This window comes from Dendrobates tinctorius, unplaced genomic scaffold, assembly GCF_039654945.1.
Source record: "Dendrobates tinctorius isolate UK_male_01 unplaced genomic scaffold, ASM3965494v1 ptg000056l, whole genome shotgun sequence".
Taxonomy (NCBI): Eukaryota; Metazoa; Chordata; class Amphibia; order Anura; family Dendrobatidae; genus Dendrobates; species Dendrobates tinctorius.
Window position 1 is genome coordinate 20,014,497 of NW_027361724.1, and position 144,179 is coordinate 20,158,675.

General features: G+C 45.4%; 2 long non-coding RNA genes across 2 annotated transcripts; one reads left to right on the top strand and one right to left on the bottom strand.

Moving 5' to 3' along the window:
* Positions 1 to 12,701: 12,701 nt before the first annotated feature.
* On the bottom strand, positions 12,702 to 19,631 carry LOC141091880 (uncharacterized). The gene is made up of 3 exons (XR_012232606.1): positions 19,527 to 19,631; positions 13,317 to 13,411; positions 12,702 to 12,757 (listed from the first exon to the last, which is right to left on the bottom strand). It is a non-coding gene; the product is annotated as an uncharacterized lncRNA (long non-coding RNA).
* Positions 19,632 to 30,484: 10,853 nt separating this feature from the next.
* On the top strand, positions 30,485 to 113,693 carry LOC141091830 (uncharacterized). The gene is made up of 3 exons (XR_012232597.1): positions 30,485 to 31,235; positions 38,616 to 38,742; positions 111,360 to 113,693. It is a non-coding gene; the product is annotated as an uncharacterized lncRNA (long non-coding RNA).
* Positions 113,694 to 144,179: the final 30,486 nt, after the last annotated feature.

A 144,179-nucleotide genomic window follows, 5' to 3' on the forward strand; every position in this document is an offset into this window, starting at 1 on the left:
TACTACAGGTAATGAGTGGAGGAAAGAGGAGACTCTTAAAGAAGAAGTTACAGGTCTGTGAGAGCCAGAAATCTTGATTGCTTGTTTCTGACCAAATACTTATTTTCCACCATAATATGCAAATAAAATGAAAAAAAAAACAGACAATGTGATTAAATGGATTTTTTTTTCTCAGTTTGTCTCCCATAGTTGAGGTCTACCTATGATGTAAATTACAGATGCCTCTCATCTTTTTAAGTGGTGGAACTTGCACTATTGCTGACTGACTAAATACTTTTTTTCCCCACTGTATATGTAGTATGTATGTAGCATGTATATATGTAGTATGTATGTAGTATATACCGTATATTCTCGAGTATAAGCCGACCCGAGTATAAGCCGACCCCCCTAATTTTGCCACAAAAAAACAGGAAAACTTATTGGCTCGTGTATAAGCCGAGGGTGCACAGTGAGTGGCGTCAGTTATGATGCACAATATGTGGCCTCAGTTATCTGCAGTGTGTGGCCCCAGTTATGATGCACAGTGAGTGGCCCCAGTTATCTGCACAGTGTGTGGCCCCATCATGTTGCTGCTGCCGCTGCCTCCCTTACAAAAAAAACAAAAAACTGTATACTCACCTCAGTCGCTGCCCCCTGCTCATCAGCGTTGCGGGCTCTGCAGTGACTGTGCAGGCAGAGAGCGAGATAGCGCTCTCTGACCTGAATGTCACTGCAGAGGATGCAAGACAGCAGAGCGCAGGGACAGGTGACTATGCCTCCCCACCCCCCGTTCATACTCACCCGGTCCTGGCGCTTGTCTCTGCAGCTCCCCTGCTTGTTCCATGTTGTCGGCGCTGCTCTCTTCCTTGTTCAGCGGTCACGTGGTACCCGCTCATTAAATATGCGCATATTTAATGAGCGGGTACCATTTGACAGCTGAAGCAGGAAGAGAGCAGTGCTGACAACATGGAACAAGCAGGGGAGCTGCAGAGAAGGGTATGATCTCTGACACCCCCGCCGATCCCCCCCCCCGGTATATGACTCGTGTATAAGCCGAGAGGGGGACTTTCAGCCCAAAAAAATGGGCTGAAAATCTCGGCTTATGCACGAGTATATACGGTATGTATGTTGTATGAATGTAGTATGTATGTAGTATATATGTAGTATGTATGTATGTAGTATGTTTTTTTTTTACATTCAACACATTAGCCGGATGATGGGACTACTACTGTCCCATCATTGGCTAATGTGTCAATCACTGTCAGTGTAGCAGGCATCGCCCGATGGGACTTGTAGGACGATGCCTGCACACACACAAAAGACCCCCGGCAGGCCCGTACAGACCACCGACAGCCGGCACAGGCCCCCGGCAGGCCGGCACAGGCCCCCCGAGAGGCCCAAACAGACCACCGGCAGTCGACACAGGCCCCCCGAGAGGCCCATACAGACCACCGGCAGCCGGCACAGGCCCCCCCCCCCCCCCCCCCGAGAGGCCCGTACAGACCCTGCCCGCACACACAGACACGCACACTGTCCGCCCACGCGCCACCCACACTCTTCCCCCCTCCCGAACAGGCTGTACAAGGCAAGAGAGGGGTTTTTTCAATTCCGATATTTCTGTCCCATTGACTTGAATGGGACTTCCGGGATCGGAATCGGCGATACCCGATACTTTTTTTAGATCGGCCGATCCTTTCCGATACGATATTTTTCAGTATCGGGTGGTATCGCTCAACACTAGTCGTGACCCCTTGTTAGCAGTGTCGCTCTGTAACACATTGTCCACTCCTCTGCTCTCTCTCTCATTTTCTTTAAATATTTCAGTAAATTCTGATATTTTTGCAATATAGGACTAGATATAACCTCTGTGAAAATAATGTCAAACTGTTGTTGACTGTTCATTAACCAGTTTCTTGAACAAGGTATATATTTCTTGCCTATCTACTTTCTGATCATGATTGGTAGAATCCCATATGTATCTCCAAAACGCCTGGAGTACATGGAATTTGCATAGCAGTAACCGTGAGTCTGAAAATCTGTCCTTCAAGCTATTTCTTTCACTGTGGCTATCATCTGCGATAATTATCCCCGGACCGTGCTCAATACCGCGACCATAAAATGCATCCTCAGGTAAAATAGACTGCAGTAGCTTTAGCGCACGGGTAATAATAACTTGTGCTTCAGAAAACATGACCAGGATTGCCAGCAGCAATGCCCCTGCGACACTAGGAGCAAGTAGAATAAATATTCGACTGTTATGTCTGTCCATTGATCCTGATAAATCCATAAATGCAATTTCACCTGATGCTGGCAAGTACTTACGTACACGTTGCATTAATGGTGAACATATGGCTATTATCAGGTCCTTGTCTTCCTCCAATTCCACCTTGGCACAGACAGACCCACGAGTTATTATAGGTGTCAATAAACATCTTCAGCCTGGAGATCATTTCAAGTCCATCTGGTGGTCCATACTGTCTTTGAAAAGTACTGTAATATCGTTGGTAACACCAAGATATATCAGGGCATTTGGACCTATCTGAAAGTACAAGAAAAGCTTGGTCTCCAAACTGCTCTTGCAAATCAAATTTATAACTTTGTAGAGCTGTAGATGGTGAATGTCCCTTAGCAAAAAGGATTCGAAACACCTCTTCAACTTCTGGACTTGGTCGCCTGAAGCGTAGAGCATCAGCTGCATAGATAGCATGGTTATGTTCATGATTGATGCAGATGACACATGGATGTGTGGAGAGCAGCTTATCCTTACTCCTGGAATGCAAGACAAATGTTACTGAAATGTACAGAGAATAGGTTTAGGTTTTCAGGAGAAAATGTCTTTTACTTACCGTTTCATAGCCATATTTCTCACTGTGATTGACAACGTTGCTCCACAATTTGTGTGCTTTTTATGACATTGTTTTGTTGAGGATCTTTGGAAGTCTGCGCTTGTATTGTTGTGGCAACGGAATACCTTCTGTAAAGGACAAAGACATTTGCATTATTTCAGTAATTCTTAAGAATTATTACATGTTCAGTTTAAGGAATGAAACTAACCCTAAAAACAGCTTTAACTGTGTTGTCCTTGAAAGTCTGTGAAACTCGTAAATCAGTATGTGATGACTGATGAAATCTCTGAAGCCATTCTTCAGCTTCTTCTTTTGCAAAAATGTTTGCTCTAACCTTTGCATGGAACCAGCCTTCATTCTCACCTTCCTTGAAGGACTCTACGTGATAATCATAGCCGCTTGGTAGGATATCCTGCAAGATGGTATTGCAGAAGGGAGAGAAAAGGTTAAGTAATGAAATGGGTATCACATCACCAAGTTACGGCGGCCTGACAGTTACTTGCTGCGGTGTTCTTCTCCCTCCTAATCTATACAAACTATATACAGTATTTCACAAAACTGAGTACACCCCTCACATCTTTATAAATGTTATATGTTTTCATGGGACAATATAGAAGATAACACTTTCATACAATGTAAAGTAGTTTGTGTTCAGCATGTATAATGGGGACTTTAGACATGCAATAATCGCTCCGATGATCGCTGCTCAGAGCGATGATTAAATGTGTCAATGGTCAGACGACTCAGCAGCATGAGCGAAGATTTGATTTCAATATGCTGAATAATTGACGCTAGTTGCACCGATTTTCCAACATGTAAAGGCCCCGCAGATGCTCGTGAGCAGCAAGTGTGGTGGCGTCATCCTCCAGGAGCAGCAGCCCTCCCTGTCCCATACCAAAACATTGCCGGCCTACAGCCGTGGTGTTTGCGGTGATTAGGCCAGAATTGCAGCACAAGATAATCGTGGTACCAGCACAACCGCCGCTTTGAGCACCTGTGATCTATTTAGCGTAGGATTTTGGCTGGTGATTTTGCCTGCACTGAGCATGGCCATAATTGGTGGGTAAAGCACTAGTCTGATTAAGGCCTTGGAGGGAAAAAAAATTTCAAAAATATAAATATGTTTGTTAATAGGGGAAGTTGGGGAAATTCTTTAAAAAAAAAAAAAAAAGAAAAAAAAAACATTTTGGCAAATATGCATCCTAATTAACCCCTTCACCCCCAAGGGTGGTTTGCACGTTCATGACCGGGCCAATTTTTACAATTCTGACCACTGTACCTTTATGAGGTCATAACTCTGGAACGCTTCCATGGATCCAGGTGATTCTGACACTGTTTTCTCGTGACATATTGTACTTCATGTTAGTGGTAAAATTTCATTCAAATAACTAGCGTTTATTTGTGAGAAAAACGGAAATTTGGCGAAAATTTTGAAAATTTCGCAATTTTCCAACTTTTAATTTTTTTGCCCTTAAATCACAGAGATACGGCACACAAAAAACTTGATAACTAACATTTCCCACATGTTTACTTTACATCAGCACAATTTTGGAACCAAAATTTTTTTTTGTTAGGAAGTTATAAGGGTTAAAAGTTGACCAGCGATTTCTCATTTTTACAACACCATTTTATTTTTAGGACCACATCACATTTGAAGCCACTTTGAGGGGACTATAGGATAGAAAATACCCAAAAGTGACACCATTCTAAAAACTGCACCCCTTAAGGTGCTCAAAACCACATTCAAGAAGTTTATTAACCCTTTAGGTGCGTCACAGGAATTTTTTTGAATATTTAAAAAAAAATGAACATCTAACTCTTTTTCATAAAAAAAATACTTCAGGTTCAATTTTTTTTATTTTACCAAGGGTAACAGGAGAAATTGAACTGCAAAAGTTATTGTGCAATTTGTCCTGAGTACGCAGATACCTGATATGTCGGGGGGAACGACTGTTTCGGCGCAGGGCAGAGCTCAGAATGGAAGGAGCGCCGTTTCACTTTTTCAATGCAAAATTGGCTGGAATTCAGATCGGACGCCATGTCACGTTTGGAGAGTCCCTGATGTACCTAAACAGTGGAAACCCCCTACAAGTGACCCCATTTTGGAAACTAGACCCCCCAAGGAACTTATCTAGATATGTGGTGAGAACTTTGAACCCCCATGGGCTTCACAGAAGTTTATAACATAAAGCCATACAATTAAAAAATCATATTTTTTCCACAAAAATGATCTTTTCACCCTCAATTCTTATTTTTCCAAGGGTAACAGGACCCTAAAAGTTATTGTGCAATTTGTCTTGAGTACGCTGATACCCCACATGCGGGGGTAAACCACTATTTGGGCGCATGGCAGAGCTCGGAAGGGAAGCAGCGCCATTTGACGTTTTTGGCTGGAATTGAGATCGGACACCATGTCGCGTTTGGAAAACTCCTGATGTACCAAAACAGTGGAAACCCCCCACAAATGACACCATTTTGGAAACTAGACCCCCTAAGGAACTTATCTAGATGTGTGGTGAGAACTTTGAACCCCCATGGGCTTCACAGAAGTTTATAACATAAAGCCATACAATTAAAAAATCATATTTTTTCCACAAAAATGATCTTTTCACCCTCAATTCTTATTTTTCCAAGGGTAACAGGACCCTAAAAGTTATTGTACAATTTGTCCTGAGTACGCTGATACCCCACATGTGGGGGTAAACCACTATTTGGGCGCATGGCAGAGCTCGGAAGGGAAGCAGCGCCATTTGACGTTTTTGGCTGGAATTGAGATCGGACACCATGTCGCGTTTGGAAAACTCCTGATGTACCAAAACAGTGGAACCCCCCCACAAATGACACCATTTTGGAAACTAGACCCCCTAAGGAACTTATCTAGATGTGTGGTGAGCACTTTGACCCCCCAGTGCTTCACAGAAGTTTACAACGCCCGGGCGTGAAAATAAAAAATTTGTATTTTTTCCACAAACATGATCTTTTAGTCACCATTTTTTTATTTTCCCAAGGGTACCAGGAGAAATTGGACCCTAAAAGTTGTTGTCCAATTTGTCCTGAGTATGCTGATACCCCATACGTGGGAGAAAACTACTGTATGGGCACACGTCGGGGCTCGGAAGGAAAGTAGTGACGTTTTGGAATGCAGACTTTGATGGAATGGTCTGCGGGTGTTATGTTGCCTTTGGAGAGCCCCTAATGTACCTAAACAGTGGAAACCCCCACAAGTGACCCCATTTTGGAAACGAGACCCCCTAAGGAACTTATCTAGATGTGTGGTGAGCGCTTTGAACCCCCAAGGGCTTCACAGAAGTTTATAATGCCCGGGCATGAAAATAAAAAAATCGTATTTTTTTCCACAAACATGATCAATTAGTCCCCAATTTTTTCATTTTCCCAAGGGTAACAGGAGAAATTGGACCCCCAAAAGTTGTTGTCCAATTTGTCCTGAGTACGCTGACACCCCATATGTGGGAGAAAACTACTGTATGGACACACGTCGGGGCTCGGAAGGGAAGCAGTGACGTTTTGGAATGCAGACTTTGATGGAATGGTCTGCGGGTGTCATGTGCGTTTGGAGAGCCCCTGATGTACCTAAACTATTGAAACTCCCCACAAGTGACCCCATTTTGGACACTAGACCCCCCACGGAACTTATCTAGATGTATGGTGAGCACTTTGAACCCCCAAGTGCTTCACAGAAGTTTATAACACTCGGACGTGAAAATAAAAAAATCATTTTTTCCCACAAAAATGATATTTTTGCCCCCAATTTTTTATTTTCCTAAGGGTAACAGGAGAAATTGGACCCCAAAAATTGTTTTGCAATTTGTCCCGAGTAGGCTGATACCCTACATGTGGGGGTAAAACACTGTTTGGGCGCATAGCAGAGCTTGGAAGGGAAGGAGCACCATTTGACTTTTTCAACTCAGAATTGGCTGGAATTGAGATCAGACGCCATGTTGCATTTGGAGAGCCCCTGATGTGCCCAAACAGTGGAAACCCCCAATTCTAACTCCAACCCGAACCCCAACACGCCCCTAGCCCTAGCCCTAACCCTAGCCCTAACCCTAGCCCAACACACCCCTAGCCCTAACCCTAACCCTAATGGAAAAATGGAAATAAATACATTTTTTTTATTTTATTATTTTTCCCTAACTAAGGGGGTGATAACGGGGGGTTTGATTTACTATTTATGGCGGTTTTTATGTTTGGCGGCTGTCGCACGCTAAAAGACGCTTTTTATTGTAAAAATAGTTTTTGCATCACCACATATTGAGAGCTATAATTTTTCCGTATTTTGACCCACCGAGTCATGTGAGGGCTAATTTTTTGCGGGACGAGTTGACGGTTTTATTGGTACCATTTTCGGGCACGTGGAATTTTTTGATCGCTTTTTATTCCGATTTTTGGGACGCAGAGTGAACAAAAACCAGCGTTTCATGAATTTCTTTTGGGGGGGGTGCGTTTACACCGTTCCGCGTGCGGTAAAATTGATAAAGAGGTTTTATTCTTCACGTCAGTATGGTTACAGCGATACCTCATTTAGGTCTTTTTTCATGTTTTTGTCGATTTTATGCAATGCAAACTATTTTATATAAAAAATAATTATTTTTGCATCGCTTTATTCAGCGAGCTATAACTTTTTTATTTTTTCGCTGATGATGCTGTGTGGTGGCTCGTTTTTTGCGGGACAAGATGACGTTTTCAGCGGTACCATGGATATTTATATGCGTCTTTTTGATCGCGCGTTATTACACTTTTTGTTTGGCGGTATGATAATAAATCATTATTTTTTGCTTCGTTTTTTATTTTTATTTTTTAAGGGGTTTGCTAAAGGGGTTAACTAATGGGACAGATTTATAGGGCGGGTCGTTACGGACGCGGCGATACCTAATATGTGTACTTTTATTGTTTTTTTTTATTATTTCCAAAAAATGGATTTATTGGGGGAATATTTTTTTTTTTTTCCTAATATATTTGGCGATTTTTTTTTTTATTATTTTTACACTTTTTTTTTATTTTTTTTTACTTTATTAAATAGTCCCAGGTGGGACATCACTGTCCTGTGACAGATCGCTGATCTGTCACATCACAGATCACTGTGACAGATCAGCGATCTGACACAGGCACTGCAGAAGGCTTCCTCATGCCTGCGCTTTGCAGGCACTGAGGAAGCCAGCTTCCTCAGGCCCCCGAAGGCCCCCGTCGCCATCTTGGATTCGGGGGCCTGGAGGAAAGGAGTCCCCCGCAGCAGCGCTGCACATTGCGCTGCCGTGGGGGGCTCAGGGAAGCACGGAGGGAGCCCCCTCCCTGCCGATGCTTCCCTTTAACCCCCGGTACACCGCGATCGTGTTTGATCGCGGTGTGCAAGGGGTTAACGTGTCGGGGGCGGTCCGTGACCGCCCCTGACACATTGTGCCGGGTGTCAGCTGTGATAATCAGCTGACACCCGGCCGCGATCAGCGGCGCTCACCACGTGGGCGCCGCTGATCGCGGTAGACGTACTATCCCGTCCACGGTCATACGGGCCCGGGTACCGTGGACGGGATAGTACGTCGGATGTCAGGAAGGGGTTAAAGTCAACCCATGGAAACATATCTATGATAAATGATGTGTACTGTATGTATGCACATATGTGACTTACTGCAATTCAAATTTGTAACAAAATTAAATGAGATAAATGTTATACAATTTTGCCCTTGTTAACCCCTTTACCCCCCAGGGTGGTTTGCACAGTAATAATCGGTCCAATTTTTATAATTAGGAACACTGTCCCTTCATCAAGTTATAACTCTGTAACGATTCAACGGATCTTGTCGATTATGAGATTGTTTTCTCTTGACAGATTGTACTTCACTTTAGCGTTTATATTTCTTAGATCTAACTTGTGTGTTTTTTTTTTTAAAAATGGAAAGTTTTGGAAAAATTTAAATATTTAGCAATTTCCAATTTTTGAATTTTTAGTCCTTTAAAAAAAATATGTTAATAACTAACCTTTCCCACAGGTCTACTTTACATCAGCACAAGTTGAACAGCGATTTCTCCATTTTGCCACAAAATTTACAAAAACCATTTTTGTTATGGATCACCTCACATTTGAAGCCACTTTGAGGGGTCTATATGACAGAAAATACCCAAAAGTGACACCATTCTAAAAACTGCACCCCTCAAGGGTGCTCAAAACCACATTCAAGAAGCTTATTAACCCTTCAGTTGCTTCACAGGATTTTTTTAATGTTTAAAAAAAAGGAAAATTTAACTTTTTTTCACTCAAAAAAATCACTTCAGGTTCAATTTTTTTATTTTACCAAGGGTAACAGGAGAAATTAGACTTGAAAATCTATTGTGCAATTTGTCCTGAGTACGCCGATACCTGATATGTGGGGGGAACCACTGTTTGGGCGCATGGCAGAGCTCAGAAGGGAAGCAGCGCCATTTGACTTTTTTGGCTGGAATTGAGATCGGACGCCATGTCGCGTTTGAAGAGCACCTGATGTGCCCAAACAGAGGAAACCCCCAATTCTAACTACAACCCTAACCCCAACACACCCCTAACCCTAATCTCAGACCTAACCCTAATGGGAAAATGGAAATAAATAAAAAAAAATTTAATTTTATTATTTATCCCTAAGTAAGGGGGTGATAACGGGGGGTTTGATTTACTATTTATGGCGGGTTTTTATGTTTGGCAGCTGTCATACGCTAAAAGACGCTTTTTATTGTAAAAAATATTTTTTGCATCAACACATTTTGAGCTATAATTTGACCATATTTTGACTCACCGAGTCATGTGAGGTCTCATTTTTGCCGGGACAAGTTGACATTTTATTGGTACTATTTTCGGGCATGTGACAGTTTTTTAATCACTTTTTATTCCGATTTTTGGGACGCAGAATGAACAAAAACCATCGTTTCATGAATTTCTTTTGGGGGGTGCGTTTACACCGTTTCGCGTGTGCTAAAATTGATAAGGCGGTTTTATTATTCTGGTCAGTACGGTTACAGCGATACCTCATTTATATCTTTTTTATGTTTTGGCGCTTTTATGCAATGAAAACAATTTTATATAAAAATAATTAGTTTTCCATCGCTTTATTCTGCGAGCTATAACTTTATTTTTTCGCAGATGACACTGTGTGGTGGCTCGTTTTTTCCGGGACAACATGACGTTTTCAGCGTTACCATGGTTATTTATATCCGTCTTTTTGATCGCGCGTTATTGCATTTTTTGTTCGGCGGTATGATGATAAAGCATTATTTTTTGCTTCGTTTTTGATTTTTAAGGGGTTCGGTAAAGGGGTTAAGTAATGGGACAGTTTTATAGGGCGGGTCATTACGGACTCGGCGATACCAAATATGTGTACTTTTATTGTATTTTTTTCTTTTATTGTAAAAAAATTAATTAGGGAATATTTTTTTTCTGTATTTATTTAGCGATTTTTGTATAAATTATTTTGACACTTTTTTTTTATTTTGAACTTTATTACACTGTCCCAGGGGGACATAACTGTCATGTGACAGATCGCTGATCTGACACATCACAGATCGCTGTGACAGATCCGCGATCTGCCACAGGCACTGCTGCAGGCTTCCTCATGGCTGCGCTCTGCAGGCAGTGAGGAAGCCAGCTCCCTACAGGCCCCACGAAGGTCCCCGCCGCCATATTGGATACGGGGACCTGCAGGAAGCAGGCCCCCGCAGCAGCACTACACATCACGCTGCTGCAGGGGTCTCAGGGAAGCACGGAGGGAGCCCCTCCCTGCCGATGCTTCCCTAAACCCCCGGTACACTATGATCGTGTTTGATCGCAGTGTGCCAGGGGTTAACGTGCTGGGGGCGGTCCGTGACCGCCCCTGACATATAGTGCCGGGTGTCAGCTGTGATAATAAGCTGACATCCGGCCGCAATAAGCGGCGCTTCCCACGGGGGGCGCCTCTGATCGCTATTTCGTACTATTACGTCCTTGGGAGTTAGGTCCTAAGTCACATGGACGGAATAGTACGTCTAATGTAGGAAAGGGGTTAAATATGCGCAAATCGTATTAATGTAATTCTAACACCTAAATAAAGTACAATATGTGACAAAAACATTGAATTACTTTAATATGAAAATTCTTTATGACATTACTGTCTGTTAAAGTGACACACACCAGATTTTCCAATTTTGGCCTGGTCATTAAAGGAGTACTTTGGAGGATAGGGGTTAACTAACAGATTGATATGTGTCTGCCCGTTCACACCGACAACGATCGTCAGCACGGTGGCTCTGACCCAAGTACTGGCAGCGCGAGCGTCAAGCACTGTGAATGTGCGGCAAGCGATCCATTCATTCCTATGAAAGCGACAAAAGCAAGATGGCCACGTCTCCCATAGGAATCAATGGTGCACTAGCCGCACACACGCACAGTGCAAGCCATTCAGGCTGCTAGTACTTGGGCTCGTTCAGAGCCCACGTGCTGGTGAGGGTGTGATTCAGAGCCCACGTGCTGGTGATTGGTGAGGGTGTGATTCAGAGCCCACGTGCTGGTGATTTGTGAGGGTGTGATTCAGAGCCCACGTGCTGGTGATTGGTGAGGGTGTGATTCAGAGCCCACGTGCTGGTGATTGGTGAGGGTGATTCAGAGGCCACGTGCTGGTGATTGGTGAGGGTGTGATTCAGAGGCCACGTGCTGGTGATTGGTGAGGGTGTGATTCAGAGGCCACGTGCTGGTGATTGGTGAGGGTGTGATTCAGAGGCCACGTGCTGGTGATTGGTGAGGGTGTGATTGAGAGCCCACGTGCTGGTGATTGGTGAGGGTGTGATTCAGAGCCCACGTGCTGGTGATTGGTGAGGGTGTGATTCAGAGCCCACGTGCTGGTGATTGGTGAGGGTGTGATTCAGAGCCCACGTGCTGGTGATTGGTGAGGGTGTGATTCAGAGCCCACGTGTTGGTGATTGGTGAGGGTGTGATTCAGAGCCCACGTGCTGGTGATTGGTGAGGGTGTGATTCAGAGCCCACGTGCTGGTGATTGGTGAGGGTGATTCAGAGCCCACGTGCTGGTGATTGGTGAGGGTGTGATTCAGAGCCCACGTGCTGGTGATTGGTGAGGGTGTGATTCAGAGCCCACGTGCTGGTGATTGGTGAGGGTGTGATTCAGAGCCCACGTGCTGGTGATTGGTGAGGGTGTGATTCAGAGCCCACGTGCTGGTGATTGGTGAGGGTGTGATTCAGAGCCCACGTGCTGGTGACTGGTGAGGGTGTGATTCAGAGCCCACGTGCTGGTGATTGGTGAGGGTGTGATTCAGAGCCCACGTGCTGGTGATTGGTGAGGGTGATTCAGAGCCCACGTGCTGGTGATTGGTGAGGGTGTGATTCAGAGCCCACGTGCTGGTGACTGGTGAGGGTGTGATTCAGAGCCCACGTGCTGGTGATTGGTGAGGGTGATTCAGAGCCCACGTGCTGGTGATTGGTGAGGGTGATTCAGAGCCCACGTGCTGGTGATTGGTGAGGGTGATTCAGAGCCCACGTGCTGGTGATTGGTGAGGGTGTGATTCAGAGCCCACGTGCTGGTGATTGGTGAGGGTGTGAGCAGGCACACCCACACAGATATGCTATGTAACCCCTATTCGAATGTTTGCCTCTAACTTCTATTCTCTGGAGTTCTCTTTCAAAGGCAAAATCAGGCCTACTCACTAAGGGGTTAAATGCAAATGGGATACATGGGACAATCATGATACTCTGAAAGCGCACTTCATGGGGGTCTGTACTCCAATATTCTACCCATATAATGTACTAATATACTACATACCGTATCTACAGTAATGCTACAGACCTACCAATATATAGTAACTTCCGTACCTATATATAGTAATACTATTGCTGCCTTACACTGCTACTATATTAACCTGTATCTACTGCTGCTGGACGCCATTACTGGCTGCGGGATCCATCTCTATAATAATAAAAATAAATAAATCTTTCAGTCACATGGCTTCTTGTTTTTCTTTTGTTTAATACGAGTGTGGCAGAGCATGGAGCTACAGCCACTACAGTGTATAGCGCAGGTACAACAGACCCAGTGATACAGATGAACCCCAGTAGATATCACAGGTGCACGAGTCCGTAATGACGGAGTGTGCTCCTGAATGCGACCTTCACTGCCCTGATAAACCAAACAGCGTCAGGACAATTGCAGCCTGGCAGCCAATCAAAGCACGGAGCTGCAGAGCCAATACATTCCCAACCAATGAGGTGCATGTACGCTACAGGAGAGGAGCGGGTGTACGGAGCTGCTCATGATCAGGGACAGACGCGAAAGAGATGCTTCCATCCTCCATCTGGCCATTTATGGAGCATACGCTGGGGTCTAAGGCTCAGGCACAACGTACTCATCTCCGCCCCACACCACGAGCTGTCAGCCCTGCACCCCACACCACGCTCAGTCCTGCACCCCACACCCTGAGCCATCAGACCCCCGCCCCACACCACGAGCCAGCGGACCTCAGTCTCACCTGCTATGTTCGGGAATATGTGCGAGAGCGTCGTACGACTGGCTGTTCTGTCCCAAATCCAGGTGATACTTGAAGGTAGGAGTCCTCAAAGTCGCCTACAATCAGGAGACATCTGGTCACTCACCAAAAAATATCATAGATACATAGAGACGAGAGCTTGTACATGGAATTAGCTGACTTTTCAGGTCGTCCGCAGTCTCCAAAATAGCCAATGTGGCTAATTGAATCAGCAGCTCTTTCCAACCCACACCTTCCAGGAGACGCAGCACCTGGGAATAAAGGCAACAGCTTGCTAGAGGCAGAATACGGATCATACGGCAGAGTGGCAAATGGTGGAGACACAGAAATGCGCGCTCATGAATGTCCGCCTTCTGCTCCTTAGGGTTCACGTTGCAGATTGTGGTGCAGATTTTTGCACGCAGATTTGGCTAAATCTGCAGGTAAAATGACCTGCGTTTTACCTGCGGATTTAGTGCGTATTAGCCTGCGGTTTGACACCTGTAATGGATCAGGTGTGAAACCGCTGTGGATTCCGCACAAAGAAGTGACATGCTGCAAATTTTAAACCACAGCAAATCGACGCGGAAAAATACGTAACGTATGCAGTGCGTTTTTCATTTTCCAAAGACTTAAATGGTACTGTACAGTGCAGCAGAAACTGCTGCGGATCCGCAGGGCTAAATCCGCAGCGCAATCCGCAACGTGTGCACACACCCTAAATGTGCAGTGAGAGGCAGAAATGCGTGCTCCAGAATGCGTGGACACGCAGCACCTGGGAATAATGGCAACAGCTTACTATAGGTAGAATATGGATCATATGGCAGAGTGGCAAACAGTGGAGAGGCAGAAATGTGCGGAGACGCTGCACCTGTGAAATGCGTGCCCAGCAACTGTCAAACGCGCCCAGTACATGTGAAATATGCGCCCAGCACCAGTCAAATGCGCAGACTCTGCATCTGTGAAAAGCGCGCCCAGCACCTGTGAAATGCGTAGATGCTGCACCTGTGAAAAGCGCGCCTAGCACCTGTGAAATGCGCAGACGCTGCACCTTTGAAAACCGTGCCCAGAACCTGTGAAATGCGCAGACGCTGCACCTGTGAAAAGCGCGCCCAGCACCTGTGAAAAGCGCGCCCAGCACCTGTGAAATATGCGCCCAGCACCTGTGAAATATCCGCCTAGCACCTGTGAAATGCGCGCCCAGCACCTGTGAAATGCGCAGACGCTGCACCTGTGAAATATGCGCCCAGCACCTGTGAAATGCGCACACGCTGCACCTGTGAAATATGCACCCAGCACTAGTGAAATGCGCAGACGCTGCACCTGTGAAAAGCGCGCCCAGCACCTGCGAAATGCGCAGACGCTGCACCTGTGAAAAGTGCGCCCAGCACCTGTGAAATGCGCACACGCTGCACCTGTGAAATATGCGCCTAGCACCTGTGAAATGTGCAGACGCTGCACCTGTGAAATATGCGCCCAGCACATGTGAAATGCGCAGACGCTGCGCCGGTGAAAAGCACGCTCAGCACCTGTGAAATGCGCAGCCACTGCACCTGTGAAATATGCGCCCAGCACCTGTGAAATGCGCAGACACTGCACCTGTGAAAAGCGCGCCCAGCACCTGTGAAATGCGCAGACGCTGCACCGGTGAAAAGCGCGCCCAGCACCTGTGAAATGCGCAGACGCTGCACCTGTGAAAAGCGCGCCCAGCACCTGTGAAATATACGCCCAGCACCTGTGAAATGCGCACCTGTTAAATGCACAGACACTGCACCTGTGAAATATGCGCCCAGCACCTGTCAAATGCGCAGACGCTGCACCTGTGAAATGTGCAGACGCAGCACCTGTGAAAATCGCGCCCAGCACCTGTGAAATGTGCAGACGCTGCACCTGTGAAAATCGCGCCCAGCACCTGTGAAATGCGCAGACGCTGCACCGGTGAAAAGCGCGCCCACACCTGTGAAATGCGCAGACACTGCACCTGTGAAATATGCGCCCAGCACCTGTTAAATGCGCAGACGCTGCACCTGTGAAATATGCGCCCAGCACCTGTGAAAAGCACAGACGCTGCACCTGTGAAAAGCGTGCCCAGCACCTGTGAAATGCGCAGACGCTGCACCTGTGAAAAGCGTGCCCAGCACCTGTTAAATGCGCAGACACTGCACCTGTAAAAAGCGCGCCCAGCACCTGTGAAATGTGCAGACGCTGCACCTGTGAAATATGCGCCCAGCACCTGTGAAATGCGCAGACGCTGCACCTGTAAAATGCGCAGACGCTGCACCTGTAAAATGCGCAGACGCTGCACCTGTAAAATATGCGCCCAGCACCTGTGAAATGTGCAGACGCAGCAACTGTGAAATATGCGCCCAGCACCTGTGAAATGTGCAGACGCTGCACCTGTGAAAATTGCGCCCAGCACCTGTGAAATGCGCAGACGCTGCACCTGTGAAATATGCGCCCAGCACCTGTTAAATGCGCAGACACTGCACCTGTGAAATATGCGCCCAGCACCTGTGAAATGCGCAGACGCTGCACCTGTGAAATATGCGCCCAGCACCTGTGAAACGCGCAGATGCTGCACCTGTGAAATATGCGCCCAGCACCTGTGAAACATGTGCCCAGCACCTGTGAAATATGGGCAGACGCTGCACCTGTGAAATGCAGACGCTGCACCTGTGAAATGCAGACGCTGCACCTGTGATATATGCGCCCAGAACCTGTGAAATGCGCAGATGCTGCACCTGTGAAATATGTGCCCAGCACCTGTAAAATATGCAGACGCAGCACCTGTGAAATATGCACCCAGCACCTGTAAAATATGCGCCTATTACCTGTGAAATGCGCAGACGCTGCACCTGTGAAATATGCCCCCAGCACCTGTGAAATGCAGACGCTGCACCGGTGAAATATGCGCCCAGCACCTGTGAAATGCGCAGACGCTGCACCGGTGTAATATGCGCCCAGCACCTGAAAAGCGCACCCAGCACCTGTTAAATGCGCAGACGCTGCACCTGTAAAATATGCGCCCAGCACATGTGAAATGCGCAGACACTGCACCTGTGAAATATGCGCCTAGCACCTGTGAATTGCGCAGATGCTGCACCAGTGAAATGCGCAGACGCTGCACCAGTGAAAATCGCGCCCAGCACATCTGAAATGCGCAGACGCTGCACCTGTGAAATATGCGCTCAGCACTTGTGAAATGCACAGACGCTGCACCTGTGAAATATGCGCCCAGCACCTGTGAAATGTGCAGACGCTGCACCTGTAAAATATGCGCCTAGAACCTGTGAAATGCGCAGACGCTGCACCTGTGAAATATGCGCCCAGCACCTGTGAAATGCGCAGACGCTGCACCTGTAAAATATGCGCCCAGCACCTGTGAAATGCGCAGACGCTGCACCTTTAAAATATGCGCCCAGCAGCTGTGAAATGTGCAAACGCAGCACCTGTGAAATATGCGCCCAGCACCTGTGAAATGCGCAGATGCTGCACCTGTGAAATATGCGCCCAGCACTTGTGAAATGCACAGACGCTGCACCTTTGAAATATGCGCCCAGCACCTGTGAAATGCGCAGATGCTGCACCTGTGAAATATGCGCCCAGCACCTGTGAAATGTGCAGACGCAGCACCTGTGAACTATGCGTCCAGCACCTGTAAAATATGCGCCCAGCACCTGTGAAATGTGCAGACGCAGCATCTGTGAAATATGCGCCCAGCACCTGTGAAATGCGCAGACGCTGTACCTGTAAAATATGCGCCTATCACCGGTGAAATGCGCAGACGCTGAACCGGTGAAATGCGCAGACGCTGCACCTGTGAAATGCGCAGACGCTGCACCTGTGAAATATGCGCCCAGCACCTGTGAAATGCGCAGATGCTGCACCTGTGAAATATGCGCCCAGCACTTGTGAAATGCACAGACGCTGCACCTTTGAAATATGCGCCCAGCACCTGTGAAATGCGCAGATGCTGCACCTGTGAAATATGCGCCCAGCACCTGTGAAATGTGCAGACGCAGCACCTGTGAACTATGCGTCCAGCACCTGTAAAATATGCGCCCAGCACCTGTGAAATGTGCAGACGCAGCATCTGTGAAATATGCGCCCAGCACCTGTGAAATGCGCAGACGCTGTACCTGTAAAATATGCGCCTATCACCGGTGAAATGCGCAGATGCTGCACCGGTGAAATGCGCAGACGCTGCACCTGTGAAATGCGCAGACGCTGCACCTGTGAAATGCGCAGACGCTGCACCTGTAAAATGCGCAGACGCTGCACCTGTAAAATGCGCAGACGCTGCACCTGTAAAATGCGCAGACGCTGCACCTGTAAAATGCGCAGACGCTGCACCTGTAAAATATGCGCCCAGCACCTGTGAAATGTGCAGACGCAGCAACTGTGAAATATGCGCCCAGCACCTGTGAAATGCGCAGACGCTGCACCTGTGAAATATGCGCCCAGCACCTGTGAAATGCGCAGACGCTGCACCTGTGAAATATGCGCCAAGCACCTGTTAAATGCGCAGACACTGCACCTGTTAAATGCGCAGACACTGCACCTGTGAAATATGCGCCCAGCACCTGTGAAACATGTGCCCAGCACCTGTGAAATATGGGCAGACGCTGCACCTGTGAAATGCAGACGCTGCACCTGTGATATATGCGCCCAGCAGCTGTGAATTGCGCAGACGCTGCACCTGTGAAATATGCGCCCAGAACCTGTGAAATGCGCAGATGCTGCACCTGTGAAATATGTGCCCAGCACCTGTAAAATATGCGCCTATTACCTGTGAAATGCGCAGACGCTGCACCTGTGAAATATGCGCCCAGCACCTGTGAAATGCACAGACGCTGCACCTGTGAAATATGCTCCCAGCACTTGTGAAATGCACAGACGCTGCACCTGTGAAATATGCCCCCAGCACCTGTGAAACGCAGACGCTGCACCTGTGAAATATGCGCCCAGCACCTGTGAAATGCGCAGATGCTGCACCTGTGAAATATGTGCCCAGCACCTGTAAAATATGCGCCTATTACCTGTGAAATGCGCAGACGCTGCACCTGTGAAATATGCGCCCAGCACCTGTGAAATGCACAGACGCTGCACCTGTGAAATATGCTCCCAGCACTTGTGAAATGCACAGACGCTGCACCTGTGAAATATGCCCCCAGCACCTGTGAAACGCAGACGCTGCACCTGTGAAATATGCGCCCAGCACCTGTGAAATGCGCAGATGCTGCACCTGTGAAATATGTGCCCAGCACCTGTAAAATATGCTCCCAGCACTTGTGAAATGCACAGACGCTGCACCTGTGAAATATGCTCCCAGCACTTGTGAAATGCACAGACGCTGCACCTGTGAAATATGCGCCCAGCACCTGTGAAATGCGCAGACGCTGCACCTGTGAAATATGCGCCCAGCACTTGTGAAATGCACAGACGCTGCACCTGTGAAATATGCCCCCAGCACCTGTGAAACGCAGACGCTGCACCTGTGAAATATGCGCCCAGCACCTGTGAAATGCGCAGACGCTGCACCTGTGAAATATGCGCCTAGCACCTGTGAAATGCGCAGACGCTGCACCTTTAAAATATGCGCCCAGCACCTGTAAAATGTGCAGACGCAGCACCTGTGAAATATGCGCCCAGCACCTGTGAAATGCGCAGACGCTGCACCTTTAAAATATGCGCCCAGCACCTGTAAAATGTGCAGACGCTGCACCTGTGAAATATGCGCCCAGCACCTGTAAAATGTGCAGACGCTGCACCTGTGAAATATGCGCCCAGCACCTGTGAAATGCGCAGACGCTGCACCTGTGAAATATGCGCCCAGCACCTGTAAAATGTGCAGACGCTGCACCTGTGAAATATGCGCCCAGCACCTGTGAAATGCGCAGACGCTGGGCGCATATTTCACAGGTGCAGCGTCTGCGCATTTCACAGGTGCTAGGCGCATATTTTACAGGTTAAACAGAGAAAAAAAGGGGAGTACAAGTCCAATAACATAAAAATAATAAGCAAAGTTTATTAAACATGTAGTACTGACAATTACATAAATGACAGAAGATATATAAAGGATCAGATAAGTATCTGCTGCTTGTTAGTCCTAAGAATTGACAAAATAAAGTGCTTAGTGCCTATAACAAATATGGGCCATACTTGAGGGATAAAATGCGCAGACGCTGCACCTGTGAAATATGCGCCCAGTACCTGTGAAATGCGCAACGCCGCGTCCGGTAACAATGCGCGCCCATGAATGCGCGCCGCCGCCTTCCACCTTCTGCGGGCTCTTGATTGCGCGACTTACACCTTCCCAGCCTGTCCCTGGATCTGGATGTGAGCGCGCTCATAAATGCACCGCCCTCACTGCCGTGGTGAACCAATCAGCGCTGCAGCTCACAAACACTGCCACCTCCCCCTGACACGCCCACTACAGAACTAAACTGCGAAACAAATACTTGCCTCCCGGTCGGCACTGTACTGTACCATAGAGTTGTACAAGTGCCGCCATCCCAGTATTGCAGACACACCGCATGATGTGAGAGTGGACGTCACTTGCAAGCCGGCCGGCCTGAGAGGAGCTCCTGTGATGAGGTCAGCAGAGCAGGGGGCCGGGGCAGGTGGTCTCTGGCAGGGTCAGATATTGCCTTGTCTGGTTGTCTGCAGTCGAGCTGACTCGCTGAGGCAGGTGAGATGATTTATTGCCCAGCTTGAACCTTGACACAGATCGGGTCGCGCTGTCAGTGGGGTCATCAGCTCCAGCGTCCCCCTATCTGTGTGTAAGATCAAGCTGCAGCAATGACTCCCAGTCTCACAGCAGCCAGCTGTATACAGGATCATAGGCTGACTGCTCCTCAGCCCGGCTCCAGGACATCATACACTGCATATAATATATACAGCCACCATATATCATCTCATGTATGGCCTGTAGCCCGCTCCAGGAGTGATAATAATCTTTATTTATATAGCGCCAACATATTCCGCAGCGCTTTACAGTTTAACAGTTTCAAAACACAAGTCATAAGTAACAACGTTAACAATACAATAATTAAAGCAAAATAAGACGAAATAAGACGACCCTGCTCGTGAGAGCTTACAATCTACAGTGAGGTGGGGGAGATACAAAGTACAGGGGTGTATTTACAATGAAGGTCCAGCCATCTTGAGGGAGTGAAGGATGGAGATAGTGAATGAGCTACACACGCACACTTACACATAGAATGACTTTGATTAGTGAACGTGATAGGCCGCTCTGAACAAATGTGTTTTGAGGGAGCGCCTAAAACTATGAAAATTGTGGATAGTCCTGATTTCTTGGGTAGAGCATTCCAGAGGATAGGAGCAGCACGGGAGAAGTCTTGGAGTCGGGAGTGGGAGGTACGGATTAGTGCAGAGGTTAGTCGAAAGTCGTTTGCAGAACGCAGCGATCGGCTAGGCCGATAGACAGAAATGAGGGAAGAGATGTAAGGGGGTGCCGCACTGTGGAGAGCTTTGTGGGTGAGAACAAGTACTTTGAATTGGATCCTATAATGAATGGGCAGCCAATGTAAGGGCTGGCGAAGAGCGGACGCGTCCGAGTATCGATTAGCCAGATGGACGATCCTGGCCGCTGCATTAAGTATGGACTGGAGAGGGGATAGTCGAGTGACGGGGAGGCCAATTAATAGAGCGTTGTAGTAATCCAGGCGGGAGTGGATCAATGCAACAGTGAGGGTTTTTTTTGTTTCCATAGTGAGAAAAGGGAGGATTCTAGAGATGTTATTTAGGTGTAAGCGGCAAGAGCGAGCTAGAGATTGTATATGGGATGTGAAGGAGAGATTGGTGTCAAACATAACACCCAGACAGCACGCCTGCTGCCGGGGTGTTATTGTGGTACCACCCACGGAGAGGGAAATGTCAGATTTAGGGAGGTTAGTAGATGGCGGGAGCAGAAGTAGTTCAGTTTTAGCGAGGTTGCATTTCAGATAGAGGGAGGACATGATGTTGGAGACTGCGGACAGACTGTCACTGGCGTTCTGTAGTACAGCGGGGGTAAGGTCGGGGGAAGACGTATATAGTTGTGTGTCATCAGCATAAAGATGGTACTGAAAGCCAAATCTGCTGATGGTCTGTCCAATTGGGGCGAGTGATCAGTCAGTCATATACAGTGGGGAAAAAAAGTATTTAGTCAGTCAGCAATAGTGTAAGTTCCACCACTTAAAAAGATGAGAGGCGTCTGTAATTTACATCATAGGTAGACCTCAACTATGGTAGACAAACTGAGAAAAAAAAATCCAGAAAATCACATTGTCTGGTTTTTTTTTCATTTTATTTGCATATTATGGTGGAAAATAAGTATTTGGTCAGAAACAAGCAATCAAGATTTCTGGCTCTCACAGACCTGTAACTTCTTCTTTAAGAGTCTCCTCTTTCCTCCACTCATTACCTGTAGTAATGGCACCTGTTTAAACTTGTTATCAGTATAAAAAGACACTTGTGCACACCCTCAAACAATCTGACTCCAAACTCCACTATGGTGAAGACCAAAGAGCTGTCAAAGGACACCAGAAACAAAATTGTAGCCCTGCACCAGGCTGGGAAGACTGAATCTGCAATAGCCAACCAGCTTGGAGTGAAGAAATCAACTGTGGGAGCAATAATTAGAAAATGGAAGACATACAAGACCACTGATAATCTCCCTCGATCTGGTGCTCCACGCAAAATCCCACCCCGTGGGGTCAGAATGATCACAAGAACAGTGAGCAAAAATCCCAGAACCACGCGGGGGGGACCTAGTGAATGAACTGCAGAGAGCTGGGACCAATGTAACAAGGCCTACCATAAGTAACACACTACGCCACCATGGACTCAGATCCTGCAGTGCCAGACGTGTCCCACTGCTTAAGCCTGTACATGTCCGGGCCCGTCTGAAGTTTGCTAGAGAGCATTTGGATGATCCAGAGGAGTTTTGGGAGAATGTCCTATGGTCTGATGAAACCAAACTGGAACTGTTTGGTAGAAACACAACTTGTCGTGTTTGGAGGAAAAAGAATACTGAGTTGCATCCATCAAACACCATACCTACTGTAAAGCATGGTGGTGGAAACATCATGCTTTGGGGCTGTTTCTCTGCAAAGGGGCCAGGACGACTGATCCGGGTACATGAAAGAATGAATGGGGCCATGTATCGTGAGATTTTAAGTGCAAACCTCCTTCCATCAGCAAGGGCATTGAAGATGAAACGTGGCTGGGTCTTTCAACATGACAATGATCCAAAGCACACCGCCAGGGCAACGAAGGAGTGGCTTCGTAAGAAGCATTTCAAGGTCCTGGAGTGGCCTAGCCAGTCTCCAGATCTCAACCCTATAGAAAACCTTTGGAGGGAGTTGAAAGTCCGTGTTGCCAAGCGAAAAGCCAAAAACATCACTGCTCTAGAGGAGATCTGCATGGAGGAATGGGCCAACATACCAACAACAGTGTGTGGCAACCTTGTGAAGACTTACAGAAAACGTTTGACCTCTGTCATTGCCAACAAAGGATATATCACAAAGTATTGAGAAGAAATTTTGTTTCTGACCAAATACTTATTTTCCACCATAATATGCAAATAAAATGAAAAAAAAACAGACAATGTGATTTTCTGGATTTTTTTTTCTCAGTTTGTCTCCCATAGTTGAGGTCTACCTATGATGTAAATTACAGACGCCTCTCATCTTTTTAAGTGGTGGAACTTGCACTATTGCTGACTGACTAAATACTTTTTTTCCCCACTGTATATACACAGTGCACTTAGTACATACAGTGTATAGGAGAATATGTCACTGACATATCCAATACTATGTGCACACACATCTGATTTTATTTACAGGGTAATATGTGATAGTGTAAAATCTGATGTCTGCAGTAGTAGTGTAATATCTAGCATGCCATATTACACTGTATATAACAGCCGATGTCTGTACACATTGTATAGGATATATTAGGGATATAATATACTGTGTGCGCAGACATCGGATGTTATATACAGGGTAATATGTGACTGGTGTAATATCAGATGTCTGTAGTCACAGTATACAGTAGCGTAGATACCAGGGTGCAGCTTGTACGGTTGTCCCGGCCCCCGCGCTCAGGGCGCCCATCCAGGGCTACACTGCCCTTACTGTAATTAATCAGCATGTATGATGCGCATACACCGGTAAGCCCTGCGGTAGAGCAGGGAGACATGATCTTCCGGCACCACCGCTTTCTGTTCTGTAGACGTCAGATCACTTTATGCCTCAGGTCTACAGAACGAAGCACAACGAGGATGTCAGAGTTCTGGCACCGGGACTCTGACATTTGGTGCGGGAGTCGGTGCTGTTACAGCACATTGCCTTGCCACTGGATTCTGGGTTAGAAAAGTATATGATTTTTTTTAATTAAAACTTGTGGTGTCATGTGGGGGCATAATAAAGAATGGGGGAACCTTACTGTATACATAGTGTGAGGGACCCCAAAACTGTGTGGGGGCCCTCATACATTTTCAGGACTATTTCAGCAGCCATTATATAACTTGTGGACTAATGCAGGGGCCATTATACAGTTTGGGAGCTAATGTGGGGGAGCATTATACTGTACAGTTTGGGAGTTAATGCGGGGGCCATTATTTAGTTTGGGAACTAATTCGGGGACCATTATACAGTTTGGGGACTAATGCGGGGGCCATTATATAGTCTGAGGGCCACTATGGGATTCATAATTCAGTATTTTAGGGGAAGAGTGGGGACATCATGCTATGTATAGGGAAGCTGTGGGCCATTCATACTCTGTATAGTGGAGCTGTGGGCCCATCATTCTGTGTATAGTGGAGCTGTGGGCCATTCATACTCTGTATAGCGGAGCTGTGGAACCACCATACTGTGTAGAGTGGAGCTGTGGAACCACTGTACTGTAATTGAGGAGCTGTCAGACCACCATACTGTGTATAGTGGAGCTCTGGGACCCCGTACTGTGTATAGTAGAGCTGTGGGCCCATCATACTGTGTATAGTGGAGCTGTGGGCCCATCATACTGTGTATAGTGGAGCTGTGGGCCCATCATACTGTGTATAGTGGAGCTCTGGGACCACCGTACTGTATATAGTGGAGCTGTGGGCCCATCATACTGTGTATAGTGGAGCTGTGGGCCCATCATACTGTGTATAGTGGAGCTCTGGGACCACCATACTGTGTATAGTGGAGCTGTGGGCCCATCATTCTGTGTATAGTGGAGCTCTGGGACCACCATACTGTGTATAGTGGAGCTGTGGGCCCATCATTCTGTGTATAGTGGAGCTGTGGGTCCATCATTCTGTGTATAGTGGAGCTGTGGGCCCATCATACCAGGGCTGTGGAGTCGGAGTCGTGGAGTCGGAGTCGGAGCTCATTTTGGTGGAGACGGAGTTGGAGTCGGTATAAAATGGACCGACTCCGACTCCTAAAATATATAATAAATTGGGCACAGTAGTTCAATGCAGGATGTGCTGAATATTTTTTCATAGGAGTTTGGGAAAGTTAGGAAATGTCCTATAAATGGCTGTTCTATTCCTGATCTAAGGCTACATTCACACACAGCGTTTTTCCTGTGTTTTTTGAGGATACGTTTTTCAGCTGCAAAAGTTGATCATCTTTTTAAAAAACTGCATCACCTGGAAGGTTTTTGAGCTCATAGATAATGTTTTCAATAGCAAAAACAGATTAGAAATCTGCTCTATCTATCCATTTATCCATATCTGTCTATCCATATCGTATCTGTACCAAAAAGAATGAAAACCGGGTAGTACACCAATATATATTCTGTTCTATCTAAATATCTTGATTATTGGATCATAAAAATGATTAAATGTCTGAGGTTCACATTGTACTACAATAAATTTTTCACTTAAATATAAGCAATATGTGTGGGAGTCGGAGTCGGAGTTGGAGTCGGTGTAAGGGAAATTGAGGAGTCGGAGTCGCAGGTTTGGCTTACTGACTCCACAGCCCTGCATCATACTATGTATAGTGGAGCTGTGGGCCCATCATTCTGTGTATAGTGGAGCTGTGGGCCATTCATACTCTGTATAGCGGAGCTGTGGAACCACCATACTGTGTAGAGTGGAGCTGTGGAACCACTGTACTGTGATTGAGGAGCTGTCAGACCACCATACTGTGTATAGTGGAGCTCTGGGACCCCGTACTGTGTATAGTAGAGCTGTGGGCCCATCATACTGTGTATAGTGGAGCTGTGGGCCCATCATACTGTGTATAGTGGAGCTGTGGGCCCATCATACTGTGTATAGTGGAGCTGTGGGCCCATCATACTGTGTATAGTGGAGCTCTGGGACCACCGTACTGTATATAGTGGAGCTGTGGGCCCATCATACTGTGTATAGTGGAGCTGTGGGCCCATCATACTGTGTATAGTGGAGCTCTGGGACCACCATACTGTGTATAGTGGAGCTGTGGGCCCATCATTCTGTGTATAGTGGAGCTCTGGGACCACCATACTGTGTATAGTGGAGCTGTGGGCCCATCATTCTGTGTATAGTGAAGCTCTGGGACCACCATACTGTGTATAGTGGAGCTGTGGGCCCATCATTCTGTGTATAGTGGAGCTCTGGGACCCCATACTGTGTATAGTGGAGCTGTGGAACCACCGTACTGTGTAGAGTGGAGCTGTGGAACCACCGTACTGTGATTGAGGAGCTGTCAGACCACCATACTGTGTATAGTGGAGCTGTGGAATCACCGTAATGTGTACAGAGGAGCTGTGGGCCCATCATACTGTGTAGAGCGCAGTTGTGGGAACATCATATTGTGTATAGAGGAACTGTTGGTGTATTATACTGTATATAGGGGAACAGTTTCCCCATCATAATGTATATAGAGGAGTTGTACATTGGGGACTCAGGGGACATTAGTAGATGTTAAGCAGGCACTTAAGAAGCATATTTGTTGTAGGGGCACTCAGAATACAATGGCCATCATATGTGTACATAGGGCATTATTACTTTCTAGGGGGGGAAAATGCAGATACTGTTTTCTAGTGCATTTGCACAGTGCATTAATATTTTTGGGGGGCAATTTTACCATCTATAGGGCACAAAAGAGGCATTATTATGTGGGGCAGTAAGAGGGTTATTGTACCACACAGCAGGTGCAGTAATAGAGACAGGGCAGCGGCCCAGTGTTGGGGTATCAGCAGGATGCAGCTCTTGGGTCCTGGGTTCAAATCAAGAGCAATAAATAGGACTGAGCTGTAATACTGGACACAGCTGTGACTATATGTTATAGAGTCACCATGTGACAAGTGGGCCTGTGCACCTTCACATGCCAGGGCTGAATTTTAGTCCCAGTCTGGCCCTGCCCCCAACACACACAGTCAGCCCTATCTTACAGGGCATAAAAATTAAATTTTGAAAATTGCAAAATTTTTTTGCCATATTTCCATTTGTTGCATAAATAAACGCAAGTCATGTCCAAGAAATTTCACCACTACCATGAGGTACAATATGTCACGAAAAACATTCTCAGAATCAGCGGAATCCGTTAAAGCAGAGGTCTCATGCGGCCCCTGAGGCAGTCATCTGCGGCCCGCGGTGCACCACATGTCTCACGCCCTGAGGCAGGTAGAAGGGGGAAGGCACGCAGCCATCCAGGAGTGCGCGATGGCTGTGTGTTCTGTGTGCACAGGAAGCGGGGGTGAGATCAGAGGAGAAGGAGGAGTCAGGGGGTCACATGATCAAGGGCCTCAGTGTATGCAGACCTCTGCTGTCTTTGTCTGTGCTGATTGTCATGGTGCTGGGTAAGTTTCTGTGTGGATCAGGAGGGGTTTACAAGGTGGATGTAGCAGAGCCGTGTGTGTACGAGGTGTGCGGAGCCGCGTGTGTACGAGGTGTACGGAGCGGAGCCGCGTGTGTACGAGGTGTACGGAGCGGAGCCGCGTGTGTACGAGGTGTACGGAGCGGAGCCGCTTGTGTGCGAGGTGTACGGAGCGGAGCCGCGTGTGTACGAGGTGTACGGAGCGGAGCCGCGTGTGTACGAGGTGTACGGAGCGGAGCCGCGTGTGTACGAGGTGTACGGAGCGGAGCCGCGTGTGTACGAGGTGTACGGAGCGGAGCCGCGTGTGTACGAGGTGTGCGGAGCCGCGTGTTTACGAGGTGTACGGAGCGGAGCCGCGTGTGTACGAGGTGTGCGGAGCGGAGCCGCGTGTGTACGAGGTGTACGGAGCGGAGCCGCGTGTGTACGAGGTTTGCGGAGCGGAGCCGCGTGTGTACGAGGTGTACGGAGCGGAGCCGCGTGTGTACGAGGTGTACGGAGCGGAGTCGCGTGTGTACGAGGTGTGCGGAGCGGAGCCGCGTGTGTACGAGGTGTGCGGAGCGGAGCCGCGTGTGTACGAGCTGTACGGAGCGGAGCCGCGTGTGTACGAGGTGTACGGAGCGGAGTCACGTGTGTACGTGGTGTACGGAGCGGAGTCGCGTGTGTACGCTCACATTAGAAGAGAGGAGTGCGCCGCTCCGTAGTGGCTGTGGTCCTGCCTGACGACATCCCTCTGGCGCTGTGTAATGACATCATGCCAGCGCGCAAAGAGTGGAGGCATGACTTTCCCCCCATTGCTGGATTGTGCAGGTGACAGTGGCTGTGCGTGTACAGCGAGATGATAGCACCGGCTGACATGCAGAGCCGACACTATCATCTGCTGAGGTAAGCTGTACATCGCAGCTGACATCCTATTTGAACGGCCACGATCGGTATTAGCACCGATCGCGGCCATTTAACCCCTTAGATACCGCTATCAATTGTGACTGTATTAAGTTTGAAAGGAATGCGGCCCGCCAGCTTTCTTTTTTTTATGTGCGGCCCATTTACTCTGCCGAGTTTGAGACCCCTGCGTTAAAGCGTTCCAGAGTTATTACCTCATAAAGTGACAGTGGTCAGAATGGTAAAAATTGGCCTGATCATTAAGTTGCAAATTGGCTCTGTCACTAAGTTAAAGGGACCAGACCATACAACCAAGTCATTACCATATACATTAAATTAACTCTAATTATCCACCTTGACCTCTTAAAACTTATATAAAATGCCACAATGTCATTATTGCCATACAGTGTGATTGCGGAGTAGTTTCTACTGATTTGAACAGGGATAAATCGATAACAATTACCCATATATTTCAGTATTACAGAAGATTAGATTATATGGATGGTTGGATGGGGAGGTAGATACACTACTGTAGAATAAATGGCCAGTATATAGGAGAGGACACTATAGACAATGTTACTATATATTCCAGTGCTGGGCTATTAATTTTCCCAAGGGGCTACATGAGAGACCGTGACTGTTGTGGAGGGCAGAACCAATAGGCTTAAATTCATTCTGCTCAATATTAATATTACAGTTGGCTACTGGCATTACTGTGATTGGACGGCCACATTGCGCCACTGGGTCTTAGGGCCCCATCACACATAGCGACGCACCAGCGATCCCGACAACGATATTACCTTGTCAGGATCACTGGTGCATCGCTACACGATCACTGGTGAGCTGTCAAACAGGCAGCTTCACCAGCGACACAGAGTAACAAGCGACGCACGTCGCTTAGTTACCCACTGTGTACCTTAGTTACCAACGCGCGCCGCTTAGAAACCCGACGTTTACCTTAGTTACCAGCACGCAGCGATGCGTGCTGGCCAGCGGGAGACCATCGATCAAAAAAATGTCCAGGCTATTCCAGGACGATCAGCGATAACCGGCAGGGGGGCCGGTCGCTGGTTAGTGTCACACACAGCGATCTCGCTGGTGAGATTGCTGTTGCGTAGCAAAACTTGTGACTCGGCAGCGATCTCGCTAGCGAGATCGCTATATGTGATGGGGGCTTAATATAAGACACGATGATGTGATGCTCGGCATAATCTCCTCTGGAAGAATTTAAGGGAGAGTTGATCTAGGAGGGAGAGCTTAGATTAGAGCAAGCATATAGGCAGTGTTTAATTACTATTTCTGCACTTGTATACCGCTGCTACACCCTGAAAACAAAAGTCGTTTTCAGGGCTCCATACTGTGATTTCTCTAGTAAAACTGCTGTTATCTGCATTAAGTGTAGGGAGAGCTGGTGGAGGAGGGATAGTTTTGGATTAGCAGCATAAGGCAGGGTTTATTCCCTTACCCTCCTACCATAGGTATACTGCGGCTGTATCCTAAAATCAAAAGTCCTTTTCAAGGCTACATATTGTCTTTTCACCATTAATAACGGAAAATTCGCAAACATATACTATATACCTAATTTAAAAAAGCACAAGGCGTGGAGTAAGGGACAAGGAAGTTTACGTGACCTTTCCCGGCGCCTGCGAACTGCAGTACTTTACTCTGCCCTCAACAGCAGAGGAGCTGAGGGAGAAGCAAGGAGGAGAACATCATTGTATGAAAATGGGAGGTGCCGGACCAGACCGCGACACCCACCGCCCCCGCCCCCCCGGTAAGTATAATCTAACGTGTTTTTCTTATCTTTCAGGTTACATCGGGGGCTTATCTACAGCATTACAGAATGCTGTAGATAAGCCCCTGATGGTGGTGACAGCAGCTGATAGGGAAAAATGGGGTGACTGATTCCCTTTAAGTCAACAAGTCAGGAGGTCCAGAGTATGGAAGTGGAACATGAGGTGGTGGACGATGAATTCCCTGACCCCATATGGGAAGGTCAGGCTGTATTTGCCACTAGGCACTGGAGGGCTGGTGCCTAGGGTGCTGGGCTGCAGGGGGCGGCACCAAGACATGGAAGAGAATGTTTTTGTTTTGTTTTTTTTAACCTCCCCCCCTCCATTAGGCAATCCAGGAAATCTGTTGTCTTTTCGGAGTGGGGGGAGGGTCAGTGTCAGGAGGGGGCAGGGGCGCATCTCCATATTGCGCAGCATCATGGGGGAGTGGGAATCGCAGCGTGCACACGTGGCTGCAGCCATGGCCGTCTTCAGCAGTGTGCACGCAGTAGTGAGAGGGGGCAGCTCCTGGCACACAACTAAGGCTACTTTCAGACTAGCGTTCTGAGGCGCAGCACAGGGCCGCCGCTAAGCTCCACCCCCGGCCGCGTCTCCTCCGGTCAGCTCCTATGATCGCATGACACTGCATGCGATCATCGTACCCTATATTTAGCGTTGGGTACGCTGGCCTGTAGTGCGAATATAAAAATGGCTATTTTTGAGTCCATATTGAAATATAAAGAATGCATTCAGACCATGACAGAGCTGCATTTCTGGTCAAACAGTTACAGACCAAGACAATGCTCATCTTGAGAACTATTGTTTATTACCTGAAACCATTTCACTTCACAAACAGTTCTATGTTTATCTATATTTGTTGTTTGTCAATGTAAAACATTAAGGTTTATTTAACCTCTGTCTGTGGTGGTTTTATCTAAAACCATGTGGCTTTTATATTGTAAGGGTTTATGACCCATTGTCTGATGATGCCGTGTTATCAGTTTCATCCAATCTTGAAAGCCAGCCACTTGAAGAGATGGGATGAAGCTAAAGTTACACATAAGTGTAATTTAGTATATAAGGCCAGAGAAACATGACTAAGACAGAAGCACAACTTGGATACCTATACACACATGTACAGTGTTGATACCTGCATAATTGGGGACGCCCATGCAGTGTATTGAATCTCCCAGGGGTTCTCTTTCTTGGCGTTGCTTCTCTGATATTCCAAGCGGATGATGTTTAAAAGCCTCTTGGTGATTGGTGATGTGAGTATATTGTATATAGTTAACCTTTATATGTATTCAATCTTTATATGTACTTAACCTGGACCCGTAGAAGCGAGCAATCGCGAAACAGCCGTTGTTCGGCACCTCCCTCCCCTAGCATTCCTCTAACGTCCTGCATGTCCACATATCTGTTGATGGAATTCATGTGAAATAAAGACGCACAGTTTTTCAGCTTCATTGGTGAGTGCTGCATATTCTTTCTTTTTTCATTTCATATTGAAATATTCATGTTTTTTCATGCAAGCACCTCCGTTTTTGACAGAAATATATACCGCAATACTTCAGATAAATAGCTCCGTCTGTTAACCCCTTCACCCCCAAGGGTGGTTTGCACGTTCATGACCGGGCCAATTTTTACAATTCTGACCACTGTACCTTTATGAGGTCATAACTCTCGAACGCTTCCATGGATCCCGGTGATTCTGACATTGTTTTCTCGTGACATATTGTACTTCATGTTAGTGGTAAAATTTCATTCAAATAACTTGCGTTTATTTGTGAGAAAAACGGAAATTTGGCGAAAATTTTGAAAATTTCGCAATTTTCCAACTTTGAATTTTTATGCCCTTAAATCACAGAGATAAGGCACACAAAAAACTTGATAACTAACATTTCCCACATGTTTACTTTACATCAGCACAATTTTGGAACCAAAATTTTTTTTTGTTAGGAAGTTATAAGGGTTAAAAGTTGACCAGCGATTTCTCATTTTTACAACACCATTTTATTTTTAGGACCACATCACATTTGAAGCCACTTTGAGGGGTCTATATGATAGAAAATACACAAAAGTGACACCATTCTAAAAACTGCACCCCTTAAGGTGCTCAAAACCACATTCAAGAAGTTTATTAACCCTTTAGGTGCGTCACAGGAATTTTTTTGAATATTTAAAAAAAAATGAACATCTAACTTTTTTTCATAAAAAAAATACTTCAGGTTCAATTTTTTTTATTTTACCAAGGGTAACAGGAGAAATTGAACTGCAAAAGTTATTGTGCAATTTGTCCTGAGTACGCAGATACCTGATATGTGGGGGGGAACGACTGTTTCGGCGCATGGCAGAGCTCAGAATGGAAGGAGCGCCGTTTGACTTTTTCAATGCAAAATTGGCTGGAATTCAGATTGGACGCCATGTCACGTTTGGAGAGTCCCTGATGTACCTAAACAGTGGAAACCCCCTACAAGTGACCCCATTTTGGAAACTAGACCCCCCAAGGAACTTATCTAGATATGTGGTGAGAACTTTGAACCCACAAGGGCTTTACAGAAGTTTATAACGTACAGCGGTACAATTAAAAAATCATATTTTTTCCACAAAAATGATCTTTTCACCCCAATTTTTATTTTCCCAAGGGTAACAGGACCCTAAAAGTTATTGTGCAATTTGTCCTGAGTACGCTGATACCCCACATGTGGGGGTAAACCACTATTTGGGCGCATGGCAGAGCTCGGAAGGGAAGCAGCGCCATTTGACGTTTTTGGCTGGAATTGAGATCGGACACCATGTCGCGTTTGGAAAACCCCTGATGTACCAAAACAGTGGAAACCCCCCACAAATGACACCATTTTGGAAACTAGACCCCCTAAGGAACTTATCTAGATGTGTGGTGAGAACTTTGAACCCCCATGGGCTTCACAGAAGTTTATAACATAAAGCCATACAATTAAAAAATCATATTTTTTAAACAAAAATGATCTTTTCACCCTCAATTTTTATTTTTCCAAGGGTAACAGGACCCTAAAAGTTATTGTGCAATTTGTCCTGAGTACGCTGATACCCCACATGTGGGGGTAAACCACTATTTGGGCGCATGGCAGAGCTCGGAAGGGAAGCAGCGCCATTTGACGTTTTTGGCTGGAATTGAGATCGGACACCATGTCGCGTTTGGAAAACCCCTGATGTACCAAAACAGTGGAAACCCCCCACAAATGACACCATTTTGGAAACTAGACCCCCTAAGGAACTTATCTAGATGTGTGGTGAGAACTTTGAACCCCCATGGGCTTCACAGAAGTTTATAACATAAAGCCATACAATTAAAAAATCATATTTTTTCCACAAAAATGATCTTTTCACCCTCAATTCTTATTTTTCCAAGGGTAACAGGACCCTAAAAGTTATTGTGCAATTTGTCCTGAGTACGCTGATACCCCACATGTGGGGGTAAACCACTATTTGGGGGCATGGCAGAGCTCGGAAGGGAAGCAGCGCCATTTGACGTTTTTGGCTGGAATTGAGATCGGACACCATGTCGCATTTGGAAAACTCCTGATGTACCAAAACAGTGGAACCCCCCACAAATGACACCATTTTGGAAACTAGACCCCCTAAGGAACTTATCTAGATGTGTGGTGAGCACTTTGACCCCCCCAGTGCTTCACAGAAGTTTACAACGCCCGGGCGTGAAAATAAAAAATTCGTATTTTTTCCACAAACATGATCTTTTAGTCACCATTTTTTTATTTTCCCAAGGGTACCAGGAGAAATTGGACCCCAAAAGTTGTTGTCCAATTTGTCCTGAGTATGCTGATACCCCATATGTGGGAGAAAACTACTGTATGGGCACACGTCGGGGCTCGGAAGGGAAGTAGTGACGTTTTGGAATGCAGACTTTGATGGAATGGTCTGCGGGTGTGATATTGCCTTTGGAGAGCCCCTAATGTACCTAAACAGTGGAAACCCCCCACAAATGACACCATTTTGTAAACTAGACCCCCCAAGGAACTTATCTAGATGTGTGGTGAGCACTTTGACCCCCCCAGTGCTTCACAGAAGTTTACAACGCCCGGGCGTGAAAATAAAAAATTCGTATTTTTTCCACAAACATGATCTTTTAGTCACCATTTTTTTATTTTCCCAAGGGTACCAGGAGAAATTGGACCCCAAAAGTTGTTTTCCAATTTGTCCTGAGTACGCTGCTACCCCATATGTGGGAGAAAACTACTGTATGGGCACACGTCAGGGCTCGGAAGGGAAGTAGTGACGTTTTGGAATGCAGACTTTGATGGAATGGTCTGCGGGTGTCATGTTGCCTTTGGAGAGCCCCTAATGTACCTAAACAGTGGAAACCCCCCACAAATGACACCATTTTGTAAACTAGACCCCCCAAGGAACTTATCTAGATGTGTGGTGAGCACTTTGACCCCCCCAGTGCTTCACAGAAGTTTACAACGCCCGGGCGTGAAAATAAAAAATTCGTATTTTTTCCACAAACATGATCTTTTAGTCACCATTTTTTTTATTTTCCCAAGGGTACCAGGAGAAATTGGACCCCAAAAGTTGTTGTCCAATTTGTCCTGAGTACGCTGACACCCCATATGTGGGAGAAAACTACTGTATGGACACACGTCGGGGCTCGGAAGGGAAGCAGTGACGTTTTGGAACGCAGACTTTGATGGAATGGTCTGCGGTTGTCATGTGCGTTTGGAGAGCCCCTGATGTACCTAAACTATTGAAACTCCCCACAAGTGACCCCATTTTGGACACTAGACCCCCCACGGAACTTATCTAGATGTGTGGTGAGCACTTTGAACCCCCAAGTGCTTCACAGAAGTTTATAACACTCGGACGTGAAAATAAAAAAATCATTTTTTTTCCACAAAAATGATATTTTTGCCCCCAATTTTTTATTTTCCTAAGGGTAACAGGAGAAATTGGACCCCAAAAATTGTTTTGCAATTTGTCCTGAGTAGGCTGATACCCTACATGAGGGGGTAAAACACTGTTTGGGCGCATAGCAGAGCTTGGAAGGGAAGGAGCACCATTTGACTTTTTCAACTCAGAATTGGCTGGAATTGAGATCAGACGCCATGTTGCATTTGGAGAGCCCCTGATGTGCCCAAACAGTGGAAACCCCCAATTCTAACTCCAACCCGAACCCCAACACGCCCCTAACCCTAGCCCTAACCCTAGCCCTAACCCTAGCCCTAACCCTAGCCCTAACCCTAGCCCTAACCCTAGCCCTAACCCTAACCCTAGCCCTAACCCTAGCCCTAACCCTAACCTAACCCTACCCCAACACACCCCTAGCCCTAACCCTAGCCCTAACCCTAATGGAAAAATGGAAATAAATACATTTTTTTTATTTTATTATTTTTCCCTAACTAAAGGGGTGATAACGGGGGGTTTGATTTACTATTTATGGCGGTTTTTATGTTTGGCGGCTGTCGCACGCTAAAAGACGCTTTTTATTGTAAAAATAGTTTTTGCATCACCACATATTGAGAGCTATAATTTTTCCGTATTTTGACCCACCGAGTCATGTGAGGTCTTATTTTTTGCGGGACGAGTTGACGTTTTTATTGGTACCATTTTCGGGCACGTGAAATTTTTTGATCGCTTTTTATTCCGATTTTTGGGACGCAGAATGAACAAAAACCAGCGTTTCATGAATTTCTTTTGGGGGGGGTGCGTTTACACCGTTCCGCGTGCGGTAAAATTGATAAAGCGCTTTTATTCTTCGGGTCAGTACGGTTACAGCGATACCTCATTTAGGTTTTTTTTATGTTTTTGTCGGTTTTATGCAATGAAAACTATTTTATATAAAAAATAATTATTTTTGCATCGCTTTATTCTGCGAGTTATAACTTTTTTATTTTTTTGCTGATGATGCTGTGTGGCGGCTTGTTTTTTGCGGGACAAGATGACGTTTTCAGCGGTACCATGGATATTTATATGCGTCTTTTTGATCTCGCGTTATTGCACTTTTTGTTTGGCGGTATGATAATAAATCATTATTTTTTGCTTCGTTTTTTATTTTTATTTTTTAAGGGGTTCGCTAAAGGGGTTAACTAATGGGACAGTTTTATAGGGCAGGTCGTTACGGACGCGGCGATACCTAATATGTGTACATTTATTGTTTTTTTTTTTTATTATTTTAAAAAAATGAATTTATTGGGGAATATTTTTTTTTTTTTTTACTAATTTATTTGGCGATTTTTTTTAATTTATTTTTACACTTTTTTTTAAATTTTTTTTTACTTTATTACATAGTCCCAGGTGGGACATCACTGTCCTGTGACAGATCGCTGATCTGTCACATCACAGATCACTGTGACAGATCAGCAATCTGTCACAGGCAGTGCACAAGGCTTCCTCATGCCTGCGCTTTGCAGGCACTGAGGAAGCCAGCTTCCCCAGGCCCCCGAAGGCCCCCGTCGCCATCTTGGATTCGGGGGCCTGGAGGATAGGAGTCCCCCGCAGCAGCGCTGCACATTGCGCTGCCGTGGGGGGCTCAGGGAAGCACGGAGGGAGCCCCCTCCCTGCCGATGCTTCCCTTTAACTCCCGGTACACCGCGATCGCGTTTGATCGCGGTGTGCAAGGGGTTAATGTGTCGGGGGCGGTCCGTGACCGCCCCTGACACATTGTGCCGGGTGTCAGCTGTGATAATCAGCTGACACCCGGCCGCGATCAGCGGCGCTCACCACGTGGGCGCCGCTGATCGCGGTAGACGTACTATCCCGTCCCCGGTCATACGGGCCCGGGTACCGTGGACGGGATAGTACGTCTCATGTCAGGAAGGGGTTAATGTGGTGATTTGTGTGCCCTAGTTTGCCGTTCATCTGTTTGCTCTTTGCTGGGATACTGTATATAGTTAACCTTTATATGTACTTAACCTTTGTATCTTAAAATATACAAAAGTATACGCAATCATACTATTTAATAATATAATTCCTTTAATTTTGTGCTTTGTAATAAAATTGCTGTATATCGCAAGTAGTAGCCTTCTTTAAAGCCGTATCCAAACCTTAGTGTTAAAAACTTGGCAATACATGGCCGTTCGCTGGTATGATTTTGCCAGCGCTTGCGCCCTTTTGGCGTTGCGCCGAGCGCACAAAAACGCACCGTGTTGCATTTTGATAGATAGATATATGGGATAGATAGATATGGGATACATGGGCGGACATCCCGCCGGTTCAACCCGTGCGACTGCATCGGGGCCCAGAGCCTCCAAGGGGCCCTGCAAGGCGGCTAATGATGAGGACAATCTGGCCCGAGACTCTGGAGGCCCCTGGCCAGATTGCCCTCATGTGCAGCGGCGGGCAGGGAGCGAACCAAGCAGCTCCGCTGCCTGCAAGAGAAAATAGCAGGAACGGAGCTACAAGGATCCATCCTGCTTCCTGCCCGGAGGCTGCGCTTCCTGTCTCTGACACAGAGAGGAGCGCGCCGCTGAATGACGTCATCATTCAGCGGCCGCTGCTGTGCCAGAGTGAGGAAGCACGGGTGATGCTGCGGACAGGTGAGAGGAGAGAGGTGGTGTCTGTCTGTGTGTGTGATTGTGTGTGTGTGTGTCTGTGTGTGTGTGTAGGTGGAGCCTGGCCCTGGAGGAGAGAAGGCAATGATATGATGGGGGCATGAGGAGAAGGCCGTGATGGGGAGAGAAGGGCATGATGGGGGTGATGGAGAGAATGCATTAATGGGATCATGGGAATGATGGAGAGAAGGCAGTGATGGGGTGATGGAGAAGGCAATGATGGGGGTGATGGAGAAGGCAATGATGGGGGTGATGGAGAAGGCAATGATGGGGGTGATGGAGAAGGCAATGATGGGAGTGATGGAGAGAAGGCCGTGATGGGTTGACGGCGAATGCCATGATGTGGTGATGGGAGAAGGCCATGATGGGGTGATGGAGAAGGCAGTGATGGGAGTGACGGGGAGAAGGCAATGATGGGAGTGATGGAGAGAACGCAATGATGGGGGTGAAGGAGAAGGCCATGATGGGGGTGCTGGAGAAGGCAATGATGGGAGTGATGGGGAGAAGGCAATGATGGGAGTTATGAGGAGAAGGTAATGATGGGGGTGATGGGGAGGGCAATGATGGGGTGGTAGGGGAGAAGGCAATGATGGAGGTGGTGGAAAGGGTAATGAGGGGGTGGTGGGGTGAAAAATAAATGATAATGGGGGTGGGGGAGAGTGCAATGATGGAGGTGGTGGAATGGGCAATGATGAGAATGGGAGTGGTGGGGAGAAGGCAAAGATAGTGGTGGTGGAGAAGGCAATGATGGAGGTGGTGAAGATGGCAATGATAGGGTGGGAGAGAGGAAAATAATGGGATGCAGGGGGGAGGAGGACAATGAGGGGTATGGGGGGTGATTGGGATGGGAGGAAGGGGGACTTATAATGGCCATAGGAACAAGGGGAGGTGGAGGAAGACATTATCACTTATTATGTCTAACACAGTCCCTTAGTATATAATGTACTCACTTACTATGTCTAACACAGTCCCTTAGTATATAGTGTACGTACTTATTATGTGTAACACAGTCCCTTAGCATATAGTGTACGTGCTTATTATGTATATCACAGTCTCTTAGCATATGTTGTACTCAATAATTCTGTATAACACCATCCTTAGTTACATATTTTCCTCTTTTATTGTGTATAACACCATCCCTTATTACGTACCATCCTCTCTAGTTACAGTATATATGGTGCCGTCCCTTATTATACAGCTTCCTCTGCTGTTATGTATAGTGCTGTCTCTTACATAGTGTATTCTTGTTAATTTTGCTATTCACAGTGCCCTCTTTTATAACATGGTCCCCTCTCTTTTTAGATATAAAATGACTGCTGATCGAGGAGCCGGTGACCAGACTACAAGTCCATCAGCTCCTCCATTAGAAAGGAAGCTTTCCCATGCTCCATCAGCCATCATTGCATTATACAGCTAACAAGACAGGACGGTATGTAATAAAAAACAGGGGTCTATATAATCCAATATGTAAGGGACGGTGCTGTACATAAAAAGAGAGGGTACTGTAAAAGGGACAGCAATATACATAATAAAGGAGACTATGTAATATGTATACGTGTATGCGTGTGTGGATATATATATATATATATATATATGTGTATATATAATATATAAAGCTCAATGTGTGTGTGTGTATGTCCGGGATTGGCATCTGCACTGTCGCAGCTACAGCCACAAAATTTTGCAGTCACACGTCTGGACCCCGAGAGCGTCATAGGCTATGTTGTGAGGCGAAATTTTAACCCCACACGTTCAAATTCACCAAACAATTTTGCCCCTATGTACATAATGGAGAAAAAGTGTATGCATGTATGTATGTTTGTGTGTATGTCCGGGATTGGCATCTGCACCGTGACAGCTACAGCCACAAAATTTTGCACAGTCACACGTCTGGTCCCCGAGAGCGTCATAGGCTATGTTGTGAGGAGAAATTTTAACCCCGTGCGTTCCAATTCACCAAACAATTTTGCCTATTATTTTTATCATTTCTATGGTGTTATCGTCCTGTAAAGCTGCAAATAACACAATTTATTACCGTGCCAACACAGACCACCCTCTGACACAGACTGCAGGGGGAGCCCAGTATCACACAGGATAGGAGTAGATACACGGCTCAGCAGTCAGTATCACACAGGATAAGGTTAGATACATGGCTCAGCAGATGGTTTCACACAGGATAGGATTAGATACACTGCTCAGCGGTCAGTATCACACAGGATATGATTAGATACACAGCTCAGCAGTCAGTATCACACAGGAGAGGATTAGACACACGGCTCAGCAGTCAGTATCACACAGGAGAGGATTAGACACACGGCTGAGCAGTCAGTATCACACAGGATAAGGTTAGATACATGGCTCAGCAGATGGTTTCACACAGGATAGGATTAGATACACTGCTCAGCACACAGTATCACACAGAATTGGATTAGATACACGGCTCAGCAGACAGTATCACACAGAATAGGATTAGATACATGGCTCTGCAGTCAGTATCACACAGCATAGGATTAAATACACAACTCAGCAGTCAGTATCACACAGGACAGGAATAGATACACGGCTCAGCAGACGGTATCACAGAGGATAGGATTAGATACACAGCTCAGCACACAGTATCACACAGAATTGGATTAGATACACGGCTCAGCAGACAGTAACACACATGATAGGATTAGGTACACGGCTCAGCAGTCAGTATCACACAGAATAGGATTAGATACATGGCTCTGCAGTCAGTATCACACAGGATAGGATTAAATACACAACTCAGCAGTCAGTATCACACAGGACAGGAATAGATACACGGCTCAGCAGACGGTATCACAGAGGATAGGATTAGATACACAGCTCAGCACACAGTATCACACAGAATTGGATTAGATACACGGCTCAGCAGACAGTATCACACAGAATAGGATTAGATACACGGCTCTGCAGTCAGTATCACACAGGATAGGATAAGATACACGGCTCAGCAGTCAGTATCATACAGGATAGGATTAGATACACGGCTGAGCAGTCAGTAACACACATGATAGGATTAGGTACACGGCTCAGCAGTCAGTATCACACAGGATAGGATTAGATACACTGCTCAGCAGTCAGTATCACACAGTATAGGATTAGATACACGGCTGAGCAATCAGTAACACACAATAGGATTAGATATACACAGCTCAGCAGAAAGTACCACACAGGAGAGGATTAGGTACACAGCTCAGCAGATATCACACAGGATAGGATTAGATACACATGTTGTTTATCAAAAGGCTGAAAATAAAATACTATCAGTACTTGGGTAATCATTTAATTAATTTGTGTTGCAAATCTGTAGTGTTGAATATATGATGTGAAATGTTTTTATGTGCAATATATTCATTATAATTTGTTATAACTAACCTCAGTTGGTTACTATACCCAGGCAACGCCGGGCTCTTCAGCTAGTATGTATATATATATATATATATATATATATATATATATTTAGCTTTGTCGCTATAAAAGGAAGGGGGCCCAGGCACATTTCTTGCACAGGGGCCCCAAGCTGTCAGTGTCCTCCCCTGATGGGATAGATAGATTGATAGATAGTCAGATATGGGATAGATACATAGATATATCTATCCATATATGAATAGATATATCCATAGATATATCTATACATATATCCATTTAAAAAAAAAAAAAAAAAATGGTGTGGGCTCCCGCGCAATTTTCTGTGCCAGAGGGGGAAAGCCAATGGCTGGGAGCCAATATTTGTAGCCTAGGAAGGGGGTAATACCCATGGCCCCTTCCCAGGCTTTGAATATCAGCCCGCAGCTGTTTGCTTATCCTTTACTGGCTATTAAAATAGGGGGACCCCCCAAAAAATGAAGTGGGGTCCCCCTATATTTTATAGCCAGAAAAGCCTACGCAGACAGCTGCGGGCTAATATTCATAGCCTAGGAAGAGGCCATGGATATTGGACCCCCCTGGCTACAAATACCAGCCCGCAGCCGCCCCAGAAATGGCGCATCTATAAGGTGCCTCAATTCTGGAACTTAGCCCCTCTCTTCCCACTCCCGTGTAGTGGTGGGATATGGGGTAATAAGGGGTTAATGTCACCTTGCTATTGTAAGGTGACATTAAGCCCAGTTAATAATGGAGAGACGTCAATAAGACACCTATCCATTATTAATCTTATATAAATAAAGAGTTAAAAAACCACACACATAAGAATTAAGTATTTTAATTATATAAAACACAACACCGTTTTCATATTTTTATTGCACGCCCACATCCAAACGACACCTTCGGTCTCCTATAATGAAAAGTAAAAAAATAAAGCAACCGTATACTCCCTGTCCGACGCAGTCCAATTAATAACAAGTGTCCCACGACGATCTCCCCTCCAGAACAGTGACATCAGGTGATGTCACTGCTCTATAGGGCCTCCCAGTGATGAACTGACAGGAGTGTTGTGAATTCTCTCTCTGGCTTCCCTCTGGTGATTACTGAAGATAGTGGAGCTGGTCAGATTGAGAGCTCTCTTTCTGTGCTCCCTCTGGTGGTTACTGGAGGTAGTGAAGCTGGTCTGATTGACAGAGACCTGCCACCTGATAATGAGGAAGACGATTGGAGATCTGGGGTTTCTGATTGGGATTTAAGACAGCTGACTCCCTCTATCAATGCTGGTGATTTTCTTCTTGTGCCTCCTGAGGTCTGATGTCTCCTGCTCTTTCCCTGCATGTTCAGCTAAGTGGTTCATTTGCTATTCTGTTTGCATTTTATCTGGTTTTGTTTATCTCTGCTTTGTGCGGGTCAGCTAGCTCCGACTGTGGCTGTGCTGAATCACCGCCCATATGTTACTGCATGTACCAGTTTGTTTTGTCCCCTTTTTTATTGGTCTCTTTTTACTTTGCTTTCAGAATATACCAGAGTGCTGATTAGTGGGGGCGAAGTCGTGCAACTTCAGTGTTTTTGTGCAGCAGATGTGTTGGACTTTTTTGCAGGGTTTTTTGCATGATTGCAGACAGTGTCTTTCCTTTCCTGTCCTGTCTAGTCAGTGTGGGCCCCATAGTTTGCTCAGTCAATTTTTCTGCCTGCGTTTGTGTTTTCATCTTGTCTCACCGACAATATATGTTTGGGGGCTATCTATTCCTTTGGGGTCTGCTCCGGGGCAGTTTAGATTTCCCCTTTCTTGCTTTAGGCTTAGTTAGCTCTCCGGCTGTGCCGAGGCATCTAGGATCATCGTAGGTACGCTCCACGGCTACTGCTAGTTGTGTGGACAGGATCAGGGGTCTGCATCCGCTTAGTTACCAAACTCTCTGGTTTTGTGTGGCTTAGCCTGGGCCTGCTATCCTCAGCGGTGACCCATTCATAACACAGGAGACAATGCCTCCTGCAGTGCATCACTGAGGTACCTGAGTTCAGGCTCTCACTTTACAGCAATGCTGCATGAGAATTAGTGTTAGGATTACAGGACCTCTTTCCCAGCGGCGGAGGATTAGATCCGCTGTCAGTTCATCGTGAAAGCCCCTGTATAGCACTGACTTACCCGATGTCAGTGTTCTACACCGGAGATCATCGTGGGACCCTCGTTATTAACTGGACTGGAAAGGTAAGTATAGGTTTGTTTATTTTATTTTTATTAAAGGAGACGAGGGCTTTGGGGAATTAGGTGATTGGTAAGTATGTACTCTATGTTATGTTGTATGTTATATGTATGTTCTGTATGTTATATGTTGTATGTTCTGTATGTTTTTTTTTGTTTTGTTTTTTTTTTATTCAACACATTAACTTGATGATGGGACTACTACTGTTCCATCATTGGCTAATGTGTCACTCACTGTCAGTGTAGCACTCTCTTCACTCCGGCTTCCAGTCCCAAAGAGCCGGTTTTCCCGCACGTTTGCCCCACTCCTTAAGGTATGATACTAATTATTGGCTTTTTCTTAAAAAATAGAAATGAATCTAATATAACAGAGTGGGAGACAGGCTCTGACTCTGAGGTCTAAGTGGACCCAGTTGGTGAAGGGGAAGAACAGGCTGGACCATCATCCCATCAAGTTAGCAATCACCATCCACCACCACCAGCATGGCCATCTGCAGGACAGGAGGCTAATCAAGAAGAGGAGGACCGTGGGCAGAGTAGCAGCCCAACCCTCCCACTTGATACCTCACCACAGGCTGCAGTAGTGTCACGGCCTGAACGATGCAAACTGGATACCAAACGCCAAGTGGATACTGGGGTATTGAACTACCTGTCCGGCACTGCAAATGATGAGGCATATGCCCGGAGTCTGGCTCGCTATCTACGCACAATCCCCCGAGAAGTCAGGCTGTGGGCCAGAGGTGCTCTACAAATTCCTTCACCAGCAAGCTAGACAAATACTAGAAATTAAAACTAATAAACTTTATTTTAATTTGATTAAAAAGGGACTTAGTCCATTTTAAAAATGCACATGTACAAAAACACAAACACAAACAAAAGAAACGCTAAATGCGGCAAGACCAAACTTCAGAAACTTTCCGGTTTACTCTTAGTGTCGTAGTCCAAATAATACACAGGCACTCCTTCAGAGTATCCGCTTAGTATAAATTTGTTTGGAACAAGCACTCTCTTATAGTGCCGTAAATTGTCTATATTAAATCCATTGCTTTTAAATCGATGTGTTACTTCTGTATTACATCCATCATTCATACTCACAATGATTTTTGACAATTTTTACAACAACAGCCTATACTATACACAATGGCATGGCACACAGTCTGAGATTCTTCAACTCGGTGTGAACCTATACATTGCTCTACTTATGCAGTTCACCACCTCCACAGACTTCTTTTAGAAAAAAAATCTCGTATATCATGGAGAGATCTCACCCAAATATTACTCAGTAACGGGTTCCTCCATGTGACGCTCGCTTCTCCCTACGCGTTTCACCGTCCAGATCATCAGGGGAGTCTCTGGGTCAAACTTAATGCCTTCATGGAAAAAGTGCCATCACAGGGCTGTTCATTTGCTTGCTTTTTATAACATGCACTCATTAGTATGTTCCCGCCTCCTACAAGTAGGCCGGGTGTATGCCCGTGACCACTTCCTGTTGATGCGTTACCATAGTGATAGACCTATTACTCATATGTTTCCAATACCACCTTCTGACTCATTCAAATTAAACCCTTATCACAGGTGTACTTAGACATATTACTAATCTATGATTGCGCAGGAATCAACCTTCTCATAGGGTATACACTCATGCGCGCTCTTTATACTTCGTTCAGCTTATCGGGTTGCCTGGTAACGAGCTGACGTCACTCCTCTCTCCTTCCTTTCTGGCGTGGACGCACCGCGCCTGCGTGCTCTACCGTGTCAAGTCCAACCCTCTTTCCTGTGTCAGAGCGCCTATTTCCTCCCATCACTGAGTCACCATCGTTATTGACTTTGTAAAAAAATACTAAAGTTTTCATATACTGTCGCTTCGTTAAATAACGCTGATTATACTTACAGTGGGGAAAAAAAGTATTTAGTCAGTCAGCAATAGTGCAAGTTCCACCACTTAAAAAGATGAGAGGCGTCTGTAATTTACATCATAGGTAGACCTCAACTATGGGAGACAAACTGAGAAAAAAAAAAATCCAGAAAATCACATTGTCTATTTTTTTTTCATTTTATTTGCATATTATGGTGGAAAATAAGTATTTGGTCAGAAACAAAATTTCATCTCAATACTTTGTGATATATCCTTTGTTGGCAATGACAGAGGTCAAACGTTTTCTGTAAGTCTTCACAAGGTTGCCACACACTGTTGTTGGTATGTTGGCCCATTCCTCCATGCAGATCTCCTCTAGAGCAGTGATGTTTTTGGCTTTTCGCTTGGCAACATGGACTTTCAACTCCCTCCAAAGGTTTTCTATAGGGTTGAGATCTGGAGACTGGCTAGGCCACTCCAGGACCTTGAAATGCTTCTTACTAAGCCACTCCTTCGTTGCCCTGGCGGTGTGCTTTGGATCATTGTCATGTTGAAAGACCCAGCCACGTTTCATCTTCAATGCCCTTGCTGATGGAAGGAGGTTTGCACTCAAAATCTCACGATACATGGCCCCATTCATTCTTTCATGTACCCGGATCAGTCGTCCTGGCCCCTTTGCAGAGAAACAGCCCCAAAGCATGATGTTTCCACCACCATGCTTTACAGTACGTATGGTGTTTGATGGATGCAACTCAGTATTCTTTTTCCTCCAAACACGACAAGTTGTGTTTCTACCAAACAGTTCCAGTTTGGCTTCATCAGACCATAGGACATTCTCCCAAAACTCCTCTGGATCATCCAAATGCTCTCTAGAAAACTTCAGACGGGCCCGGACATGTACAGGCTTAAGCAGTGGGACACGTCTGGCACTGCAGGATCTGAGTCCATGGTGGCGTAATGTGTTACTTATGGTAGGCCTTGTTACATTGGTCCCAGCTCTCTGCAGTTCATTCACTAGGTCCCCCCGCGTGGTTCTGGGATTTTTGCTCACCGTTCTTGTGATCATTCTGACCCCACAGGGTGGGATTTTGCGTGGAGCACCAGATCGAGGAAGATTATCAGTGGTCTTGTATGTCTTCCATTTTCTAATTATTGCTCCCACAGTTGATTTCTTCACTCTAAGCTGGTTGGCTATTGCAGATTCAGTCTTCCCAGCCTGGTGCAGGGCTACAATTTTGTTTCTGGTGTCCTTTGACAGCTCTTTGGTCTTCACCATAGTGGAGTTTGGAGTCAGACTGTTTGAGGGTGTGCACAGGTGTCTTTTTATACTGATAACAAGTTTAAACAGGTGCCATTACTACAGGTAATGAGTGGAGGAAAGAGGAGACTCTTAAAGAAGAAGTTACAGGTCTGTGAGAGCCAGAAATCTTGATTGCTTGTTTCTGACCAAATACTTATTTTCCACCATAATATGCAAATAAAATGAAAAAAAAACAGACAATGTGATTTTCTGGATTTTTTTTTCTCAGTTTGTCTCCCATAGTTGAGGTCTACCTATGATGTAAATTACAGACGCCTCTCCTCTTTTTAAGTGGTGGAACTTGCACTATTGCTGACTGACTAAATACTTTTTTTCCCCACTGTATATGAAAATTGACATAAGCTGACAGACGCAAAAAAAGTGTTAGATGAAGCGCATGTGAAGGGTAGATAGATATACAAATGCTCCCGTGTGATAACCCTGTGATGGGATTATATGCACTCAGAGGATGGAGCTTGTAAGAAGCGGCTGCATATGGAGTGCGCAGGCGCGGTGTGCCCCTGGATGGTGACTCAGTAATGGGAGGAAATAGGCGCTCTGACATAGGAAAGAGGGTTGGACTTGTTCGGTAGAGCACGCAGGCGCAGTGCGTCCAAGCCAGAAAGGAAGGAGAGAGGAGTGACGTCAGCGCGTTACCAGGCAACCCGATAAGCTGAACGAAGTTTAAAGAGCGCGCATGAGTGTATACCCTATGAGAAGGTTGATTCCTGCGCAATCATAGATTAGTAATATGTCTAAGTACACCTGTGATAACGGTTTAATTTGAATGAGTCAGAAGGTGGTATTGGAAACATATGAGTAATAGGTCTATCACTATGGTAACGCATCAACAGGAAGTGGTCACGGGCATACACCCGGCCTACTTGTAGGAGGCGGGAACATACTAATGAGTGCATGTTATAAAAAGCAAGCAAATGAACAGCCCTGTGATGGCACTTTTTCCATGAAGGCATTAAGTTTGACCCAGAGACTCCCCTGATGATCTGGACGGTGAAACGCGTAGGGAGAAGGGAGCGTCACATGGAGGAACCCGTTACTGAGTAATATTTGGGTGAGATCTCTCCATGATATACGAGATTTTTTTTCTAAAAGAAGTCTGTGGAGGTGGTGAACTGCATAAGTAGAGCAATGTATAGTTTCACACCGAGTTGAAGAATCTCAGACTGTGTGCCATGCCATTGTGTATAGTATAGGCTGTTGTTGTAAAAATTGTCAAAAATCATTGTGAGTGTGAATGATGGATGTAATACAGAAGTAACACATCGATTTAAAAGCAATGGATTTAATATAGACAATTTACGGCACTATAAGAGAGTGCTTGTTCCAAACAAATTTATACTAAGCGGATACTCTGAAGGAGTGCCTGTGTATTATTTGGACTACGACACTAAGAGTAAACCGGAAAGTTTCTGAAGTTTGGTCTTGCCGCATTTAGCGGTTCTTTTGTTTGTGTTTGTGTTTTTGTACATGTGCATTTTTAAAATGGACGAAGTCCCTTTTTAATCAAATTAAAATAAAGTTTATTAGTTTTAATTTCTAGTATTTGTCTAGCTTGCTGGTGAAGATATTATTTCTAGCTGGTAGATCATTTGCTGAAAACCATGCTCTACAAATTGTAATAGATGCCTGCACCCCACCCAATAACCCAACTCAGATCTTGGCTTATCTAGACAGATGGCAACTTTCACGGGCAAACTGACTCCAAATGCCTGTGCCACCTGAGGATAACACTAGACCTGAAAGTGATCCCCCTTCCACGCGTAGTCCATCCCCACAACTACCTCAAGGTGTTAGCCAACACCACCCACAACATGGGCATGTATATCCTCCTGCAGTACATCACCAGTATGGCCACTTGACCATACCCAGTGGAGGAGAGTGGCCACTACATGGGTATGGTCGACATGGACATTCTGGGGTGTATCCGCACATGGGCCCTGTCAATGCCCTTGAGCATGTCCCGCATTACCAAAGTGGACAGTACCAGCATGTTCCACCCCAAGTACCTTCCATGCTCCATCATGCCGCCTCAGCCACCAATCAGCATCATGGCCAATTAGGCCAACAAAGTACCGAAAACACTCAGGCTGCTGCTCCACCATCTCCACCACCTACATATATAAATTTGTGAGTGTTTTTTTGCCTTGGTTTTATAATTTTGTGTTAAAAATTTTCTTAGTATTGTTTGCTTTTGTCAAACTTTCTTTCTGGCCTCAAATACAGGCCATATTTGCCATATGACATTAATATGGTATGTTAACTACTACAATTTATGCAAGTAAAAAGCGTAAAGTCAATATGGTTTTCTAGTTTTTTTAATGTTTAGATGATGCTTGGAATGTCTTATTTGAGACATATTATATTTTTGGGTAAAAAAAAGGGAAATTTACCAAAATTTTGTGTTTAGCACACACACAGCCAAACAAATCATAACATAGACAATGCATTGTCTTGCCAAGGAGTATATCCCTCCGGCAAAGCAAAATAAGTAGCGAAGACATCACGCACTAGATGGTGGCCGACGTGTTTGATGTCCATGTTGAGTAGGTCCGACAGTATTTACACCTGCAACATCATAAGCTTTGTTGGCAAGACAGTCATGTTTTCGGGTAAAGTTGTGTAGTACCACACATGCTTTTATAACTTGATTTACATTTTGTTCGCTTAGTTGGATTGCAGACTGCAGAACCCACCATTTGGCAGTGAGAATGTCAAAGGCACACTCCACCAGGCGGCGTGCACGGGATAGGCGGAAATTAAAAATTCTGCGCTGGTGGTCCAGCGTTCACCTTGGATAGGGCCTAATGAGGATCCTGGTTAACTGAAAAGCCTGATCACCAAACATCACATAAGGCACTGGTTCTAGATTAGACCCTGGTAGCTGACGTGGGGGTGGAAGATCCAACTGACAATGCCTGAAATGGTGGATTTACCGAGTAAGAACTCAAGGTGTAGGCCCGCATAGGATAGCCCAGTGGACAGAAAGCTAGAGGCACAAATAAAAAAAAAAAATTAGGATCTGAAAAAGCCCCACAACATTTTAAGGTTGGTAGCATATCGTAAAGTCAGTAGAAGACGCTCCTCTGCCGAAATAGCTTGCACATCACAGTGTTCTTGTACGTGATCCCAGAGCGCACAGTCTCGAGAAGATCAAATGTGGGCAAGCTCATCCTGCAATATTGATAGAACATGTCTGGATGGTTGCGTAGTGAAGCATACAGATGGTGAAAATGGCCTTTTGTCATCCGTTGTCTCAAAAATGGATGGACCCACATTCTTCTTGTCCGCCTCCTCAGATCAACAATCACTGGCTAAGGCTCCCCGAAACGTTGGTACAAAACCCAGTATAAAAGAACCTGCTCAGTGGTGTTAAAGGTTAGCCTGTATGACATGTTGCACACAAGTCAGCTCGAGAAACACAACAGCAAACTAGGAGGAGAAGGGGACTTGGTAGTCAACCAATAAATAGCCTAAAACATTAATTTAAAATTATTTTCAGCTCAGAAATCAATCATTTGCTCGTTTTTCAAGCCGGCGAGAAGATCTCGTCATACGCCTGCCATAAGGATGTCACACGGATCCTTAGATGCGAGGAAATCGCATCATCGCATTTAAAATGAATTATATACGGATCTACATACGGAAAACAGTTGTGCAATTATTGCATTACAAAATCGGACTGATTTTTTTACACGTTGTGTGTGACTCCAGCCTAAGAAGAATATGATTTTAAAACCTTCCTAATAAATGTGAGTTTTATCTTTTTTCACTGATTTTGGTGCTGGAGACCCCCTCTTTTTTCCTTTGGATTTGGATTTACAGCACCAGTTGAACCGCACTGGACATCTCCTGGCATCAGACCGCTTATGGACTATATGGACACTGATGTATGGTAGGCTGAATATTTTCTCCTTCGTCTCATTGGGGGACACAGGTACTGTGGGTGTATGCTACTGCCACCTGGAGGCTGACACTAAGCGAACAAAAAAAGGTTAGCGCCTCCTCCGCCGCATACACCCTCGCCCCAATCGCGGGCGGAAACCAGTTTTTTGCTTAGTGTCCTGTGGAGGCACACACGTCTGCATGTCTCCAGACTTTTATTTATATTTTTTTTTCATTTTTCTTTTTACTATGAAGATAAGACAGGGGCGACGGACCCTATTGAAAGGGGCCGATCTCCCCAAACCATCAACGGGCGAGCACACGTTGAGTATCCTTTCCCGCACCATGGGACATATCTGGGCCGCTTTTCCCCAGACTTCTATTTTTTTTTATTTTTTAATTTTGTGAAGAAAAGACCGGGGCAACGGATCCTATTGAAAGGGTCCGATTTCCCCAAACTTTCAACGGGCGAGCACGTGCGAGTGTCCCTCCACGTATCCTCTCCCACAACGTGGGAGATTATGCCAGACTTAGCCCTGTCCACCCCTAGGTATAGAAACCGTGGGCTTGTACAGAGGCACAAGACTGGTCTGCGCGGCCCCCACTGCTCCACCAACGCTAGACGGCGGTGCTGCAGGGCGGCGGACGGTCCCTCTCCTCACCCTTGAAGTTGGACGGAGCTAGGGTGCCTGCACCGTCCAGAAGATTACCCCCTTCCCTCTACCTGGAATTGTCATGAGGATCTCCTTCGTCAGGTATGGAGGGCTGGGGAGGGTCCTGCGGCAGCGTTCGGAGGGCGTCAGGCATCAGAGGAATGCAGGTGAAAAAGAGGATGTCAGCCCTGTCCCCCTTCCCCCCTCCCCCTTCCCTACCCCGGCACAGTCGCCGAGTTCTGACGCCGATTCCAGCGCCCATAGAGTGCGGGGTTTCCTGCGCACATCCACCACGCGGCGGGCAGGCAGATAAAAAATTTAGTCCGCGGCTTTGGCCGAGACTATGCTGCGGGTGGAAGTCCCGCCCCCGGTATGACGTCATTTCCGGAGCCCGCCCCCCGCGACTAGGGCGGACGCCAAACAAATTGAACTCCCGGCTTCAGTGCAGGGTGGGCCGCGACTGGAGGAGGACATCTCGGCCTACCCAGAGGAGAAAGGACGCAAGGGAGCTCAGCAGCAGGCGGGGGGGACACAGGATCGGGGTAAGTGTGACCCCGACCCTAGAGCCCGCGCTACGTGCAATAAAAGGGGGCTTTCCTCCTCCTTCCACTCAACCCTCATAGTATAGATTGAGTCTGGCAGGCATTATGGCCGGAAAAGGAAAGTCACACACGTTCCTTTATGCCGCATGCATTTCCTGTGGTGCTATGTTCCCGCGAGCACAGAGTAAAAAGGTATGTGAAGCCTGCGACTGCGAACGCACCCACGAGCTCTCCCCTGCGACAGAGCCCAGTAGTCTGGATCCCCCGGAATGGGCCTTATCGCTTTCGCGGTCTATGGCATCGCTGACAAAGGCAATTGAGACCCTTCAAGCCCCAGGTAAGGGCAGAGATGGCGGCTCGCCGGTCTGGGAGGGATCATCCACCTCACAAGAGCCTCCGGCCTGCAGGGGCCGCTCTCACTCTAGGCAGGTACAAAGGAAAAGAACCCACACTTCGTCTCCGGGCCCGTCCGGTGCCTCGGCATCTGTGAGCGCGGCGTCTCGTTCACCGTCACCATTATCCGGGAGCAAGCAGAGTTCAGGTTATGACGCAGACAAGCCCCTGGACCTAGATACTCCAGGGTGGCCATTGAAGCAGTCAATCAGAGTCTGGGAATCGAGGAAGACCTCTCCCTGGCCTCAGGTCATAAGGAGGCCTTTAAGAGGGCCAAACGACCGCATAGAGTGTTTTGCACTCACCCGGAGTTCGAGGACATAGTGCAGCATCATAGGGAACGACCGGACAGGCATTTCTCGGGCCAGAAAACACAGGAAGCAAGGTATCCGTTTGCACCGGAGCTCTGTAAGAAGTGGGCGGAATCCCCAGTGGTGGATCCGCCAGTATCGCGCTTGGCCTCAAAAACTTTGTTATCAGTACCTAGTGTTTCTGCCATTAAAGACCCCACGGATCGACTCATAGAAAGCTTGGCCCGCTTGGTGTATGAGGCATCAGGAGCAGCATTCTCCCTCATTCGCAGCAACATGGGTAGCCAAGGCCATGATGTCATGGTCAGATTCATTAAATAAGGTCCTGCAGGATAGGGACCTGCAGACGGAAGTATCAGAGATAGCGAGTCAGATTGCGATGGCTGGTGATTACTTAATCAATGCTTCCTTGGATGTGGCTAATTGCGCGGCACTTGTGGCTGCAAATGCAATCGCCATTAGTAGGGCCCTATGGTTAAGGATGTGGCAAGCCGATTCGATTTCCAAAAAATCCTTGACTTCCCTACCTTATCAAAGTGGCCGCCTATTTGGGGAAAAATTAGACCAACTCATCTCTGATGCTACAGGGGGAAAAAGCAGTTTTCTCCCACAACAGAAAATTAAACCGCCTTTTCGCCAGCCTCAGGCACGGTTTCGAGCATTTCGCAACCCCGAGTGGATGGCACCGGCCAGTTCCGCCGCGCCAGCCCGCTACAACCAAGATAAGGATCGACAGGTCACATATAGAGCCAACCCGCTGGGCAGGATGTGGGCTCGCCAGCCCAGGTCAAGGGGAATAAGATCCCAAAGATCCTCAGCCAAATGACTCGGGGCGCCCTCTACCCAAAAGTGGCAGGGTAGGCGGCCGCCTGCTCCGGTTTCGCCACATCTGGGTCACGGTAGCACGCGACTCATGGGTGGCAGAATTGGTGTCCTCAGGGTACAAGATAGAGTTTCTCAGGTATCCTCCAAAGTGTTTCTTTCTGTCCCAGCTTCCCAAAGGGGAGGCCAGGGCAGAGGCGCTGATAGGGGCCATCGAGTCACTCCAGCGCAACGGAGACATTATTCCCGTACCAGAGTACAAGAGGACTCAGGGTTTTTACTCCAATCTGTTCGCGGTCCCCAAAAAGGACGGGACAGTCAGGCCAGTGCTGGACCTAAAGCTCCTGAACAAGTTCATCAGGATCAGACATTTTCGAATGGAATGTCTCAGTTCGGTTATATCGGCCATGGAGCAGGGAGAATACTTGGCCTCGATCGACGTCAAGGATGCTTATCTGCACATCCCTATTTTTCCTCCGCATCAGAGGTTCCTACGTATTGCCATCAACGGTCGCAATTTCCAGTTTGTAGCACTTCCCTTCGGGCTAGCCACCACCCCCAGAGTGTTCACAAAGGTAATGGCAGTTGTCATGGCCATTTTGCACTCTCGGGGCATAGTTGTCTTGCCATACTTAGACGACCTTTTGGTGAAAGGCCCCTCATTTCGGGCATGCGAGGAAAACGTCAGCGTCACGCTGGATACCCTATCCCGTCTAGGATGGTTGGTCAACAGAAAGAAATCATCCCTTGTCCCAGCCCAAAGGATTTCTTTTTTAGGGATGTTTTTCGACACCTCCCGAGGGTTGGTAATTCTCCCTCAGGACAAGTCTCTAGCGCTTCGGCAAGGAGTCCGGAAGCTGCTGCAACCAGTCCCTCACACCATCCGGTTTGGGATGAGGGTGCTAGGGAAGATGGTGGCGGCAATGGAAGCGATTCCGTTTGCCCAATTTCATCTTCGTCCCCTACAGCACGCCCTCTTGTCATCCTGGAACAAGAACCCATTCACGCTCGATCACCGGTGCCGGTTGTCCCCTCAGGTCAAACAGTCACTACAGTGGTGGACGAACAGTTCCTCCCTGCTTCAGGGGAAACCTTTTCCCCTGGATCAATGGCTGGTGGTCACAACCGATGCAAGCTTTCTCGGCTGGGGAGCAGTTTTTCGTCACCACACGACCCAGGGGCAATGGTCGAAACAGGAGGCGTGCCTCCAGATCAACTTGTTGGAGATACGAGCAGTGCGTTTGGCGCTGCAACATTTCCAGCACCTTATAGCGGGACGTCCTGTCCGGATTCAATCGGACAATACCACGGCGGTGGCTTACGTAAATCATCAAGGGGGTACGCGCAGCAAGGCAACCATGCGCGAGGTAGAACACGTACTTCGCTGGGCTGAGAGGAACCACTCGGTAATTTCCACAGTCCACATACCGGGCGTGGAAAATTGGGAGGCGGTCTTCCTCAGCCGGCAGGGGGTCGCGTCCGGGGAATGGTCTTTGCACCCCGAGGCCTTCCTGTAGATTTGCAAACGGTGGGGGACACCGGATGTGGATCTGATGGCCTCCAGGGTGAATGCCAAGGTGCCCGTGTTTGCCGCTCGATTTCGGGACCCGCGAGCGATGGCAGTGGATGCGCTGGTTCTGCCATGGAACCAGTTTCGCCTTCCATACTTGTTTCCCCCGCTGCCGCTGCACCCGAGGGTTATCAAAAAGATCAAAACCGAAGGGGTTCCAGCGATTCTGCTGGCTCCAGACTGGCCCCGCCGAACATGGTACGCAAATCTAGTGCAGCTGCTCGCTGACGTCCCTTGGCGACTGCCAGAGCGCCCAGATCTACTATCCCAGGGCCCGATCTTCCACCCGAACCCAGGGGCCCTGTGTTTGACGGCTTGGCCATTGAATCTTGGATTCTGACCCAGGCGGGATTTGGGCGTGAGGTGGTCGCTACAATGGTTAGCGCCCGGAAGCCTACCTCGGCAAAAATTTACCATCACACTTGGAAGGTCTTCTTTGATTGGTGTCGAGATCGTGAGGTTGCTCCACTGATCTTTTCTATCCCCAACATCTTGGCTTTTCTTCAGTCAGGCCTAGACTCATGGTTGGCCCCGAGCTCCCTTAGGAGACAGATATCGGCCTTGTTGGTCCTCTTCCAGCGAAAAATCGCTACCAATAGGCAGGGGAGGACGTACATCCAGTGGGTTTCACATTTGGTACCCCCCTATAGGGTGCCTCTAGACTCCTGAGACCTTAACCTGGTCTTGAGTGTCCTGCAGGAAGCTCCTTTTGAGCCATTACGGGAAATTTTGTCGTACCTTTCCCGGAAGGTGGTATTCTTGGTAGCCATAACTTCCATTAGGCGAGTCTCAGAGTTGGCAGCCCTATCTTGTCGAGCACCGTATCGCACTTTCTTCAAGGATTAGGTGGTTCTCAGACCAGCTCCCCCCTTTCTGCCGAAGGTCGTGTCCTCATTTCACATTAATGAGGACATTGTCCTGCCTTCATTTTGTCCAGCACCAGTACATCAGGTGGAAAGAGCGCTTCCACAGTAGACCTAGTGAGAGCACTCAGAAGGTATGTGTCGTGGACGGCGACCTTTCGCCTGACAGACACGCTGTTCGTGCTCCCCGAAAGGCACAGGAAGGGACTCGCAGCCTCAAAGTCGACCATAGCCAGATGGATCCATCTAACTATTCAAGAGGCCTACCGCATTAGAAGCACGCCGATTCCAGCAGGGATCAGAGTGCACTCTACTCGTGCAGTGGGCACTTCGGCACCAGGCTTCGGCGGAGCAGGTATGCAAAGCAGCAACCTGGTCCAGCCTGCACACATTTTCTAAACATTACAAGGTGCATACCCAGGCTTCGTCAGATGTGAGCCTGGGTAGGAAAGATCTCCAAGCAGCAGTGGCGCACTTTTAGACAGGAGGTGCATGTGGCTTGGATCGGTGAGTCAATCTCCCACCCAGGGACTGCTTTAGGGCGTCCCACAGCACCTGTGTCCCCCAATGAGACGAAGGAGAAACATGGATTTTTGTGAGTACTCACCGTAAAATACTTTTCTCCGAGACGCTCATTGGGGGACACAGCACTCACCCTCATGGCCAGTTGGCTCTTGTTTATTTAATTAATGTGTTTTCCTTTTAAGATTAGGGTGGTCCTTTTCCAGACATATTGTATTCTGCATTAAGGCTGTTTTGTTTCATGTTCTCCTACTGCTGTTGCACTGAACTGGTTTCCGCCCGTGACTGGGGCGAGGGTGTATGCGGCGGAGGAGGAGCTAACCTTTTTCTCTTCTCAGTAGAATCCTATGCAGATTGCTTCCTTGTGATGGTAAACTAACCCTTTCTATGCCAGCAAAGGTCAAAACATTAGGATTTCCTCCATGTATATCCCTAATATGATTTATTAGGCGTGGGTCCCCTTTGCCTGTACCAATAGAGTTGAAATGCTCCCTGAACCTTACATACATGGGACATATCGTTTTCCCTATTGTGGTGTAGTAACCACTGAGTTCGCTAGGGGGCGCTGTGTGGATGTCCCAGGAGAAAGGATGAATGGCAGAATACTGAATGGCCGTTATGTATCTCAAAGTGGGTGGCTTTGGAATGGAGACTTGTGTTGATCAGCAGTGATACTGCTGAGGTGTTGTTTCAATGTGTAAGGGAGAAGTCTCCAGGTAACTAGAGAGATGGGTCGACCTGGTTACCTACAAACCCACCCAGGGGGTGTGTTTAAAGCACTATTGTAAAGAGTGTGTAAAGGCTTGAAGGACCTGTGATGAGGTCAGAGTCATGTGACCCGGTGGGCGTGGCTATGGACCATATAATGTGGCCAGGGTAGGTCACATGGGGGTGAATGCTGGGACCTGGTTGGTCCAGTGTGGAAGGTCCCATCTGAGTGATATGGGGCTGCCTTCTGACAGCAAGTGAACGCTGTGTTAATGGCTGCACGTGCCTGGTAATTCCCTGGAGGTAATGGACGTCTGCCGCATGATGAAGAAGGAACCACGAGTGACCTGATGTGGGTGAGATAACACTGAGGCTAGAAAACCTGCGCATATATAACCTGTGTGACCACAGGGATTACAGAGCTGAACTCTGTCATGGACGCTATGCTGGTATATGAAGTTTATGTTGCTTCTGTGGGTTTATGCTGCTAAATAAACCGCATGGACTATGATGTTGTATGGAAAACTTGTGCCGGATCTGATTTTGTGGCTGCTGAGCGAGTATCCCCTACTTGAATGACAGCGCTACCTCACATTATATAGAAAAATTTACAGGGACAAAAGATCACATACACTACATGAGTAGTTTTACAAGAAATGAAATCAAAGACGCAATGAGAGGAAATCCTAATGTCGATTTTTCTCTAACCACTGCTTTTTTCCTCAGGTTGTTTTAGCTTTTAATACAATTGTTTTTATTCAATTTTTGTATAACAATAATTTTTTGTGTTTTTTTGTATTACACAGAATTTTAGCTTTGTATGTTGTTATGAGGGATTTTTGTGGGGAGGAGCTTGCCTCACCTTGGGTATTTGATCTCCCGTCATTTTCCCTAATTCATGTGACCCGTAGAAGCGTTTTTGTCTGCGAAACATCCGTCGTCATTTTTTGCACCCCTGTTCCCATTCTCCCGTTGAAGATTCTTCAATAAAGTTTCATATCCTAACCGGTGAGTGCCTTCTATTTTTCTTCTTATGGTAATATATTAAACACCTTCTTCGCCACGGTATTCGCGGTGGAAAATGAAATGCTAGGTGAAATACCGAGAGACAAAGAAAACCCTATATTAAGGGTCACCAATCTAAACCAAGAAGAGGTGCAAAACCGGCTAAATAAGAGTAAAATGGATAAATCTCCAGGTCCGGATGGCATACACCCACGAGTACTAAGAGAACGAAGTAATATAATAGACAAGCCATTATTTCTTATATTTAGGGACTCTATAGAGACGGGGTCTGTTCCACAGAACTGGCGCATAGCTGCAATGGTTTCTACAATCCGCATCTATTTCAAGTCTTGAATCTGCAGATTAACTCTGTCAAGGGCTAGACTACATTTCTGGTGTAACTTTTGAAGAATTTCCTGGGTGGGCATTGCCATGCCCCATTCCACCCATGTTCTGCACACTTTTGCAAACCTCACCAGGACTGACTTGAAAACGCCAGAAATCTGGTGAAAGCACTTAGATGACTTGTGCCCTTTGTGTCATAAGTAGTACTATTAAACTGGGATGTTGTAATGAGTGATTTGATGTTGTATTGAGTGATTCACTGCTAAAATTTAAGAAGGGACTGGATGCCTTTCTTAAAAAGTATAATGTTACAGGGTTTATATACTAGATTCCTTGATAGGGCGTTGATCCAGGGAACTAGCCTGATTGCCATATGTGGAGTCGGGAAGGAATTCTTTTCCCCAATGTGGAGCTTAGTGTTTGCCGTATGTTTTTTTTTCCTTCCTCTGAATCAACTTGTTAGGCTATGGGTTGAACTAGATGGACTTAAAGTCTCCTTTCAACCTTAAGGCTATGTGCACACGTGCTGATTTTTTGTGGAATTTTCTGCAGCAATTCCGCAACTTCTGCTGCAGGAAATCCGCGAAAAATCCGCATGCTGATTGACAGGTTGGTCACACTCATCAAACATAGTGTTTGACAAGTGTGACCAAATTTTTTACTATTGAGGCTGCGTATGCAGTAAAAGATATTTTGTTAAAAATAATTAAAAAAAATCAAAAATCGGGATATTCTCACCTTCCAGCATCCGCCGCAGCCTTCCCGATCCTCGCGATGCTCCCGCCAGCTCCCGGTCCCAGCGATGCCTTGCGACAATTGACTCCATATGATGTAGTGGTCTCGCGTGACCACTACGTCATCACAGGTCATTGTCGCAAGGCATCACTGGGAACGGGAGCTGCCGGGAGCATCGCTGAGGCCTGGGAACTCTGTGGGGGACGCCGGAAGGTGAGAATATCTTGATTTTTTTTTATTTTATTTCTTTTTTTTTTTTTTTACCAGTGATATGGTACCCAGGGCCTGGAGGACAGTCTCCTCTCCTCCAGACTCTGGGTACCATCCCCACATTTTCCGCAAAAAGAATGAACCTGCTGCGTATTTTTCCGCGATGTGATTTAGCCGCGGAAAAATACGCAGCATTAGCACAGCATGTGCGGAATGCCATTGACTTCAATGGCTTGCTTATTTTATGCGTTTTCACGCGAAAAAACTTGGCAAAAGCGCATAAAATATGCGGGTCTTCCGGACGTGTGCACACAGCCTAAATACTATGTTACTGTGTTACTATGTAACATTATTTTGTAATATAACTTAATAAATATAATATTACAGGTTATGGTGACTAGATCCACTGAACTAGTCTGATTGCTCAAAGGAGTTGAGAAGGAATTTTTCCCCTAATATGGAGCTATCAATGTCTGCCCGATGGGTTTTTAGCCTTCCTCTGGATCAACAAAGTAGGCTATAGTTTGGGATTGATGGACTTACCGTAATTCTACCTTCAACCGTAAAACTATGAATATTTTGTGTCTTACTATTAAACACAGTGTGGAAATGCATGCAAATATTAAAGAGAAAGCTGGATTGATTGCAAATTTATACATGAAAACAATGCAATAATCACAAGAAATAGCAATCTCCAGACATGACCAAACTGTAAGTACTGTACTGAGGTTGAGATTTTAACCCCTTCATGACCCAGCCTAGTTTGACCTTAATGACTTGGCCATTTTTTGCAAATCTGACTAGTGTCCCTTTATGAGATAATAACCCAGGAACGCTTCAATGCATCCTAGCGATTCTGAGACTGTTTTTTCGTGACATATTGGGCTTCATGTTAGTGGTAAATTTAGGTCGATAATTTTTGCATTTATTTGTGAAAAAATAGAAATTTGGTGAAAATTTTGAAAATTTCGCAATTTTCAAATTTTGAATTTTTATTGTTAAACCAGAGAGTTATGTGACACAAAATAGATAATAAATAACATTTTCCACATGTCTACTTTACATCAGCACAATTTTGGAAACAAAATTTTTTTTGTTAGGAAGTTATAAGGGTTAAAAGTTGACCAGCGATTTCTCATTTTTACAACAAAATTTACAAAACCATTTTTTTTAGGGACCACCTCACATTTGAAGTCACTTTGAGGGGTCTATATGGCAGAAAATACCCAAAATTGACCCATTCTAAAAACTGCACCCCCTTCAAGCTACTCAAAACTACATTCAAGAAGATTATTAACCCTTCAGGTGCTTCACAGGAACTATAGCAACGTGGAAGGAAAAAATGGACATTTTTTTTTATATTAGCATCAATTTTTTCATTTTCACATGGGTAACAGGATAAAATGGATCCTATAATTTATTGGGCAAATTCTCCTGAGTACACCGATACCTCGTATGTGGTCATAATCCACTGTTTGGGTGCACGGCAGGGCCCGGAAGGGAAGGAGCGCCATTTGACTTTTTGAATGGAAAGTTAGCTCCAATCATTAGCGGACACCATGTCGCGTTTGGAGAGGCCCTGTGTGTCTAAACATTGGAGCTCCCCCACAAGTGACCCCATTTTGGAGACTAGACCCCCTCAAAAATGATTTTTTAGCCCGCTATAATTTATTTTCACAAGGCTAACAGGAGAAATTGGACCACAAAAGTTGTTGTGCAATTTGTCCTGAGTACACCGATACCCCATATGTGGGGGGAACCACTGTTTGGGCGCATGGGAGAGCTCAGAAGGGAAGAAGCGCCATTTTAGAATGCAGACTTTGATGGAATGTTGCGTTTGCAAAGCCCCTGATGTGCCTAAACAGTAGAAACCCCCCACAAGTGACCCAATTTTGGAAACTAGAATCCCCATGGAGCTTATCTAGATGTGTAGTGAGCACTTGGAACCCCCAAGTGCTTCACAGAAGTTTATAAACGCAGAGCCATGAAAATAAAAAATAATTTTTTTTCCTCAAAAAATGATTTTTAGCCCACTATTTTTTATTTTCACAAGGGTAATGGGAGAAAATCGACCCCAAAAAGTTGTCCAGTTTGTCCTAAGTACGCTGGTACAGTAAATGTGGGGGGGAACCACTGTTTGGGCACACGTCGGGGCTCGAAAGGGAAGTAGTGATGTTTTGAAATGCCGTCCTGATGGAATGGTCTGCGGGCGTCATGTTACTTTTGCAGAGCCCCTGATGTGCCTAAACAGTGGAAACCCCCCACAAGTGACCCCCATTTTGGAAGCTAGACCACCCAAGGAACTTATCTAGATGTGTGGTGAGCACTTTGAACCCCCGAGTGCTTCAAAGAAGTTTATAACACAGAGCCGTGAAAATAAAGATTATTTTTTTCCCCACAAAAATAATTTTTTAGCCCCCAATTTTTTATTTTCCCAAGGGTAACAAGAGAAATTAGACGCCCAAAGTTGTTGTGCAATTTTTCCTGAGTAGGCTGATACCCTATATGTGGGGGTAAACCACTGTTTGGGCATAAGTCAGGGTTCAGAATGGAGGGAGCACTGATTGACTTTTTGAACACAAAATTGGCTGGAATAAATGGAGGCGCCATGTCACGTTTGAAGACCCCGTGATGTGCCTAAACAGTGGAAACCCCTCAATTCTAACACCAATCCTAACCCCAACACACCCTTAACCCTAATACCAACCCTAATCATAACCCTAACCACAATCCTAACCCCAACAGACCCCTAACCCTAATCCCAACTCTAACCCTAATCCCAACCCCATCCCACCCCTAACCCTAATCTTAACCCTAATTCCAACCCTAACCCTAATTCCAACCTTAACCCTAATTCCAACCTTAACCCTAATTCCAACCTTAACCCTATTTCTAACCTTAACCCGAATTCCAACCCTAACCCTAATTCCAACCCTAACCCTAATTTTAACCCTAACCCTAATGGAAAAATAAAAATATTTTCTTTATTTTATTGTTTGTGCCCGCCTATGGGGGTGAAAAGGTGGGCGGTGATTTTACTTTTTTTTAATTTGATCACTGTGAGAGTTTATCACAGTGATCAAAATAAATGAATAAATCTGTTGCTTTGCAGATTCTGGCGGGCGCACTGCGCATGCGCCCGCCATTTTCCAAGATAGCGACGCCCATAATCCGTGACGGCGGGACACCAGGATGGCCAGGCAGACATCAGAGGCACTGTGGAGGGTGAGGGGAGGTGATTGGAAGGCAGTGGGGAGCTGAGGGAGGGGGAGCAGATGATGATGGCGGCCGATCGGCGCCTTCACTCGGTAGGAGGGGTCTGATCATTGTCCCCAGCCATGGCCGATGCTATTGCAGCATTGGCCGTGGCTGGATTGTAATATTTCACCAAATTTCATTGGTGAAATATTACAAATCGCTCTGATTGGCCGTTAAAAGTGAAATAGCCAATCAGAGCGATCGTAGGCACGTGGGGGCTAAGCCACCCCCCCCTGGGGTGAACTGCAAAGGGTCCTCTGTGTGCCGGTTGGGTGACCTTTCAGTGACCCCAGTCACCCGACCCGCAGGGGGGCAATCAATTCATGACACCACATAGGTGTCATGGGTCGGATTTGCACCGACTTTCATGACGCCTACATGGCGTCAAAGGTCGGGAAGGGGTTAAGCAAAAGTTTATGTAAGGTAAGGTCACCTTTTACATTTGTCACTGTACAACATCAGAACCGAGCACCACTGAATACATTGCAATGTCAGCAACCAACTACTAGTACTCAGTAATTCAGGAGCCAAACAATATAGGCACAACTCCACCTATTGATTTATCACTATTTGGCTACCAATAATGAAACATGGCTCCAAAAAATGGTGCTCTCAATTTAAAATAATATTTTATTGAATAACAATTAAAACACATATACAGAGAGGTGTATATCCAATAATAAGAGGACCACCATAAAAACAAGAGACAAGAAAACGACTAAATGGCCAAAACATTTTTGTGATAGTATAAAATATAAATTTTATTAGTATACCAGGATTTAAAATGGTATAAGATCAAAGTTACATAATTAACAATTGACAATATCAAGCAGTATGCCATATAACAAAAGGAAAAGAAAAATGGGGCGCAACTCAGTAGTATAAAATTAGGTGTGGATATCTATGAATGTACAGGGATATACTGTAAAAAAAATAATTATAATTTATAATAAATATTCTAATGTGAAAAAATTGAAAACAAAGTGTTAAAGTATAAAAATACAGTGTGTGAAATACACATATTATAATTGTGCTAAAAATGCACAATGAGAATAATAATAACACCCAGAGTAAAGTGCAAAATATGTGCAAAAAAAATATTTTGCTGACTGCAAATTTGAACACACAAACTGATAGTGGGGTGTAATAACCAAAAAGAACCACCAAGTGGCAGTATATCCACAAAAAGAAAGCCTCAGCACATTGGAACTATCTTTGTCAACTAAGTATGGTAGTAATACTATATATAAGCATAGTGCCAGTTTTAATATATCCACATCTTTATATTAGGACCAGGGCTAAAAATGAAAGCAGGTAGGTATTATAATATGCTGTTAACTATAAGTAACTCACAATATGATGTCAGCAACTCCTGGTCTCCTGAGGCGCCCTACCCAACACTCGTTTCAGCCAGCAGCCTTCATCAGGGGCTTCTCTTTTTGTGGATATACTGCCACTTGGTGGTTCTTTTTGGTTATTACACCCCATTTTTCCTTTTCTTTTCCTTTTTTTATATGGCATACAGCTTGATATTGTCAATTGTTAATTATGTATCTCTTTGATCTTATACCATTTTAAATCCTGATATACTAATAAAATTTATATTTTACACTATCAAAAAATTTTTTGGACTTTTAGTCGGTTTCTTGTCTCTTGTTTTTATGGTGGTTCTCTTTCCAATGTCCAATATTAGTACAGTCTAATTCATTCAGTAGTGCTCAATTTACGTGGTTTTCTTACCCATGGCTTACTTTGATTCACATTGTTGACAGAATTATAATTTTTTGCACTCTGAATTTGGGTCCCCCACTCTTGTTACCCAATAATAAGAGGGACTAGAAAAAACCCTGGGGTATCCTCCAAAAAAGGTCCATAAATATGATATGCAGCCCTATTAATAATATAAACTTATTATGCAGTGCAAAACATCTGTATACATAATTGCCTTAAATTGCCTGTCATCCACTTCCATCTGGATGTCCCCGAGTCCCACAATCCACTGCACCGTACCGGAAGTACACCGATCGCCATTTTGGTACACCCAAGTGATGCCCCTCTGATCCAGGCCACCGATACGATACCAAACGCCGCTGGGATCCCACTTACCGCTCTGATTCAGGCTGCCGCTGCGATCCCAACCGCCGCTAGGATCCCGACCACCGCTGGGATCCTGGCCGCTGCTTGGATCCCAGCCGCCGCTCCATCCAGGTGACCACTGCGATCCCGACCACCGCAGGGATCCCAGCTGCCGCTCGGATCCAGGACGCCGCTGCGATCCCAGCCGCCGCAGGGATCCCAGCCTCTGCTCGGATCCAGGCCGCCGCCGCGATCACGAGGCTGTGAAAGGGGTATAACGAGAGGGGTGTAATGAATGGGGTGTAATGAGAGGGTGTAATGAGGGGGGAGTAATGAGAGGGATGCCGCCGCCGGACCCCCACCAGGACCCACAGCCTGACTACACGCGCCGGATCCCGCCGCTGCCTGCCCACACACCTCTGTGCTGTCACAGCGGGCAGGAAAGACCGCAGCTTGAGGCCTGTGCTGGAGATTGGGTGTGGCCACCCTCCGCACACCATCTCCAGCACAGGCCGCAAAACACCGTCTTTCCTGCCGGTTGTGACTGCACGGAAGTGGGTGGGCCGCCACCCCCAGCGCCACAAAGCACACATCTAGTATAAATATAAATAATCAATGTATTTTGATGTAACCTAAGTAAATACGATAATAGCAGAGATGCCAATGATAGGGTATGTACAAAACAGACACATCGGACCTGTTCACATATAAAGGACCGCTATAAAAGCATGTCAAACAACAAAGTGCAGGGCTTTCTAGCATCTAATAACCCCTACTGTGAACCGCTATTAATGCCAAGGCTCAGCACCAAATGTTCACCGCTAGTGAAGTAAATGGGCACTCATACCTAATATGGACACATGGAATCCCCCAGGAATCCCTCTGCCCCGATGCGCATTTCGCTGCACCTTCTTCGGGAGGCATAACCCTTAGCTTAAAGGGTTTTCCCATGAACAGTCGCACCCCTTTCTACTAAGTACTTGCTGCCTTCTATGGCAACACAGCAGGTGCCATCTTTGAAACAGTGAATGCAGTCAGCCTGCACAAAAAGTGAACGCAGATACCACAGTTAGCCATCCAACCAGCACTTTTGTGTGGTTCCATCTTTGAATCAGGGAAGACAACCAGTGCTTAAGAATCCAAGATGGACTGCTCCCTATGCTGAGGTCTGGCACAGCTCTTAGCCCTACTACCCAGGGACAGTTCTCTTTGCCCTACTACCCAAACACAGTTCTCTTAGCGCTTATATTTGAACCCTTGGTCCTGTGTTCTGTGCTTGGTGTCTTTTTGCTGAGCCACAGCAGATTCACCTTTCTGTTGGTGGTTTTTGTTCTGTTCTATTTTTTCCTGTCTGTTTTGGGCAACAGGTGTTTTTCATTTACTGTTTGTTTTCCCTATCACCTTTCGGGTTCAGCTTTACATTCCTTCCCCTGCTGATGTTTCCTGCTGTTGATAGTCTTTGTTGGATTCATTCACTTTACTGTAGTTTGTGTTGGTTGGAGTTGTCCGATAGCGTGCACTGAGTGGTGAGCGCGTTATTCCAGACCCGGTGCCTGTGGCCGTGTGCACTACTCAGCAACAAGTGATGTGAAGTGAGCGCTTTCTCATCACCTGCTGCTGTCGGCGTCTACTGATCTCATTGCGCTGACCGCTCTCTCAGCTGTGGGGTGCTCGATGAGATTACTAGAAGCCGCCAGCAGCAGGTGACAAGAAAGCGCTCACTTTACATCACTCATTGCTGAACAGTGCAGACATCCCGCCGGCACCATGTATGGAATAACGCACGTACAGCAAAGCCGGCTCAATCACAGACTGTGAGACTGCACATACAGCACGGGAACGTCTATAATGGAGGTGATATTTGGAGGGATTGATGTCACCGGAAGGGGAGGGGCCTCCTTCAGTCCAGTGAAGACCAGATAGCCAGAAGCAGTGCTGTGCTCAGGCTGCTGGAGAGAAGTGATAGGCAGTCCGGCTCTTTTTGGTGATCTGGCCCTCATGGCTCTGCTCACCAAAAAGAGCCAGCTCTTTTTGGATCGTAAATGGATGCCTATTAAATATGTGCTCACCACAGGTTAACCCATATTGAAGGTGACGTGAATATGACTGAAACTCCGCCCACCAGTGGTCAAACCCACGCCCATATGCAGCCAACCAATTAAATTAATGAATAGATGGGTTTTGTTTCAGGTGGGCGGGGTTACTTCTGCCGAACTTGGGAATTATATGCCCAGTGAGAGCCATTAAGAGAATTCAGTGGCTCTCACTAGAGTGTCGGCTTCACCACCGGGATATAAATATTATATTCCTCCATTACATTCTATTCATTACAGCAGTCGGGTAGGCTATCTTTATTTTGTTTTCGTCTTTACATGCCCTATTTTTCTTTTTCCCTTTATTTTTGATTTGGTTACATGTTTTGCATTTTTTGCCTGAACTATTTTTGTCCCTAGACTGATATAAGGTTGCTGATATAGGTTTTTTTACTGGGATATTCTAATATGTCTATATATTGGACCCATTTGGGCCATAGTAGTCAAATATATTGTGTATCTTTTTTCCTTTTTGTTAGTACACTGATGAAGGTCGAGTTAGAACGAAACGTCTGTGCTTTGTACTACTGACTGTTTATTAAGTCTTCCTATTATTCATCAAACAAGTTGAGTGCCAGGTTTTGTTTATATATACCGGCTTCACCACCAGAAATGGAATATGGCATGGGACAGAATGACGGACAGTTGAGGGATAGTTATTTTTTATTTTTGTTTTATTACAGGAGACGAGAGATTCAGTGGAATGACGTGAGTATGGTTTAATTTAGAATCATTAAAGGAGTCTGTGTCATTCTTTCAATTAAAGGACTTTATTCTTGCTTTGTCTTAATTTACCATTTACAGTAACTATAGGATTAGTAATGGATAGGTGTCTTATAGACGCCTCTCCATTACTAAGCCGTGGGCTTGATGTCATCTGACAATACAAAGTTGGCATCAACTGCACAAATATGAGCCCCGCTTACCCCTGCTACAGGGCAAGTTTGAAGAGGCGGGCAAAGCATCAGAATTGGCGATAGGAAGCAGGGTTTGTCGCGCTGTCATGCACATGACAGCATGGCAAACACTGGATGTTCGGACCCCCATTCTAGTGACTGGTCTGTATGTATCCTTTGTCTAGTGTGTGACTGGTCTGTATGTATCCTGTGTCTAGTGTGTGACTGGTCTGTATGTATCCTGTGTCTAGTGTGTGACTGGTCTGTATGTATCCTGTGTCTAGTGTGTGACTGGTCTGTGTGTATCCTGTGTCTAGTGCGTGACTGGTCTGTGTGTATCCTGTGTCTACTGTGTGACTGGTCTGTGTGTATCCTGTGTCTAGTGTGTGACTGGTCTGTGTGTATCCTGTGTCTAGTGTGTGACTGGTCTGTGTGTATCCTGTGTCTAGTGCGTGACTGGTCTGTGTGTATCCTGTGTCTAGTGCGTGACTGGTCTGTGTGTATCCTGTGTCTAGTGCGTGACTGGTCTGTGTGTATCCTGTGTCTAGTGCGTGACTGGTCTGTATGTATCCTGTCTAGTGCGTGACTGGTCTGTATGTATCCTGTGTCTAGTGTGTGACTGTTCTGTATGTATCCTGTGTCTAGTGCGTGACTGGTCTGTGTGTATCATGTGTCTAGTGCGTGACTGGTCTGTGTGTATCCTGTGTCTAGTGCGTGACTGGTCTGTATGTATCCTGTGTCTAGTGCGTGACTGGTCTGTGTGTATCCTGTGTCTAGTGTGTGACTGGTCTGTATGTATCCTGTGTCTAGTGCGTGACTGGTCTGTGTGTATCCTGTGTCTAGTGTGTGACTGGTCTGTGTGTATCCTGAGTCTATTGCGTGACTGGTCTGTGTGTATCCTGTGTCTAGTGCGTGACTGGTCTGTGTGTATCCTGTGTCTAGTGCGTGACTGGTCTGTGTGTATCCTGTGTCTAGTGCGTGACTGGTCTGTGTGTATCCTGTGTCTAGTGTGTGACTGGTCTGTGTGTATCCTGTGTCTAGTGTGTGACTGGTCTGTGTGTATCCTGTGTCTAGTGCGTGACTGGTCTGTGTGTATCCTGTGTCTAGTGCGTGACTGGTCTGTGTGTATCCTGTGTCTAGTGCGTGACTGGTCTGTGTGTATCCTGTGTCTAGTGTGTGACTGGTCTGTATGTATCCTGTGTCTAGTGCGTGACTGGTCTGTGTGTATCCTGTGTCTAGTGTGTGACTGGTCTGTGTGTATCCTGTGTCTATTGCGTGACTGGTCTGTGTGTATCCTGTGTCTAGTGCGTGACTGGTCTGTATGTATCCTGTGTCTAGTGCGTGACTGGTCTGTGTGTATCCTGTGTCTAGTGCGTGACTGGTCTGTGTGTATCCTGTGTCTAGTGTGTGACTGGTCTGTGTGTATCCTGTGTCTAGTGCGTGACTGGTCTGTGTGTATCCTGTGTCTAGTGCGTGACTGGTCTGTGTGTATCCTGTGTCTAGTGCGTGACTGGTCTGTATGTATCCTGTCTAGTGCGTGACTGGTCTGTATGTATCCTGTGTCTAGTGTGTGACTGTTCTGTATGTATCCTGTGTCTAGTGCGTGACTGGTCTGTGTGTATCATGTGTCTAGTGCGTGACTGGTCTGTGTGTATCCTGTGTCTAGTGCGTGACTGGTCTGTATGTATCCTGTGTCTAGTGCGTGACTGGTCTGTGTGTATCCTGTGTCTAGTGTGTGACTGGTCTGTATGTATCCTGTGTCTAGTGCGTGACTGGTCTGTGTGTATCCTGTGTCTAGTGTGTGACTGGTCTGTGTGTATCCTGAGTCTATTGCGTGACTGGTCTGTGTGTATCCTGTGTCTAGTGCGTGACTGGTCTGTGTGTATCCTGTGTCTAGTGCGTGACTGGTCTGTGTGTATCCTGTGTCTAGTGCGTGACTGGTCTGTGTGTATCCTGTGTCTAGTGTGTGACTGGTCTGTGTGTATCCTGTGTCTAGTGTGTGACTGGTCTGTGTGTATCCTGTGTCTAGTGCGTGACTGGTCTGTGTGTATCCTGTGTCTAGTGCGTGACTGGTCTGTGTGTATCCTGTGTCTAGTGCGTGACTGGTCTGTGTGTATCCTGTGTCTAGTGTGTGACTGGTCTGTATGTATCCTGTGTCTAGTGCGTGACTGGTCTGTGTGTATCCTGTGTCTAGTGTGTGACTGGTCTGTGTGTATCCTGTGTCTATTGCGTGACTGGTCTGTGTGTATCCTGTGTCTAGTGCGTGACTGGTCTGTATGTATCCTGTGTCTAGTGCGTGACTGGTCTGTGTGTATCCTGTGTCTAGTGCGTGACTGGTCTGTGTGTATCCTGTGTCTAGTGTGTGACTGGTCTGTGTGTATCCTGTGTCTAGTGCGTGACTGGTCTGTGTGTATCCTGTGTCTAGTGCGTGACTGGTCTGTGTGTATCCTGTGTCTAGTGCGTGACTGGTCTGTGTGTATCCTGTGTCTAGTGCGTGACTGGTCTGTGTGTATCCTGTGTCTAGTGTGTGACTGGTCTGTGTGTATCCTGTGTCTAGTGTGTGACTGGTCTGTATGTATCCTGTGTCTAGTGCGTGACTGGTCTGTGTGTATCCTGTGTCTAGTGTGTGACTGGTCTGTGTGTATCCTGTGTCTAGTGCGTGACTGGTCTGTGTGTATCCTGTGTCTAGTGTGTGACTGGTCTGTATGTATCCTGTGTCTAGTGCGTGACTGGTCTGTGTGTATCCTGTGTCTAGTGTGTGACTGGTCTGTGTGTATCCTGTGTCTATTGCGTGACTGGTCTGTGTGTATCCTGTGTCTAGTGCGTGACTGGTCTGTGTGTATCCTGTGTCTAGTGCGTGACTGGTCTGTGTGTATCCTGTGTCTAGTGCGTGACTGGTCTGTGTGTATCCTGTGTCTAGTGCGTGACTGGTCTGTGTGTATCCTGTGTCTAGTGCGTGACTGGTCTGTGTGTATCCTGTGTCTAGTGCGTGACTGGTCTGTGTGTATCCTGTGTCTAGTGCGTGACTGGTCTGTGTGTATCCTGTGTCTAGTGCGTGACTGGTCTGTGTGTATCCTGTGTCTAGTGCGTGACTGGTCTGTGTGTATCCTGTGTCTAGTGCGTGACTGGTCTGTGTGTATCCTGTGTCTAGTGCGTGACTGGTCTGTGTGTATCATGTGTCTAGTGCGTGACTGGTCTGTGTGTATCCTGTGTCTAGTGCGTGACTGGTCTGTATGTATCATGTGTCTAGTGTGTGACTGGTCTGTATGTATCATGTGTCTAGTGCGTGACTGGTCTGTATGTATCATGTGTCTAGTGTGTGACTGGTCTGTGTGTATCATGTGTCTAGTGCGTGACTGGTCTGTATGTATCATGTGTCTAGTGCGTGACTGGTCTGTATGTATCATGTGTCTAGTGTGTGACTGGTCTGTATGTATCATGTGTCTAGTGCGTGACTGGTCTGTGTGTATCCTGTGTCTAGTGTGTGACTGGTCTGTATGTATCATGTGTCTAGTGTGTGACTGGTCTGTGTGTATCATGTGTCTAGTGTGTGACTGGTCTGTATGTATCATGTGTCTAGTGCGTGACTGGTCTGTGTGTATCCTGTGTCTAGTGCGTGACTGGTCTGTGTGTATCATGTGTCTAGTGTGTGACTGGTCTGTGTGTATCATGTGTCTAGTGTGTGACTGGTCTGTGTGTATCATGTGTCTAGTGCGTGACTGGTCTGTGTGTATCATGTGTCTAGTGTGTGACTGGTCTGTGTGTATCATGTGTCTAGTGCGTGACTGGTCTGTGTGTATCATGTGTCTAGTGTGTGACTGGTCTGTATGTATCATGTGTCTAGTGTGTGACTGGTCTGTATGTATCATGTGTCTAGTGTGTGACTGGTCTGTATGTATCATGTGTCTAGTGTGTGACTGGTCTGTGTGTATCATGTGTCTAGTGTGTGACTGGTCTGTATGTATCATGTGTCTAGTGTGTGACTGGTCTGTGTGTATCCTGTGTCTAGTGCGTGACTGGTCTGTGTGTATCCTGTGTCTAGTGCGTGACTGGTCTGTGTGTATCCTGTGTCTAGTGCGTGACTGGTCTGTGTGTATCCTGTGTCTAGTGCGTGACTGGTCTGTGTGTATCCTGTGTCTAGTGCGTGACTGGTCTGTGTGTATCCTGTGTCTAGTGCGTGACTGGTCTGTGTTTATCCTGTGTCTAGTGCGTGACTGGTCTGTGTTTATCCTGTGTCTAGTGTGTGACTGGTCTGTGTGTATCCTGTGTCTAGTGCGTGACTGGTCTGTATGTATCCTGTGTCTAGTGCGTGACTGGTCTGTATGTATCCTGTGTCTAGTGTGTGTTTGTGTCATGTGTCTAGTGTGTGTATGTGGCACGTATCTAATACAATCTTTCTGTGCTTATAGAATGTCATTGTTCTCGGCAGCACTTGTGTTGTATATACACAAAATTATCTGTTGCCGATAAGAATGTTTTTAAATCAAGTATAAAAATCATTTCACCCAACAAATGAGTGCATTGCTGGTTTGTCAGATGATTGTTTGGACATTGTATATAGTTGGAAAAAATTCCCTCATTATCAGCTTTACTAGATGAAAGCTAAGGGAAGACTCTGCAGCTAAAACCCCTTAAGCGTGGTGGCCCCCAAGAATGATTTTCTCTGGTGGGCCCAAACTACTCCAGTCCGACGCTGGAGATATGTATCAGCATGGGACTCCATATACACCAACCAGGATGGGGACATACAGTGGGGCAAAAAAGTATTTAGTCAGCAATAGTGCAAGTTCCACCACTTAAAAAGATGAGAGGCGTCTGTAATTTACATCATAGGTAGACCTCAACTATGGGAGACAAACTGAGAAAAAAAAATCCAGAAAATCACATTGTCTGTTTTTTTTTTTTTCATTTTATTTGCATATTATGGTGGAAAATAAGTATTTGGTCAGAAACAAAATTTCATCTCAATACTTTGTGATATATCCTTTGTTGGCAATGACAGAGGTCAAACGTTTTCTGTAAGTCTTCACAAGGTTGCCACACACTGTTGTTGGTATGTTGGCCCATTCCTCCATGCAGATCTCCTCTAGAGCAGTGATGTTTTTGGCTTTTCGCTTGGCAACACGGACTTTCAACTCCCTCCAAAGGTTTTCTATAGGGTTGAGATCTGGAGACTGGCTAGGTCACTCCAGGACCTTGAAATGCTTCTTACGAAGCCACTCCTTCGTTGCCCTGGCGGTGTGCTTTGGATCATTGTCATGTTGAAAGACCCAGCCACGTTTCATATTCAATGCCCTTGCTGATGGAAGGAGGTTTGCACTCAAAATCTCACGATACATGGCCCCATTCATTCTTTCATGTACCCGGATCAGTTGTCCTGGCCCCTTTGCAGAGAAACAGCCCCAAAGCATGATGTTTCCACCACCATGCTTTACAGTAGGTATGGTGTTTGATGGATGCAACTCAGTATTCTTTTTCCTCCAAACACGACAAGTTGTGTTTCTACCAAACAGTTCCAGTTTGGTTTCATCAGACCATAGGACATTCTCCCAAAACTCCTCTGGATCATCCAAATGCTCTCTAGCAAACTTCAGACGGGCCCGGACATGTACAGGCTTAAGCAGTGGGACACGTCTGGCACTGCAGGATCTGAGTCCATGGTGGCGTAGTGTGTTACTTATGGTAGGCCTTGTTACATTGGTCCCAGCTCTCTGCAGTTCATTCACTAGGTCCCCCCGCGTGGTTCTGGGATTTTTGCTCACCGTTCTTGTGATCATTCTGACCCCACGGGGTGGGATTTTGCGTGGAGCACCAGATCGAGGGAGATTATCAGTGGTCTTGTATGTCTTCCATTTTCTAATTATTGCTCCCACAGTTGATTTCTTCACTCCAAGCTGGTTGGCTATTGCAGATTCAGTCTTCCCAGCCTGGTGCAGGGCTACAATTTTGTTTCTGGTGTCCTTTGACAGCTCTTTGGTCTTCACCATAGTGGAGTTTGGAGTCAGACTGTTTGAGGGTGTGCACAGGTGTCTTTTTATACTGATAACAAGTTTAAACAGGTGCCATTACTACAGGTAATGAGTGGAGGAAAGAGGAGACTCTCAAAGAAGAAGTTACAGGTCTGTGAGAGCCAGAAATCTTGATTGCTTGTTTCTGACCAAATACTTATTTTCCACCATAATATGCAAATAAAATGAAAAAAAACACAATGTGATTTTCTGGATTTTTTTTTCTCAGTTTGTCTCCCATAGTTGAGGTCTACCTATGATGTAAATTACAGACGCCTCTCATCTTTTTAAGTGGTGGAACTTGCACTATTGCTGACTGACTAAATACTTTTTTGCCCCACTGTATATACCAGAATGTGGGGCCATATACAGTACACCTGGATGAGTTCATATACAGTTGTGTGGAAAAAGTGTTTGTCCCCTTCCTGATTTCCTATTCTTTTGCATGTTTGTCACACATACATTTTTCAGATCGCCAAACAAATTTAAATATTAGACAAAGATAACACAAGTGAACACAAAATGTAGTTTTTAAATTAACATCTTTATTATTGAGGGAAAAGAAAATCCAAACCTACAGGGCACTGTGTGAAAAAGTGATGCCCCTATATATGGGGGGCCTTATAGAAGACGATGAGGGGTCATATATACCAGCATGGGGGACTTATATCTCTAGAACGGGCCCATAATGGGGGACATTTGTGCAGAACTGGGGGACATTTCCCCTATAACAGTGTCAGCAGCAGATCCCCTCCATGGTATAGGCCATTGTTCCTAAGAGCGGAGGGTGTGGTGATTATAGCTGATAATGGCAGACTGCTCTTGCAGGCAATTCAGGTGCCTCTGCTGACGCCAGGCTGACAAAGCAGTGGATTATTTTTTAGCTCTGCTCTGTTAGCAGGTCAGGACTTCCGACATCATTCTGATTGACAGTATGATTCCTGCTGCTTAATTGTGTCGCCTCGTTAACAGTGCGGAGTAGGGAAGAATCCACCGGTCTGTTAATGTGACGTCAGCAAAGGCAGCTGAATCTATGGCAGGAGTCGTCTATGACCAATGTGTGTTGGGGAAGAACGGCGCCAGGCATAACAAGCAAGTAAGTAACAACTACCTGCCTGTTAGTGCTTAGACACATTTTTTGCTTCTCAGAAAGTCCCGGATGTCCCTTTTAGGCCATGTTCACACATTCAGTATTTGCGAGCTGTGTGGAGGGGTCTGCGGGCTATGAGGAAGGGGTCTGCGGTGATCTATCCCATATCTATTTATCCCATATCTATCTATTATCTTTCCATCCCATATCTATCTATCTATCCCTTATTTATCTATCTAGCTATCTATTATCTATGTATCTATCCCTTATCTATCTTTCTATCTATCTATCCCTTATCTATCTATCCATCCCATATCTATTTATCTATCCATCCCATATCTATCTCCTATCTATCTATCTATCTATCTATCTATCTATCTATCCCTTATCTATCTATCTGTGTGTGTGTAATGGAGTGTGGGTTGGACAAATGTAAAAGATGAGTTTGGACAGAAATGACATCACAATTTTTTTTTTTTTTAAATAATATATCTTTAACCCCTTCACCCCCAAGGGTGGTTTGCACGTTCATGACCGGGCCAATTTTTACAATTCTGACCACTGTACCTTTATGAGGTCATAACTCTGGAACGCTTCCATGGATCCCGGTGATTCTGACATTGTTTTCTCGTGACATATTGTACTTCATGTTAGTGGTAAAATTTCATTCAAATAACTTGCGTTTATTTGTGAGAAAAACGGAAATTTGGCGAAAATTTTGAAAATTTCTCAATTTTCCAACTTTGAATTTTTATGCCCTTAAATTACAGAGATAAGGCACACAAAATACTTGATAACTAACATTTCCCGCATGTTTACTTTACATCAGCACAATTTTGGAACCAAAACTTTTTTTTGTTATTAAGTTATAAGGGTTAAAAGTTGACCAGCGATTTCTCATTTTTACAACACCATTTTATTTTTAGGACCACATCACATTTGAAGCCACTTTGAGGGGTCTATATGATAGAAAATACCCAAAAGTGACACCATTCTAAAAACTGCACCTCTTAAGGTGCTCAAAACCACATTCAAGAAGTTTATTAACCCTTTAGGTGCGTCACAGGAATTTTTTTGAATATTTAAAAAAAAATGAACTTCTAACTTTTTTTCACAAAAAAAATACTTCAGGTTCAATTTTTTTTATTTTACCAAGGGTAACAGGAGAAATTGGACTACAAAAGTTATTGTGCAATTTGTCGTGAGTACGCTGATACCTGATATGTGGGGGGGAACAACTGTTTCGGCACATGGCAGAGCTCAGAATGGAAGGAGCGCCGTTTGACTTTTTCAATGCAAAATTGGCTGGAATTCAGATCGGACGCCATGTCACGTTTGGAGAGTCCCTGATGTACCTAAACAGTGGAAACCCCCTACAAGTGACCCCATTTTGGAAACTAAACCCCCCAAGGAACTTATCTAGATATGTGGTGAGAACTTTGAACCCACAAGGGCTTTACAGAAGTTTATAACGTACAGCGGTACAATTAAAAAATCATATTTTTTCCACAAAAATGATCTTTTCACCCTCAATTCTTATTTTTCCAAGGGTAACAGGACCCTAAAAGTTATTGTGCACTTTGTCCTGAGTACGCTGATACCCCACATGTGGGGGTAAACCACTATTTGTGCGCATGGCAGAGCTCAGAAGGTAAGCAGCGGCATTTGACGTTTTTGGCTGGAATTGAGATCGGACATCATGTCGCGATTGGAAAACCCCTGATGTACCAAAACAGTGGAAACCCCCCACAAATAACACCATTTTTGAAACTAGACCCCCTCAAAGAACTTATCTAGATGTGTGGTGAGCACTTTGAACCCCCCAGTGCTTCACAGAAGTTTATAACGCCCGGGCGTGAAAATAAAAAATTCGTATTTTTTCCACAAACATGATATTTTAGTCACCATTTTTTTATTTTCCCAAGGGTACCAGGAGAAATTGGACCCCAAAAGTTGTTGTCCAATTTGTCCTGAGTATGCTGATACCCCATATGTGGGAGAAAACTACTGTTTGGGCACACGTCAGGGCTCGGAAGGGAAGTAGTGACGTTTTGGAATGCAGACTTTGATGGAATGGTCTGCGGGTGTCATGTTGCCTTTGGAGAGCCCCTAATGTACCTAAACAGTGGAAACCCCCCACAAATGACCCCATTTTGAAAACTAGACCCCCTAAGGAACTTATCTAGATGTGTGGTGAGCACTTTGAACCCCCAAGGGCTTCACAGAAGTTTATAATGCCCGGGCATGAAAATAAAAAAATCGTATTTTTTCCACAAACATTATCAATTAGTCCCCAATTTTTTCATTTTCCCAAGGGTAACAGGAGAAATTGGACACCAAAAGTTGTTGTCCAATTTGTCCTGAGTACGCTGACACCCCATATGTGGGAGAAAACTACTGTATGGACACACGTCGGGGCTCGGAAGGGAAGCAGTGGCGTTTTGGAATGCATACTTTGATGGAATAGTCTGCAGGTGTCATGTGCGTTTGGAGAGCCCCTGATGTACCTAAACTAACTCCCCACATGTGACCCCATTTTGGACACTAGACCCCCCACGGAACTTATCTAGATGTGTGGTGAGCACTTTGAACCCCCAAGTGCTTCACAGAAGTTTATAACGCTCGGACGTGAAAATAAAAAAATCATTTTTTTCCACAAAAATGATATTTTTGCCCCCAATTTTTTTATTTTCCTAAGGGTAACAGGAGAAATTGGACCCCAAAAATTGTTTTGCAATTTGTCCTGAGTAGGCTGATACCCTACATGTGGGGGTAAAACACTGTTTGGGCGCATGGCGGGGCTTGGAAGGGAAGGAGCACCATTTGACTTTTTCAACTCAGAATTGGCTGGAATTGAGATCAGACGCCATGTTGCATTTGGAGAGACCCTGATGTGCCCAAACAGTGGAAACCCCCAATTCTAACTCCAACCCGAACCCCCACACTCCCCTAACCCTAATTTCAGCCCTAACCCTAGCCCTAACCCTAATGTAAAAATGGAAATAAATACATTTTTTTTATTTTATTATTTTTCCCTAACTAAGGGGGTGATAACGGGGGGGGTTTGATTTACTATTTATGGCGGTTTTTATATGTGGCAGCTGTCGCACGCTAAAAGACGCTTTTTATTGTAAAAATAGTTTTTGCATCACCACATATTGAGAGCTATAATTTTTCCGTATTTTGACCCACCGAGTCATGTGAGGTCTTATTTTTTGCGGGACGAGTTGACGTTTTTATTGGTACCATTTTCGGGCACGTGACATTTTTTGATCACTTTTTATTCCGATTTTTGGGACGCAGAATGAACAAAAACCAGCGTTTCATGAATTTCTTTTGGGGGGGTGTGTTTACACCGTTCCGAGTGCGGTAAAATTGATAAAGCAGTTTTATTCTTCGAGTCAGTATGGTTACAGCGATACCTCATTTAGGTCGTTTTTTTATGTTTTGTCGGTTTTATGCAATGAAAACTATTTTATATAAAAAATAATTATTTTTGCATCGCTTTATTCTGCGAGCTATAACTTTTTTATTTTTTCGCTGATGATGCTGTGTTGTGGCTTGTTTTTTGCGAGACAAGATGACGTTTTCAGCGGTACCATGGTTATTTATATGCGTCTTTTTGATCGCGCATTATTACACTTTTTGTGTGGCAGTATGATAATAAATCATTATTTTTTGCTTCGTTTTTTATTTTTATTTTTTAAGGGGTTCGCTAAAGGGCTTAACTAATGGGACAGTTTTATAGGGCGGGTCGTTACGGACGCGTCGATACCTAATATGTGTACTTTTATTGTTTTTTTTTTATTATTTCCAAAAAATGGATTTATTTGGGGGAAGTTTTTTTTTCTGATTTATTTGGCGATTTTTTTTTTTAATTATTTTAACACTTTTTGTTAACTTTATTAAATAGTCCCAAGTGGGACATCACTGTCCTGTGACAGATCGCTGATCTGTCACATCACAGATCACTGTGACAGATCAGAAACCTTCCTCATGCCTGCGCTTTATTACAATGCATATGTAAAAATCGCATCAAAATGCACCTGCGTTTTCTGCCAAGAGATGCGGATTCTGTGCGGAAAAATCCGTACTGGAATCTGCAACATGTGCAGATACCCTCATAGCTTTCAGCACTATAAGGCTGTGTGCACAAGGTGCGGATTGTCCTGCGGATTTTTCCGCGTGGATTTGTCAAAAACGGCAGGTAAATCCACAAGTCAAACGACCTGCGGTTTATCTGCAGTTTTTCTGTGGTTTAGCCTGCGGTTTTCCCCTGCGGTTTGACACCTGTCATGGATCAAGTGCCAAACCGCAGCGGAATCCGCACAAAAAATTGACATGCTGCAGTTTTGAAACCGCAGCAAATCCGCGTGGAAAAATCCGCACTGTCTGCATAGCGGTTTTCATTTTTCATTGATTTTAATGGTACTGTAGCTGCGGATCCACAGGACCAAAACTGCTGCGGATCCGCAGCAGAATCCGCAGCGTGTGCACACACCCTTAACGTATGTACATGGGTACATATTCACTATTTTTAAAAAAGATTGTTTGTGCATGCTCGTGCGTGTGCTCAGGATGCTTGCAACTTGTTACAATAAGCTTGAAGATAGGAGGGAGGTGTTTGGGTGTATTTTGGAGTGGCTGTGGTAGGTGCTGGCTTAGGCCAGGTTCACATAGCGTTAACCAGCCCTATCAATGCATAGCGATATGCGTTATGCTATACCGGTAGCACTGATGATTCTTCAGCGCTAGCTGTGACGGAGCCTCAGACGCAGCAGGCGGCGTCCGAGGCTCCGTCAGTGCTTAACGGCACATCGCGAACGTGTGCCACTTTACGTCATACGCCGCGATGCGCCACATAATGGCGCAGTGAGAACCCGGCTTTACAGGCAAGTGCAATGCATCATGGAACTTGTAGTATTAGAGCACAGTTATGGTACTGTCACACTATGCGGTATCGCTAGCAATATCGCTATAACTAGTGACGTTTTGGCGCTATTGTTAGCGATATCGCTGTGTGTGATACCTACAACCCGCTCCCCCGCTGGTTATCGCTGATCGCGCGAGAACGTCCAGGACCGCTTCTCGTCGTCAGCTTCCTGCGGCGCTTCCTGTGGAGAGACGAGCGACGCGTGGACGCGGGCGGGAGGACGTCAGGATCGCCCCGTCTGACAGGTAAGTAGCGACCCCCGACCCCTGCGATGTCGCTGGTGAGATCTGCCTGTGTGGCAACTCACTAGCGACCACTTAGCGATGCACCAGCAATCCTGACCGCGTCATATCGCTGGTCGGGATCGCTGGTACATCGCTAAGTGTGACAGTACCTTAAGTCAGGAGAAAGGAAGTTGTCGATTAACCCCATGAGAGCTGGAGCCAGCACTGAAAATGTGCTTCTAAAGTATGATAAAAGCTAATATTGCTAAAATAAACACAGTGGATGTATTGAGTGGCACATAATAGCAAGATTTATGAAAAAAAAAGTGATAATACTGGACAACTTCTTTAATAGGATAAAAAAAATGTGATGGGAGTATTTCTTTAAAAACAATCACACATATCCGTATCCTTTTATCTATAATGGGATCTGTTTAGATTCCAATAGGGCATCTGCCAAATGATGGAAACGTTAATTGAAATTAAACAGCCCCATTATAGTTTAGTCATATTATTTTCCATGACTGTCTTTGGGTCTTACATGCAAAATGTAGGTTGTCAGTGATGAATATCGCTATTAATCCCTTGTATTGTGCAAATAGTCCACAAACAATTACTGTTTCATATCTAACTTTGAAAACACACTCTATTGAGACTCACCCATAAAGTTCATCACTAGTGTTGAGCATTCCGATACCGCAAGTATCGGGTATCGGCCGATACTTGCTGTATCGGAATTCCGATACCGACTTCCGATATTTTTTCAATATCGGAAGTCGGCATCGGAATCGGAAGTTCAAAGTTGATTGACAGCCGAAATGACGTCATCATGATGCGCGGTGTGTGCGCATCATGATGCGCCGTCATTTCGGGCCTTCCGGGGGTCTCTGCCGGCCTGCCGGGGGGCTGTGTGGACTGCCCGGGGTCTGTACCGGCCTGCCGGGGGGCTGTGCCGGCCTGCCGGTGGTCTGTGCACCCTGTGGGGGTCTGTACCGGCCTGCCGGGGGGCTGTGCCGGCTGGCCGGTGGTCTGTGCACCCTGTGGGGGTCTGTACCGGCCTGCCGGGGGGCTGTGCCGGCCTGCCGGGGGGCTGTGCTGATGTCCGGGGGTCTGTACAAGCATCGTCCGATGGGACTATAAGTCCCATCTGGCGATGCCTGCTACCATGACAGTGATTGACACATTAGCCAATGATGGGACAGTAGTAGTCCCATCATCCGGCTAATGTGTTAAATGTTAAAAAAAAAAAAAAAAAAAATACTACATACATACTACATACACACTACATGCATGCTACATACATGCTACATACATACTACATATATACTACATGCATGCTACATACATACTGCATGCTACATACATACTACATACATACCACATATATACTACATACATACATGCATGCTACATACATACTACATACATACTACATACATACTACATACATACCACATATATACTACATACATACTACATGCATGCTACATACATACTACATACATACTACATACATACTACATGCATGCTACATACATAACACATATATACTACATGCATGCTACATACATACTACATGCTACATACATACTACATATATACTACATACATACTACATACATACTACATGCATGCTACATACATACTACATGCTACATACATACTACATATATACTACATGCATGCTACATACATACTACATGCTACATACATACTACATATATACTACATACATACTACATGCATGCTACATACATGCTACATGCTACATACATACCACATACATACTACATACATACTACATGCTACATGCTACATACATACTACATATATACTACATGCATGCTACATACATACTGCATGCTACATACATACTACATACATACTACATGCTACATACATACCACATATATACTACATACATACTACATACAATACATTCATACAATACATACATAGACATACAGTACATATAACATAGAGTAACATACTTACCAATACTTGTCACATTGTTCCCCGAAGCCATTGTCTTTTACGGAATAAATATTAACATAACAAACCACAAAAATACTCACCCACGATCCGAAGCAGTCCACGAGTGTGTCCCACGACGATCTTGGGTAGAGAACTGCAGCATCAGCTGATGCTGCCGTTCTCTACGGGCTGCAGGAATCCAATGACGGAAGGTAGGTATCCTTCCGCACTGTATTCCTCCGCCACTTAAAAAAAAAAAGTCCCTAGTCTCACTTTATGCCATTGCTGCGTGGGAAATTCCCACACAGCAATGGCATAAAGTGAGACTAGGGACTTTTTTTTTTTTTAAGTGGCGGAGGAATACAGTGCGGAAGGATACCTACCTTCTGTCATTGGATTCCTGCAGCCCGTAGAGAACGGCAGCATCAGCTGATGCTGCCGTTCTCTACCCAAGATCGTCGTGGGACACACTCGTGGACTGCTTCGGATCGTGGGTGAGTATTTTTGTGGTTTGTTATGTTAATATTTATTCCGTAAAAGACAATGGCTTCGGGGAACAATGTGACAAGTATTGGTAAGTATGTTACTCTATGTTATATGTACTGTATGTCTATGTATGTATTGTATGAATGTATTGTATGTAGTATGTATGTAGTATATATGTGGTATGTATGTAGCATGTAGTATGTATGTAGCATGCATGTAGCATGCAGTATGTATGTAGCATGCATGTAGTATATATGTAGTATGTGGTATGTATGTAGCATGTAGTATGTATGTAGCATGCATGTAGTATGTATGTAGTATGTATGTAGCATGCATGTATTATATATGTAGTATGTATGTAGCATGTAGTATGTATGTAGCATGCATGTAGTATATATGTGTTATGTATGTAGCATGTAGCATGCATGTAGTATGTATGTAGTATGTATGTAGTATGTATGTAGTATGTATGTGGTATGTATGTAGCATGTAGCATGCATGTAGTATGTATGTAGTATATATGTGGTATGTATGTAGCATGTAGTATGTATGTAGCATGCAGTATGTATGTAGCATGCATGTAGTATATATGTAGTATGTATGTAGCATATATGTAGTATGTATGTAGCATGTAGTATGTATGTAGCATGCAGTATGTATGTAGCATGCATGTAGTATATATGTAGTATGTATGTAGCATATATGTAGTATGTATGTAGCATGTAGTATATATGTAGTATGCGTGTTGCATGCATGTAGTATATATGTAGTATGTATGTTGCATGTAGTATATATGTAGTATGCATGTTGCATGCATGTAGTATATATGTAGTATGTATGTTGCATGTAGTATATATGTAGCATGTATGTAGCATGTAGCATGCATGTAGTATATATGTGGTATGTATGTAGCATGTTGTATGTATGTAGCATGTATTTTTTTTTTTTTTACATTCAACACATTAGCCGGATGATGGGACTACTACTGTCCCATCATTGGCTAATGTGTCAATCACTGTCATGGTAGCAGGCATCGCCCGATGGGACTTGTAGTCCCATTGGACGATGCCTGCACAGACCCCCGAAGCCTGCACAGACCACCGGCAGGCCGGCACAGCCCACCGGAGCCTGCACAGACCACCGGCAGGCCGGCACAGCCCCCCGGCAGGCCGGCACAGCCCACCGGAGCCTGCACAGACCACCGGCAGGCCGGCACAGCCCACCGGAGCCTGCACAGACCACCGGCAGGCCGGCACAGCCCCCCCCGGCAGGCCGGCACAGACCACCGGAGCCTGCACAGACCCCCTGGCAGGCCGGCACAGCCCCCCGAAAGGCCCGTACAGACCCCAGAGAGTCTGTACAAGGCAAAAACAGGGTTTTTCTTATTCCGATACCGGAAGTCCCATAGACTTGAATGGGACTTCCGGTATCGGAATCGGCGATACCGATACTTTTTTTTAAGATCGGCCGATCCATTCCGATCCGATACTTTGAAGTATCGGACGGTATCGCTCAACTCTATTCATCACCTCTTTTTACTTTTGTCGGCATGGTTTAGGTGAAAAAGAGGGGGTACTTTTACTTTAGTTTCTAACTCATTCCTTTACTTGGGTGCTGAGGGTTCATCAGGGTGATGGTGGGGGTGCGGTTAGCTTCATTTTCCTATGAAAATAATGTACCTTGTCCTGGCCATGGCGTGAGTGACAGCTCAGCCGCCCTATGGATAGTAGCTGCTGATAATGTCAGATCATTGACAATTGTAGCTTCAAGCTCAGTGGTGTGTTGATGCTGTGCTCAGTATTTTGTTATTCTGATCTATCATTGCCGGACCTAGAATTTGCCTTCGACTACCCGTTTGTATAATCCTTTTGCCTTTAATGTATTCTGACTTTAGTTACCAGACCCTGGACATTGCCACTGACTATCTGTTTGTCTTTTCCCTCGGTCTTTGACGTACCATCCTGGCTTTTGACCTTGGACCTCTTGACCACTCTGCCTCACGTCTATTCCATGAGTAGTGACCAGCTTCACAGGATGAAAGAGAGTGAAGTGATGATGGGTCCTATCATTATTGGGGTTTCTGTTGTTTTCTTGTGTAATGGGTTTACCATGTAGGCCTACAACTTCAAATAATCCTGTGGCCTTCAGGGTAGGGACTTCAGATTTCTGTAGGACACTGCAGGCTGCTACAGTGTCTACAAGACACTCTTGTGTTAAAGGGCATATTAAGAGGGTAAAATGAACAAAGGCATCAGACCCCTAGTTTCAGAGATGACTGGTAGAAGTGGAAGCCCTTCATGTCATTTGCTCCTTCCCTGCAGTATTTTCTTTGGGGCCTTACACTTGCTTCTAGAAGTGGCCCAGTTCATCACAACCGTAGCACCTCAACTTACTGAGGTCCACCCTTCCAGGGAACACCCTTTTTTTTGCCTGATCTTTCCCATTGTTTGTTTATACGAATTTTAATCACTCTTAAGGCCCCTTTACATTTAGCGATGCACCAGCGATCCGACCAGCAATCCGACCCGGTCAGGATCGCTGGTGCATCACTAAATGATCGCTAGTGAGCTTTCACACCTGAAGATCTCACAGCGATGCAGCAGCGACGCAGCGCACGATACTCACCTTTCACACACAGCGATCCTGACGTCCTCCCGCCCGCCTCCACGCGTCGCTCGTCGGCGCCAGCAGGAAGCCCAGCAGGAAGCGGACGACGAGAAATGGAGTCGGACATTCTTGCACGATCAGCAATGGACAGCGGGGGAGCCGGTCGGAGGTAAGTATCACACATAGCGATATCGCTATAATGTCACAAAATCGGTGACGTTATAGCGATATCGCTAGCGATATCGCTATGTGTAAAACCCCCTTTAACTTCTGGAATTTCTTTTCCTCTACCTCTTGAACATTCCTTTGAATTGAACTAGCCAAACTTAGTACTGGGACTTACTTCTCATGCCAATCAGCATGAGCAAAAATTACTGAGTCTCCTTATTCCATCCAGACTCCAAGATAGCAATCAACTTTTTTCCCATTCGTTGGTCCTTCAGGCTCGCTATTGTCTCCTCAACTGCCTGCCTAAATCTCTCAATGTAATCCTCAACTGTTTACTTCGCCTTTTGATGAATATTTTTCACCCTTACCCAAGACTGGGTAGCAAAAACCTCACCAATATTGCTTTGGATATTTCAATGCTTTTTGAGGATAGTTCCTTGCTCTTTTGGGTTATATGGCAGAAAGAGTCTTGTGCATCAGATGGCAGAAGCATCAATCTGTACAGCTATTGTTTTAGTTTTCTGCAACAAGTCTCTCCATGTTGGGTTGTAACTGACTAATGTTATACAGCTCATTTACAAACGAATATGGATTGCTCTGTGATTTGGTGATCGATGACAGAATTCCCTTCACTTTCTCAGGTGTCCACGGAACATGTTGGGTGATTCTTCTTTCTGGCTAACCATTTATACAAGGCATAGATTGTTCGCTGACAGGATAGGCAGAGGTCTCATGTGACAATTATGTCTCAGTCATCCTGTCTAGCTATTTTTGTTTGTTTTTTTTCATGTGATTGGTAGTTCCTTTTCCACTCCACAATAAACTCTTCCTCCCCAGGAATAGATATCTCTCCCCATACACCTGGGGTAGGATGGCAAGAGAAAAATTCAGGGACTGCAGCCTTCAGTTTTTTTTACAAGCAGGGCAAAAAAGTGCCCGTTTTTATGGACTGTCCTGTTATTTCAGGACTGTTGGCAGCTTATATCGGGGGATGAGGAGGAAGCGTGTTGCCTAGAGCTCACATGGGGTCTAGTAGAGAAGAACTTGTGTGGAGGCTTGAGAATTCGGAGTCTGCACATAAAAGTGCCATGTTCATGGGCCTAATGGTTAGTTTGCGGTTGTCCTGAAAGCTTATATAAGAGAGATAGGGCTGAGTGTGTGTAAATTTCGGTACCATTCGTTCCATGGGTTCTAGAGACACACATGATTGTGGTGAGCACCGTACTCAAGCTCTCCCACAATCATATTACACAAGGGAAATGTGTTTACGGCAGGCGTGTAAGTGACCCTCTACAGCTGTCAGTATTAGAGGGGGGTCCTGTTTTGGATAATAAACCAACATGATCACAGCTGTTCCAAATTAAAAGAAAATTACTTTAATACAAGAGTTTGTTCACGCAACCGTATAATATGGCCAAGAACTACCCGATGATTTATCAGATAGCACTAGGCCTGATGTTATACCATGGGGCAGAGCAGGACTGAAATTTTTTTCTCATACTAATTCTGCATGAGAAAGAAAAAATCGCAGGAATGCCAAGTGGTCACCTCCTGATGGGCACCATCAAGAATGTTTGTGAAGTGACCATATAAAATCCGTTATCATCCTTCAGCTTGGTTCAGCTGGACGTGGCTCTTCTTTAGCACATGATGTTCACGAAGGAGTCACAAAAGCATTTTTTACTAAGCAGATACTCATTTTCTTGTTTAAATTGTCTTTATTGAAAATGTTCTAATTATTATACAAAATGGAGTTAAACAACATGAAGGAAAAGAAAAGGAAAAATATGGGGAAACAAGGGAAAATAAAGGAATATGGTAGAAGGAACTATTGTAAAGCAATAACCAGGGCTGGATTATAGGCAGGGCAGGTGGGGCTTCAGCCCCGGGGCCCCCACCACAAGAGCTTCTAAGGGGGCCCCCACCACATTCCTGCTGGCTGCTGCAATGGCACTCCATCTTCTCCCCACCTAAAAGTGAGTGACCGTGGGGGCGGCATTATGTGCTCTGCTACCAGCAGCATCTACAAGTAGCGTGAAAGCTGATGCTGCTGGTAGCGTGCAAAGGCTTGTGATGAGATCACAGGAGGTAAGGTGTCAGGGCCCCCGATCATGTGACCCCTGTCTCCTCCCCTCCTGTGACCTCATCACAGGTCCTGTGCGCACAGCACTGAGCACTGAGAGCAGCCATGTATGTGGAGTGCGGCTCTGTGGGTGGAGGTCGGTGCTGGAGGCTCCATTATTCTCTATGTGGAGTGAGGCTCTGCGGGTGGAGGTCGGTGCCGGAGGCTCCATTTTTCTCTATGTGGAGTGCGGCTCTGCGGGTGGAGGTCGGTGCTGGAGGGCCCATTATTCTCTATGTGGAGTGCGGCTCTGCGGGTGGAGGTCGGTGCTGGAGGGCCCATTATTCTCTATGTGGAGTGTGGCTCTGCGGGTGGAGGTCGGTGCTGGAGGGCCCATTATGCTCTATGTGGAGTGTTCCTCTGCGGGTGGAGGTCGGTGCTGGAGGCTCCATTTTTCTCTATGTGGAGTGCGGCTCTGCGGGTGGAGGTCGGTGCCGGAGGCTCCATTATTCTCTATGTGGAGTGCGGCTCTGCGGGTGGAGGTAGGTGCTGGAGATTCCCCATTACTGGGCAGAGGGGGCAATAACCTTTTCAGAGCTGAGACTATCTTGGTGCTTTTTTGTTGTCACTTTCTAAGAATCATAGCATTTTGTTCCTTGTACATGTGACCCAAGTATGGAAAACAGGAAGTAACAAAACACATATTGCAATGTCCCTTTCCTGTCCCCACATACAGTATAATTTTCCCACAGTATCACGTCCCCACATACAGTTTAATGTTCCCACAGTATCACCATCCCCCCACATACAGTATAATGTTCCCCACTACTGTCACCCCCACACAGTATAATATTCACACAGTATAATATTCCCACCGTACTGCCATCCCCCACACAGTATAATGTTCCCCCAGTACCGCCATCCCCCCCATACACAGTATAATGTTCCCCCAGTACCCAGTATCAGCCCTTGGTTTATGCAGGACTCTGCTGTCTGTGCTGGTTCTCATCGTCCTGGATGAGGTGAAGTTTGTGTGGGGTCAGGGAGGGTTTACAGGGTGGATATAGCAGAGACGTGTGTGTACAAGGTGTACGGAGCGGAGCCGTGTGTGTGTGTATGAGGTGTACGGAGCAGAGCCGCGAGTGTGTGAGGTGTACTGAGCGGAGCCGCACGTGTACGGAGCTTAGCCCCACGTGTGTGTATGAAGCGGAGCTGCGTGTGTGCAAGGTGTGTGGAGCGGAACCGCATGTGTACGAGGTTTGCGGAGTGGAGCCATGTGTGTACTGAGTTGAGCAGTGTGTGTGTGCAAGGTGTACAGAACGGAGCTGTGTGTATGAGGCATAAAAAGCGGAACCGTGTGTGTATGATGTATGCGGTGCCATACGTGTACAAGGTGTATGGTGGGGAGCATTCATACCTCCCAGCGAGACAGTCCCGATTTTGAGAGAGATACTGCCCCGGCTGGGAGCTTACTTTTCGTGCGGACACAGGAGTACACGGCGGAGCCCCGAGGAGCACTTTAAAATTCGCATGTGACGTTCCACCGGAAGTGACGTGCTAGAAGCTGACCGGAAATTAGGTCATTTCGGGAGGAGATTGTGACGGAACCATGGAGGCACTTTAGGGAATGCTTCAGATCCATCACCATGTCCTCCTCCAACAGCGCGGACAGCAGGATCACCTTGAATTTGGGGATGTCGGCCATGTGAGCGGATCGTTATATTTCCTGCATCGGGAGGCTCAGGTGGGCACTACAGTGGGAGCCGGGCTGCTATAGTATCTTTATAGAATCTTTCTATCTCTGTTTCTTTATCTCTCTAATCTTTCTTTTTTTTCTCTCTCTCTCTCTCTCTGTTCTTTCTTCTTTCTTTTCTTTCTTTCTCTGTTCTTCCTTTCCATTCTTTCTTTCTCTCTCTCTGTTCTTTCTTTCTCTGTTTTCTTTTTTCTCTGTTCTTTCTTTCTGTCACGCCTCCTCTCCTGTCACGCCTCCTGTCCTGTGGATCTCCTCTGCCTGCTCGCCGCGTTCACGAGCATCGTGCGCCCGCCGCCTGCTGTGTACCCGCCAATCAACTCTGCAGCGCCACGGTGATTAACCCCCTTGCCTCCAGGCTCCAGCTAGCTATATATTGATCGGGGGAGCTGTATGCGCGAGAGGGGAGCTGTACATTTGGGCCTGTATACCTGGAGGAGGGAACTGTATAAAGACGAAACATTGGAGAACTGTATAACCTTGGGGGGGGGGACAGCTGCCTGTATACCCTTGTAGGGGGCAAGAGCTGTATACCCGTTGGGGGGGAGTTGTATTCCCATGGGGGGGAAAGCTGCCTGTATACCCTTGTAGGGGGCAAGAGCTGTATACCCTTGCGTGGGGGGGGAGCTGTACTCCGGAGATAATACAATAGAGAGCATATTGTTATACAGTAGTTAGCAACAATTGCTGCCGGTGAAAACTTTCCCTTTCTGCATTTTTATTATTCCTTGGCTGTCTTAACATTGGGTTCAATAAAAAAAATGTGAGTAATTCTTTCTGTCTATAATTGGACTGCTTTGAGTTATCCTGGACTGTATCTCTATTGTAGTACTGTAAATCTGAATGTGGCAGAACAAGAGGATAAGATTAGATTGTACATCTGAGTGCTACAGTTCGCGCTCTACTGTTATGGCTAAAATGTTAATGATATGGGGGCCCCCACCAGATTTTCTGCCCAGGGGCCCCCACCAACCTTAATCCGGCCCTGGCAATAAGTTATTCTATCTCTGATACATGTACCAAGAGATACTTAGATCAAGGGTAAGACAATGGAATTATCATTTCTTTCACAGTATCTCATCATTTTATAGTTTCATTGTCACATATTATATTAGCTAGCCATGTTCCTGATCAGGGCTGCCATAAGGAATTATTGTGCCCCATACTGGCAAAATTTTGGGGCTCCCTTGAGACTCTGCCCCGACTCCACCTCAGTTCCGCCTCCACCCTAGCCCCATCTACACCCCTTGAACTTTCCACAGTCCCACCACCCACCCTTGAGAAAACTTCTGCCCCCGTTCTCACCAAGCACACAGTAACAGTTCCCATGGAACCATATCACATACATAACCATCAGCTTCTGATTTGACCAACAGATTTTTAAGCCTGCCACCACGACAAGGTAGACTCTTTGGGCAGGGCCCTACTCTACTCTAACGTATTAAACATTTCTTAAAATATCCAATACTCTTTTTAGGTATATTTTTCTTTAAGGGAATGTGTCACATACATTTTTTTTAGCTAATTGAAATCAGATTGTGATCATCTTTTTTATAATCTGTATTTCTGATTGCAAATTATTGTATTCTGTTTCCTGTACATTTATGGAAGCTGCTTTCTTGCCTGACTGAAGATAAGGACATTGGACATACACATGTATATATATATCATAAGACATTTTAGGGAACTCTATTTCCTTCTAAGAATTTTCTCTTTATGTTCTCATGTTGTAGTGACATGCAGATGTCATTGTGTAGGAAGGGGGAAGAGGTGAGCTGTGACACTACATACTGTGAATGGCGAATTCTGTTATCTCTCAGATTATAAGCTTGCAAGCAGGACCCTCATTCCTCTTGGTATTTGTTGTTTAAGTGATTATTGTTATTCTGTAATGTCTTTTATTGTCTGCACAAGTCCCCACTAAAATGTAAAGTGCTGCGGAATATGTTGGCGCTATAGAAATTAAAATAATTGTATTATTATTGTAATCCTGCCTGTTATGATAATGTGGTGACTGCTAATAAGGGATCTCTTCTGGACATGTCAGTCTGCTAGAAAAGCCGTTTTTGTTTATTTTATGACTGAAGGGGTGACAAACTTTAAAGTAAATTCTTGCAAAACTTTAAACTATGATTAAACGGATTGGCCATTTTCTGGTTATTGTTGACGATTGTCTTTGAGATGATAAGGCCTTTCTTGAATTTCAGCACAAGTATGAAAAATGGGAAATAGTGCAGATATTCAGCATAGTCTATATTTCTAAGTGCCTTTTAATCATCTCACAAACATAGTGGATAACAATAACCAGAGAGTGGTCAATGCCCAAAACATAACAGCTTCGTAACACATTCCCACTAAATATTTTGCTAACTAAATCTATTTTTCATAAGAGTCATTTAGTTAAATCAATTGGTCAATTACATAAGGTGAAAAATTATACTGTCAATAACAAAAGAGATAAACAAACGAAACAGACAAAAAAGACAACACATATAGCCAATCAAAACAATGAAAATAAGGTTATTTTGTGAGATCAGAGAAAAATAATAAAAAACAACAAAGAATATTGCACACGATCCAAGGAACGGAACCATGTCCAACCCCCCTTTATGTTCTACTCACCAGGTCCCGTACACTAGTAAGGGTAGTCATGCCCTGATGGCGGCCAAGTTTCTGCATATCGTGAAATGACACTTGTTGAAAACCTATACTACATGAAGTATGTAGCTAGTCTGCGTAGATAATGGGTTGTCAGACACCCATTCTTTGCTACCTATAGTTAACATTTCATCTACACATTCACTAAATCATTATTAAAAGGAAACTGTCACCCCCTGGGACATACAGTATATGACCTATTAATATGGGCACACAGGTAGTAAGTAATAGTCCTACCTGTATGCCTAATATTAAAGATCTTGTGGAGAATTGTTATATACTGTCTGTATGTTAATGATTTCTTCCAGACTTCCATGACATTTCTCCACAACAGGACCATTAACATGAGTCATACAGTTAGGACTAGCTTAACATTTCTATTACCTGTATGCCCATATAAATAGGTCATATACATCTCGGGAGTGACAAATTCCCTTTAAAGCATAAACACACATATATTAATTTTTATTTATCTAATAGGATGACGACAGCTGTCCAGACCTGCATCCCACCACAGCAACCACTCTGGAGTAATCCCGGGAGAATGAAATCTATCAAGATCCCTGCTGCACACTTACAGCAGGAATCTGTGCAAGAATACTGAAAGCTCAGAGATTGTGAGAGGAGAGCTGCGGTGAGCTTACCTGCAGCAGAGCAAGACCTGAAGCAATTGAACACTGGGGTTGGCCGGAGGCGGAGTCAACAAACAAACAGCAGCAAGTATGACTATACTAGCGCACAGCGGAACAGCCATGCGTGCTTTTTATAGCGTACGGGACCTGCCAGAAATCTCCAGAACTCCAATAGGAGCCAATAGGATTCACAGCAGGACCTAAGCACCTGACTCCCGAACTCCAATAGGAGCTCGTCCTGTGAGCATGCTCAGAAGCTGGCACAAAGGACTTAGCCTCTGAAGATAAATGTGAGGACCTGGGTTTCTGCATAGGTATGGCAGAACTCAGATTCCTAACAAGGAATCTGTGCAAGAATACTGAGAGCTCAGGTAGTGTGAGAGGAGAGCTGCGGTGAGCTTACCTGCAGCAGAGCAGGAAGGACCTGAAGCAAGTGACCCCGGGGAGTGGCTGGAGGCGGAGTCAGACGCCGAGAAGCGGCGGTGACCTTCGATGCTGGAAAGTAGATAGATCATGCCGAAGTCAAGCCAGGAGGTCGGTGAGGTGCCAAAGGGTTAAACACAGAGAGTGGTCAGGACATAGCCAAATGTCAGAAAACCGGAGATAGCTGTATGGTACAAATGGGGCAGACTGGTGGGAAGTCAGAGGAAGCAAGCCAAAGGTCAGAGCCAGAATACACAGTAAGCACAGAGTCACAAGGCAAGGAACAGAACGAGAAAACAGACCGGGTCATACACTGAGAGACAATCAGACAAAAGAGTATGCAAGCACACCAGGGGGTCAGACACACAGCCAAGAATGAATGTATCACTGACAGGGATCTCAGACAGGAGCGGGTAAATATAGCCCTCCCCAAACCAAAAGAAGGCCACAAAATTAACCCTGAGAGGACGGGATAAAGAAATCCCATCCATGGCTATGACAGAAATCATCCTCTGTGACAAAGCAAGTGGCTATGCATCTCCCTTTGCTCTTAGGATATTTACTCATCTAAGAGTGCTGCTCAAACTGTTGGGGTGCAGCTGTGGGACCCTATTTTCAGAGATGATGTCCTCCACCCAAGTCTCAAAAAGCTGAAAGGGTCTTCAGGAGAGATGGGTAGTCGAGCTAGGCTATCAGACGGTCACCTCTGTAGCTGTAGTGTCATCCTTCCTATGGTTCCATTCAGGGGTGGACAGGGGCGGAAATGATATTGGTGCAACTGCACACAGGCCAAGAAATAAGGGGACCCATTTCCACCTCCACAGTAGATGAAATTGTGCGTTATGATGAGTTATTGGGCTGGTCATTAGCGTAAAGACAGAATATAACATTTCTCCACAACAGCACCATTAACATAAGGCATACAGTTATAACTAGCTTAACATTTCTATTACCTGTATGCCCATATTTATAGGTCATATACTTCTCGGGGGTGACAGATTCTCTTTAAAGCATAAACACACATATATTAATTCTTATCTATCTAATAGGATGACAACAGCTGTCCAGACCTGCATCCCACCACAACAACCACTCTGGAGTAATCCCCAGAGAATGAAATCTATCAAGATCCCTGCTGCAGACTTACAGCCGGAATCTGTGCAAGAATAGTGGAAGCTCAAAGAGTGTGAGAGGAGAGCTGCGGTGAGCTTACCTGCAGCTGTGCAGGACTTGAAGCAAATGACTACCGGGGAGTGGCTGGAGGCAGAGTCAGACGCCAAGTAGAGGCGGTGACCGGAGATGCCGGAAAGTAGTTTGAACGTACCGAAGTCAAGCCAGGTGGTCGGTGAGGTGCCAAAGGGTTAAACACAGAGAGTGGTCAGGACGTAGCTAAATGTCAGAAAACCGGAGATAGCTGTACAGTACAAATGGGGCAGACAGGTGGGAAGTCAGAGGAAGCAAGCCAAAGGTCAGAGCCAGAATAGACAGTAAGCACAGAATCACAAGGCAAGGCACAGAACGAGAAAAAAGACCGGGTCATACACTGAGAGACAATCAGACAAATGAGTATGCAAACACACCAGGGGTCAGACACACAGCCATGAATTAATGTATCACTGACAGGGAACTCAGACAGGAGCGGGTAAATATAGCCCTCCCCAAACCAAAAGGAGGCCAAAAAATTAACCATGAGAGGATGGGATAAAGAAATCCCATCCATAGCTATGACAGAAATCATCCTCCATGACAAAGCAAGTGGCTAAGCATCTTCCTTTGCTCTTAGGATATTTACTCATGTAAGAGTGCTGCTCAAACTGTTGGGGTGCAGCTGTGGGACCCTATTTTCAGAGATGATGTCCTCCACCCAAGTCTCAAAAAGCTGAAAGGGTCTTCAGGAGAGATGGGTAGTCGAGCTAGGCTATCAGACGGTCACCTCTGTAGCTGTAGTGTCATCCTTCCTATGGTTCCATTCAGGGGTGGACAGGGGCGGAAATGATATTGGTGCAACTGCACACAGGCCAAGAAATAAGGGGACCCATTTCCACCTCCACAGTAGATGAAATTGTGCGTTATGATGAGTTATTGGGCTGATCATTAGCGTAAAGACAGAATATAACATTTCTCCACAACAGCACCATTAACATAAGGCATACAGTTAGAACTAGCTTAACATTTCTATTACCTGTATGCCCATATTTATAGGTCATATACTTCTCGGGGGTGACAGATTCTCTTTAAAGCATAAACACACATATATTAATTCTTATCTATCTAATAGGATGACAACAGCTGTCCAGACCTGCATCCCACCACAACAACCACTCTGGAGTAATCCCCGGAGAATGAAATCTATCAAGATCCCTGCTGCAGACTTACAGCAGGAATCTGTGCAAGAATACTGAAAGCTCAGAGAATGTGAGAGGAGAGCTGCGGTGAGCTTACCTGCAGCTGTGCAGGACTTGAAGCAAATGACTACCGGGGAGTGGCCGGAGGCAGAGTCAGACGCCAAGTAGAGGCGGTGACCGGAGATGCCGGAAAGTAGTTTGAACGTACCGGAGTCAAGCCAGGAGGTCGGTGATGTGCCAAAGGGTTAAACACAGAGAGTGGTCAGGACGTAGCTAAATGTCAGAAAACCGGAGATAGCTGTACAGTACAAATGGGGCAGACTGGTGGGAAGTCAGAGGAAGCAAGCCAAAGGTCAGAGCCAGAATAGACAGTAAGCACAGAATCACAAGGCAAGGCACAGAACGAGAAAAAAGACCGGGTCATACACTGAGAGACAATCAGACAAATGAGTATGCAAACACACCAGGGGTCAGACACACAGCCATGAATTAATGTATCACTGACAGGGAACTCAGACAGGAGCGGGTAAATATCGCCCTCCCCAAACCAAAAGGGGGCCAAAAAATTAACCATGAGAGGATGGGATAAAGAAATCCCATCCATAGCTATGACAGAAATCATCCTCCGTGGCTAAGCATCTCCCTTTGCTCTTAGGATATTTACTCATGTAAGAGTGCTGCTCAAACTGTTGGGGTGCAGCTGTGGGACCCTATTTTCAGAGATGATGTCCTCCACCCAAGTCTCAAAAAGCTGAAAGGGTCTTCAGGAGAGATGGGTAGTCGAGCTAGGCTATCAGACGGTCACCTCTGTAGCTGTAGTGTCATCCTTCCTATGGTTCCATTCAGGGGTGGACAGGGGCGGAAATGATATTGGTGCAACTGCACACAGGCTAAGAAATAAGGGGACCCATTTCCACCTCCACAGTAGATGAAATTGTGCGTTATGATGAGTTATTGGGCTGATCATTAGCGTAAAGACAGAATATAACATTTCTCCACAACAGCACCATTAACATAAGGCATACAGTTAGAACTAGCTTAACATTTCTATTACCTGTATGCCCATATTTATAGGTCATATACTTCTCGGGGGTGACAGATTCTCTTTAAAGCATAAACACACATATATTAATTCTTATCTATCTAATAGGATGACAACAGCTGTCCAGACCTGCATCCCACCACAACAACCACTCTGGAGTAATCCCCGGAGAATGAAATCTATCAAGATCCCTGCTGCAGACTTACAGCCGGAATCTGTGCAAGAATAGTGGAAGCTCAAAGAGTGTGAGAAGAGAGCTGCGGTGAGCTTACCTGCAGCTGTGCAGGACTTGAAGCAAATGACTACCGGGGAGTGGCCGGAGGCAGAGTCAGACGCCAAGTAGAGGCGGTGACCGGAGATTCCGGAAAGTAGTTTGAACGTACCGAAGTCAAGCCAGGTGGTCGGTGAGGTGCCAAAGGGTTAAACACAGAGAGTGGTCAGGACGTAGCTAAATGTCAGAAAACCGGAGATAGCTGTACAGTACAAATGGGGCAGACTGGTGGGAAGTCAGAGGAAGCAAGCCAAAGGTCAGAGCCAGAATAGACAGTAAGCACAGAATCACAAGGCAAGGCACAGAACGAGAAAAAAGACCGGGTCATACACTGAGAGACAATCAGACAAATGAGTATGCAAACACACCAGGGGTCAGACACACAGCCATGAATTAATGTATCACTGACAGGGAACTCAGACAGGAGCGGGTAAATATAGCCCTCCCCAAACCAAAAGGAGGCCAAAAAATTAACCATAAGAGGATGGGATAAAGAAATCCCACCCATAGATATGACAGAAATCATCCTCCATGACAAAGCAAGTGGCTAAGCATCTCCCTTTGCTCTTAGGATATTTACTCATGTAAGAGTGCTGCTCAAACTGTTGGGGTGCAGCTGTGGGACCCTATTTTCAGAGATGATGTCCTCCACCCAAGTCTCAAAAAGCTGAAAGGGTCTTCAGGAGAGATGGGTAGTCGAGCTAGGCTATCAGACGGTCACCTCTGTAGCTGTAGTGTCATCCTTCCTATGGTTCCATTCAGGGGTGGACAGGGGCGGAAATGATATTGGTGCAACTGCACACAGGCCAAGAAATAAGGGGACCCATTTCCACCTCCACAGTAGATGAAATTGTGCGTTATGATGAGTTATTGGGCTGATCATTAGCGTAAAGACAGAATATAACATTTCTCCACAACAGCACCATTAACATAAGGCATACAGTTAGAACTAGCTTAACATTTCTATTACCTGTATGCCCATATTTATAAGTCATATACTTCTCGGGGGTGACAGATTCTCTTTAAAGCATAAACACACATATATTAATTCTTATCTATCTAATAGGATGACAACAGCTGTCCAGACCTGCATCCCACCACAACAACCACTCTAGAGTAATCCCCGGAGAATGAAATCTATCAAGATCCCTGCTGCAGACTTACAGCAGGAATCTGTGCAAGAATACTGAAAGCTCAGATAATGTGAGAGGAGAGCTGCGGTGAGCTTACCTGCAGCTGTGCAGGACTTGAAGCAAACGACTACCGGGGAGTGGCCGGAGGCAGAGTCAGACGCCGAATAGAGGCGGTGACCGGCGATGCCGGAAAGTAGTTTGAACGTACCGAAGTCAAGCCAGGAGGTGGATGAGGTGCCAAAGGGTTAAACACAGAGAGTGGTCAGGACGTAGATAAATGTCAGAAAACCGGAGATAGCTGTACAGTACAAATGGGGCAGACTGGTGGGAAGTCAGAGGAAGCAAGCCAAAGGTCAGAGCCAGAATAGACAGTAAGCACAGGATCACAAGGCAAGGCACAGAACGAGAAAAAAGACCGGGTCATACACTGAGAGACAATCAGACAAATGAGTATGCAAACACACCAGGGGTCAGACACACAGCCATGAATTAATGTATCACTGACAGGGAACTCAGACAGGAGCGGGTAAATATCGCCCTCCCCAAACCAAAAGGAGGCCAAAAAATTAACCATGAGAGGATGGGATAAAGAAATCCCATCCATAGCTATGACAGAAATCATCCTCCGTGACAAAGCAAGTGGCTAAGCATCTCCCTTTGCTCTTAGGATATTTACTCATGTAAGAGTGCTGCTCAAACTGTTGGGGTGCAGCTGTGGGACCCTATTTTCAGAGATGATGTCCTCCACCCAAGTCTCAAAAAGCTGAAAGGGTCTTCAGGAGAGATGGGTAGTCGAGCTAGGCTATCAGACGGTCACCTCTGTAGCTGTAGTGTCATCCTTCCTATGGTTCCATTCAGGGGTGGACAGGGGCGGAAATGATATTGGTGCAACTGCACACAGGCCAAGAAATAAGGGGACCCATTTCCACCTCCACAGTAGATGAAATTGTGCGTTATGATGAGTTATTGGGCTGATCATTAGCGTAAAGACAGAATATAACATTTCTCCACAACAGCACCTTTAACATAAGGCATACAGCTAGAACTAGCTTAACATTTCTATTACCTGTATGCCCATATTTATAGGTCATATACTTCTCGGGGGTGACAGATTCTCTTTAAAGCATAAACACACATATATTAATGCTTATCTATCTAATAGGATGACAACAGCTGTCCAGACCTGCATCCCACCACAACAACCACTCTGGAGTAATCCCCGGAGAATGAAATCTATCAAGATCCCTGCTGCAGACTTACAGCAGGAATCTGTGCAAGAATACTGAAAGCTCAGAGAATGTGAGAGGAGAGCTGCGGTGAGCTTACCTGCAGCTGTGCAGGACTTGAAGCAAATGACTACTGGGGAGTGGCCGGAGGCAGAGTCAGACGCCGAATAGAGGCGGTGACCGGCGATGCCGGAAAGTAGTTTGAACGTACCGAAGTCAAGCCAGGAGGTCGATGAGGTGCCAAAGGGTTAAACACAGAGAGTGGTCAGGACATAGCTAAATGTCAGAAAACCGGAGATAGCTGTACAGTACAAATGGGGCAGACTAGTGGGAAGTCAGAGGAAGCAAGCCAAAGGTCAGAGCCAGAATAGACAGTAAGCACAGAATCACAAGGCTAGGCACAGAACGAGAAAAAAGACCGGGTCATACACTGAGCAACAATCAGACAAAAGAGTATGCAAGCACACCAGGGGTCAGACACACAGCCATGAATTAATGTATCACTGACAGGGAACTCAGACAGGAGCGGGTAAATATAGCCCTCCCCAAACCAAAAGGAGGCCAAAAAATTAACCATGAGAGGATGGGATAAAGAAATCCCATCCATAGCTATGACAGAAATCATCCTCCGTGACAAAGCAAGTGGCTAAGCATCTCCCTTTGCTCTTAGGATATTTACTCATGTAAGAGTGCTGCTCAAACTGTTGGGGTACAGCTGTGGGACCCTATTTTCAGAGATGATGTCCTCCACCCAAGTCTCAAAAAGCTGAAAGGGTCTTCAGGAGAGATGGGTAGTCGAGCTAGGCTATCAGACGGTCACCTCTGTAGCTGTAGTGTCATCCTTCCTATGGTTCCATTCAGGGGTGGACAGGGGCGGAAATTATATTGGTGCAACTGCACACAGGCCAAGAAATAAGGCGACCCATTTCCACCTCCACAGTAGATGAAATTGTGCGTTATGATGAGTTATTGGGCTGATCATTAGCGTAAAGACAGAATATAACATTTCTCCCCAACAGCACCATTAACATAACGCATACAGTTAGAACTAGCTTAACATTTCTATTACCTGTATGCCCATATTTATAGGTCATATACGTCTCGGGGGTGACAGATTCTCCTTAAAGCATAAACACACATATATTAATTCTTATCTATCTAATAGGATGACAACAGCTGTCCAGACCTGCATCCCACCACAACAACCACTCTGGAGTAATCCCCGGAGAATGAAATCTATCAAGATCCCTGCTGCAGACTTACAGCCGGAATCTGTGCAAGAATAGTGGAAGCTCAAAGAGTGTGAGAGGAGAGCTGCAGTGAGCTTACCTGCAGCTGTGCAGGACTTGAAGCAAATGACTACCGGGGAATGGCCGGAGGCAGAGTCAGACGCCAAGTAGAGGCGGTGACCGGAGATGCCGGAAAGTAGTTTGAACGTACCGAAGTCAAGCCAGGAGGTCGGTGAGGTGCCAAAGGGTTAAACACAGAGAGTGGTCAGGACGTAGCTAAATGTCAGAAAACCGGAGATAGCTGTACAGTCCAAATGGGGTAGACTGGTGGTAAGTCAGAGGAAGCAAGCCAAAGGTCAGAGCCAGAATAGACAGTAAGCACAGAATCACAAGGCAAGGCACAGAACGAGAAAAAAGACCGGGTCATACACTGAGAGACAATCAGACATGAGTATGCAAACACACCAGGGGTCAGACACACAGCCATGAATTAATGTATCACTGACAGGGAACTCAGACAGGAGCGGGTAAATATCGCCCTCCCCAAACCAAAAGGAGGCCAAAAAATTAACCATGAGAGGATGGGATAAAGAAATCCCATCCATAGCTATGACAGAAATCATCCTCCGTGACAAAGCAAGTGGCTAAGCATCTTCCTTTGCTCTTAGGATATTTACTCATGTAAGAGTGCTGCTCAAACTGTTGGGGTGCAGCTGTGGGACCCTATTTTCAGAGATGATGTCCTCCACCCAAGTCTCAAAAAGCTGAAAGGGTCTTCAGGAGAGATGGGTAGTCGAGCTAGGCTATCAGACGGTCACCTCTGTAGCTGTAGTGTCATCCTTCCTATGGTTCCATTCAGGGGTGGACAGGGGCGGAAATGATATTGGTGCAACTGCACACAGGCCAAGAAATAAGGGGACCCATTTCCACCTCCACAGTAGATGAAATTGTGCGTTATGATGAGTTATTGGGCTGATCATTAGCGTAAAGACAGAATATAACATTTCTCCACAACAGCACCATTAACATAAGGCATACAGTTAGAACTAGCTTAACATTTCTATTACCTGTATGCCCATATTTATAGGTCATATACTTCTCGGGGGTGACAGATTCTCTTTAAAGCATAAACACACATATATTAATTCTTATCTATCTAATAGGATGACAACAGCTGTCCAGACCTGCATCCCACCACAACAACCACTCTGGAGTAATCCCCGGAGAATGAAATCTATCAAGATCCCTGCTGCAGACTTACAGCAGGAATCTGTGCAAGAATACTGAAAGCTCAGAGAATGTGAGAGGAGAGCTGCGGTGAGCTTACCTGCAGCTGTGCAGGACTTGAAGCAAATGACTACCGGGGAGTGGCCGGAGGCAGAGTCAGACGCCAAGTAGAGGCGGTGACCGGAGATGCCGGAAAGTAGTTTGAACGTACCGGAGTCAAGCCAGGAGGTCGGTGATGTGCCAAAGGGTTAAACACAGAGAGTGGTCAGGACGTAGCTAAATGTCAGAAAACCGGAGATAGCTGTACAGTACAAATGGGGCAGACTGGTGGGAAGTCAGAGGAAGCAAGCCAAAGGTCAGAGCCAGAATAGACAGTAAGCACAGAATCACAAGGCAAGGCACAGAACGAGAAAAAAGACCGGGTCATACACTGAGAGACAATCAGACAAATGAGTATGCAAACACACCAGGGGTCAGACACACAGCCATGAATTAATGTATCACTGACAGGGAACTCAGACAGGAGCGGGTAAATATCGCCCTCCCCAAACCAAAAGGGGGCCAAAAAATTAACCATGAGAGGATGGGATAAAGAAATCCCATCCATAGCTATGACAGAAATCATCCTCCGTGGCTAAGCATCTCCCTTTGCTCTTAGGATATTTACTCATGTAAGAGTGCTGCTCAAACTGTTGGGGTGCAGCTGTGGGACCCTATTTTCAGAGATGATGTCCTCCACCCAAGTCTCAAAAAGCTGAAAGGGTCTTCAGGAGAGATGGGTAGTCGAGCTAGGCTATCAGACGGTCACCTCTGTAGCTGTAGTGTCATCCTTCCTATGGTTCCATTCAGGGGTGGACAGGGGCGGAAATGATATTGGTGCAACTGCACACAGGCTAAGAAATAAGGGGACCCATTTCCACCTCCACAGTAGATGAAATTGTGCGTTATGATGAGTTATTGGGCTGATCATTAGCGTAAAGACAGAATATAACATTTCTCCACAACAGCACCATTAACATAAGGCATACAGTTAGAACTAGCTTAACATTTCTATTACCTGTATGCCCATATTTATAGGTCATATACTTCTCGGGGGTGACAGATTCTCTTTAAAGCATAAACACACATATATTAATTCTTATCTATCTAATAGGATGACAACAGCTGTCCAGACCTGCATCCCACCACAACAACCACTCTGGAGTAATCCCCGGAGAATGAAATCTATCAAGATCCCTGCTGCAGACTTACAGCCGGAATCTGTGCAAGAATAGTGGAAGCTCAAAGAGTGTGAGAAGAGAGCTGCGGTGAGCTTACCTGCAGCTGTGCAGGACTTGAAGCAAATGACTACCGGGGAGTGGCCGGAGGCAGAGTCAGACGCCAAGTAGAGGCGGTGACCGGAGATTCCGGAAAGTAGTTTGAACGTACCGAAGTCAAGCCAGGTGGTCGGTGAGGTGCCAAAGGGTTAAACACAGAGAGTGGTCAGGACGTAGCTAAATGTCAGAAAACCGGAGATAGCTGTACAGTACAAATGGGGCAGACTGGTGGGAAGTCAGAGGAAGCAAGCCAAAGGTCAGAGCCAGAATAGACAGTAAGCACAGAATCACAAGGCAAGGCACAGAACGAGAAAAAAGACCGGGTCATACACTGAGAGACAATCAGACAAATGAGTATGCAAACACACCAGGGGTCAGACACACAGCCATGAATTAATGTATCACTGACAGGGAACTCAGACAGGAGCGGGTAAATATAGCCCTCCCCAAACCAAAAGGAGGCCAAAAAATTAACCATAAGAGGATGGGATAAAGAAATCCCACCCATAGATATGACAGAAATCATCCTCCATGACAAAGCAAGTGGCTAAGCATCTCCCTTTGCTCTTAGGATATTTACTCATGTAAGAGTGCTGCTCAAACTGTTGGGGTGCAGCTGTGGGACCCTATTTTCAGAGATGATGTCCTCCACCCAAGTCTCAAAAAGCTGAAAGGGTCTTCAGGAGAGATGGGTAGTCGAGCTAGGCTATCAGACGGTCACCTCTGTAGCTGTAGTGTCATCCTTCCTATGGTTCCATTCAGGGGTGGACAGGGGCGGAAATGATATTGGTGCAACTGCACACAGGCCAAGAAATAAGGGGACCCATTTCCACCTCCACAGTAGATGAAATTGTGCGTTATGATGAGTTATTGGGCTGATCATTAGCGTAAAGACAGAATATAACATTTCTCCACAACAGCACCATTAACATAAGGCATACAGTTAGAACTAGCTTAACATTTCTATTACCTGTATGCCCATATTTATAAGTCATATACTTCTCGGGGGTGACAGATTCTCTTTAAAGCATAAACACACATATATTAATTCTTATCTATCTAATAGGATGACAACAGCTGTCCAGACCTGCATCCCACCACAACAACCACTCTAGAGTAATCCCCGGAGAATGAAATCTATCAAGATCCCTGCTGCAGACTTACAGCAGGAATCTGTGCAAGAATACTGAAAGCTCAGATAATGTGAGAGGAGAGCTGCGGTGAGCTTACCTGCAGCTGTGCAGGACTTGAAGCAAACGACTACCGGGGAGTGGCCGGAGGCAGAGTCAGACGCCGAATAGAGGCGGTGACCGGCGATGCCGGAAAGTAGTTTGAACGTACCGAAGTCAAGCCAGGAGGTGGATGAGGTGCCAAAGGGTTAAACACAGAGAGTGGTCAGGACGTAGATAAATGTCAGAAAACCGGAGATAGCTGTACAGTACAAATGGGGCAGACTGGTGGGAAGTCAGAGGAAGCAAGCCAAAGGTCAGAGCCAGAATAGACAGTAAGCACAGGATCACAAGGCAAGGCACAGAACGAGAAAAAAGACCGGGTCATACACTGAGAGACAATCAGACAAATGAGTATGCAAACACACCAGGGGTCAGACACACAGCCATGAATTAATGTATCACTGACAGGGAACTCAGACAGGAGCGGGTAAATATCGCCCTCCCCAAACCAAAAGGAGGCCAAAAAATTAACCATGAGAGGATGGGATAAAGAAATCCCATCCATAGCTATGACAGAAATCATCCTCCGTGACAAAGCAAGTGGCTAAGCATCTCCCTTTGCTCTTAGGATATTTACTCATGTAAGAGTGCTGCTCAAACTGTTGGGGTGCAGCTGTGGGACCCTATTTTCAGAGATGATGTCCTCCACCCAAGTCTCAAAAAGCTGAAAGGGTCTTCAGGAGAGATGGGTAGTCGAGCTAGGCTATCAGACGGTCACCTCTGTAGCTGTAGTGTCATCCTTCCTATGGTTCCATTCAGGGGTGGACAGGGGCGGAAATGATATTGGTGCAACTGCACACAGGCCAAGAAATAAGGGGACCCATTTCCACCTCCACAGTAGATGAAATTGTGCGTTATGATGAGTTATTGGGCTGATCATTAGCGTAAAGACAGAATATAACATTTCTCCACAACAGCACCTTTAACATAAGGCATACAGCTAGAACTAGCTTAACATTTCTATTACCTGTATGCCCATATTTATAGGTCATATACTTCTCGGGGGTGACAGATTCTCTTTAAAGCATAAACACACATATATTAATGCTTATCTATCTAATAGGATGACAACAGCTGTCCAGACCTGCATCCCACCACAACAACCACTCTGGAGTAATCCCCGGAGAATGAAATCTATCAAGATCCCTGCTGCAGACTTACAGCAGGAATCTGTGCAAGAATACTGAAAGCTCAGAGAATGTGAGAGGAGAGCTGCGGTGAGCTTACCTGCAGCTGTGCAGGACTTGAAGCAAATGACTACTGGGGAGTGGCCGGAGGCAGAGTCAGACGCCGAATAGAGGCGGTGACCGGCGATGCCGGAAAGTAGTTTGAACGTACCGAAGTCAAGCCAGGAGGTCGATGAGGTGCCAAAGGGTTAAACACAGAGAGTGGTCAGGACATAGCTAAATGTCAGAAAACCGGAGATAGCTGTACAGTACAAATGGGGCAGACTAGTGGGAAGTCAGAGGAAGCAAGCCAAAGGTCAGAGCCAGAATAGACAGTAAGCACAGAATCACAAGGCTAGGCACAGAACGAGAAAAAAGACCGGGTCATACACTGAGCAACAATCAGACAAAAGAGTATGCAAGCACACCAGGGGTCAGACACACAGCCATGAATTAATGTATCACTGACAGGGAACTCAGACAGGAGCGGGTAAATATAGCCCTCCCCAAACCAAAAGGAGGCCAAAAAATTAACCATGAGAGGATGGGATAAAGAAATCCCATCCATAGCTATGACAGAAATCATCCTCCGTGACAAAGCAAGTGGCTAAGCATCTCCCTTTGCTCTTAGGATATTTACTCATGTAAGAGTGCTGCTCAAACTGTTGGGGTACAGCTGTGGGACCCTATTTTCAGAGATGATGTCCTCCACCCAAGTCTCAAAAAGCTGAAAGGGTCTTCAGGAGAGATGGGTAGTCGAGCTAGGCTATCAGACGGTCACCTCTGTAGCTGTAGTGTCATCCTTCCTATGGTTCCATTCAGGGGTGGACAGGGGCGGAAATTATATTGGTGCAACTGCACACAGGCCAAGAAATAAGGCGACCCATTTCCACCTCCACAGTAGATGAAATTGTGCGTTATGATGAGTTATTGGGCTGATCATTAGCGTAAAGACAGAATATAACATTTCTCCCCAACAGCACCATTAACATAACGCATACAGTTAGAACTAGCTTAACATTTCTATTACCTGTATGCCCATATTTATAGGTCATATACGTCTCGGGGGTGACAGATTCTCCTTAAAGCATAAACACACATATATTAATTCTTATCTATCTAATAGGATGACAACAGCTGTCCAGACCTGCATCCCACCACAACAACCACTCTGGAGTAATCCCCGGAGAATGAAATCTATCAAGATCCCTGCTGCAGACTTACAGCCGGAATCTGTGCAAGAATAGTGGAAGCTCAAAGAGTGTGAGAGGAGAGCTGCAGTGAGCTTACCTGCAGCTGTGCAGGACTTGAAGCAAATGACTACCGGGGAATGGCCGGAGGCAGAGTCAGACGCCAAGTAGAGGCGGTGACCGGAGATGCCGGAAAGTAGTTTGAACGTACCGAAGTCAAGCCAGGAGGTCGGTGAGGTGCCAAAGGGTTAAACACAGAGAGTGGTCAGGACGTAGCTAAATGTCAGAAAACCGGAGATAGCTGTACAGTCCAAATGGGGTAGACTGGTGGTAAGTCAGAGGAAGCAAGCCAAAGGTCAGAGCCAGAATAGACAGTAAGCACAGAATCACAAGGCAAGGCACAGAACGAGAAAAAAGACCGGGTCATACACTGAGAGACAATCAGACATGAGTATGCAAACACACCAGGGGTCAGACACACAGCCATGAATTAATGTATCACTGACAGGGAACTCAGACAGGAGCGGGTAAATATCGCCCTCCCCAAACCAAAAGGAGGCCAAAAAATTAACCATGAGAGGATGGGATAAAGAAATCCCATCCATAGCTATGACAGAAATCATCCTCCGTGACAAAGCAAGTGGCTAAGCATCTTCCTTTGCTCTTAGGATATTTACTCATGTAAGAGTGCTGCTCAAACTGTTGGGGTGCAGCTGTGGGACCCTATTTTCAGAGATGATGTCCTCCACCCAAGTCTCAAAAAGCTGAAAGGGTCTTCAGGAGAGATGGGTAGTCGAGCTAGGCTATCAGACGGTCACCTCTGTAGCTGTAGTGTCATCCTTCCTATGGTTCCATTCAGGGGTGGACAGGGGTGGAAATGATATTGGTGCAACTGCACACAGGCCAAGAAATAAGGGGACCCATTTCCACCTCCACAGTAGATGAAATTGTACGTTATGATGAGTTATTGGGCTGATCATTAGCGTAAAGACAGAATATAACATTTCTCCACAAAAGCACCAATAACATAAGGCATACAGTTAGAACTAGCTTAACATTTCTATTACCTGTATGCCCATATTTATAGGTCATATACTTCTCGGGGGTGACAGATTCTCTTTAAAACATAAACACACATATATTAATTCTTATCTATCTAATAGGATGACAACAGCTGTCCAGACCTCCATCCCACCACAACAACCACTCTGGAGTAATCCCCGGAGAATGAAATCTATCAAGATCACTGCTGCAGACTTACAGCAGGAATCTGTGCAAGAATACTGAAAGCTCAGAGAATGTGAGAGGAGAGCTGCGGTGAGCTTACCTGCAGCTGTGCAGGACTTGAAACAAATGACTACCGGGGAGTGGCCGGAGGCAGAGTCAGACGCCGAATAGAGGCGGTGACCGGCGATGTCGGAAAGTAGTTTGAACGTACCGAAGTCAAGCCAGGAGGTCGATGAGGTGCCAAAGGGTTAAACACAGAGAGTGGTCAGGACGTAGCTAAATGTCAGAAAACCAGAGATAGCTGTACAGTACAAATGGGGCAGACTGGTGGGAAGTCAGAGGAAGCAAGCCAAAGGTCAGAGCCAGAATAGACAGTAAGCACAGAATCACAAGGCAAGGCACAGAACGAGAATAAAGACCGGGTCATACACTGAGCGACAATCAGACAAAAGAGTATGCAAGCACACCAGGGGTCAGACACACAGCCATGAATTAATGTATCACTGACAGGGAACTCAGACAGGAGCGGGTAAATATAGCCCTCCCCAAACCAAAAGGAGGCCAAAAAATTAACCATGAGAGCATGGGATAAAGAAATCCCATCCATAGCTATGACAGAAATCATCCTCCGTGACAAAGCAAGTGGCTAAGCATCTCCCTTTGCTCTTAGGATATTTACTCATGTAAGAGTGCTGCTCAAACTGTTGGGGTGCAGCTGTGGGACCCTATTTTCAGAGATGATGTCCTCCACCCAAGACTCAAAAAGCTGAAAGGGTCTTCAGGAGAGATGGGTAGTCGAGCTAGGCTATCAGACGGTCACCTCTGTAGCTGTAGTGTTATCCTTCCTATGGTTCCATTCAGGGGTGGACAGGGGCGGAAATGATATTGGTGCAACTGCACACAGGCCAAGAAATAAGGGGACCCATTTCCACCTCCACAGTAGATGAAATTGTGCGTTATGATGAGTTATTGGGCTGATCATTAGCGTAAAGACAGAATATAACATTTCTCCACAACAGCACCATTAACATAAGGCATACAGTTAGAACTAGCTTAACATTTCTATTACCTTTATGCCCATATTTATAGGTCATATACTTCTCGGGGGTGACAGATTCTCTTTAAAGCATAAACACACATATATTAATTCTTATCTATCTAATAGGATGACAACAGCTGTCCAGACCTGCATCCCACCACAACAACCACTCTGGAGTAATCCCCGGAGAATGAAATCTAACAGGTCAAGGAAATTCTTATCCTCTCTTGCTGACAACTTTATCTTCCAAAAGGTAAAGGAGAAAACAAGGGGAACTGCTACCTTGGATCTAATCCTTATAAACAGGGAGGAAATGGTTGAGGAGGTAAAAGTGGCTGGGACCCTAGGAGGTAGCGACCATGCTATTTTAGAATTTTGGATAACTAGAGGCGGAAGACCTGTGAAGACTCAGACGTCAAGGTTAGATTTCAGAAAGGCAGATTTTAAGGGATTCAGAAAGAGAATTGGAGGGATCCAATGGCTGGATATCCTTAAAGACAAAAATGTCCAGGAAGGATGGGAAATCTTGAAAAATGAAATTCTCAAAGCACAGTTGTTAACAATTCCGAAAAGAGGGAAGAATAGGAAGCATTTAAGGAAACCAGGATGGATGAACACAGAACTTAAGCACATGCTAAAAAGGAAGCAAAAAATGTTTATAAAATGGAAAGAAGGAGGCATATCTAAAGAAGAATATAATGCTGTCTGCAGAACCTGCAAGGCACAAATCAGATTATCTAAAGCTGAAAATGAATTGAGGCTTGCAAGAGATGTCAAAAGCAATAATAAAGGATTTTGGGGATATGTCAAAAGTAAAAGAAAAGTCAAAGATGCTATAGGATTTTTACAGGATGAAAATGATGAAATGGTAAGACAGGATGTTGAGAAGGCTGAACTTTTAAATTCCTATTTTGCATCTGTTTTCTCTCAGAAAGGAAATGTAACATCAACTGTTATTCACTGTCCTATTAAGGGAATAGAAGAATCCAGGATATCTATAAACAGAAAGATAGTGAGGAAACACTTAGCTAACCTAAATGTATTCAAGTCTCCAGGCCCAGATGAATTACACCCCAGAGTACTGAAGGAGATAGCAGAAGAAATTTTTGAACCCCTCTCCATAATCTTTGAAAATTCTTGGAGAACAGGAGAAGTGCCAGAAGACTGGAGAAGAGCAAATGTTGTTCCTATCTTCAAAAAGGGGAAGAAGGTGGACCCAGGCAACTATAGGCCGGTGAGTCTGACTTCTATACCAGGAAAGATCTTTGAACAAATTATTAAACAACATGTATGTCAATACCTGGATAAGAATGAAGTGATTAAACAGAGTCAGCATGGGTTTGTAACTAATAAGTCATGTCAGACTAATTTAATTTCCTTCTATGATGGTATTACTGATTGGGTGGATCAAAGAAATGCTGTAGATATAGTATATCTTGACTTCAGCAAAGCATTTGACAAAGTCTCTCATACAATCCTTATTGAAAAAATGACTAAGTATGGAATGGACAAGGCAACTGTTAGGTGGATTCATAACTGGCTTAGTGATCGGACCCAAAGAGTGGTCGTAAATGGCTGCACATCCAGTTGGAAGAATGTCTCAAGTGGGGTACCACAGGGCTCTGTCCTGGGCCCTGTATTGTTCAACATCTTTATCAACGATTTAGATGAAGGAATTGAGGGTAAACTGATTAAATTTGCTGATGACACAAAGCTAGGAGGGATAGCTAATACTAGAGAAGAGAGAGAGAGGATTCAAAAAGATTTAAATAAACTGGAGAAGTGGGCAGCAACTAACAGAATGGTTTTTAACAGGGAGAAATGCAAAGTACTACATCTGGGCAATAAAAATGAAAAAAGCATATATAGAATGGGAGGAATAGGGCTAAGTGACAGCACATGTGAAAAAGACTTGGGTATACTAATAGATCACAGACTGAATATGAGTCAACAGTGTGATGCAGCAGCAAAAAAGGCAAATGCAATTCTAGGATGTATTAACAGAAGCATACAGTCTAGATCACGTGAAGTAATTATTTCCCTCTACTCCTCTTTGGTCAGACCTCATCTGGAATATTGTGTCCAATTTTGGGCACCACATTTTAAAAAAGACATCAACAAACTGGAGCAAGTTCAGAAAAGAGCGACCAGAATGGTGACCGGTCTGCAAACCCTGTCTTATGAGGAAAGGTTGCAGGATTTGGGAATGTTTAGTTTGCAAAAGAGAAGACTGAGAGGAGACTTAATAGCTGTCTACAAATATCTAAAGGGCTGTCACATTGTAGAAGGATCAACTTTATTCTCATTTGCACAAGGAAAGACTAGAAGCAATGGGATGAAGCTGAATGGGAGGAGACACAGATTAGATATTAGAAAAAACTTTTTGACAGTTAGAGTGATCAATGAGTGGAACAGGCTGCCACGAGAAGTGGTGAGTTCTCCTTCAATGGAAGTCTTCAAACAGAGGCTGGACAGACATCTAACTGGGATGATTTAGCGAATCCTGCTTTGAGCAGGGGGTTGGACCAGATGGCCCAGGAGGTCCCTTCCAACTCTACGATTCTATGATTCTATGATTCTAAGATCCCTGCTGCAGACTTACAGCAGGAATCTGTGCAAGAATACTGAAAGCTCAGAGAATGTGAGAGGAGAGCTGCGGTGAGCTTACCTGCAGCTGTGCAGGACTTGAAGCAAATGACTACCGGGGAGTGGCCGGAGGCAGAGTCAGACGCCGAATAGAGGCGGTGACCGGCGATGCCGGAAAGTAGTTTGAACGTACCGAAGTCAAGCCAGGAGGTCGGTGAGGTGCCAAAGGGTTAAACACAGAGAGTGGTCAGGACGTAGCTAAATGTCAGAAAACCGGAGACAGCTGTACAGTACAAATGGGGCAGAGTGGTGGGAAGTCAGAGGAAGAAAGCCGAAGGTCAGAGCCAGAATAGACGGTAAGCACAGAGTCACAAGGCAAGGCACAGAACGAGAAAACAGACCGGGTCATACACTGAGAGACAATCAGACAAAAGGGTATGCAAGCACACCAGGGGGTCAGACACAAAGCCAAGAATGAAAGTATCACTGACAGGGAACTCAGACAGGAGCGGGTAAATATAGCCCTCCCCAAACCAACTGGAGGCCACAAAATTAACCCTGAGAGGACGGGATAAAGAAATCCCGTCCATAGCTATGACAGAAATCATCCTCAGTGACAAAGCAAGTGGCTACACATCTCCCTTTGCTCTTAGGATATTTACTCATCTAAGAGCGCTGCTCAAACTGTTGGGGTGCAGCTGTGGGACCCTATTTTCAGAGATGATGTCCTCCACCCAAGTCTCAAAAAGCTGAAAGGGTCTTAAGGAGAGATGGGTAGTTGAGCTAGGCTATCAGACGGTCACCTCTGTAGCTGTAGTGTCATCCTTCCTATGGTTCCATTCAGGGGTGGACAGGGGCAGAAATGTTATTGGTGCAACTGCACGTAGGCCAAGAGATAAGGGGACCCATTTCCACCTCCACAGTAGATGAAATTGCGCATTATGATGAGTTATTGGGCTGATCATTAGCGTAAAGACAGAATATAACATTTCTCCACAAAAGCACCATTAACATAAGGCATACAGTTAGGACTAGCTTAACATTTCTATTACCTGTATGCCCATATTAATAGGTCATATGCGTCTCAGGAGTAACAGATTCCCTTTAAAGCATTAACACTCATATATTAATTCTTATTTTTTCTAATAGGATGATGACGACAGCTGTCCAGACCTGCATCCCACCACAACAACAACTCTGGAGTAATCCCGGGAGAATGAAATCTATCAAGATCCCTGCTGCAGTATTACAGCAGAAATCTGTGCAAGAATACCGAGAGCTCTGAAAGTGTGAGAAGAGGGCTGCGTTGAGCTTACTTGCAGCAGAGCAGGTCCTGAAGCAAGTGACCACCGGTGAGTGAACGGAGGAGGAATCAGGCGCCGAGTAGCGGCAGTGACCGGCGATGCCAGAAATTAGATTGATCATGCAGAAGTCAAGCTAGGACGTCGGCGAGGTGCTAAAGGGTTAAACACAGAAAGTGGTCAGGACATAGCCAAATCTCAGAACACCGGAGATAGCTGTACTCTACAAATGGGGCAGACTGGTGAGAAGTCAGAGGAAGCAAGCCAAAGGTCAGAGCCAGAATAGACAGTAAGCATAGAGTCACAAGGCAAGGCACAGAACGAGAAAACAGACCAAGTCATACACTGAGAGACAATCAGACAAAAGAGTATGCAAGCACACCAGGGGTTCAGACACACAGCCAAGAATGAATGTATCATTGACAAGGGAACTCAGACAGGATCGGGTAAATATAGCCCTCCCCAAACCAAAAGGAGGCCACAAAATTGACCATGAGAGGACGGAATAAAGAAATCCCATCCATGGCTATAACAGAAATCATCCTCAGTGACAAAGCATGTGGCTTTGCATCTCCCTTTGCTCTTAGGATATTTACTCATCTAAGAGTGCTGCTCAAACTGTTGGGGTGCAGCTGTGGGACCCTATTTTCAGAGATGATGTCCTCCACCCAAGTCTCAAAAAGCTGAAAGGGTCTTCAGGAGAGATGGGTAGTCGAGCTAGGCTATCAGACGGTCACCTCTGTAGCTGTAGTGTCATCCTTCCTATGGTTCCATTCAGAGGTGGACAGGGGCAGAAATGATATTGTTGCAACTCCAGACAGGCCAAGAGGTAAGGGAAACCATTTCCAACTCCACCGTAGATGAAATTGTGCATTATGATGAGTTATTGGGCTGCAAAGGACTCATATACTGTTCTTGCATAGGGGTCCTCTTCTATCTGTGTAAGTCAGTGGCTCCAATGTATAGTTAATTTCCTGCAATGAGAATCACATCACATTAATAATTTCCAGGCAATCAAGCTCAATACAATCAATCCTATAACTACCACTATGGGGTTTAGCAAAGTTGAGATTACCGTATATACTCGAGTTTAAGCCGACACGAGTGTAAGCCGATGCACTTAATTTTGCCACGGAAAACTAGGTAAGCTTATTGACTTGAGTATAAGCCGGGTATGCAATGTCCCCTCATCCCTGTCCTGCTCTGTGTGGCTCTTTCCCCTCCTACTATGCACAGCTCGGCTCCCTGTCCCATCCTTCTATGCATTGCTCAGCTCCTTGTCCTTTCCCGTGCTCCCCTGTCCTCCTCCATGCTCCTCAGTGCTCCCCCGTCCTCCTCCGTTATCCCAGTCCTCTTCCATGCTCCCCCTCCTCCTCTGTGCTCCCCCATCCTCCTCCATGCTCCTCATTGCTTCCCGTCCATCTCAGTGCTCCCTCAGTACTCCTCTGTGCTCCCTTGTCCTCCTCAGTGCTTTTCGTTCTCCTCAGTACTTCATCCGTCGTCCTCCGTGCTCCTCTGTGCTTCCCATGTCCTCCTCAGTGTTTCTTCCGTCCTTCTCGATGCTTCCCTCTGTCTTCCTCTGTGCTCCTCAGTGATTCTCCTGTCCTCCTCAGTACTTCCCCTGTTCTCCTCCGTGCTCTTAAGTGCTTCCATGTCCTCTTCAGTGTTCCCCCGTCCTCCTCAGTGCTTCCCCCATCCTCCTCAGTGCTTCCTCTGTCCTCCTCAGTGCTTCCCCACCCTCCTTCTTGCTCCTCAGTGCTTCCCCTGTCTTCCTGAGTGCTTCCCCATCTTCCTCAGTGTTTCACCCATCTTGCTTAGTGTTTCACCCATCCTCCTCAGTGTTTCACCCGTCCTCCTCAGTGCTCCCCCCGTCCTCCTCAGTGCTCCCCCAGTCCTCCTCATTCGTGCTTCCCCCGTCCTCTGCCATCATACTCACCCTCCTTGTGTGCTCCCCTCATCCTCCTCAGTGCTCCCCCAGTCCTCCTCATCCATGCTTCCCCCCATCCTCCTCCGTCATACTCACCCTCCTTGTGCCATCGCTGAACGTCCCTGCATCCTCCGTTGTCCTGGGGCCGGCAGCTTCTTCCTGTGTTGAGTGGTCACATGGTACTGCTCATTAAGGTAATGAATTTGCCTCCACGCCTATGGGAGTGGAGTCGCGTCCATATTCATTACCTTAATGAGCGGTACCATGTGACCGCTCAACACGGGAAGAAGCTGCCTGCCCTGGTACAATGGAGGATGCAGGGACATTCAGCGATGGCATGAGGTGGGTGAGTTCGATGTCCCAGCCACTGGCTCCTGCTGCCGCTCCCCCTCCCCCGCTGGCTTTCTGCAAAATGACTTGCATATAAGCCAAGAGGGGGCATTTTCAGCACAAAAAATGTGCTGAAAATCTCAGCTTATACATGAGTATATACGGTATATTGTTTATCCCAACTCTGATAGACCCCATCCAGAAAAAGGGATTCCATCACTCCTTGCATATATCTCTAGCTTTTTGTTGCAGCTCCTTTACTTTATCCATGTTTTTCTATTGAATCATATGCATCTTCAATCCAGGAGCAGCATTCCTCACCGATAACAGCACAAGTGCCCCCTTCAATCGCTAACAGGTAGTCAAGAGCCATTCTCTTCTGAATGGCCACCATCCCCTTTCGTTGACATCAGAAGTAGAAGCTAATGGGGGCACAACCAACAACCAAAACATTTGATAAAATGACAAATAAGAGCCAATGTGGGTGGGGCCAACAGCCATAGCATTCTGTGACATCATATGACGCATCTAATGGGGGCAGAATCAACAATCCCAACACTCTAACACAGGGGTCCTCAAACTATGTCCCGCGGGGCACATACAGCCTGCTGAGGACATTTATCTGGCCCCTGGGCCCGGCCGACATTGATCTTCACTACAGTTCAATGCCGGCGGGCCCTGTAATTTCGGGTGGAATGACGAGACAGCAAAGGAAGGCAACCCATATGCAGCACAGACGACGTGATTGTCATTATGCCACCTGCACGGCCTGATGTGACGTCACGCCGCCTGTGCTAGAGGAAGACGGAGTCAGCGTGCCTCTTCAGAGCAGCGGGGGACATAGGTGAGTACTGTTAGGTTTTTTTTTTTAAGTTGGGTCAGGTCTATGCTGCCTATTGGGAATATTTGCCTGCCTGTTAGTAGCATTTATCTGCCTGTTGGGGACTATGCTGCCTATTGGGGACATTTACCTGCCTATTGGAGACATTTACCTGCCTACTGAGATCAATGCTGCCTATTGGGGAAAATGCTGCCTATTGGAGACATTTACCTGCCTATTGGGGACAATGCTGCCTTTTGGGGACATTTACCTGCCTATTGGGGACAATGCTGCCTATTGGGGACTATGCTGCCTATTGGGGACAATTACCTGTCTATTGGGGACAATGCTGCCTATTGGGGACTATGCTTCCTATTCGGGACATTTACCTGCCTATTGGGGACATTTACCTGCCTATTGGGGACCTATGCTATCTATTGGGGACATTTACCTGCCTATTAGGGACCTATGCTGCCTATTGGGGACATTTACCTGCCTATTGGGGACATTTACCTGCCTATTGGAGACATTTACCTGCTTACTGGGGACCTATGATGCGTATTGCACTTTATATTTCATTGAATATTGATATATTTGATCTTTTCATTTTTTTATTTTATTTTGCACTTTTCCAGTGAACGAGGTATTGGAGATATACTGAGGAATACATATGCGATTATAGTATATATTTAATTGGGTCCAATTTATTGTTATACAATTGTCCCTACCTGCACATTGTTTTTAAATTGATTTTAAATATACAATTTTTACCACTAATATAATAAAAATTATTGAATTAATTATATCCTGCTTGGTCTTTTCTGGTCAAGGGGTCCTTTGGTAGATTGGGATTTGGCTTCGATTGAAGTGCATTGCCCAATATACTAGGCATCAAACAATATGAATCCTACCAATGTGGGGGAATATTTGAATAGTTTCACTACCTATGGAGCTAATATGTATATACATCGGTGTTGTACAAGAATTTCCCAATATTGGTTGGATTTATATTTTTGATTTAGACTACATATTACTATAATGTCTAAATAACATCTGACAATTCCATAATTGTCTCCAGGTTACATGTGTTCGTTTTACAGGATATAACTTTAATCTCCCAGATTTGGATGATTCTATAATAATTCATGGCCTTAAAATCAAGAAGTCGTCATGTTCCAGTTATGGCTGAGGGAATTCTCTCAGTTATAAGTGTTCTATGGACCTGATGAGCAAGAAAGTCAGAAACCAATAAAATGTGATGGATAATCGGGAAGTCATTGTCATTTCTGTACTTGGAGATAAATCCTGTCACATCCTATATATCCCTTTACTATTGGAAGAAATGCTGTAAAACTAGGACATCACCTAATCTGAGGGGTTCACTATTTGTTTTGGACCTGCTTGTATCATATAGAATAAAGACTCCTTAATGAATAAAAAATAAATGAGAAATAGATGATAGAAGAGAATGAAGGACAGAACCAGAGAAAACATAGAACCGACTTACCTGTCTCTCCACCGTCTGCAACTGTCAAATGGAATGTTGGCTCTGCAGCTCCTTACACAATGTGTGTGTGTGATGTCATAATGCAAGGGGGTGGAACCAGAAACCACAACATTCCATGACGTCATCAGCAGGAGCAACAGTTGTTATTTAACCCCTTAATGACCGTCGATACGCCTTTTAACAGCGGTAGTTAGACTACTTTCACATTTGCGCCGTTTTGTGCAGTGTTTCGTGCACACATAAAACGCAACCAAAAAACACTTGCAAACGCATGTAAATGCAGCGATTTTTTTATGCATTAGCGTGCGCATGACGACAAAAAAACGCAGCGTTTGTATGCGTTTTTGCATGCATTTGTATTTTTATGCGCATGCGTTGTCTAGGTGTCACATTTCACAGGAGGAAAATCCTTGAAAAATTCTTGAAACAGACTCCACCAATGGGACACCAGTGGGCATGTGTCATGGGAATTCTTTATGTATACCCTGTTTACAGCTGAATTCTTCAGATTTGGTTACTTTTTCCTTTGTGAAAATGTATCTGCGTTGGACGAGTTTTCACTTTAACTTGGATCTGGACATCGTGCTGGCTCAGGCTTTTGCATTTGCTTGCCAGCAACAAAGGGAGAGAGAGAGACAGCGAAGACAGCAGCAAGGGCCTTTGTGGATACATCCGATTATTGAACTCTGGGAGAGCCGTGGAGCGTACCACACCCTCTGCAACGAGCTCCAGGGAAACCCAGCGAAATTTAGTAACTATACCTGGATGTCCCAAGAAAGCTTCATGGATTTGCTTGCTCGTGTTCAAGAAGCCATCCGGAGACAGGACACAGCTCCGTCATGCAATTCCTCCTGAGGAATGGCTCCTGGTCACATTACGGTACGTGATATTTACAAACCAATGCCTGCTTAATTTTCTTTGTACTGACATGTACTATTCCAAAGACTGCAGAATTATTGTTCTGCCATGTACTAAACAAAAGCCTGCAGAATTATTGTTCTGCCATGTAGTAAACAAAAGCCTGCAGAATTATTGTTATAACACACAAAAAAAACCAATGAATGATTATTACGGCAAAAACTCAGAGCAATATTAATCAACCACAGCAGAATTAATTTAAATTGCCAAAATATACAAATTTTTTTAAGCACAATTTGCTACACAAAATATCCAAACATTCCAAATTGTTCACAGATGACAAAAAAGGATACTGCTATCCAAACAGGGAGCCATATTGCACGTTTGCCCATAAACTGCATACACTGTGACTATTTAATTCAAAGCTGGCATAGCCTGTATACAATTGTAATGAGAATTAATCATACAGTAGGCCACTAGTTGGTACAGACAACACCCATAATTGTTAAATTCATGTATACTGGGTAAGCATATTTAAATAAAAGGAAAAATTCCTTAATTAAAACAGGCACAGCCTATATTTAAATACATGGAGACTCTAATCTCAAAAATATGCCACCTATCTATTTGTATATACCACACCTAACGGTGATATAGTGGTGTGCAGCCAATTAGATGAATGTAATAAGGAGAAACTCCCAGAGAAAGGGCACTTACATGTTTGTTAGTGTATGATGCTGGCTTCCCCGTCGCCCAAACGCTTGTTTCGCTTCTCTGTTTGGCAGATTCCTGGCTACTGGAGAGACCCTGTCATCACTCCACTTCCAGTACCGAATTGGAATATCCACCTTGTCGGGAATAGTTGCGGACACCTGCCGGGCTTTGTGGGACGTTCTCTGTCCAGAATTTATGTCCCTGACAACCGTGGAAAAGTGGATACATATTGCTGAAAAATTCTGGACAGTCTGCAATTTCCCCAACTGTTTGGGAGCGGTGGATGGGAAACACATCCGGATAATCAAACCCAAAAGAAGGGGATCGGAGTACTATAACTATAAAAAGTACTTTTCTACAGTACTCATGGCCGTTGCGGATGCAGACTGTCTATTTGTTGCAGTGGACATTGGGGCATTTGGCTGTGGGAATGACTCCCAGGCTTTTAAGAACTCGGACATGGGCCGGAGGTTGTATGGCAACCATTTCAATGTCCCCATGCCACGGCCTCTTCCCCACACCGAAGGTCCACCACAGTCATTTGTAATGGTTAGGGATGAGGCATTTCAAATGTGCCAAAACCTGATGAAACCCTACTCCAGCCGGGACCTGGGCCACACCCAAAAAATCTTTAGTTACAGACTGACCAGGGCGCGAAGAACTGTAGCGTGTGCTTTTGGTATTCTTGTCTCCAGATGGCGCATTCTCGGCACAGCCATTAATCTTAAAATGGAAACAGTGGATGAGGTGGTGAAGGAGTGTGTGGTTCTTCACAATTTTGTTATGGCTAAAGATCATCCTAACTTTGAACCCGATGAACCTGCTGCAAACTCATTGCCTGAATTCACACAGCTCCCTCACAGGTCATCAGTTGAAGTTGGCTAAATGAGGGACCAATTTGCGGCCTACTTATCACTGATGTAGGACGTGTGGAATGGCAAGATCAAATGGTGTAAAATTGTTTGCTTGTGTGTATGTTACAAAAAATCTGTTTTGATACCTGTACTGAGTGCACTCTGTTTTTATACACTCAAATACAATAATCACCTGCCCAGGTGTCCCAGTGAATTTATGATACTGTGTTTTGTGCACCATGAATTTACTAGGACTCCTGGCCAGGTGACTACATACACACAAGTTGTATGACCTGTATCATCTCTACAGTTTGTGTTCAATGTGCAGCAACGGTGTAGATAATACATATTTGTATCACATGGCCTGATTTAACAAATAGGGATTTTGGGATGCAATAGCATCCTTCACTCTTTATGACACCTGACCATCTGAGAATAAATATTAATATAGGATCTCCACTGTGGCTTTAGTATGAACGCAGACTGGAGAAATGATAAAGTTTATAAAACATCTACAATCCCCAGGCCTGGTGTCATGGTGAAGTTATCACATCTGGCCAGGTTAATACACATATGAGTTAAACTCCAGCATCGCTCCAGTCTGCGTGCAATAGATAATGCAAACTGAAGCGATGCTGCAGGTTAACTCATGTGTATTCACCTGCCCAGGTGTGAAAAATAGTTATGATACGAGGCCAGGGTATTGTAGATATGACGTGTATTTTCTCCATCATCTCTTCAGTTTATTCACCACACACTGAATAGAGAATGTGGTTAATTACAAGGTATATCTAGAATCCCCCGGCCTTGTGTCACAAAGAGTGAAATGATGATGGTAAAAACACACCATCCTCAATTCACTCTTTATGATACCTGGCAAGGTAACAATAGATATGCCTTGCACTCAACACCATCCTCTATTCAGTCTGTGCAATATTAGCAGACTGAAAGGACTGGTGGTGAAAATACAAGTCATATATTTGTTTTTGACTACACATATCTCCAGGAATGACACAAAAAACATGTGTCATTAATGGAGCTATGTGGTGGCAAAAACACAATGTATGGCGCAGTGTGAGTACGGCGCAGTGTGTGTAGGCGGTGAAAAAAACATTAATCAAACAGTATTAGGGGAAACCAGGCTTTGAAATTTATTTAAAAAGAAAAAATTAAAACAACTTTTTTTGGAAATGACATTTGGGGGAACATGGTGGAAAGTTGGGGGTGTGGAGTGGCGAGGAATGGCTGGAAGGTTAGGAAGGGGTTCTAGGGGAAGGGGCGACGAAAGTTGGGGGGAAAGGAGCTCAGGGATGGAAGTCGAGGCAGGTGAGTCACAGTGTCAGGTGAGGGGGGAGGGACAGTCAAAGTTTTCCTCTTTTTGTGTCTCCTGTGATCTTGTGTCGTGCCTGGACCTCCTGGAGCTGGGTGACTGCCTTGACGTGGTGGTGGCAGTGGTGGTCCAGACAGGAGCTACACTTACCATGGTGGTGGCGGGGGAATGTCCAGCAGCACTCGGCCTTGCGGTGGTGTAGTGGTGTCCAGTTTGGCTTGGAATGCAGGTGGCCGTGCGGTGGTATGCAGCAGAAGCAGGTAGTGAGGTGAAGCGACTCAGTGGTGGCACAGTTGGAAATGACACCACTGACTGCTGCACGTACTGACTCTGCTGCATAGCTTGCAAGAAAGCAGTGTTGCAGTCCTGCAGGACAGTCAGCTGTAGATCAGGACTAAGGTGTTCCGCCATGGCCCGTTCAATTTTGCTGTAAAAATGGTGCACTGGTCTGTTGAGGTCGGCTTCCAGACGGTCAAGGCGACTGTTGACAGACTGGAAGCGGTGGTCCATGTTGTTAAAACCGCTTTCCACTCTGTGTGATAGCACCTTGATGCCATTCTGAAAAACTGAGCTCTAGTGAAGGAACTCGGGCATGACATTCCTGTCCGAGGCCCTCTGCCGCTGGTGGGAAGTGCCCTCAAAACCAGTGGCAGAGACCTGGGACAGGGGGAGACCTGACATACCAGCTTCCTGGTCTCCAGTTGTCTGTGTTGCCGACCTGCAAGCTGCTTCCTTGCTGTTGGATGGCTGGGATATTGGACCCCCCTGGCTACAAATACCAGCCCGCAGCCGCCCTAGAAATGGCGCATCTATAAGATGCTTCAATTCTGGCACTTAGCCCTTCTCTTATCACTCCTGTGTAGTGGTGGGATATGGGGTAATAAGGGGTTAATGTCACCTTGCTATTGTAAGGTGACATGAAGCCCGGTTAATAATGGAGAGGCGTCAATAAGACGCCTATCTATTATTAATCTTATTTTAATAAAGAGTTAAAACACAAACATAAGAATAAAGTATTTTAATTAAATAAAACACAACACCGTTTTCATATTTTTATTGCAAGCCCAGATCCAAACAACACCCTCGATCTCCTATAATGAAAAGTAAAAAATAAACCAACCATATACTCCCTGTCCAATGCAGTCAATTTAATAACGAGTGTCCCAAGACGATCTCCCCTATAGAACAGTGACATCAGGTGATGTCACTGCTCTATAGGACCTCCCAGTGATGAACTGACAGGAGACAATGCCTCCTGCAGTGCATCACTGAGGTTACCTGAGTTCAGGCTCTCACTTTATAGCAATGCTGCATGAGAATTAGGGTTATGGTACCTCTTTCCCGGCGGCGGAGGCATACACAGCGGAGGATTGCCTCCGCTGTCAGTTCATCGTGGGAGCCCCTGTACAGCACTGACATCACCCGATGTCAGTGTTCTACACCAGAGATCGTCGTGGGACAGTCATTATTAACTGGACTACGGCAGAAAGGTAAGTATAGGTTGGTTTATTTTTTTAGTTTTATTAAAGGAGATGAGAGCTTCGGGGAATTAGGTGATTGGTAAGTATGTACTCTATGTTATGTTGTATGTTATATGTATGTTCTGTATTTTATATGTTGTATGTTCTGTATGGGTTTTTTTATTTGCTTTTTTTTACATTCAACACATTAGCCGGATGATGGGACTACTACTGTCCCATCATTGGCTAATATGTCACTCACTGTCAGTGTAGCAGGCATAGCCCGATGGGACTTGTAGTCTCATCGGATTTTGCCTGCATACAGACCCCCCTGGCAACCCCCGCACAGCCCCGGCAACACCCGCAGGCCCCCCCCCACACACACACGCACACAAGACACCATACACACCTTTGACACTCACACTGCAGCTGAAATCAAGATTAGGTTCTTTGGCTGTAAACAGAAGGCGCAGGACAGTATCAGGGTCGTCCAGCGCCCCTGAGGCGCCCAGCGATCACCTACCACCAGGAAGCCACATCTTTCCCTTCCATCCCTGTGGAGGCTGATGCCCGGACTCTGGATAAAGATCCAACTGAGGAGCTGCGTCTTCAGGTCCAGGAGTTGACCAAAGAATTGGCTGCACGTACTAAAACCGTGCAGTCCCTGCAGGTGTCTTCCAAAGGAAAGGTCCAGCTTGCTTCCAGTCCAGAGGATGTCCCGTGGCTCCGGAGGAGGAGAACCCCGCCACTTCGAGGAAGGAACAACGATCTCTATAACCAGGACGGACGTCCCATCTGTCGTCACTGTTACAAAGTAGGTCATCTTGCATGGTACTGTCCTTTAAACGAGCAACCCCTGGGGCAGAGGGCCAACCCCCAGGAGTAGGACCAGCAGGCCCAAGGAACTGGCGAGCCAAGTATGTGGGAGGGAGGCCGATCCTTCCTGTGGTGATTGACGGCATCCCCATGAACGCTTTGCTGGACACTGGCTCCAAGGTGACCACTATGCCGTATATTTTGTATAAGAGATATTGGGCTGACTCTGAACTCACTCGTGGCCCAACTGATGAGCTGACAATAGTTGTCAGTAACGGTCAGACTTTGCTGCAGATTGGATGTAAAGAGGTTACTGTTAAAGTGGGTCGGGTAGAGCTGAAATCTCAGGGTCTGATAGTTGTTGATATTGATCGACGTGAATGTAATCCCATGATGACTCTTGGTACCAATGTAATTGAAAACTGTCTGTCCTAGGTTATTGTCTTGTTGCAACAGGCGGCTGAGACTGCTGGCTCCGGAGAACAACGAGTCCTGCAGAAGGAGATCCGAGCCCTGATGCAAAGACAGCAGGTAGAACTCTCTGGCGGAGAAATTGGCAGTGTCAGAGTGAGTGATCCCTTCCCCATTGCATTACCCCCCCAGGTGTGAAATGTTGATATGGTGTCAGGCAGCTATAGGCCTCAGAGGGAGAGATTACCAGGCATTGGTAGAACCAGTATATTCTGATAGCAGGCCCACTGTCTTGACAGCCAGAGGGGTGGTTGATGTACGTAAGGGGAGAGTACCTGTACGCCTTTTGAATTGTGGGGAAGAGGAGGCCACCATACCTCGGTACGCCACAGTTGCTAAGCTGCTCACTGTTAATAACAACTCATTGCAGGCAGCAGAGCCCTTGGTCTCATCCGATCAGGTGGAGGACAATGGCTCCGTGAAGCAGCCAGAGGAGTGGTGCCAGCAACTGCAGGTGGGAACTGACTCTACACCTTCATACCAGAGAAATAGGGTTTACAGGGTGACACAAGAGTATGAGTGGATATTCAGCAAACACCCACTGGATTTTGGGCAGGCAAAAGGGGTTCAACATCATATCCCCACTGGAGACCATCCACCCATAAAGGAGAGGTACAGACCTATACCCCCGAACAAAGTACCAATGTGCTAAGAGTATGTTGAAAGAGATGAAGGAAGCAGGGGTTATCAGAGACAGTTGTAGCCCATGGGCAGCTCCCATAGTGTTTGTAAAGAAAAAGGATGGTACCATGAGAATGTGTGTTGATTACAGGAAAATTAACAGCATTACACATAAAGATGCCTACCCATTACCTAGAATTGAAGAGTCCTTAGCTGCACTTAAAACTGCTAACTACTTTTCCACCTTGGATCTCACTAGTGGGTATTGGCAGGTTCCCGTGGCAGAGGCAGACAAGGAGAAAACCGCATTTACCACTCCAATGGGTCTCTGTGAGTTCAATTATATGCCGTTTGGGCTCTGCACTGCTCCAGGAACATTTCAACGGCTGATGGAGTGCTGCCTGGGACACATGAACTTTGAGACGGTCCTGTTGTACCTGGATGATGTCATTGTTTTCTCCAAGACCTATGAAGATCATCTGGAACACCTGGCTGAAGTGTTTGAGGCTCTGTCCAATTTTGGCCTGAAGGTGAAGCCTTCTGAATGCCACCTCCTGAAGCCCAAGGTACAGTACCTCGGTCATGTGGTCAGTGCAGAAGGTGTGGCATCAGATCCTGACAAGGTCACAGTCATCCGGGACTGGACAAAGCCCAGCAACCTCCATGAAGTACGCCAATTCCTTGGACTGGTAGGCTACTACCGAAGATTCATCAAAGGCTTTACTGAAATAGCCACCCCTATGCAAAATCTTCTGGTGGGGCAGTCCTAAAAGAACAAACAGAAAAATTCCACCTTTGAATGGACTGAAGAGTTGGAAAGGTCCTTCACCAGATTGAAGATGGCTCTCACAGGTGATGAAGTTCTGGCCTACCCAGACTATGAGAAACCCTTTGTGCTGTACACCGATGCCAGCAATGTGGGATTAGGAGCAGTACTGTCGCAGGTACAGAATGGAAAAGAAAGAGTGATCTCCTACGCCAGCAGGAAACTGCGCCCCACTGAAAGGAACCCTGACAACTACAGTTCTTTCAAGCTGGAGTTCCTTGCCATAGTCTGGGCTGTCACCGAAAGGTTCAAGCATTACTTAGTCTCTGCCAAGTTTACTATCTTCACGGACAACAATCCGTTGACCCACTTGGACACTTGAAAGCTAGGTGCACTGGAGCAGCGATGGCTCGGCTGTCTAATTACGAGTTCACTATCAAGTACCGAGCAGGGCACAAGAAGGCCAATGCCGATGCGCTGTCCAGGATGTCTAACCTACCAGATGCAGGAGAAGACCCTGAGGCTCTTGAAGAAATAGAGCTACCTCCCTTCCACAGGCCACTGGCGGCCCAACGTGCTCAAGGAGTGAGGAACAGACAGTCTGGCATGAAGGAGGTCACTCTGAATCCGTTGCCCCATCATGATTGGGCAGAAATGCAAGATAGTGACCCTGCAGTCTGCCTGGTGAAGGAGCTACTGTCGCGAGTTGACTCACGCCCAGAGTCAGATGCTCCTGAAGAAACTCAGCAGTTGTGGAAGGAGAGAGGCCAGCTGTTTATCTATGAAAGAAAGCTGTGTCGGAGGAGTATCAATGCCCGTACTCATGAGCTGGTTTGGCAGGTTGTAGTCCCGAAGCGAGAGGCATCAATGGTCCTGGAAGCATACCACAATGGAGCTGGACACTTTGGATGGAAGAAGTTGGAAGTATTGCTCCGGGAGAGGTTCTACTGGGCTGGTATGAGGAAATCCATTGAGAGGTGGTGCCGGGAGTGTGGACAGTGTAACCTGCGCAGAAAGGATCGAGACAGCCAGAGAGCTCCTCTACAGCCAATCATCACCAAACAGCCACTTGAGTTGGTAGCCCTGGACCATGTGAAGCTGGTTCCAAGCCGGTCAGGCTACATCTACGCTCTTACCATTGTGGACCACTACTCAAGATTCCTGGTAGTTGTGCCTGTCAAAGATCTAACTGCCAGGACAGCAGCCAGAGCATTCCAACAACATTTTTGCAGACCACATAGGTATCCTGGGAGAGTGCTCACTGATCAAGGTCCAGCTTGCGAGGCAGAAGTGCTCCATGAATTCTGTAGCTTGTATGGTTGTAAGAAGATCCAGACAACACCGTATCACCCACAGACCAACGGCATATGTGAGAAGATGAACCAGGTGGTGATGGACCTCCTGAAGACTTTGTCCTTGGAGGAGAGAAATCTGTGGCCAGAGAAGTTGCCAGATCTGGCAGACCTCTACAACCACATACCCGTGAACTCCACCCCTCCACCTCCACCCCAGCTTACTTAATGAGAGCAAGACCTGGTAAGCTGCCTATTGATCTGGATATGGGAGTCCTGACCCCTGGAGTAACGTCACCAGATGCTGACTGGGACATGGAAAGGCAGCAACAGTATAGAAGAGTTCAAGAATGTGTGGAGAAAAGTCTAGCCCAGGCAAGACAAAAGCAGGAGAAGCTTTACAATCAAAATGCACCTGCCGTCCCTTTGTCGCCGGGAGAGCAAGTCCTGAAAAGAAAGTGAAGATTGCACAAGTTGGATGATAAGTGGGAAGCTGAACCTTATACCATTATGCCCTCAAATTTTGATAATACTAAGGTATGCCTTGCTAGTAAGGATGGAGGAGATACCACAGCAGCGGTATCGAGAGATCATTTGAAGTTGTGCCCTGACCAGTTAAAAGAGAGAAAAGAAGAGCCAGATAACATCCAACCCATAGTGGAAGAAAAGACGGTCAGCACAATACTTAGAGAATTCCCTGCGAACTGGACTAAAGTGAATGATGCAATAGTGGTGCCAGTGTTGATATTTCCTCAAGTGGTAGCCCAGGAAGAAGTGACTCAAGAGAATCCTGAGGATCAGGAAAAACAGGCAGCAGATGACACACCAGCAGTGGAGCCAGAGAACCCTCGCCCTGCCAGTGGTGAACCTGTATTGCCCCTGGTGAGTCTAAGAGTCCATAGGAGAATGCTGCCCAGTTTACCACCCAGTAGTGTATCCAGTACATTACTCACTACACCAGTCTTACGAAGGTCTACCCGCATCACACAAGGGATACCGCCCCTTAAATATCGTATATAATAGAATAAATGTAAATACTGAAATTGTTTGTGTAAATATGTAACTGTTTTCAAGTTTGTGCCTACAGGTAACCTGTAAGAGTTCCCTTTGAATTTTTATGGACACTGAACCACAGGACTTGTGTGTGGTCAAAAACTTTGCTTGTAAATAATTTACCATTTGCCAGGAATGGACCATAGACATTGATGTTTGTGGACTTGTCATCACAGCACCATTTTTGAAACACTTGGTTTTAGTAACTTTTTATTTTTAAATCTTGTACAATTCCTATTGTTTAACTGTTATGTATTATTCATGTTTTTCTTTGTTCAGCCCCAGAGTGCTGACTTTCACTAGGGGGGAATGTGGCGCCCCCAGGAGTATGGTCGCCACACTGGCTTTGCTTTCCTCCAGGGGAGGGTAATGCCAGGCTTGGAGGCAATGATGGGTCTCTCCAGCAGTTTACCTATACATGCAACACAGTTCCACTCCAGGCCAGCAGGGGGAACTCTGAACCAGGATTAAGGGGAGGAGTGCTCTCTGTGGGCCAAGAGGAAGGAGTGGTTAGTTAGTCTGTGGAGGGTGAAGTGTGCAGATGTGTAGAGAGAAGCTGGAGGTTGAGCTGAGGAAAGAGAGCTCCCTCACAGTGAGAGCGCATGATCTGGAGCCTGGTCTCCACGGCTGTATGGACACTGATGGTCCTACAGCAGATACCAGAGGAGTAGGAGGCTGTAAATGCCCTACTCCCATCTAAGACTCGGAGGCACAACAGCACGCAGTGAGCCAGGAGAGGAATAGCGGCTACAGCTGTCTGCCATACGAGGAGTGAGAGTAGAAGAGAATTGAGAGGAACTTCAGTGTAAGTCAGTACTAGGAGTACTTCATTCAAATAAGCGCTAGGAAGGAGACTGCACAGCCCTTCTGCTGAGAGAGAATCCTGAGCTGCTTCCAGGCTAGCCCGCTCCGATACCATCTGTAATCAGGAACCTGGAGTGCCGTTATCAAGTAAAGGTACAGAATTGCACCCCGCTGTGTCTTGTCTGCTTCCTACCTTTCCGGCACTGCTACATCCCCATGCCAATCACATCTACACTGCCCTGGGACTACAGCTTCACCTGTGGGGAGCTTGTACATCTCTGCTGCGCCCTACCATCAGTCCCAGTGGATCTGCATGCAGCGTCGGCTTAACACCCCCCTTGCCGAGCACCACAGGTGAAGTCGCGAACTATTCATCTAACTACATTCCACCATTACATTCCCCCATTACTTGGGTGCCCAGGGCCACGGACCGGATCACCACTGCTGTAACACATCCCGCTGACACCGACCCGGTACCGAGTACCCCACAGCCCTGGGAGGGTGACCCACTGACCCCGGCAATGGAAGAGATGGAGAAAATAATTAGCATATCTCATCCAATGCCATACGCTAGTCTGACCCCGGCCTTACACTGATACCTGGGTATGAAATCCGTCTTGTGCTACTTTTGTAAACTTTATTTTCAGTTTTAAGTTAAAGCGACCCTGTCAGCAGTTTTGGCCGATGTAAGATGCAATCACCTTGACCATGAATGGCCAATATGGCTTCTTACCTGCCGCCTCCCTTACGCACCAACCTGTAAAGGGAAAAAAGCCACCCCCTTCAAAATAAAAGCACTACACATAAAATTATTTTGGACAATTTTGGCCACAGCGGCCAGTTTATTAACAAACAATAACATAAAAACATTTTTAAACAATAAATATTACTATGCAATTTTATATGCATAAAACATGAGGGGAGGGTTCTTGGAGCTTCCGAAAGATCTGGCTTAACATTTGGCAAACCAAAAGAACTTCAACCACCACTTTACCCTCAGCAGTACACCACCAGCTCGAGGGCACCATACATCCCATTCCGGGAAGACTAACGACCAACCATCTCCCAGGGTAAAAACCCCATCCAGAGCCCATAACCAAATTCCAGATCAACCCACACAATTTTAACTCTCCGGATTTTTACTTAGAATTCCTTCCCTGCTGAATTAGCGTCAACTCCAAGAACCCCACCCCCACCAACTCTGCCACTGTGACAAAACAACTGCCAACATACTTCTATATATATCCATCTATTAGCTTCCGTACATATGCCCCAACCCATATAAGCAAACGTAATCCCAACGGAAGCAAAAACAAGGGGGAGGGTCTCTTCACTCCGGCTTCCAGTCCCAAAGTGGCGGTTTTCCTGCACTTCTGCCCCACTCCCAGAGCCCGCCTCCCCCCAATGTTCCTCCCCTAAACCCGCTGAACCAATCCCGTCCTTTTTAACCCCTTAATCCCATATGACGTACTATCCCGTCCATGTGCCCTAGGACTTAACTCCCAGGGACGGGATAGTACGTCATAGCGATCAGCGGCGCCCACGTGGTGAGCGCCGCTGATCGCGGCCGGGTGTCAGCTGATTATCACAGCTGACACCCGGCACAATGTGTCAGGGGCAGTCACGGACCGCCCCCGACACGTTAACCCCTTGTACACCGCGATCAAACACGATCGCGGTGTACCGGGGGTTAAAGGGAAGCATCGGCAGGGAGGGGGCTCCCTCTGTGCTTCCCTGAGCTCCCCACAGCAGCGCAATGTGCAGCGCTGCTGCGGGGGGCTCTTTCCCTACATCCAAGATGGCGACGGGGACCTTCGGGGGCCTGTAGGTAGGATAGCTGACTTCCTCACTGCTTGCAAAGCGCAGGCATGAGGAAGTCTGCAGCAGTGCCTGTGACAGATCGCTGATCTGTCACAGTGATCTGTGATGTGACAGATCAGCGATCTGTCACAGGACAGTGATGTCCTACCTGGGACAATGTAATAAAGTAAAAAAAAAAAGTGTAAAAATAATTTTTTTAAAAATCGCTAAATAAATTAGTAAAAAAAAAAGATATTCTCCAATAAATTCATTTTTTGAAAATAAAAAAAAAACAATAAAAGTACACATATTTGGTATCGCCGCGTCCGTAACGACCCGCCCTATAAAACTGTCCCATTAGTTAACCCCTTTAGCGAACCCCTTAAAAAATAAAAAACGAAGCAAAAAATAATGATTTATTATCATACCACCGAACAAAAAGTGCAGTAACGCTCGATCAAAAAGACGCATATAAATATCCATGGTACCACTGAAAACGTCAGCTTGTCCCACAAAAAACGAGCCGCAATATACTGTCATCCGCAAAAAATAAAAAAGTTATAGCTCGCAGAATAAAGAGATGCAAAAATAATTATTTTTTACATAAAATAGTTTTCATTGCATAAAACCTCCAAAACATAAAAAAAAGACCTAAATGAGGTATCGCTGTAACCGTACTGACCCGAAGAATAAAACCGCTTTATCAATTTTACCGCACGCGGAACTTTGTAAACGTAGCCCCCCAAAAGAAATTCATGAAACTCTGGTTTTTGTTCATTCTGCGTCCTAAAAATCAGAATGAAAAGCGATCAAAAAATTTCACGTGCCCGAAAATGGTACCAATAAAAACGTCAACTCGTCCCGCAAAAAATAAGACCTCACATGACTCGGTGGGTCAAAATACGGAAAAATTATAGCTCTCAATATGTGGTGATGCAAAAACTATTTTTACAATAAAAAGCGTCTTAGCGTGTGACAGCCGCCAAACATAAAAACCGCCATAAATAGTAAATCAAACCCCCCGTTATCACCCCCTTAGTTAGGGAAAAATAATAAAATAAAAAAAATGTAATTATTTCTATTTTCCCATTTGGGTTAGGGTTAGGGTTATGGTTAGGGCTAGGGTTAGGGCTAGGGTTAGGGCTAGGGTTAGGGTTAGGGCTCGGGTTAGGGCTAGGGTTAGGGCTGAGATTAGGGTTAAGGGTGTGTTGGGGTTAGGGTTGGAGTTATAATTGGGGGGTTTCCACTGTTTGGGCACATCAGGGGCTCTCCAAATGCAACATGGCGTCTGATCTCAATTCCAGCCAATTCTGCGTTGAAAAAATCAAATGGTGCCCCTTCCCTTCCAAGCTCCGCCATGCCCCAAACAGTGTTTTACCCCCACATATAGGGTATCAGCATACTCAGGACAAATTGCAAAACAACTTTTGGGGTCCAATTTCTCCTGTTACCCTTAGGAAAATAAAAAAATGGGGGCAAAAATATCATTTTTGTGGAAAAAAATGATTTTTTTTTTCACGCCCAGGCGTTATAAACTTCTGTGAAGCACTTGGGGGTTCAAAGTGCTCACCACACATCTAGATAAGTTCCGTGGGGGGTCTATTTTCCAAAATGGGGTCACTTGTGGGGAGTTTCAATAGTTTAGGTACATCAGGGGCTCTCCAAACGCACATGACACCCGCAGACCAATCCATCAAAGTCAGCATTCCAAAACGTCACTACTTCCCTTCCGAGCCCCGACGTGTGCCCATACAGTAGTTTTCTCCCACATATGAGGTATCATGGTACTCAGGACTAATTGGACAACAACTTTTGGGGTCCAATTTCTCCTGTTACCCTTGGGAAAATAAAAAAAAGGAGACTAATTTATCATGTTTGTGAAAAAAATATGATTTTTTTATTTTCATGCCTGGGCATTATAAACTTCTGTGAAGCCCTTGGGGGTTCAAAGTGCTCACCACACATCTATATAAGTTCTGTGGGGGGTCTAGTTTCCAAAATGGGGTCATTTGTGGGGGATTTCCACTGTTTTGGTGCATTAGGGGCTCTCCAAAGGCAACATGACACCTGCAGACCATTCCATCAAAGTCTGCATTCCAAAACGTCACTACTTCCCTTCCGAGCCCCGACGTGTGCCCATAGAGTAGTTTTCTCCCACATATGGGGTGTCAGCGTACTCAGGACAAATTGGACAACAACTTTTGGGGTCCAATTTCTCCTGCTACCCTTGGGAAAATAAAAAAAATCATGACTAAAAGATGATGTTTGTTGAAAAAATACGATATTTTTATTTTCACGCCCGGTCGTTATAAACTTCTGTGAAGCACTGGGGGGTTCAAAGTGCTCACCACACATCTAGATAAGTTCCATAGGGGGTCTAGTTTCCAAAATGGGGTCACTTGTGGGAGGTTTACACTGTTTAGGTACATCAGGGGCTCTCCAAAAGCAACATGACACCCGCAGACCATTCCATCAAAGTCTGCATTCCAAAACGTCACTACTTCTCTTCCAAGCCCCGACGTGTGCCCATACAGTAGTTTTCTCCCACATATGAGGTATCAGCGTACTCAGGACAAATTGGACAACAACTTTTGGGGTCCAATTTCTCCTTGTACCCTTGGGAAAATAAAAAAATTGGTGACTAAAAGATCATGTTTGTGGAAAAAATACGATTTTTTTTATTTTCACGCCCGGGCATTATAAACTTCTGTGAAGCACTGGGGGGTTCAAAGTGCTCACCACACATCTAGATAAGTTCCTTGGGGGGTCTAGTTTCCAAAATGGTGTCATTTGTGGGGGGTTTCCACTGTTTTAGTACATTAGGGGCTTTCCAAACGCGACATGGTGTCCGATCTCAATTCCAGGAAAAAACGTCAAATGGCGCTGCTTCCCTTCCGAGCTCTGCCATGCGCCCAAATAGTGGTTTACCCCCACATGTGGGGTATCAGCGCACTCAGGACAAATTGCACAATATCTTTTAGGGTCCTCTTACCCTTGGAAAAATAAGAATTGACTGTGAAAAGATCATTTTTGTGGAAAAAATATGATTTTTTAATTGTACGGCTGTACGCTATAAACTTCTGTGAAGCCCTTGTGGGTTCAAAGTTCTCACCACATATCTAGATAAGTTCCTTGGGGGGTCTAGTTTCCAAAATGGGGTCACTTGTGGGGGGTTTCCACTGTTTAGGTACATCAGGGGCTCTCCAAAGGCGACATGGCGTCCGATCTGAATTCCAGCCAGTTTTGCATTGAAAAAGTCAAACGGCGCTCCTTCCCTTCTGAGGTCTGCCATGCGCCGAAACAGTGGTTCCCCCCCACATATCAGGTATCAGCGTACTCAGGACAAATTGCACAATAACTTTTGCAGTCCAATTTCTCCTGTTACCCTTGGTAAAATAAAAAAAATTGAACCTGAAGTTTTTTTTTTGTGAAAAAAAGTTAAATGTTCATTTTTTTTAAATATTCAAAAAATTCCTGTGACGCACCTAAAGGGTTAATAAACTTCTTGAATGTGGTTTTGAGCACTTTAAGGGGTGCAGTTTTTAGAATGGTGTCACTTTTGGGTATTTTCTATCATATAGACCCCTCAAAGTGGCTTCAAATGTGATGTGGTCCGTAAAAATAAAATGGTGTTGCAAAAATGAGAAATCGCTGGTCAAATTTTAACCCTTATAACTTCCTAACAAAAAAAAATTTTGGTTCCAAAATTGTGCTGATGTAAAGTAAACATGTGGGAAATGTTATTTATTAAGTTTTTTGTGTGCCGTATCTCTGTGATTTAAGGGCATAAAAATTCAAATTTGGAATATTGCGAAATTTTCAAAATTTTCACCAAATTTCTGTTTTTTTCACAAATGAACGCAAGTTATATGAATGAAATTTTACCACTAACATGAAGTACAATATGTCACGAGAAAATAATGTCAGAATCACCGGGATCCATGGAAGCGTTTTAGAGTTATAACCTCATAAAGGGACAGTGGTCAGAATTGTAAAAATTGGCCCAGTCATGAACGTGCAAACCACCCTTGGGGCTTAAGGGGTTAATACAAATTTTACTGTGTGCATGGTGAGAATGGGGGGGCAGAAGAGCTTTTCCAAGGGTGGATGGTGGGACTGTGGAAAGTTCAAGGGGTGTAGATGGGGCTAAGGTGGAGGCGCAACTGGGATGGAGCCTAGGCGGAGTCTCAAGGGAGCCCCAAAATTTTGCCAGTATGGGGCCCAGAAATTCCTTATGGCAGCCCTGATCAGGAACATTGCTAGCTTACATAATATGTGACAATGAAACTATACAATGATGAGATACTGTGAAAGAACTGATAATTCCATTGTCTTACCCTTGATCTTAATATCTCTTGGTACATGTATCAGAGATAGAATAACTGTTATTGCTTAGCGATAGTTCCTTCCCTTTATTTTCCCTTGTTTCCCCATATTTTTCCTTTTCTTTTCCTTCATGTTGTTTAACTCCATTTTGTATAATAATTAGAACATTTTCAATAAAGACAATTTAAACAAGAAATAGAATATCTGCTTAGTAAAAATGCTTTTGTGACTCCTTTGTGAACATCATGTGCTAAAGAAGAGCCACGTCCAGCTGAACCAAGCTGAAGGATGATAATGGATTTTATATGGTCACTTCACGAACATTCTTGATGGTGCCCATCAGGAGGTGGCCACTTGGCATTGCTGCGATTTCTTTTTCTCATGCAGAATTAGTATAAGAAAAAAATTACAGTCCTGCTCTGCCCCATGGTATAACATCGGGCCTAGTGCTATCTGATAAATCATCGGATAGTTCTCGGTCATATTACATAATTGTGTGAACAAACTCTTGTTTTAATAAAGCAATTTTCTTTTAATTTGGAACAGCTGTGATCATGTTGGTTTATTATCCAAAACAGGACCCCCCTCTATTACTGACAGCTGTAGAGGGTCACTTACACTCCTGCAGTAAACACATTTCCCTTGTGAAATATGATTGTGGGAGAGCTCGAGTACGGTGCTCAACACAATCATGTGTGTCTCTAGAACCCATGGCACGAATGGTACTGAAATTTACTCACACTAGACAGGATGACTGAGACATAATTGTCACATGAGACCTCTGCCTATCCTGTCAGCGAACAATCTATGCCTTGTATAAATGGTCAGACAGATAGGAGAATCACCCAACATGTTCCGTGGACACCTGAGAAAGTGAAGGATTTCTGTCATCGATCACAAAACCACAGAACAATCCACTTCCATTTGTAAATGAGCTGTATAACATTAGTCAGTTACACCCGACATGGAGAGACTTGTTGCAGAAAATTAAAACAATAGCTGGACAGATTGATGCTTCTGCCACCTGATGCACAAGACTCATTCTGCCATCTAACCCAAAAGAGCAATAAAACTCTCCTTAAAAAGCATTGGAATATCCAAAGCAATATTGGAGATGTTTTTGCAACCCAGTCTTGGGTAAGGGTGAAGAATATTCATCAAAAGGTGAAGTAAAAAGTTGAGGAATACATTGAGAGATTTAGGCAGGCATTTGAGGAGACAATAGCGAGCCTGAAGGACCAAGGAATGGGAAAAAGTTGATTACCATCTTGGTGTCTGGATTGAATAATGAGACTCATTAATTTTTACTCATGCTGGTTGGCATGAGAAGTTAGTCCCAGCACTAAGTTAGGCTAGTTCAATTCAAAGGAATGTTCAAGAGGTGGACGAAAAGAAATTCCAGAAGGTAATAGTGATAAAAATGCATATAAACAAACAATGGGAAAGATCAGGCAAAAAAAGGTTGTTCCCTGGAAGGGTGGACCTCAGTAAGTTGAGGTGCTACAATTATGATGAACTGGGCCACTTCAAGAAGCAAGTGTAAGGCCCCAAAGAAAATACTGCAGGGAAGGAGCAATTGACATGAAGGGCTTCCAGCTCTACCAGTCATCTCTGAAACTAGGGGTATGATGCCTTTGTTCATTTTACCCTCTCTGATATGCCCTTTAACACAATAGAGTGTCTTGTGGACACTGTAGCAGCCTGCAGTGTCCTACAGAAATCTGAAGTCTCTATCCAGAAGGCCACAGGATTATTTGAAGTTGTAGGCCTAGATGACAAACCCATTACACAAGAAAACAACAGAAACCCCAATAATGATAGGCAATGATAGATCAGAATAACAAAATACCGAGCACAGCATCAACACGCCACTGAGCTTGAAGTACAATTGTGAATGATCTGACATTATCAGCCAGCTAAATGGCCTGGCAATTATCCAGGATGGAAAACATCTGCAGGAATCTGAAACTCAAAACTAACAGCCCGACACACCCCTACTATCCACAGGGTGGCTGAGGTGTCACTCACGCCAGGGCAAGGACAAGGTACATTATTTTGGTGCCATAGGATAATGAAGCTAACCGCACCCCCACCATCACCCTGATGAACCCTCAGCACCCAAGTAAAGGAATGAGTTAGATACTAAGGTAAAAGTATCCCCTCTTTTTCACCAAAAACATACAGACAAAAGTAAAAAGAGGTGATGAACTTTACGGATGAGTCTCAATAGAGAGTGTGTTTTCAAAGTTAGATCTGAAACAGTCATTGTTTGTGGACCATTGAAGAAATGTTAACAAACGGAGGGCACGGCCAATATAATAAAATTGCACGGGTTCACCAAAGATGTACTCAAAAGAGTAAAGTGGAACAGAGGGGAAAGAAGTACATCCAAAAAATGGGAACTTCAGAAAATTAATAGAAAAATAGATAAATTCTTTATTCATGACATGTACACGAAACAGCACAAAAACATAAAAACACTTAGAAAGCACAAAGAGGCAATCATGTCACAATCATACAATAATTATATAGTGACACTCCCACAACCATTATCCCCATATCACAGTATTCATATATAACAGGCTAACTCAGATACAATGATAAAAGCAGTTAATGTAATGTATAAGATAACCATTTATAATTGAGGTCTGAAAATACAAGAAAAAACGCTATTCACAGCACCATATAGATAGAAAGGGGGCAAAAAGTTTGTAAAAAATCTTAACTAGAAAGACCCTAAATGAAAGTTCCCTAAATCAAGTATGCAAAGGTGGTAAAATACCTGACTATTTAGAAAAGAGGTCCCATGACCTCTAAACCAACAATATGTGCAAAAAAGATGTCCAGCATACCAGAGGGTAAAGTGCCAAGTGAAAGCTGCAAAATGAATGACCTGTGGGCTAAAGGAGAGGGGAAAAGCTAACCCCACGCGTATCGCCACACGCTGTGTGGCTTCCTCAAGGGAGGGTGAAGCGCTGAGAAATAACATGAAGCATGTCCTTATATATAAAGAAATCACATGTTGTATAATTAATAAATCAGTACTAACCCACGAGGTGGAGAGAAAGGCATGGTCACGGCCATCTTGTCAGCATTGTAGGCAGACCAATAAAGTTGTTCACAAAGAAATTGGAGAGGTGCAGCGTCGCAGAGCAGATCTGCACCTGCGCAGATGAGAATAGGCGTATTGAGACTGTAGTTGCCAGGCAACAACCGGAGGCCACGGCGTCCCCAGGCTAAATAGCGCCTGCACAATAGAAAGTGTGGGCGTAACAGACATGTCATTACCATGCGATAACATCGTTGATCAGAACGGCGCCTGCGCAATAAAATCAACAGGACGAATGAAGCTATAGTTACCAAGCGACTTGACGATGCCATAATTAGTCAGATCGGCGCTTGCGCAGTAAAAACCGCGGCGTCGCCCGGCCAAATAGCGCCTGCGCAGTAAGAGCACACATATGGGCATGACAAACATGTCAAAGCCAGGCGATGAAATCACTGGTCAAAAAGGGCGCCAGCGCAATGAAGCCAGAAGGCAAAAGGCAAATGAGCATATCATTACTAAGCAATTGAGCAACTGAGCAAATAAAGCTCCACATATGTTAGGAATATATGAGTCTTGAGCAAAAATGTAGATAAACCAAGCATGTCAGATAATTCGGCGATGACATCATTAATCAAAAAGGCGCCTGCGCAGTAGATACAAAGAAACAGATAGACATATTGGAAATATCATTGCTAGAAAAATCTGCACCTGCACAAACAGTATAACAAAAAGGAAAATATATGGATATTGGTGTAATGAGAATGCCTGCGCAGCGTACACAAAAAGGTCAATAAGTATATTGAATATAATCTGGCAGATCGAAAAAACATGTGTCTGAGATGTACGAATCTCAGTATGGTAAGTGAAAAATTTGTAACTTGTTAAAAAGCAAACATTGGTGTTATCACAAATCAAACACATGCGCGGTAGATAGCTGAAGCACTGATACAAGCAAAATTTGATAATATCACATTACCAGACGCGATGACCAGTGATGTCACCATACTAGGTGGCGCCTGCAAAATAACAGCAAAGATGTAGGCGTGACAAGCATATTATTGCCAAGCAATACAGTGATGTCGTCATTGGTCAAAAGAAGCCCCAACACAGTAAAAGCTAAGAGATAAATAAGCCTTTTAGAATGTCATAGTCAAGCAATTCAACATATGTGTCTGAAATATATGAGTCTCAATATTGTGGGAGCTTCATGAAGAGACAAAAGTAGTTATTGTCCAATAGACGCAGCTGAAGTTGCTAACTTATATACAAATAGGAACAAATTGACATGTATCAAGTTGCTGTGTAATAGCCAACTTTAGCGCTAGTTCGTTGAAAAACAATATATAATATTGTTTTTCATGTTAGTAGGTGTTTAGAACACTTACACAAAAGCCACCTTAAATACTGATGTTTGGGTATAAACAGGTGGCTCTATACAGGAGTGCCAACATGAAAATACAAAAGATGTGTAAAAAAGATCAAACAATAAGACCATGAAGCCTTCAGGTCTATACCACACTTTAGTGCAGACCAAATAAAAGTATACATCAAGTACCCATATCAGTCCCAGGATTATATAAGAGCAAGGAATGGGACAAAACTCCATCTGATGGTACCCAAATAATTAGGCCTGCCCAGGGGAAATGCTTGAAAGGCGCTTTGGACTAAAGATGTATATGTCCGACATAAAGTACCCAGATAATTCGGTCCACCAAGGTGAGTGTTTTAGACTAAAGGTGTATATGTCCAACTGGGCGACAACAATTGATAAAGAATAAATAGATGAAACATAATATGGGATAACCAAATCCAATAAAATAGAAGATCACATCATTGCAAAAGTTTTTAATTGAAAAAAATGGATAAATAACATGGTGCTGTGAATAGTGAAAAAAGTCCCAAAGGTCAAAATATGGGAACACCCCTAAAGTACAATCAAATACAGATTATCTCAGAGAATCCATACTAAAAAGGATTTTGTGTGAACAGAAATATTCAAACAACCCAAAAGTAGAAAATTGAATTGTTCCCACCAAATTGAAAAATGACATGGTGCTGTGAATAATACAGGAGGTCCCAAGATTGAAAAATATGGACGCCCCTAGAAAGCACAGAATCTGACATAAATTGGTTCAAAAGATCCACCATTTGATAATGTCCACAATAAAAGAAGCTGATCAGTAAGACAAAGCGAGATCTCATGTAGGCAAAGATGTTCCAAAGACGGTCCAGGTGTGAAGAGTTTCAAGGGTTCCTATCAAAATGGATAAAGAGGAGACCTAAAAAGAAGAGGAAAACTGAGTTAGCCATAAAAGCCTGAAAAAAGCAATTCCTCATTCAGACCCTCCGGAGCTGAACTTTTTAAATTATAAATCCATCGTGACTCTCTATGAAGGAGTTCTTTGGTAGGGTTCCCCCTACGGATACTGCCCAATACTTGGTCAACGACCAAGACACGTAGATCGTGGTATCTACTGGCATAATGATCCAGAAAGTGGTTCGCTACTGATGTAACGGGCTTACCCTTTTCTCGATCTGTCTTGGCTTTGTTGATATTAGAAATGTGCTGCTGCACTCTACATCTCAACTCCTGGCCCGTCTGGCCCACATAAATCTTCGGACACGAACAGATCAAGACATAAACAACATTTCTAGATTTGCAATTGGAGAATTGGTATAACTTGATCACGCCTGGAAACACAGAAAGGGTGACAGTGTCAGAAGCAACCATGAAGGGACATATGGTACAATTGCCACAAGGGTATGAACCTTTCAAAAGATGACTAGAGCCAATTTTAACCGTAGGTCTTTTAAAATGGCTAACGGTGAGATAGTCCTTAAGATTTTTGGCCCTCCTGGTGACTATTTTTGGTCTCTTAGACAGGAAGGGTTTCAACTTGAGCTCATTGAGTAGAATCCCCCAAATGTTTTTCCAACACACTATAGATCTCACTCCATTGGTTGTTGTATGGTGTGATCAAATTGATGGTATTAGATACCGCCCGAACCTTAGGTTGTAAAAGAGATGGTCTATCATCACTTAGTGAGTTCTGAAAGGCTTTTGAAATAACCTTTCGCGGATAGCCCCTGTCGGTAAAACGGCGAGACAGCTCCCTAGACTCCTTTCGGAAGTCTCGGTCATTACTGCAGTTACGTCTAAGGCTGGTTTCACATTTGCGTTTTTTAGCGCTGGAAAAAAACGCATATGTGCGCATGCGTTTTTTCCCCTATATTTAACATGGGTGCGCATACCTGCGCGCTTGTAAGCGCATGTATGCGATTTTCATGCGCTGCGTTTTTTTGGGGTGTGCGTTGGTATTTTCCAGACGCAGCATGTTGCATTTTTTGGCCCTGCAAAAAAGCCGCACGTTTTGCGCTAAAAATGGCCATTATAGCCTATGGATGCGCATATGTGCGCACTGGCATGCTCATGTATGCGTTTTTTTGCATATGCGTTTTTTTTTTTTAACCATGGAATTTAGGGGTTTGGGTTAGAGTTAGGGTTAGTTAAGGGGATTTAGGGTTAGGGTTAGGGTCAGGGTCAGGGTTAGGGTTGGGGTTTGGGTCAGGGTTAGGGTTAAGTATGGTTTGGTTAAGGGTCAGGGTTAGGGTCAGGATTAGGGTTAAGTATGGTTTGGTTAAGGGTTAGGGTCAGGGTTAGGGTCAGGGTTAGGGTTAGGGTCAGGGTTAGGGTTAAGTATGGTTTTGTTAAGGGTTAGGGTCAGGGTTAGGGTCAGGATTAGGGTTAAGTATGGTTTGGTTAAGGGTTAGGGTCAGGGTTAGGGTTAGGGTCAGGGTTAGGGTCAGGGTTAGGGTTAAGTATGGTTTTGTTAAGGGTTAGGGTCAGGGTTAGGGTTAGGGTTAGGGTCAGGGTTAGGGTTAAGTATGGTTTTGTTAAGGGTTAGGGTCAGGGTTAGGGTTAGGGTTAGGGTCAGGGTTAGGGTTAAGTATGGTTTGGTTAAGGGTTAGGGTCAGGGTTAGGGTTAGGGTTAGGGTTATGGTTAGGGTTAGGGTTAGGGTCAGGGTTAGGGTTAAGTATGGTTTTGTTAAGGGTTAGGGTCAGGGTTAGGGTCAGGATTAGGGTTAAGTATGGTTTGGTTAAGGGTTAGGGTCAGGGTTAGGGTTAGGGTAAGGGTTAGGGTCAGGGTCAGGGTTAGGGTTAGGGTCAGGGTTAGGGTCAGGGTTATGGTTAGTAAAGTCATGGTTTGGGTTAGTGTGAGGGGACATCCAATGTTGGAAAAAAACGCAAACGCGGTAAAAACGCACTAAAAACGCATACAAACGCTTAAAAACGCTGCGTTTTTTTCATGCATGCTCATAAAAATGCTTGAAAAAAACGCAGCAGTTGTATGCTTTTGTATGCGTTTTTTCAATGCGTTTTTTTGCGGGAAAAACGCGCTGCAAAAAAAAGCAAGTGTGAAACTAGCCTTACCTGCAGGAACTGTCCCTTTGGTATATTGTTCCTTAAATGGCGAGGATGAAAGCTTGAAAAATGGAGCAAACTGTTTGTCGCAGTGGTTTTTCGAAAGAGTTTGGTCTGTATCCCTGTGCCAATCTTCATAATTTTCAAATCCAAAAAGTCAACTGATTCATCCGAAAAGTAGGCTGTTAGAGAGATGTTCCAAGGATTATTATTTAGATGATCCACAAAGGACTGACACTCAATTCTAGAACCCGACCAAAACACCAGAATATCGTCAATGTATCTGAACCAACAAAAAATGTTGTTACGACATGCCGCCAGGGGGCACACCTGTGTCTCCTCCCACCAACCCAAAAATAGGTTGATATAGGAGGGTGCACAGCGCGCCACCATGGTGGTGCCAGAGACCTGTTTGTAAAACACCCTGTCAAATGTAAAATAACTATTGGAAAGCACAAAATGCAATAAGTCCAATAGAAAAGAATGGTGTCGATGATCACCTGAGAACTGTTGATTTAGAAACTATGATACTGCTTCGATTCCCAGTGTATGTCCAATACAGGTATATAGGGATTCCACGTCCATGGTCACAAGGATGGTATCCTGTGGTACCGTAATATCCTGAAGTTGCCGAATCAAATGAGAAGTGTCCTGCACAAAGGAATCCAGGGAAGTGACGAGTGGCTGTAAGAAATGGTCCAAATAAATACACGGGCGTTCGAAAAGACTGCCAATGCCAGCCACAATAGGTCTGCCCGGTGGCTCAGAGATAGATTTGTGCACTTTTGTGAGGAGATATAAGGTGGGAACCACAGGATGATACATGGTTAAAAATGTGTGCTTTTTTTTACTCAGGATATCATTCTGTTTGGCAGACAAAAGAAGCCGATTGAGTTTCAACTTGAACACAGTGGTAGGATCAGATGGTACAGTCATATGTTAAAGTTTGGGCACCCCTATTAATGTTAAACTTTTTTCTTTATAACAATTTTGGTTTTTGCAACAGCTATTTCAGTTTCATAGAATCATAGAATCGTAGAGTTGGAAGGGACCTCCTGGGCCATCTGGTCCAATCCCCTGCTCAAAGCAGGATTCGCTGAATCATCCCAGTCAGATGTCTGTCCAGCCTCTGTTTGAAGACTTCCATTGAAGGAGAACTCACCACTTCTCATGGCAGCCTGTTCCACTCATTGATCACTCTAACTGTCAAAAAGTTTTTTCTAATATCTAATCTGTGTCTCCTCCCATTCAGTTTCATCCCATTGCTTCTAGTCTTTCCTTGTGCAAATGAGAATAAAGATGATCCTTCTACAATGTGACAGCCCTTTAGATATTTGTAGACAGCTATTATGTCTCCTCTCAGTCTTCTCTTTTGCAAACTAAACATTCCCAAATCCTGCAACCTTTCCTCATAAGACAGGGTTTGCAGACCGGTCACCATTCTGGTCGCTCTTTTCTGAACTTGCTCCAGTTTGTTGATGTCTTTTTTAAAATGTGGTGCCCAAAACTGGACACAATATTCCAGATGAGGTCTGACCAAAGAGGAGTAGAGGGCAATAATGACTTCACGTGTTCTAGACTGTATGCTTCTGTTAATACATCCTAGAATTGCATTTGCCTTTTTTGCTGCTGCATCACACTGTTGACTCATATTCAGTCTGTGATCTATTAGTATACCCAAGTCTTTTTCACATGTGCTGTTGCTTAGCCCTATTCCTCCCATTCTGTATATGCTTTTTCATTTTTATTGCCCAGATGTAGTACTTTGCATTTTTCCCTGTTAAAAACCATTCTGTTAGTTGCTGCCCACTGCTCCAGTTTATTTATATCTTATTGAATCCTCTCTCTCTCTTCTCTAGTATTAGCTATCCCTCCTAGCTTTGTGTCATCAGCAAATTTAATCAGTTTACCCTCAATTCCTTAATCTAAATCATTGATAAAGATGTTGAACAATACAGGGCCCAGGACAGAGCCCTGTGGTACCCCACTTGAGAAATTCTTCCAACTGGATGTGCAGCCATTTACGACCACTCTTTGGGTCCGATCACTAAGCCAGTTATGAATCCACCTAACAGTTGCCTTGTCCATTCCATACTTAGTCATTTTTTCAAAAAGGATTGTATGAGATACTTTGTCAAATGCTTTGCTGAAGTCAAGATATACTATATCTACAGCATTTCCTTGATCCACCCAATCAGTGATTCCATCATAGAAGGAAATTAAGTTAGTCTGACATGACTTATTAGTTACAAACCCATGCTGACTCTGTTTAATCACTTCATTCTTATCCAGGTGCTGACATACATGTTGTTTAATAATTTGTTCAAAGATCTTTCCTGGTATAGAAGTCAGACTCACCGGCCTATAGTTGCCTGGGTCCACCTTCTTCCCCTTTTTGAAGATAGGAACAACATTTGCTCTTCTCCAGTCTTCTGGGACTTCTCCTGTTCTCCAAGAATTTTCAAAGATTATGGAGAGGGGTTCAAAAATTTCTTCTGCTATCTCCTTCAGTACTCTGGGGTGTAATTCATCTGGACCTGGAGACTTGAAATCATTTAGGTTAGCTAAGTGTTTCCTCACTATCTTTCTGTTTATAGATATCCTGGATTCTTCTATTCCCTTAATAGGACAGTGAAGAACAGTTGATATTACATTTCCTTTCTGAGAGAAAACAGATGCAAAATAGGAATTTAAAAGTTCGGCTGTTATGAATGAGTCACCGAAGGAGGAAAAAACAAAAATACAAGCTAAGTCCAGAAAACCGGAGAGGTTGGTAGCTATCGGATTGCAGACCCCTGATCCTATCCACAACAACTAACAGCAGCCGTGGGGGGTTCCTACGATGCCCTAGACCCCTCGATCACAGCCGGAGAACTAAATAGGCCTAAAGAAAGAAAGGGGAAATCTAAACTGCCCCAGAGCAGACCCCAAGGCAAAAGGCAGCCCCCAACATATAATGACGGTGAAGCAAGATGAAAACACTAACACAGATAGAAAGATAGGTTGAGCAAACGATGGGGCCCAAGCTAACTAAAAAGGACAGGATAGAAAAGCTGCTGTCTGCAATCCGCAAAAAACCCTACCAAAAAAAGTTCCAACCGTCTGATAGGAAAAACAGGCCCTGAAGTCGCTAGGACTTCAAAATGACTATATCAGCACTCAGGTAAATTTTGAAGACAGAGCAAAGAGACAAACTGATCAAAGAGACAAACTGATCAAAGACAAAAATGGAACTCGGCACACCCCCGACCGGGGATGGCTGAACTCCAAAAAAAAAGGTAAACAAAACAAAACTAATAAGTTCAATAGCAGAGCAAAAACTTATCTTTGGGAAGCAGGAATCAGACTGGTCTCCAAGAATCCAGCAGAGAAATCACCAGCGACTCAGAAGGGCGTCGGCTGCCTTATATCCAGTCAGCAGTTCCTGTTACCCAGTCATCATCTACC